The 144,179-nt window shown below is 42.3% G+C and overlaps 2 non-coding genes across 2 annotated transcripts; one reads left to right on the top strand and one right to left on the bottom strand.

The window, feature by feature from the left end:
- Positions 1 to 104,182: 104,182 nt before the first annotated feature.
- Positions 104,183 to 104,257, bottom strand: Trnas-cga (transfer RNA serine (anticodon CGA)). Its single transcript has one exon. It is a non-coding gene; the product is annotated as a tRNA-Ser (tRNA).
- Positions 104,258 to 104,414: 157 nt separating this feature from the next.
- On the top strand, positions 104,415 to 104,489 carry Trnas-cga (transfer RNA serine (anticodon CGA)). The gene has a single exon. It is a non-coding gene; the product is annotated as a tRNA-Ser (tRNA).
- Positions 104,490 to 144,179: the final 39,690 nt, after the last annotated feature.

Raw genomic sequence — 144,179 nt, 5'->3', positions numbered from 1 at the left:
AGAGCATCCTTTGCCAAGACGTTGGTAGACCCTTGCAACCCAGAATTTGTCTGCCTACTGAGCTTTTTCCATCCATTTTTCATTATTATCATGGTTCCCTGGCAGGAGGCCAATTAGGCTTCCACAAAACTATTGTGACGATTCGGCACCATGTCACCTGACCCAATCTTTCCAGAGACATTCACCATCTAGTGGCGGAGTGTGAACTTTGTACAGTTGCTAAACCCAACCCCAATTCATGCCAAGGCCTACTCTGTTCAGAACGAAAACCATACCACACGGATAAGCTGCTTATTGATTATGTTGATCCCCTACCCTATACAAAGGCCGGGAACTGTTACATTCTGATCATTGTGGACACCTTCTCTCATTTTCTTTGGCTTTTTCCTAGCTGGGAAATGACAGCATCTGTAACTGTCTACCATCTGACTAGGATATTTTCTCTATTTGGCCCTCCTAGGATGCTAGTGAGTGATAATGCACCCACCTTTGTTTCCAGGGGTTTTAAGCACCTTTGTTTTGGCAGTGGCATCAACCATATCATCACCACTCCCTGTTACTCACAGCCTTCCTTTGCATATAGGGTAAACAGAAACCAAAAGGCTGCCCTTAAAATTTATCACGCTAGGTCTCAGACCATGTGGCATAGTTCCATTCCCTGGATCAACCTTGCTTTTAATTCCACTCAGCACAAAGCCTCCAGGGTAGTCCCAGACACCTTCATGCTTGCCTACCCTGTTAATTCTTCTTTATCCAGCTTTTGCAACATCAATGATATTTGGCCCAAAAGTATCAATTTGGATGTCATTAAGCAGAATTGGGGGCAGGCTCAGAGGAATATTGAACTAGCCCATGACTGGTTGAAGAAGTGTTATAATCATGGGAGGAGACCATTTCAGATTAAGTCAGGGGACAGGATCTTTGGTCAAAATTTTAACCTTGTTGGGGGCTCACCAGGGGCTGACTCTAATGATTTCTAGACCTTTGTACTGGTTTGAGGGTTTTTAATCCAGTAAACCTTGTGGTGTGTCACCCCCTGACTGAGAAAACTTTGAGGGTCCATGTCAGCCAAATCAAGAGTGCTAATGACTCTAGATTTTGCATACTCACAGAGGGGACGGTGTTTTTGTCTTTAGTGGTGGAGGTTAAGCTACGTTGGCTTGTTCTATGTTTTTACATCTTTGTCTACTGGCATGATCCATCTATGTCTCATTGCCAGGTGGTGCTTTGGTCGCCAGTTAATTGTAGTTCCTTGGACAGCTTGTTGACCACATCAGTAGTCAGTCAGTCACAGTCAGGGCAAGAGAGAGAGATAAGAGGCACATGTAACGAATGGCCGATTGTGCTCGCAGCTTACGGGCGCATGATTGTCTAAGCAGCAGGTGTCACTAGAGTTGGGTTGGTCAGCAGTACTTGGGCCTAGTGTCAATGCCGCTGACTTATCCTGCATCAAGGAGGCATAGGTGCTGATGTGGGTGTTGGAGTGGTGCTCATTTTCTGGTGTCATCTGTTCTGCCCTTGGGGGTAAGGTACTCATTACTTGATTGATGCACGTGCTCCTGTGCTGAAGTTGCTCCCACTATGCCAGATTGCCTATGATTCTTCATCACTCCCTTTGAAGAACTGAATTTATTCTTTGGTGCCTCTGTTTAGAATTATTTCAGTGTCACATTTGTGTGTTTTAAAATTTCTTTTTATTACAACTTGATCAATGTCTGCTTATTTGTCAGCTGTGCCTGAAATTAATTGTCATGTTCCGGCCGCCATGTGTGTTAGTGAGCACTGATTTGTACTGGAAGTTGCTGCTTCCCTGACTGATGTAGCGACTATAAAATTGCTTATGGCTGTGGTAAGGAAATGCTAGCAGTCCAATGAATCTTGGCTCTTTTGGGTAGTAAGCCACTTAAGTTAATGTGGCTGAGAGATGCTTGATTATTACATTAACTTCTTATATTTTAGTGTAAGATTAACCGGTCAATCCTTTTAATAGTTCTTATTATAAAATTCTTGTTGTTACACGTAAGGTTTGGTTGGGACTTGGGGTTACACTCACACTGAGCTCCTTGTCTTGGTCTGAGCATTTTCATACATCCCATGATAATTATGCATTATTTATATGTGTGTTGTTTTCTCTTGGCCTTCTGCACTGTTCGGAGTGTTTGAAGGCGCTGGTCCACCAGACCTTACCTGTCTGCATCGGGTATGTACGTGCACACGGGTGGCATGCCGCTTCCCGTCTCACTGAGAAGTTACAGCCTCCTGGCTTGCTACAGCATCCCTCATAAGTTGAGGTTCTATCTTGTAGCAATCAGGCATAATTTACCCCACAGTCCGCAGTGAAACAGGACCCTGGGATTAGACAACATTCTGTTAGAACTACTGGTAGCCTTGGAAGAGCCAGCCACAATAAAACTCTTCTACCTGGTGAGCAAAATGTATGAAACAGGTGTGCTGATGACATTGTAATTCTGTCAGACGCAGCAAAGGACTTGGAAGAACAGTTGAATGGAATGGATAGTGTCTCGAAAGGAGGATATAAGATGAACATCAACAAAATCATAACAAGGATAATGGAATGTAGTCGATTAAATCAGGTGATGCTGAGGGAATTATGTTAAGAAATAATACACTTAAAGAACTAGATGAGTTTGCTATTTGGGCAGCAAAATAACTGATGTTGGTCAAGGCAGACAGCAAATAAAATGTAGACTGACAATGGCATAGAAAGCGTTTCTGAAAATGAGAAATTTGTTAACATTGACTATAGATTTAAGTGTAACGAAGTCTTTTCTGAAAGTATTTGTATGGAGTGTAGCCACATATGAAGTGAAACAGAGATGATAATCAGTTTAGACAAGAAGGGAACAGAAACTTTCGGAATGTGGTGCTACAGAAGAATGCTGGAGATTGAATAGGTAGGTCACCTAACTAATAAGGAGGTACTGAATAGAGTTGGGGAGAAGAGGATTTTGTGGCACAACTTGACAAGAAGAAGGGATTGCTTGGTAGGACACATTCTGAGGCATCACAGGATCACCAGTTTAGTATTGGAGGGAAGTGTGGAGGGTAAAAATCATACAGGGAGATCAGAAGATGAGTACACTAAGCAGACGCTGAAGGATATAGGTTTCAGTAGTTACTAGGAGATGAAGAGGCTTGCACAGTACAGAGCAGCATGGACAGCTGCATCAAACCAGTCTTTGGACTGAAAACCACAACAACAGTGCCGTTATTCTAAACCATTTATTTGGTCCTGGCATGCCGTTCCTGACCCTTCCGTGGTTTCCCTGCCTGAAGTTTGGTTTTTTTAATGTAATAGTTTTAATATTGATGTAATGCTGAATTGTTAAATCGTACTTTATTATTTTCCCATTCGGTGTCTTGAATATGCCCAAGAGCCTTCCCTGATCGAGCAGATTCGTTTCCAGAATTATGTGATTCACTTTGGGCAGCATTATAAGATTTTTTATTTATATTGAAACTACTTGGGTGCTGTTTACCTGTAAATCTGAACTGAAAAGTTCCCACTTTTAATGTGTGTTTGAAAAAATGCTCTATATTTCTGGTGGTAAGGTGGAGAAAAAGAATTCAGAAGAAATGTGTTTTTGGCACATGGCCTTCTCTGATTGATCAAATATTTTTCGGGATTATGTGATTTAACTTTGGCCAGTGTTGTAAAAATGTATTTTTCTATTTATTTATACTGAACCTATTTGTGTGTTGTTTACCTGTAAATCTGAATTGAATTTGATGTTGCAAAACTGCACCTATAGCTGTATCAGTCATATCGGCAGTGACAGAGATGTGGGCATCAGATACCAGGTGTGCCAGTGTGGTGGCATGTTTGAGGGCAGACCTGAGGGACTCCAGTGCTTGGACCATGTTATCAGTGGGCCTACATGGAACTTTACTCATGACCGAAGTGTTTTTACTGATCAGAGGACTGATGAGCAGTGCCTGGAAGGAGGCAGTGTAATGAGGGTGATGATGGCAGAAATATATAATGCCTAGGAATCTTCTCAATTCACAGTAGTCTGTTGTTAGAGGGAGGTTACAGATGAACTCAATGCAGTCAGATGCTATATGGATCCCCTCAGCCAATACTGCATAGCCAAGAAAAGTTACATTGTTGAGAGACAGTTTTTCTGGAGTGTGTCCTGAACTTGTGCCAAATGCTGTCCGCATTCCTCAGGAGAGAGGGGAAAAATCAAGATGTCATTCAAACAGACATATATGAATATGAGGTTGAAAACAAAGAATCAATAAACTCCTGCCAAGTGTGGGCCACATTTTTGAGATAATATGGCATGGAACAGTACTTAAATGGTCCAAAAGGGATAATTAGAGCAGTCTTGTGGATGTCATCCTCGAACATGGGAATTTGGTTTCTTCTGGATGAGGTACAGGGGAGCAGAGCAACTGCTATCTGATGCGCATATAATGCTCACTTCAAGTAGTCCGCCAACAGTTGATTTAGCATGGCACAGTACTTTTGGGATTGAGGCGGTGAGCCTTGTGTCATATTCCCACCTGCCCATTCTCCCAATTGACAGTTGGTCCTTGGGTGGAGAGCGCACTAGGAGGAATAAATGGGGAGCAAAGTGTCACTGACCTTGGATTCCTGTGCAGGAACTGGTGCCAAAGAAGGAGTAGGAATGGTTGCCAAAGTGTTATCTGAACATAATGAGTTTTCAGCGGAGAGCTGATGTAGTGTCTGATGAGGTCGCACTAGGTGTTGTACAGATGCTGTGCCATTCAGCTGGTGAAGCATGGTGTTGTGTGCTCATAGGGTGTTGCAAAAGCTCGACCAGTGATGCAGTAAATTGAGCCATTAGATTGTAGCACTCTGAGAGGGAGATAAGGAGATATGCTTAGAGAGGACAAGGGAGTAGAGCTGAACAAGCCCTGGACTAGGGAGCCAGAAGCATGGTGGAGCAATAGGGCAACTGGATATTAGGTGATAACCCAAACTGTTTAATGTGGTAAATATCTTCCTTTACCTGTTTGAAAAGGGAATAACAACTGGAACAAAAGGAACCACGCAAAGACAAACATATGAAATATTGTCAGTCAAAGAGTCTACAAGTCAAACCCAAAGATGATGTGTCTTATGGTCGATAGTCATCATATACATATTCCTATAGCACTTTGACTTTTGTGTTTCCCTAAAACAAACAGTGCAAAATTGAACAGAAACAAAGATAAGGCACAGAGGATTCCTGGGAAATCGTATTGCCACCAATATTGTAATATCAACCAGTCTGTCATTAAAACGGCAAAAAACATGTACTACTCTCAAAAAATAGCTGCTCCAAGAATTAGTTAAAAATTATTTGGAACATTATACAACAAGAACCAAATAAAGATAGTGAAACTGAGCACCCACGACATAACTCTGGAAGAAATGCTTCACCAAAAAATGTTTCAAAAATACAATCCCTATGCAGAATGCAAAATTTATCAAGTCACTAAAAAGTAGTAATTCTGTTGGCTATGACAGAGCTCCTAGTATAATATTAAAATCTTGTGCTGACATTATAGGATTACTGTTATAACCCTCACGTAGGGCTAACAATGTGTATCAAATTCTGTAACAACAAATTAAAATTGTCTATTAATCTACAGACCAAACAATAATAGTTCTTGGTAGTTTACCTGTCTGAGCCACAATAGAAAATAGTATTAAATTGTTCCTGATTAAGTGGAATGAAACTCAAGCATTACTTAACTAATAAGCATATGTTTAGTAATCAAAGTTCCAAGTGGAACTATAGTAAGTGAAGTTCATGCTCAGCAGCAGGAAACAGCTAGAAAATGGTGTATAGTAGATAACCATGCATCTTGCAGGAGCCTTTTTAAGGTGCTTGGAATTACTGCACTAACTTCCCAATATATTTACTCCTTAATGCTTTTTGTTGCTGCTAATAAAAATCAGTTACAGTTGAACTGTGATTCACACAGTAACAACACAAGATACAAAAATAATTTTTATATAGGCCTTACCTCCTTCTCTAATGTTTACAACAGAGTACACTACTCTGGTGGGAAGATATTCAACAAGATCACATATAGCAAAGCAAGGTATTGGAAGCTATTCTTCCTACAAATTATCCGAATATCTAAATTCATAGATTAAAAAGTTCTGTTGCTACAATTAAGTATCAGCACTCATTGTAAACCTGCATGACAAATAGTAACGAACCATAAACAGGCCTCAGTGTTTACAGGTGTAGGTAGGAGAAAGGAGGGAATAACAGCCATTGGAATCTATAGGCCCATACAGAGTTGCCATTGCACACTAACCGCATGAAAAAGTCACTCAAAATCCCTCAGTTATGTTTAGCTATTGAAAGAGCCAGGACACTGCATAGTCTTGCAGTCACATTTTGTATGGTTCAGAGACTATATGACTATATCTGTTATAATCCTCATTACATGTAATTATTACAAATTTATATAACTAGTTAGGTTTTTCTCAGACCACTGAGCTGAAGGGGTAGTTGCTTAACAACACATTCCCACATCTTTGAATGCTTAAACGAAGGCTGTCAACAACGACTTTGTGGAATGACGTCTAGGTGAGCACAGTGACCAGCTGGTGCCCAATATGCCTGCCACTATGGCCAGTATACCCCCCATGAAGTGATAATTTCTTTTCTTCCACTTTTCCCAGTTATTTATATGAACAAATATCGAACATAGAAATAATAAACAATGACTCATAATAAATACTAATAATAATATTTATGATTGATAACTACCTAAAGTAATACATTATTATTATTGTTAAACAAAAATAATGTATTTTGAGGGTTCCATACCTGAGTCAGTGAGAACAGAACCCTTATAGGATCACTTTGTTGTCCATATATCTATCTGTGTGTCTGTCCGACTATAAAAATCACTTCTTCTCAGGACTGGGTACACATCAAGTTGAAATTTGTGTCAAATACTGTCCCTTGTTGGTGGAAAAAATTGAAGCTTCGGAGTCAACACAATCAAAAGATATGGCCATTTATGTCACATTTCTTTATTCTCACAAACTCACTCATCAAAATTTGTAGGCTACTTCCTGTTGACCTAAAATCATGATATCTGGCAAGAAGCAAGGTTTCACAGTATAACTGAAGGAAAAAATCCAGAAATTGTTAATCTGTAATTTTATCACATGGAAAAAAAATTGTCATTTGTTATCTGACTGTCTGTCTCCCAGTCCGTCTTTTTCTCATGAACAGGTACACAATTGGGATGAAATTTATGTCACATCTTTGAGTCTGTGTGTCCTTGGTGCTGTAATAAATGTAAGCTTCTAAATCAGTGCATTCAAGAGATACATCTACTTGTCTCAATGTACAGTAAGATACAAAGGGTAACTAGCAAGCAGAAAGATTTCTAAGTTCAGCAAACTAAACATAGAAACAATAGTGCCATACCTCAGTGAGGAACTTGAAACTTTCAGCTCGGGACAGGAGCATGCAGAGGAAGTATGGCTTAAGTTTAAAATAATAGTTGACCAAGCACTGGATAGATGTACACCCAATAGGACAATTCACAATGGGAGAGACCCTCTAGGGTATACACTCACTGTAACAAAACTTCTAGAGAAAAACTGACTACTGCATAACAGATATAAAACCAAGTATAGGGCTATAGATAGAGCGATGCTGAATGAAATGTGTTTGGCAGTCAAGAGAGTAATGCATGAACCTTTCATTAACTACAATAGCAGAATATTGTCAAATGATCTTTCATGAAACCTAAAGAAATTCTTGTAATATTTAGAGACTGCTAGTGGCACCAAAGTTTGTGTCCAGTCACTACTGAATCAGATTGGAACTGAAGTTGTAAGTTGCAAAGTAAAATCAGAAATGCTTAACTCTGTTTTCAAATGTTCCCCAAGAACATTGCCCCAAATTAATTCCCATACCACTGAAAAGATGAGTGAAATAGATGTTTAGTGCCAGTGGCATTGAGAAACAGCTAAAATTATTGAAACTGACGAAAGCCCAAGGGTCTGATGGAATCCCTATCAGATTCTATATCCAATTTTCAACTGAGTTAGACCCTTTGTTGAAAATAACCTATCATAGATCCTCGGAACAAAAAGCTGTGTCCAGAAGATGGAAGAAAGCACAGGTCACAGCTCCCTACTAAAAGGGTAGCAGAACTGATCCACAAAACTACCATCCAATATCCTTGACATCCATTTGTTGTACAATCTTAGAACATCTTCTGAGCTCAAACATAATGATGTATCTTGAACAGAATGACCTTCTCCATGCCAACTAGGACGGATTTGAAAAGCATAGATCATGTGAAACCCAACAGCACTTTTCTTAGATGACATCCTGAAAGCTATTGATCAAAACAGTCACGTAGTTGCAGTTTTCCTCTATCTCCAAAAAGCTTATTATCAAAAGTATGATCCTGTGGTGTACCAGACAAAAGATGTAACTGGACTGATTTTTTGGTTAGGAGGACATAGCAAGTTTTCTTGGACAGAAAGCCACTGACAGATGGAGAAGTAACTTCGGCTGTACTTTACGGAAGCGTGTTGGGTCCCTTGCTATTCATGCTGTACATTAATGATCTTCTGGAGAAGTAACCTCAGACTTTTCACAGATAATGGAATTGTCTATAACAAAATACAGTCTGAATGAAGCTGTGCAAATATTCAGTCAGACCTTGATAAAATTTAAAAAGCAGTGCAATAATTGGCAGCTAGCTACATATTTTCAAAACAAAACAAAAACATAATATCCTATGAATATACACAGTTAGAATCTGTAAACTCATACAAATGCTTGATAGTAACACTTAATATGGATATGAAGTGGAACGATCACATAATCTCAGTCATGGGTAAAGCAGCTATCAGACTTTGGTTTATTGTTAGAATAATAGGGAAATGCAATCATTATTCAAAAGGGAGTGTTTACAAATTAGTCATGCAAACCAACCTAGAATACTGTTCAATGGTGTGGGACCTGTACCAAATATGACTCGCAGTAGATATTTAACAAACACAGAAAATGGCAGCACAAAGGTCACAGATTTGTTAGATCCATGGGAGAGTGTCACTGAGATATTGAAAGAAGTGAATTGGTACAGAAAGTCAGCTAACACTTTCAAGAACTTGCTATAAATGATAACTCTAGAAATATACTACAGCACCCTATATATTGCTCTCATAGGAATTGTGAGGATGAGAGTAGATTAATTACAGCACACACAGAGGCATTTAAACAATCATTTTTTCCACACTCCAGATGTGAATGGAACAGGAACAACTCTAGTAACTAGTACAGTATGGCGCACCCTCTGCCATGCACTTCACAGCGATTTGTAGACCATAGAAGTAAATGCAAATATTTTGATACTTGCAAACCCACTCATCAACCTATAGGGTACTTTCTGTTGACCCAGAATCATTAAATTTGGCAAGAAGCACCGTAGAAGGAAAGGTTAAAACCAGAAAATCATTAACTTGTAATTATAGCACACAAAAAACACCTTTCTTTTGTCATTTGTAACCTGACCTCAAACTTAAAATTAAAACATTCTTGGAATTCTCGGAACCAATATCTTGCCAGTATCACTGTCAAAACAGGCAAAAATTGTAGAGTTTCCAGATTCCCAGGAAGGATGAACTGTCTACATACACAATTAAGTTTGTACAAAACCCTCAGAGATCAAGCCCAAGTCACAGATGGCCAATTTTCCCATATAGAGATGGTGTACACAAATAAAGGAGACAGACAATCATGGGAGCCATGTGACATGGAGACAGTAGACTTCAAACCTGCTGCAACTACATACAGAGTTGCAAGGAATGCACTGAAGAAAAAAGTTTTATAGAAAAATATATATGCTATTACAACAAGAAAGTATCTGCAGGGCTTCAGTCTATTTTTACCAAAGAACAAAAAACAGGAAATTTACACCATTTTCTGTTGTTGGAGACAAGATTTTTTTGGCACAACAGTCAAAGATCAGCAATGTGGAGCAGTAAAATTGGCAGAGAGGAATAATCTTTCTCACAATTTTAGAAAGGAGACCAGAATGACTGGAAAGGGATGGATCAATAGTGTCCAGAAATTTTCCAACACTTGAACCCACTTCTTATGCAAAAGCTGGTGGATTTAATAAGGTGGTTGTCAAAAATTATTTTGTCATTGTGACTGAGAAGAGAGCTAAGCAAAATTACTCACCCTCACATTTTCAATGTAGATGAAACTGAAATCACCACAGTCCAGTCTAAGAACTCAAAAATTCTTTTTTTGAGAGGTTGTTGAAAGGTTGGGTCTCTTACAGCAACTGAGAGAGGGTTTTTATCATCTTTGGAGGAATTTATGTCAACTATGGGCACATTCATACCTCCTTTCACTATATTTTCACATGTTTGGATGATGTCTCAACTGAAGGATGCAGCTCCTGTTCGAAAAGAGCTTATCTGCCACCCTTCAGGATGGATGCAAACTGTACTGTTTGTTGAGTAGTTTAAGGATTTTCTCCCAAAGGGAAAACCTGTTGAAAGTGATCTGGTGTTCCTGATTTTGACAGGCATTCTGTCACCCCAAAAGCATTGAATTAATTTGAATGGTCAGGGCTAATGGTGTAGCTGTGATGTGCATTCCACTAACCTCATTGCAGTCATATGAAATCCAGCTCTTGGATATCTGATTCATGGGGCTCCTTGCACATTCTATGTCCAAATTATTCAATGATTCTTAGTGAACAACCTTGGACAATTGATGATGTGACTCCAGGTGAGTCATTTTTTCTGGGTCGGTTTTTTGAAAGCAGCTGGTCTGCACAATGTTTTGAATGGACTTAGAAAATGTGACATTGAATCACTAAGTGAACACACTTGCTCTGAAGAAGATTTTGCTGTAGGAGAAATAACTGAAATCCCTTTGTCCAGTACTATGCCTTCTACAATATCCAGCAATGAGGCTGTTATTATTTTAGTAGAAACTTATGATCTGTAACCCAGGCCACCAAGCATCAAGATGAACACTACACTGCAACAAGAGTCCCAATAAAAGAGATGAATCTGAAAATCCACAACCGAGGTCATCACTTAAAGTTACCCTGATGAATATTGTACCTTTGTTTCACGTATCTGTCTGCTACTCAATATCTGTTAGTTAATGTTGTTACCTACAAATACTGGAGAACTGGGTTTGATTCCCCACTGAGTTGAAGTTCCTCTCTACTGTGGGATTGGTTGTTTGTGTTGTCCTCGCCATTTTTTCTCATTGTCATCAATGCACATGTCATCAAAGTTGTGCCAAACAGAAATATTTGCACTAGGCGGGATCTCCCAACCAGTACTGCAATATGATCATTTCATTTCAGGTATCTGATGCCCAGTACAGTATTTAAGGACGGAAAAAAAGTTGTGCTGTGTTGTCGTTCAGAAGCCCTCACAAAAATAATTTTGTAGCCGAAAAAATTGTAAAGAAAACAAAAGGAAAAGAGAATGCTGGGAATGGAAGAGATACAAGGAGAAAAATAATACCAAAAAGGACTCATGTCAAACAGAAGAATAATCCAGACTCAGCAACATTCACCAAAAGCTGAGTGAAGACTCATATGTTAAAGATAATACAGAAGGCATATATTGTTTTGAAAATATTTCAGCATTAATTTCTAATGAATGTTGGATTAGGTGCACAGGATGTGCAATGTGGTCCCACGAGCAGTGCACAAGTGTTGGTGACAATTCAAATTTCTGTATACATGTAACTGTGCCCAAAATATTTTGAACCACTTTATCTCCTCTTGATAGTAATAATGAATGCTTTCATTGGAAAAAATAATCACACTACACAATAAACTTTTTACTCTCAATATGTAATTTGTGCCATAAATTAGTATTTTTCTCTAAACACACTTTTTTCAAATTTAAAACAGGTTTCATCATCTTCTTTAGGCATTTTTAGTTACATGATCAATTATGCATGGGAGCCCATACATCGTGGCGAGGGCGGCCCCTGGTCACCCCCTAGCTCTCAGTGAAAGGAAAAGTTTAGTGTGGTCATATGTCTTCTTTTCAGGAAAATAATTTAAAAGTCCATATTATGCAGGTCAGAATTGGACCTTTTTATGGCTACTTATAACTTGACATTCATTTTCCAAAATATTAAAAATACTCCATACCCCTGGTCTAAGCCGCTCCCATACAAACTATCGAGTGGGCACTCTTGCCATTATGCCATCCCTCAACAGGGACAATGGTCACTTGAGTGTTTTCCAGATTAATGATTACTGAAATACTTTCCTTTTGTCCACTGACAAGACTGGTAGGAGAGGCATGACTGTATACCTAACAGGTTTAGAGTTTATAGATCTATTGTAACTTAGCTAAAAACATCACCAAACCTCGGGGAGGCCATTATTGCTGGACTAATACTGAATCAATTTTATGTAAAGCTATAAATAACATTAATAACACATTAATATTAAGTCTGCGGTAAAAGTGGGAAATGTTATACATAAAAAATGTATGATTGGTTGCCGTGAAGGGATGTTGTACCTCTCCAACTGTTTAAGATACTATATGTATCAGTCACATTTAGTTATTGGACAAGAAAATGTCACAGAATGGAGCTACAGATTGGTGATGCACAAAACTAAACATTGCTGTTAACAGAGGACAGATGGTACTTAATATCCAATTGTTAAAACACTAAGTACATGACTTGGAAGCTTAATAACAAATATAAAGGGGTCAAAATAAATGTTGCAACCAAGCAAGGTGGCACAATGGTTAGCACACTGAACTCGCATTCAGGAGGACAATGGTTCAAGCCCACATCTGGCCATCCTGAACAGTCATAATAAAACAAAAATAGAGAAAAATAATACATTCCACTTGATAAACACAAACAAGAAAAACAAAAACAAAATCTTGCAAGAGATTCCACCACAAACACTACATTTTCTTCTCACTGTCATCTTGCATAACACACTGTTTATGAACCAACTGGTCCTCATAATGTGGAGAGACTTATCATTTAGCATTTAGGCACACTCCTTACCAAATTGTACAGATAAGCCTGTGAGATACAGTACCATTTCTCCACAGTGGCCTCTATGATGCCCTGTAAGGTCTTGTGTGGGACAGGACAATTGCAAACTCCTCCTCTTAGCATGGTACGTCCATTCGCACTGCAGCTGAGATCTAGCAAATAGAGGTCAATTCAGCCAACTGATTCTATGCTCCATCAGAAAGGTGTTCACAAGATTATGACAATGTGGGCGAGCATAGTCATCCATCAGTGTGAATCCTGCTCCAGTATGTTCACCAAATGGTGCCACAAAGCGTGCAAGGATGTCGTCCCAATACTTAAGACCAGGCATCTTCGCACATATTGTCGTCACATGGGGCATCGTGTGGCCATAAGATGATTCCACCCCAAAACATGACTGAACTGTCTTGATAACAGTGTCAATCTACAACACAGTTATTGTGTAAATGGTGCCCAAATTGCCTCCATACATGAACATCAGTTCTCTCAGGGTGGAGACTGATACGGATCTCACAAAGATAGGTTTCGTGCCCATGCAACACAATTTAGAAGAGGGGCCTTGAGAGATCTTCTGTCACGTAATCCCTGCCCATGAAGCCTATTTTGTATCATTTGTGTTGACACCTGCACTTCTGTAATCACTTGGAACTGCCACCACAGACATGTGTAGCACTGTCTTGAGGGTTTCTGCTTGCTGTTGTACGCAGATGTGGGTACTGCACACCTGTTGCTTTTTTATGTGGCCACTTCTGTGATGATCCTCAACTGATCCTGTTGGTAGAAACTAGATCCAGAGTCTAGAGAGACAGCACTTTGACTCACAGCAACATTAGCTGCGACATATATCTGTCTCAGTTCTTGCTCCATTAGAGTAACTATACAGACCTTTTGATCATTCGTTGTTCTTGTCTGAACTTTCCCAAATCAACACAGCTCTCATAATGACACACAGCACAAGTAGTGCAATGTTTACAGGTGACATGGCTGCCATGGAATGCACATACTGCTCCCTCAAGGTAGAAACATGCACTGTTTCCACTAGAATTACATTACAAACAAATGAATGTATTGATATCATTATGTATTTCTGGATTACAACATTCAATATTAAAGTTTCAGTGATATGTAACGTTTATTTTGCCCACTGTATAACAAATGAAGCATTGACATTCTGTAAAGACAAGAGTATTTGGTTGAAAGACTTGTGTCTGATAAGCATCCAGGTTATGGAAAAGATACAGAACAGTCAAATAAATAAGAGACACAAGGCCATGTAACAACTTAAAGGTATATTGTAGCACAAATCAACAAAAAAGATATAAACAGGTGAATATAATATAAAGTTACTGCGGGAATTATGCTGTTCAACTCAGAAGTATCAGGCATTAGCAGAAAGCAACAAAGTAAATTACAAAAGTGTGAAGAGGAATGTAATAAGAAGAAGCTGCTGAGTATTTCAGTTGAAGCATATGCCCAATACAACCATAAAACAATGAATGAAAATGTGAGAAAATATACAGACAGGTCAGAACAAAACAGGTTACTGTAGTTTGGAGTGCTTGTGTAAATATCTGATATACACTTGCATGAAAGAATTTGTGACAGACAGAAACTGTGCACTGAAGTGGAACCACAATCCAAATCCTCACCATTTGCTGAAAAAGATCTCGTTGGCTGCACTCATGACCTGCCTCAGAATTACTGTCTTCCAGTGGTCCTCTCTTACTTTACAAAACAGAAGTAACTAGCTTGTACCTTAACAGCAAACTCACAAACAAGGAAATAAGATATATTTTGAAGGGAAACAGCTGAGCCATAGCACCTAGTCCACATTATTGTGGGGCTCACTCTTGGTGGGATACTCCACTCTAATGAGCATTTGCTGAAACCTGGCACTAAGATGAAGTCAAGAAACAACATCCTGCAGAGATTTTGTGGCACGGCATGGGGATCATAAGCTCCACCACCAAGAACATCTACTCTTGTGGACTGTTGTATCCTGTGGCAGAATATTGCATAGCAGTCTGGATCAACAGTCCATACACCAGACTTGTCAATATGTAGCTTAAACAGACTATGCAAATCATCACAGGACAATCAGAAACACTGGCTGCCTATTCTCAGCTGTATAGCCCCCATGTTTGTGGCAAGAATCCGATTTACAAAAATAGCTGGTGATCCTTACCTCTCTGTACATAACGACATTCCTGCATTTACATCTACAACATGGAAAATTTTTGGTGGACAATGGAGCAGCAACAACAGATTGATGGATAGAAATTTGGCAGAAAAATGTTACCCCAGAATAGCTGAAGATGCCCTGCATCTCGACCAGGCCACCAGGTTCTGAAGAGCATTGCAAGATCTAGTCTGCCCTCAACAGATAAGAACAACTAGTGGAAGATGTGCTGATTCAATGTACAAATGGGGATTAACAACATCACCCAGCTGTGATTGAGGTGCAGAATGACAAACTGTTCAGCATATCATATATGTATGTGGCCAACAATCATTTCCTGTTGATGTGGAGGAGTTCCTGTTGGCAACCAAGACATCAGTTGTGTGTGTCTTCAGCAGTTGGATCACATCTGTGACCTTCTGTGCTTTGCAAATACTGTAAATTTAACTAACTTACAATTATTATTTTTTCTATGTGTTAAATATATGTACATGCACTGTTAATGAAAAAGTGTTTTCTTGTGCGATCTGCTGCTAGTCATACACTAAATAAATAAATAACTTTATAATCTGCTGAGTTGCTGGACTATCACTTTTGGAAGGAAGGATGTTATGGGTACTGGCTTGACTACAGCCGAGGGTGATTTTTATTTCAATAAGTAATGTTTTATTCTGTGAAATGGGGTTGCTACTGAGGAATTTAGCCTACTACTGAATTAAAACAACCCAGGCAGTGAGAACATAGACCATAAAATGGAAAGGAAGGTTTTGAATTCCAGACATAATTTTAATCTGTCAGTACTTTCCACAACAGCATATATTCTCCTGCAGAATGATACTTTCATTCTATATGTATTTTCCTTCCTGTAATCTCCAAGGATATATCAAATCCATGTGCCTGTAGGAAAGTGCAGGTGGAGAGAATGAGAAGTTCCTCTCCAGTGGATGAACATGATTAAGAAATCTATGAGACCAGCACAGGCCACCAACATATCATACTTGTGCTAGTGGCTTATACAAAGGGCATTCAAAAAGTTTTGCGCAGTTGTCTCCAATTTTTTATTTTTGACAGGCGGAGAATAAACTTTTTTGTGAACATACTTGGAACATTTAGCTATAAGTTGGTATATAAAAGTATTTTCCTTTATTTGTAGGTGAGCCATAATGTATTGTGAAGTAGATGTCAGGTTGCAACAATGGTCAGTAATGGAGTTCCTCTTCAAGACCAGCGATGACTCTGCCATATCGTTCACAGGAAGTTGCTCCCTGTTTATGGGGAGGACACAGTGGATCGCAGCAGCATCCAGTGGTGGTTGCAGAGGTTTAAAGAAGGTGATTTCTCTCTACTGGACAATCCATGACATGGTAGACCATCAACGAAGTGAGTGATGTAAATAAGGAGATCATTGATCAAATCATCCAAAATGACAAATGTGTGATGACATGACAGGTTGCTGAAATGACTCGTTTGTCATTAGGTAGTGTGGTATCACTGGTACAGTCTCTAGGGTATAAAAAAGTCTCACATTGAATGCCTAGATTCTTGACAAGAGAAATGAAAACTATGAGGAAGAATGTGTGTGACGACCTCACAAAGACCTTTACTGAAAAGTAGAAACAGTGTGTTGATGGCGTCTTCCATGGATTGGCGTCATCCGGGTTCCCCTCGGCAGAAGAAACCAAGACTTTCATGAACAGCAATCCAAAAGGTGATGGCCTCCTTCTTCTGGGGTCAGTATGGTGTCATTTTCATTGACTTTGCTGACCGGAGTGGCCGAGCAGTTGTAGGCGCTACAGTCTGGAAATGCGCGACCGCTACAGTATTAGGTTCGAATCCTGCCTCGGGCATGGATGTGTGTGACGTCCTTAGGTTAGCTAGGTTTAAGTAGTTCTAAGTTCTGGCCGACTGATGACCACAGCAGTTAAGTCCCACAGTGCTCAGGGCCATTTGAATCATTGACTTTTTGGAACCTGGCTCCACAATTAACCGGGACCGTTACTGTTTGTCACTGGACAAGCTGCGACGTGCCATCAAGACCCACAGACCACAGCTTCAGGGTCAGCTCACCAGACTACACCATGACAATGCCAAAACCCACACAACCCTTATGACGCAGGAGAAAATCAGAAAAATGGGTTGGAAAATTGCTTCCTTATCCTCCCTACCGTCGGGATTTGGCTCCATCTGATTTTTACCTCTTTCGTCGTCTGAAGGCCCAACTGCACGGTAAAATATTTGATAGTGAGAAAGACCTTATTTCCTGTGTCAAGCGATGGTGTAAAAGTCAATTCCCTGAATTTTAGCAAAATGCATTTACATCGTAGAAAGAACGTTGGGCCAGATGCCTCACAGCTGATGTAGGCAACATTGAGTACGCTGAATGTATAGCTAAATGTTCCAAGTATGTTCACAAAATATTTCATTCTCCTCCTGCAAAAAATTAAAAAAAATAGAGACGACTGTGCAAAACTTTTTGAACGCCCTTTGTAAGAGGGTTGTTTGATAAGCCTGCAAAGAGCAAGAAGAAATGTTTGTTTCGTAAATAACTCTCCTTGGTTCTCGACACAGTATCCTCTGAGGGATATACATTGAGTCCAACAATCCTCCAGATTTTTCATACCATCGAAAAAATAGCTTCTGTCACAATGTAAAATACCTGATCACTTCCTCATTTGATTAAAGTTTCTTCCCAGCAAGCCAAAGTTTCAAGTTAGGGAACAGGAAGAAGTCACCTTAGGTTAAGTCTGATGAATTGAGTGGATAAAGAACCTACTCAAAACTCAGTTCATTAACTTTCGCCATTGTTGTCGCTGATTTGTGTCACAGTGCATTGTCCCGGTGAAAGAGCACATTTTTGCGAGCCAACAATGATTTTTTTTCAGCCTACGTAAGTTTCAAACGATCCAACAATGAAGCCTAAAAGGATCCAGTTATAGTTCTGCGTTGTTTCAAGTAATGTATGAGGATTAATCCTTGTGAATCCAAAAAAACAGTGGTCATTTCCTGAGCAGCTTACAGAATGGTCTTTGCCTTCTTCAGTCCACTTCCACAAGCCTTTGTCCATTGTTTTGGCTACCGTTTTGAGTCTTGTATGTAATGATGGATCCAGATTTCATCAATAGTCACAAATCACCGCAAAAAATATTGCGGATTGCGATTAAACATCATCACAAATTGTGTTGAAACGTTGTGCCAAATGCGCTTTTGGTCGACTGAGTAACCGCGGCACCCACCTCGGACACGGCTTCTTTATAGCTAATCTCCATGCAGGATGTTATGAGCTCCCTCAGTTGAGATACCTACAGTCTCAGCAATCTCACGAATTTTTATTCATAGATGCGGTAATCCAAAAGTAAACTTTCTTGAATGTGGTGCATAGTTGGCGCGAACTTCGACCAAATCAGATGGCTGTCAACAATTAACTTACGTTTTACAATGCTGAAACTCTTTATAAGTTCCTTGGAGTAAACAAACTTACCAGCCACGAAGACGCAACAAAAATGTTTCATTCTTTCGTGGAAATTCACAAGACTTATCAAAACCGCCGTCGTAAATGAAACGAAAATGCAACAAAATGTAACTATGGATTTTTTCCAGCTCAAATACCCTTTCACAACGATAGCCACTGGTGCCAACAAAATGTTAGGCGACGGAAGATGTATCCGTCAGCTCAAAATCTCAGAAAAAAAACTCTACTGTGGATGAATGCGCGTCCAACGCGCAATGCTTCACTCGGGAACTGCCCGACTGATTCAACGTACCCCGCCACTTGCTGTGTTTCCGGCGCTAGTCGCATGTGCCATCTGCGCGGGAAAGTTGTGAACGTTCTGCTATTCTTCTCTGTACCATGGCGCCTCCACAACGAACGATGTCCGTATTAGGAAGCAGTATTTACTAGCGGGGCTTCAAATTCTCTGGCACAGAATTTCAGCAACAGAAGTGCTGTTGTAAAGAAAAGCTTCTTATACTACCGAAATGCGACTGATTGTGGTGCATTATTGTGTAGATGAAAAGAAGGCAAAATGCTCCATAATAATACCTTAAGTGTCCGAGAAAGGTTGCAGTTAAATTTTTGCCGAAGAGTAAGAAAATACTGTTCGTGACAATGACAATTTTGACGCCACTCACACGAAAGGAGCGCCATGGGCCAACATACGTGATTTGCTCCGACATCGGCTTTCGGTGACATTAAATGTACCGGTAGTACCTCAGACGCACAAGGAACACCTCTCTTGACTAAAGAGTTACTTCACTAGCGCATATTCACTAATAAAGAACAATCAAAATCACACAATTTTTGAAAATTATTGATCTTGTTAAAGATAATTCGGCTACAACTAATATCCGCCGAGCTATCGTAGTTCATTGTTTGAGTTACACGCGTTTATTCGCCAAACCGTTAAATCACAACCAGTCCTCTCGCCCGGACACGACGCCCATGTATGAATAGAAGTTGTTGATTTATTCCGTTCCGTTAACAGACTCGCTCCGAGGAACTGAGACGGTCTCCTTCTCTGATAAACATACGAAACTCGACGCTTATCTCCCGTCTTTATCACTCAGATCTATGTAATTTGCCTCCTCTAAGGTATATTTGGTCTTTTCGGGATCCTAAACGAATGTACTGATATTAAACTTTCAGCTAGACCTGCGCTTCAATGGAAACCTTGGAACTATTGTTATGGCGGGACTCATGATGCAGGACTCCGAAACACCAAGTGAATTACCAAACAGCGGTGTGCGTTTATTTCAAATATCTACCATTTAGTTTATTTCGCTATTTATTTATTTACAAATATTCCGTCGGGAGTAAATCATACAATAATAAATTCAATATTCAAAAGTAATAAAAAAAACTTGGGTATCAACAGTTAAAATAGGTAAATGTATGTCACCTGGATTTCAACGTACGCAGCAAAACGGTGCGAGGATCGTTGTATTTCACCCACACACTACAGAATAGACACAGAAAAAAGTTCTACACAATTGGAAGTATGAACGTAAAATACGCATATACATTCCAATATATGATAATAGTGTATCTGTGTAAGCCCACATACTCTAATACACAAATGACCACTTGCTTTGCCGACGGGTGGCCGACCGGTTCTAGGCGCTTCAGTCTGGAACAGCGCGACCGCTACGGTCGCAGGTTCGAATCCTCCTCGGGCATGGATGTGTGTGATGTCCTTAGGTTAATTAGATTTAAATAGTTCTAAGTTCTAGGGGCTTGATGACGTCAGCTGTTAAGTTCCATAGTGCTCAGAGCCATTTGAACCACCTGCTTTCAGTTATAAGGAAACTAGGATATATAAAATCGAAAAGGAATATAAAAATTAGGCTCTAAACATAAACGCGAGGAAAAGTAAAAATGTAGTAATTTGTGGAATAAACAGCTTTAGTACTGAAAAAAAAGGATGTGAACAACAGCAACTACCAAAATGGGAAAAAATCCTGGTGGTAAAGATTAAAATAATGGGAAAGAAGTGTTTAGAACAAAAATGATTCCGGAAATATGGCAATTTCTTTATTAAATTGGTTTTCTGCGATAAACGCATGGCAACCAACGCCAAAACAAAAATATTTAGAATAAAATACTTAGGAACTTTATGGTTCAGAAGTAAAGATTATGAAATGGCACGTAAAATCTAAATTACTAGCACCAGAGGCGTTCATCTAGGATTCACAAAAAAATAAAAATTTGGTAATATATGCCCTAATAGGAAACAGATTTTCAAAAGTGAATTATTACCCAGAAGTAATTAGAATTGTGCGAAAGAGATAAAAGAGATACGGGAAGAGAAATTTACAGGATGAATAGCCTATTAAACTAGGTGCAAAACTGAAGAAAGAGGAGAACAACCACCTAACAGGCCTAGTTGAAGCTTCAATGATGGAGAAGGAAATTTCTGAGAGTAATGGAGATGTCGGAAGAGAATAGAAAGAAACAGTCTGACACTGTAATCATAGGTGCTGGTTTCATATCTAAAAATTATATAACCAGTCAGTCTTTCGCCGTCTACTACAGAAGATAAAGATGGCAACAGAATAGAACACAACGTTTGTGGCATCGTATCAACGCACGTTGATGGCTGCGACTATCGCGTGCGTCTGCAGTTAAGGCAGTCCATGTGGAGTCTTTATCTTTATAATTAGGGTAAAGGGAGATATTTTCGTGATAAATTTGTTATTTTGCTAATTACTTCTGATGTTTATGAAATTAATCTTTTATGAATACTTTCCCGGTTGGAACCGGACGTAATACAACGGTTTTAGACTGTATTTCTTATTTAAATAGTGCTACTGAATAAATATAGCGGCATCTTCCAAACGATAAAAAGTATTTAATTTCGTGACATAAGTAGGTAATTTTGTGATAACAGTAATCTAATTTCGTGATTAATCGTAATTACGGTACTCTTACAACAAATTTATTGGATTACTTCTTTTCTTACAAACTAACAATACAAATGGTCATGCAGTCTTCATTATTGTTATAACATTCTGCTAGGCAATGTTGCTTACGATGTCTGAATCCTCAAACAGTTATCGCACGTATAAACTTCCTCCTCTGCGCCGGAATGCTGGCAGAGCCCAAGGTATGGAGATATGCAAAACGAGCATTGGGTCCATTTAGCTCCATTCTCTTTGCGAACATCACTTGAGTAAGATTTATGGCATGTACCACAAACCCAGTCATCTTCTGTCTTGTCATTTTTGCATGTGGTTTTTGTGATCTCTGACTTCGATGTAAGGCTTTTAGTTGCAGTTTTTCATTGAGATACTTCGCTCCTGAATCTTTTTTTATACTTTTCTGATTCACAATAGGCCTATTGGATTTTATCGTCGCTGTTGGCAGTGTCAACAGATCGTTTTCCTCGTCTTGTGCCGTAGGCCTATTGTGTGTGGGTTAAACAGGCTTATTTGTTAGCTGAGAAGGAGCCACAGCCTCTCCAGAAATAGCATTTCTGTTGGAGGGATAAATCCCAGTTTTTATGAAGGTGTTTTGGATATTGTTCACACAAAAACTGTGAATAAATGCTGGATTTAACATTGTATGAAAGTTGCATCTGTTCGGCTTATCAGCCAGATTCTCTTTTATGTACTGGTCCAGTCTTTTGGCCCAGTGAGCCTCCAGTGATTTACACACACACACATCGAGTGGCTGCAGCGGATGCGATGAGTGGGCAGGAAATGTCAACAAGAAAATTTGATTGCCATTAGCCACTGGTATGACAAGCAGGGTTAATATGTGAAGCGTGTGGAGGACGACATGACGATCAGGAGCGATGGCATCCACAAAAAATTTAACCATTCTAAAAACAAATCACTGTTAACCCAGCCTTTCGGATAGAGTTTTACTAATGAATTTGGAAGACTGTCATGCTTTAGCACATCGCTCCACTGAACTCCTTTGAATATAATCCTAGGTGGAATGCATGTTCTATTGGCACAGATACAACATAAAAGTGTGTGCAACTCTCCACGATCTGCGTAAGTCTCTTGCATTGCTTTTACGGCGTACGACAAACGAGTCTCGTAGTAATTCCATAATCGGTCATTTAAGTTCTGCATTTTTAAATCTTCCACAAATTTCCTGAATTTGGAAAAGAAATCACGACTCATCTCTTCGTTTGCCACAGAAGTCCTGTAAGCGGCAAGGTTCTCAGGAGTTCGCAAAGTAAGACTGTACCTCGTCTTGTAGCCCAACCACCACCATTTTCTGGCACTTACTTTTTCGGACATTAAGAAATTTCCACGACCAGCTCGTTTTGCTAATTCGTATGGCATTTTTCCCACCATCAGACTGCCAACCCTACACCCAGTTCTTGCATCTTTATCATGTAGTTGTATAGTCTCAAGTATGATATCAATATCTGGCGTTAGAGCAAATGGTCTTCCGAATTTATGAGGATCTCGGCTGTCTTTCACATTTCAGTTGAGGTAGTCTTTTAATGTGCTCCACGGAACATCCATTTACTTTGAAGCTTGGTATATAGACACAGTAACTATCAATAATTTTGAACGCTCCCTTGGCATCTTGTATGTGATCTGCAATAAATGTACGTAGGTAATTTGGTGATAATGTAAATGGAGGTAGGTAAAATGGAAATGATTGTATGGCATTGTTGGCCGGGAGGTCTCATTCGGGGGAGTTCGGCCGCCGTATTGCAAGTCCTCTGTAGTTGACGTCGCGAATCAATGATGATTAAGGACACATAACAGCGAGTCCCCTGCCAGGAATCGTACCCGGTCCCCTAGCTAGATAATTTCCTGATATGTCAAAAGATAAGCGCAAAATAAGAGACCATGCAAAAGACACCATTCTACTGAGTGGAGTTTGCTAAAAAATTCACTGTCCCGCTTAAACATTATCACGCGCAACTTAAGCCGCACGATCAATTGCAATACATTTTTACGTTCACTGCATCACTGACTACAACATACCGTAAAATAGATCGCGTACCTTCAATAGTTTCCATGTAGCATCAAAAATACACAAACAACAAAGTAACCACCACAGTATTTCACGAAACGGCAGGAAGAATGAGAAAAAGTTTTGTATTGTTGACTTCAAGCATGGTTGAATAGAAGCAGGCATGTGGTGCCATCTGGTGGGAAGCACAGAACTACCACAACACGGGCCAACATTCTCCTTGCATAGGAATGTCGTCTGCGCACAAGCAAAAAATTATCACGAAATTACTTATACCACGAAAATATCTCCCTTTACCCTACCCAGACGTACAGACGGTGGACAAAATTGTGGAAACACCAAAAACGTAATAATTAGCATATCTACGGTGGTGTAGGAAGTCCGCTGGCACCAAAAACAGCTTCCAGCCGTTTCGGAATGGATAAATACAGGTCTTGTATGGTTTTTTCAAGGGTATCTCACACAAGTCTTCCTGCGAAACAGTGGCAATGTCAAGTAACGATACTGGAGATGAATAGCAATGACGCATCCTTCTCTCCAAAGCAGACCACAGAGTCTCAACAGTAGTGAGATCTGGTTACCGTGGCGGTGAGGGAGATGCGACAACTCATCCTGATACTCACAAAACCAGTCCTGGACGATGCGAGCTGTGCGAGCAAGTGCCCTGCAGCATCGTCACTGGGGAACAAATACTGTACAGCGGGATGGATCCGGTGAAAATGGTCATCTAGTCCTTGCCAGCAATGCGACCTCGCAGAGTAACCACGGGGCCCGTGGAATGCCACCATGTGGCTGCCGAACCCCACCACATTTCCCTCTCAAGACGTAAAATGGCAAAAAATTAGAAGCAGCGTGCAACGAGATTCATCCTACCAACTGACTTTCTTCCACTGCTCCATAGTCCACGGCTTATGGCTTCGACACCACGTTTTCCTGTTACAGGCGTCTGCATCACTGCTGAGTGGTTTGGGAATTCCAGATCGCCCTGCTTATGGAGCTCCCTTCGTGTTGCTTTGGTGCTGACAGGGTTCGCGAGTGCGGCCTTCAGTTCAGTGGCTTTTGCAGTCGTTCTTCTCTTATTTTTCTTCAAAATCATTTTCAATGACTGGTTGTCAGGATGTCACAACACGTATGTTCGCTCACGTTGGATAGTGTTTCTCCGGTTTTCCTGCGTGCGGTGTAAATATTCGATACGGCGCCTCTTGTAACATCAAACACTCCGGCTACCTTAGTTACGGAAGCGGTCACCACACAACCACCAACAATTTGCCCACATCCGAATTCCCGAGCTCCGACTAACGCACTAACAACTACACAGAGAGCAGTGTTCAGACCACGGCTGACACTTGCAGTGTACTGAGGACTGTTCACAGGTGCCGTTCGTGTCAAACATAACGGCGCCACTTGCATACTTGACTAGCATCTACATTTATGTTCGAACACGCATTTCTCGAAGACGTTTCCATATTTTTCCCCAGCCTCTATAACCAGGTTAAAAAGGAAACTTCTGTCTTTCTGTCAGGGCAAATTTTTGGCCCGCCGCTAGTTAAATCGGCTCCATGGAGGCCTACGAAAAGATCAGGTGCCAGGGTGTATTATAATTAACGTATTTGCCGGCCTATAATATGCACCAGCTTAAGAGACGCACCCCATTTCTTAAGACCTTTTTTCGAGAAAAAAAAGCTTATGTAATACATTTATACATCTACTGCAAAACAACTATAACACATATGTGCACGCACATCAAGTATCTAGGCAAAGTTAGTAGTTAATTTTCGCCCTCAAATTCGCAAAATTCATCTTCAGAGCTGAAGACAGAACTACTTGAAGCAACCGTACCAGAATCTGAATCCTCATATAGTAAATTATCCTCTGTACCATCCAGGTTATTACTGATTCCACATTGCTTAAACGATTTAATCACTGTTTCAAAGACTTGGGAAATGCTAAGTCTCTTCTTCTTGATGGTGTAATTTCAAAATCTGCAGATTGCGTCCATCTGTTCCACTTCTCGTTCAAAAGTCCCTTACATTGTCTATTGATATGGTTGAAGTAAACTAGTTAGCCCTCCTGGAATTAAGCTAACCGAGTCGTCAGTTCTCTCAGCCTATTCTAAACGTCTTCTATGAGAACAAAACTGATCCCATACTAATGGGGCAGGCTTCTTCAGTAGGCCTCTGGGTCATGTAGACAATATTTTATCTATCCACAACCTCATTCCTACTCCAGCCATCCAGTCCTTATTGTCTACATCGACAAATACTCCTTCTTTGCACTTGTTCCTTGTCAAGCTTCTTTCCTTTAAAAATCAATGTTGTTGTTGTTGTGGTCTTCAATCCAGAGACTGGTTTGATGCAGCTCTCCATTCTACTCTAGCCTGTGCAAGCTTCTTCATCTCTGAGTAACTACTGCAACCTACATCCTTCTGAATCTGCTTAGTGTATTCATCTCTTGGTCTCCCTCTACGACTTTTACCCTCCACGCTGCCCTCCAATACTAAATTGGCGATCCATTGATGCCACAGAACTTGTCCTACCAACCGATCCCTTCTTCTAATCAAGTTGTGCCACAAACTCCTCTTCTCCCCAAATCTATTCAATACCTCCTCATTAGTTATGTGATCTACCCATATAATCTTTAGCATTCTTTTGTAGGACCACGTTTCGAAAGCTTCTATTCTCTTCTTGCCTAAATTTCTTATCGTCCATGTTTCACTTCCATACATGGCTACACTCCACACAAATACTTTCAGAAATGACTTCCTGACACTTAAATGTATACTCGATGTTAACAAATAAATCAATAGTGGCGGTAATTTTGCCCCATCAGTGCCGGGTTAAAACGACTCTGTAACGAGTCTTTTCGTTGCCTGAAGTTTTAACAATAACACTTTCTGTTATGTTAGAAAGCACATCAAAGGTCGGTGGAGTACGGTCCATGCTAACAAACTGCGAAAGTTCAAACTTTTCTCTTTTCCTTGTATTTATGACAAATCGACGATATTCAACAATATCAAACAATGGAAAATTCAGAATGAAGTGACGACTATGAGAGGAAGTGTTGAGTCAAAAACAGGTACAACTAAAAGACTGCTATACATGTGAGATATCGGCCAAATGGCCTTCTTCTAAACTAAAACACACACACGTTCTCGCAAGTACAACTCACACACACGACCACTGCCTCTAGCCACCGAGGCCTCGGTAGTCAGATAGTAAGTCATGTCTGTGTGTGTGTGTTTCCTACGTTGCCTCGGTGGCCAGAGGCAGCGATCAAGTGTGTGGGGGTTGTGCTCGGTTAGGAGAAGGCCATTTGGCCAAAAGCTCATATGCATAAGAGTCGTATTAATGTGCCTGTCTGCGACTCAACATCTCTTCTATATAGTGAGTAGTAATCTGCCCTTGTCATAAATTCAACAATTTGATCTTCTTACTCCGATGGCATCTTCTATGAATTTTTTTTTTTTGGGTCTCATACAAAACCGACACCTCTTCATAAATATTGAACAGTATGATGATCCAGTAAAGTCGGCGATCGCTCTGTTTGTGGATATTACTTTCAAACAATGGGAAATCCAGGATGGAATGTAACAATATTATGAGAAGGGAAGTTGCTACTCGCCATATAGCGGAGATGCTGAATCGCACATATGCACAACAAAAAGACTCTCACAATTAAAGTTTTCGGCCATTAAGGCCTTCGTCAACAGTAGACTCACACACACACACACACACACACGCGAGCGCGCGCGCGCGCGCGCGCGCACGAAAATGCAACTCACACAAGCGATTGCAGTCTCAGGCAACTGAAACCAGGCAGTGTGGTTTCAGTTGTTTGAGACTGCAGTCGTGTATGTGTGAGGTGTGTGTGTGTGTGTGTGTGTGTGTGTGTGTGTGTGTGTGTGTGTAAGTCTACTGTTGAGGAAGGCCCTAATGGCCGAAAGCTTTAATTGTGAGTCTTTTTGTTGTGACTCTCTGCGACTAAGCATCTCCGCTATAAGGCAAGTAGCAACTTCCCTTCTCATAATACTGTTGGATATTACTTTCGCTTGATAAATGATCATTTTCGTAAACACTGAAATTCCCGCTTGCCTATTCTCTACCATCCAAGTACTGGGTTCTGTCTCAAATTATGGCCATTTAACAGTTCCATATGACAGAGTGTTTAATGCGAGGTGCTTTCTTTAAAACATCTTACTGATTCCGCAAAGATCTTATCATTTTCTCATTTGCAGATGGTCTGAAATGCCTTTCTGCAGCCCTATTTACATGCTCTTTATCATATCTACATCTACATCCATACTCCGCAAGCCACCCGACGGTGTATGGCGTAGGGTACCCCGAGTACCTCTATCGGTTCTCCCGTCTATTCCAGTCTCGTATTGTTCGAGGAAAGAAAGACTGTCAGTATGCTTCCGTGTGGGCTCTAATCTCTCTTATTTTATCCTCATGGTCTCTTCGTGAGATATACATAGGAGGGAGCAACATACTGCTTGACTCTTCGGTGAAGGTATGTTCTAGAAACTTCAACAAAAGCCCGCACCGAGCTACTGAGCGTCTCTCCTGCAGAGTCTTCCAGTGGAGTTTATCTATCATCTCCGTAACGCTTTCGCGATTACTAAATGATCCTGTAACGAAGCGCGCTGCTCTCCGTTAAATCTTCTCTCTCTCTTCTACTGTATTAACCCTATCTGGTACGGATCCCACACTGTTGAGCAATATTCAAGCAGTGGGCGAACAAGCGTACTGTAACCTACTTTCTTTGTTTTCGGATTGCATTTCCTTAGGATTCTTCCAATGAATTTCAGTCTGGCATATGCTTTACCAACGATCAACTTTATATGATCACTCCATTTTAAATCACTCCTAATGCGTACTCCCAGATAATTTATGGAATTAACTGCTTCCAGTTGCTGACCTGCTATTTTGCAGCTAAATTGTAAGGGGTCTATCTTTCTATTTATTCGCAGCACATTACACTTGTCTACATTGAGATTCAATTGCCATTCCCTGCACCATGCGTCAATTCGCTGCAGATCCTCCTGCATTTCAGTACAATTTTCCATTGTTGGAACCTCTCGATACACCACAGCATCATCTACAAAAAGCCTCAGTGAACTTCCGATGTCATCCACCAGGTCATTTATGTATATTGTGAATAGCAACGGTCCTATGACCCTCCCCTGCGGCACACCTGAAATCACTCTTACTTCGGAAGACTTCTCTCCATTGAGAACGACATGCTGCGTTCTGTTATCTAGGAACTCCTCAATCCAATCACACAATTGATCTGATAGTCCGTATGCTCTTACTTCGTTCATTAAAGGACTGTGAGGAACTGTATCGAACGCCTTGCGGAAGTCAAGAAACACGGCATCTACCTGTGAACCCGTGTCTAATGCTCTCTGAGTCTCGTGGACGAATAGCGCGAGCTGGGTTTCACACGACCGTCTTTTTCGAAACCCATGCTGATTCCTACAGAGTAGATTTCTAGTCTCCAGAAAAGTCATTATACTCTAACATAATACGTGTTCCAAAATTCTACAACTGATCGACGTTAGAGATATAGGTCTATAGTCCTGCACATCTGTTCGACGTCCCTTCTTGAAAACAGGGATGACCTGTGCCCTTTTCCAATCCTTTGGAACTCAACGATCTTCTAGAGCCTACGGTACACCGCTGCAAGAAGGGGGGCAAGTTCCTTCGCGTACTCTGTGTAAAATCGGACTGGTATCCCATCAGGTCCAGCGGCCTTTCCTCTTTTGAGCGATTTTAATTGTTTCTCTATCGCTCTTTCGTCTATTTCGATATCTACCATTGTGTCATCTGTGCGACAATCTAGAGAAGGAACTACAGTGCAGTCTTCCTCTGTGAAACAGCTTTGGAAAAAGACATTTAGTATTGCGGCCTTTAGTCTGTCATCCTCTGTTTCATTACCATTTTGGTCACAAGAGTGTCTGGACATTTTGTTCTGATCCACCTACCGCTTTGACATAAGACCAAAATTTCTTAGGATTTTCTGCCAAGTCAGTGCATATAACTTTACTTTCGAATTCATTTAACGCCTCTCGCATAGCCCTCCTCACACTACATATCACTTAGCGTAATTTTTGTTTGTCTGCAAGGCTTTGGCTATGTTTATGATAGCTGTGAAGTTCCCTTTGCTTCCGTAGCAGTTATCTAACTCGGTTGTTGTACCATGGTGGCTCTTTTCCATCTCTTACGATCTTGCTTGGCACATACTCATCTAACGCATATTGTACGATGGTTTTGAACTTTGTCCACTGATCCTCAACACTATCTGTGTTGAGCCATCAAGTACTCTGAAATCTGCTTTTTGTCACTTTTGCTAAACAGAAAAATCCTCCTACCTTTTTTTTAATATTTATATTTACGGCTGAAATCATCGATGCAGTAACCGCTTTATGATCGCTGATTCCCTGTTCTGCGTTAACTGATTCAAATACACTCCTGGAAATGGAAAAAAGAACACATTGACACCGGTGTGTCAGACCCACCATACTTGCTCCGGACACTGCGAGAGGGCTGTACAAGCAATGATCACACGCACGGCACAGCGGACACAACAGGAACCGCGATGTTGGCCGTCGAATGGCGCTAGCTGCGCAGCATTTGTGCACCGCCGCCGTCAGTGTCAGCCAGTTTGCCGTGGCATACGGAGCTCCATCACAGTCTTTAACACTGGTAGCATGCCGCGACAGCGTGGACGTGAACCGTATGTGCAGTTGACGGACTTTGAGCGAGGGCGTATAGTGGGCATGCGGGAGGCCGGGTGGACGTACCGCCGAATTGCTCAACACGTGCGGCGTGAGGTCTCCACAGTACATAGATGTTGTCGCCAGTGGTCGGCAGAAGGTGCACGTGCCCGTCGACCTGGGATCGGACCGCAGCGACGCACGGATGCACGCCAAGACCGTAGGATCCTACGCAGTGCCGTAGGGGACCGCACCGCCACTTCCCAGCAAATTAGGGACACTGTTGCTCCTGGGATATCGGCGAGGACAATTCGCAACCGTCTCCATGAAGCTGGGCTACGATCCCGCACACCGTTAGGCCGTCTTCCTTCCGCTCACGCCCCAACATCGTGCAGCCCGCCTCCAGTGGTGTCGCGACAGGCGTGAATGGAGGGACGAATGGAGACGTGTCGTCTTCAGCGATGAGAGTCGCTTCTGCCTTGGTGCCAATGATGGTCGTATGCGTGTTTGGCGCCGTGCAGGTGAGCGCCACAATCAGGACTGCATACGACCGAGGCACACAGGGCCAACACCCGGCATCATGGTGTGGGGAGCGATCTCCTACACTGGCCGTACACCTCTGGTGATCGTCGAGGGGACACTGAATAGTGCACGGTACATCCAAACCGTCATCGAAGCCATCGTTCTACCATTCCCAGACCGGCAAAGGAACTTGCTGTTTCAACAGGACAATGCACATCCACATGTATACCGTGCCACCCAACGTGCTCTAGAAGGTGTAAGTCAACTACCCTGGCCAGCAAGATCTCCGGATCTGTCCCCCATTGAGCATGTTTGGGACTGAATGAAGCGTCGTCTCACGCGGTCTGCACGTCCAGCACGAACGCTGGTCCAACTGAGGCGCCAGGTGGAAATGGCACGGCAAGCCGTTCCACAGGACTACACCCAGCATCTCTACGATCGTCTCCATAGGAGAATAGCAGCCTGCATTGCTGCGAAAGGTGGATATACACTGTACTAGTGCCGACATTGTGCATGCTCTGTTGCCTGTGTCTAAGTGCCTGTGGTTCTGTCAGTGTGATCATGTGATGTATCTGATCCCAGGAATGTGTCAATAAAGTTTCCCCTTCCTGGGACAATGAATTCACGGTGTTCTTATTTCAATTTCCAGGAGTGTAGTTCGGGTCTGTTTGTCACCAGAAGGTCTAATATGCTACCGCCACGAGTCGGTTCTCTGTTTAACTGCTCAATGTAGTATTCAGATAAAGCACTTAAAAAAATTGCACTGGATTCTTTGTCCCTGCCACCCGTTATGAACGTTTAAGTCTCTCAGTCTATATCCGGCAAATTAAAATCTCCACCCAGAACTATAACATGGTGGGGAAATCTACTTGAAATATTTTCCAAATTATTCTTCAGGTGCTCAGCCACAACAGCTGCTGAGCCAGGGGGCCTATAGAGACATCCAATTACCATATCTGAGCCTGCTTTAACCGTGACCTTCACCCAAATTATTTCACATTTAGGAACTCCGTCAGTTTCCTTCGATACTACTGCACTTCTTATCGCTATAAACACGCCTCCCCCTTCACTGTCCAGCCTGTCTCTGCGGTATACATTCCAATCTGAGTTCAGAATTTCATTACTGTTTACGTCTGGTTTCAGCCAACTTTCTGTCCCTAGTACTACACTCCTGGAAATTGAAATAAGAACACCGTGAATTCATTGTCCCAGGAAGGGGAAACTTTATTGACACATTCCTGGGGTCAGATACATCACATGAACACACTGACAGAACCACAGGCACATAGACACAGGCAACAGAACATGCACAATGTCGGCACTAGTACAGTGTATATCCACCTTTCGCAACAATGCAGGCTGCTATTCTCCCATTGAGACGATCGTAGAGATGCTGGATGTAGTCCTGTGGAACGGCTTGCCGTGCCATTTCCACCTGGCGCCTCAGTTGGACCAGCGGTCGTGGTGGACGTGCAGACCGCGTGAGACGACGCTTCATCCAGTCCCAAACATGCTCAATGGGGGACAGATCCGGACATCTTGCTGGCCAGGGTAGTTGACTTACACCTTCTAGAGCACGTTGGGTGGCACGGGATACATGCGGACGTGCATTGTCCTGTTGGAACAGCAAGTTCCCTTGCCGGTCTAGGAATGGTAGAACGATGGCTTCGATGACGGTTTGGATGTACCGTGCACTATTCAGTGTCCCCTCGACGATCACCAGAGGTGTACGGCCAGTGTAGGAGATCGCTCCCCACACCATGATGCCGGGTGTTGGCCCTGTGTGCCTCGGTCGTATGCAGTCCTGATTGTGGAGCTCACCTGCACGGCGCCAAACACGCATACGACCATCATTGGCACCAAGGCAGAAGCGACTCTCATCGCTGAAGACGACACGTCTCCATTCGTCCCTCCATTCACGCCTGTCGCGACACCACTGGAGGCGGGCTGCACGATGTTGGGGCGTGAGCGGAAGGAAGACGGCCTAACGGTGTGCGGGACCGTAGCCCAGCTTCATGGAGACGGTTGCGAATTGTCCTCGCCGATATCCCAGGAGAAACAGTGTCCCTAATTTGCTGGGAAGTGGCGGTGCGGTCCCCTACGGCACTGCGTAGGATCCTACGGTCTTGGCGTGCATCCGTGCGTCGCTGCGGTCCGGTCCCAGGTCGACGGGCACGTGCACCTTCCGCCGACCACTGGCGACAACATCGATGTACTGTGGAGACCTCACGCCGCACGTGTTGAGCAATTCGGCGGTACGTCCACCCGGCTTCCCGCATTCCCACTATACGCCCTCGCTCAAAGTCCGTCAACTGCACATACGGTTCACGTCCACGCTGTCGCGGCATATAACCAGTGTTAAAGACTGCGATGGAGCTCCGTATGCCACGGCAAACTGGCTGACACTGACGGCGGCGGTGCACAAATGCTGCGCAGCTAGCGCCATTCGACGGCCAACACCGCGGTTCCTGGTGTGTCCGCTGTGCCGTGCGTGTGATCATTGCTTGTACAGCCCTCTCGCAGTGTCCGGAGCAAGTATGGTGGGTCTGACACACAGGTGTCAATGTGTTCTTTTTTCCATTTCCAGGAGTGTATATGGGTATTGTGACCGTTTATTAATGAGAGCAATCACTTGCACCATAAATGCAGTAGTATAGCAATGACGTTCTTCAGCCACAGTTTGCATATAAAATCACAATATAGTAACGACACAAGTGGATCTCCAGTACGCACATCGATAATTGAAGCTTGAAAGTACCATATAACAATAGTTAACGATGGCGCATTTGCGCGCATTGAACTCTTTGCAACGGGAATGCTCAAAATTCGCAATGGAGCTAACAATGAATTGCTTCAAGCGGAAACATAGAAATTTAAAATAAACGGAGCTTAAAAGGTGAAGTGTCTAGGAAGCCCGCATACTCGGTTCGCTAGACAAACATTCAAGCAAGTCGTATTAAGGAGTTTTATTATAAAAAGAAGAGATAAAATACCTAACTTGGCAATTACACAGATGTGTCGCAAGCAAAGGGCGACATACAAAATAATCAAGATTCTTCAGTATACATAATCGCAAGTCTGGAGTACATAGAGAGTGCAAGTGAAGTGACTAGCGTTGACAATCCTATCCTAGTCCCTAATCTTGAAGCTGCTCTTGAACTGTGCCGTCACCTGTCGGCCGCGGCGCTTATGTGGTCCTCTCCACATAGGGGCCGCTGCTGTCGCGTTGTCGTCCTGGAGGGGGGTCCGGTCAGCCTGAGATTGGCTGACTTTTTCTCACAGACTTTTCTTCCCTGTCGTTCCCGACTGGCAAGCCGGCGCTTCACTTTACGCCGTAACAGTAACTACCTACTTTAACTTGCTACTGGCATACAAGACGCATCTGCCGTCTGGGCCTATTCTCGAAGAATAAAAAGTGTGACTTATAAGCTAGCAAATTCGGTAATAGCCAAAATTGACAACGGAGAATGTGTACAACTATGGCAAGGAAAAAAAAGTTCCAGAAACATGGGTTTACAAACGAACCATTTGTGAAAGGCCTGCTGACTTGTGTTTACGAGCCGCCAAAGACTTCAGTACAAAATATTGTCCAAGTTGAAGGAAATGTATACTTTTACGACACAGTGCCCATGTAATCGGGTTCAACGTCACCCAAGGCCTGCAAGGGCCTGTACGTTGGTCTGTGAGGTCTCCCGCCATCAATCCTATGGATTTCTTTGACTTGAATCATCTTCAAAAGTGAAGAGCACATCCGTTGATACGGATGAAAGTCTGGAGCGGCGAATTGTATGGTCTTGTCAAGCTTTACGAATAATAATAATAATAATAATAATAACAAGCATACACGAACAGATCACAGATACTTCAATAATTACACTCAAAATTTGGCAACAACATTCCGTCTTTGACAATAACATCTGACAGTCGGCAACACAAACCAAAACACTGCATCAAAACAAGTGTTCAGTTCCTAGTGCTGTGAAACGTGGAAAAAAACCCGAAATTGGCATTTATAAGAAGAAGAACAACACCAAAATGCAAGAGGAGAGTAATATGTAGAAAATCGTCCACCCAGCCTGTAAGAACAGTTCAAAATGTTACTACATAAAAGCAAAAACCAACCACCAGAAAGTAGTTACATTGACCAAAGTGTGAACTAAATAGCAAAAATATGTACATATTCCAGGCCCTGCGTATGGCACGAAAATTGTGTTTCATTCAGTTGGAGTCAGACGTCCATATGGTAAAAATGATCAGTATACCGATCCGAGGGTGTCTGAAAGAATTCGTGAGTGACCGCAGAGATGAGTGCAGTATTGCATCCAAATGTGAGGACGACATGCGGAACTCCTCCTCAAACAGGTAAATGCTGAAATGCAATTGTGTGCAAAACTTGACGAAAGTAAGTGTCGCATGATGTGTCACTGCCAAGTAACATAGCTTGATGAAATTTGGGTCACATACGGAAAGAACTGCTATAGTATAGTTCAGTACAGTATAAAACAGACCACAACAGTGTGATTTCTGTCCGTCTCATTGCGTATTTATTTCAGTCACCCTCTTTACTATATTGCAGTAGTTCTTTCTATGCATGACCCATGTATCATCGAGCTATGTTAGTTGACAGTAACGCATGTTGCGAAACTTACGTTCGTCTTCAAGTTTTGGCAACCAGTGCGGTACTGAATTCCTTGGTAGTATAAGTCACGAGTGAACTCTGAGCCCGAATGCAAGGGGTGTACGTCGGCAAGTTTACATGTCAGATACATCTGTTTCAGATAGGGCAATACTTCATATTGCAGTCAGTGGCGACTCCTTTGCGTACCTTTATTCACTGTAATGCTTTGCTTCGGTGTAGTCATACGAGAGTAATCCCAAAAGTAAGTCTCCTATTTTTTTATAAGTACAGAACTCTGTTTGTGTGGCAGTTGGTCACACTGTTATGAAGAGTGCTTCACGCGCTTTGAGTAAACATGCGCACGCCGCGCTTGAGGCTCTCAGTCTTGGCTTGGCAGCTGTTGAGAATGGAGCTCCCGTTGGATGTTACCGCCAAGTGCGAATTGCGCGCAGCTATTCGGTGTTTGAACGCAAAGGGCACTGCGCCAATTGAAATCCATCGCTAGTTGACGGGAGTGTATGGTGAGTCATGCATGGATGTCAAAAAAGTGCGTAAGTGGTGTAGAGAGTTTGCAGTCTACCAATAAAGTCTTGACAGCCGTTTTTTGGTATCGGAAAGGGGTATTGTTGATCGATTTTATGCCCACTGGGACCACAATTAACGCTGACAGGTACTGTGAGACTCTGAAAAAACTCAAACGGTCAATTCAGAACTGGAGAAGAGGAATGTTGATCAAGGGTGTACACATTCTCCATGACAACGCTCGCCCACACATCACTCGGCAAACCGTTGCTCTCTTGCAACAGTTTCATTGGAACATAATCACCCACCCACCCTATAGTCCTGACTTGGCGCCCAGTGACTATCAAAATGGTTCTGAGTACTATGGGACTTAACTACTGTGGTCATCAGTCCCCTAGAACTTAGAACTACTTAAACCTAACCAACCTAAGGACATCACACACATCCATGCCCGAGGCAGGATTCGAACCTGCGACCGTAGCAGTCGCGCGGTTCCGGACTGCGCGCCTAGAACCGCTACACGACTATCACTTGTTCCCTAGGTTAAAAGGACATTTGACCGGAAAGCGATTCAGCTCTGACGATGAGGTGAAAGAAGAGGTTCGTAACTTTCTGAACAGCACAGCGGTGAGCTGGTATGACATGGGCATACAAAAACTGCCACAGCGTCTACAAAAATGCATCGACAGAAATGGTGATTATGTCGAAAAATAGCTAAATGTTCAAGCTGTAAACCGATGTAAATCACTGTAGAAATAAACAGGTTTATGTACTTCTAAAAAAAAAAAACAGGAGACCTTACTTTAGGGATTACCCTCGTATTAATGTGGCCATCGCCTAAGATCGATTTCATTGTGCAGTACGCACTCACAGACGGCAGGTGGCATCTAGTAGTAAAAGGTAGATTAAGCGTGTCCGAGGGGGGAGGGGGGGGGGGGGGACGCGAGAAACAGTGCAGTCGTTGTCGTAATGAGGAACCGGAGCTGTTTACCTGACGTCCAAAAGGGGACGACCATTGGCTTTCAAGCCAAGTGTGAAAGCATTTTCGAAACGGAAAGTTCGCATGCCGCCTTAGTTACAGTATACCGTCCGCTCCGTAGCGCAGCGGTAGCCTTACCGCCTACCAATCAGGGGGCCCGGGTTCGATTCTCGGCAGGGGACTGGGTGTTGTGTGTCCTTCATGATCATTGAGTCGCAAGTCACAGAAGTGCGTCAACTAAAAAGGTCCCAATGCCCTACGATCATTTCATTTTTTTATAGTACACCGTGGATTGTAAACTGGCACTATAGCGCTACCCAAACCCGGCGTCGAGCCAACTGTGGTGCCCCACGGCGACGGGGGTGAACGGCGGCCTGCCGAGCAACTGCCCGCCCAGATGAACCGAGTGGCTACCAAAGCTGTGTCCCCCACGCTTCTTGGCAGCAAGCGCCCCGCCTGGTTCACGCATTCGTGCTATGCTGACTGCTGTTCATCGGCGACGACGGCTCGAATTCAGACGTGAATACCGCAACTGGGCGTCCACTGAGTGCTGACAGCTGGTCTTTTGAGATGAACCACGTTTTACGCTCCATCAGACAGACGGCAAATACCCTCCAACAGTCATCGGAACGGTCCAAGACCGGAGTACGGAGTGGCATCCCCTGGGTGGTCTCTTTACTCTCGAAGGCACAATGTATGCATTATCCTTGGGGACCGTGTCCACCCTCACAAGCAGTCTGCTTCGCCTCGGCACGATGGCACCCACCAGGAGGACAACGCACCGCGTCACACAGCTCGCACTGTACAAGGGCACCAGGGTGAGTTTACCGTACTCCCCTGGCCAACCGACATCCTGGATTTAACCCAGTCGAGAATCTATGTAACCCCCTCGACCGGGTTGTTTGTGCCTCGGATCTTCAGCCGAGAAAATCTAGCGCAACTGGCCGCGGTACTGGAGTCTGCATCCCTGTCTCTACCTTCCAGGACCTCACTGACACTCTTCCTGGGCGCCTCGCAGCGGTCCGTGCTGCAAAAGGTGGTTGTTCAGGCTTTCGGCAGACGGTCTCTTTACTGTCACTGAACTGTGTATTACCGTAGGCTTTCGCCCATGCAATTTAAAGTATTATTTATGAAACACTCTGCATAGACAACAATAATAACAAGGTGATACAAAACAAACGGCCCGTGGAGCATAATGAGCATAGCCGTAGGCATCACGGGAAGGAATTGGGAAGGGGGTGGGCGGGAAGGGAAGAGAGGGCACTTGCCCCCTATTGGCTCTGGGCACAGACTTCTTATTCATTACACAACTCTCTCCAATCTCTAGCAGTCAGTGCCTGCGACACCATTAAAGTGAAGATTTAATCTTGGCGACCGCATCGAGAAAGTCTGTAGTTTCAGTAGTCACTGTATACCTCGAGTTTTCTTAGTTGTCACTCTGTTCACAGGAAATTATACCTATTCCTGTGTGCTGTTTCCGCGTTTATTTACAGTCCATACGGATACGAAACTTTACAGAAGCGTGCCGAGCTCAGGCTTTCCCTACCGCCTCCTCGTTCAGCCCTCACCGAGCTGCACAAGGAGAGAGTACGAGGCTGCGGTCACAGTGGCCCCCATATCGGCGGATTCCGCCAACTGCCGACGTCGCCCCAAGATGGCTCATCTCTTCAGATCAGTACGCCACTATGTGCGCGGTCACACTGTGGCCGATCTCATCATCCCAACGTAGAGACCTCGGATGAGGACGGGTGAAATTCAAATCAGTTTTTCTTCTGTCAAATCAACCGACGTTCTCGCACACGGAATATGGGAGAGAGAAGCTGATAAGTTTAGTACAAAAGAGGCGTGAGTTTGTGGTATCCGAAGGTTGAAAAATAACATAATCTGGATATACTTCGGAATCTATCGACTGAAATCGCAGGTTTATGGGAAACCACGAATAGACAAAGTCTTTATCGAAAATTTTGGGCGTAAATTATAACCTCAAAAAATCTTTTGCTCAAGTGCGAAGGGTGGCGTAAGGTTCGTGCAGAGTAAGTTGACACTCAGCACGATGTCTTATGGGGCCAATATAAAGGCACGTCTCACTTAAGGTCGCTCCCATCAGCCACCGTGCCGAATGTGAACTTAGTTTGTGCAGTCAAGTTGGTTCAAATGGTTCAAATGGCTCTGAGCACTATGGGACTTAACATCTATGGTCATCAGTCCCCTAGAACTTAGAAGTACTTAAACCTAACTAACCTAAGGACATCGCACAACACCCAGTCATCACGAGACAAGGAAAATCCCTGACCCCACCGGGAATCGAACCCGGGAACCCGGGCGCGGGAAGCGAGAACGCTACCGCACGACCACAAGCTTCGGACAGTGTGCAGTCAGTACTTATGGTTCTAGTTACTGTAGTGTATCCTTTTTGGTGTTGTTGTAGGTGGGTATTAGCTGTCTACAAGTTATTATTACTGCTTACTGCCGTTTTTATGCCAACAGGAGTGTGATTCTGTTATGAAGAGGTTTGCAAATGTGTTTTCACTTTGCAGTGCTTTCGGTGTTCCGAATACCTTATTCTTTACTTCATGCTTGTCTTTCAAACGTAAGCTGAATCACAGTCGTTGCCGATTAATTAACGCATTTCCGTACAACTTAACAAAAATGCAGCAAAACAATGTATTTGTAATCTCGGTTTTCAACGTCAACACGAATTATCTCGAGTATGTAACAGAACGTTTCTCCCTGCATCTCACATATCCGTAAAACTTATCATTGTTATTCCGATAACGAAGGATAGTGTACACTACTCGCCAGGTTCTTTCCGAGACACATATAGCTCATCCTCATGGATTCGGCGTCTTTTAATAGCAAAATCCGCAGTGCAGCATTCGTCTCCAAGCACAGAAGCGTGGCGCTGTTCATCCCATCCGAGGTTAAAATCTAACCTAACTCCTCGAGCCCGCCAAAAACTGACGGATGTACTGTTGCCAAGCTGTCGGCCGATGACGTCGGGCGACCTCTGGCGACGGCGTCTGGCGACCGTTGGTCGGTGCCGCTGTGAAAGCAGTCCACACAAACGTAGGCACACGGACTCCGTCACCGACTCCCAAGTGCGCCACGGCGCCACACGCGGTACAGGGCTACGAATCTTCCGTCCCTGTTGGCACGGTTGCACAACAAAGTGACAAAATGGAGAGACGACCATCACCTTCGTGCAATCTTAGGCTGCTGGAAGCTGATTCTACCGGCCAATCTGAGGGTGGTTTTGGGAGTTTTCCTCCATTCTTCCAGTGAAATGCTTAACAACATTTCTGAGACTGTCACCTCTGAGGGCAATCAGATGTTAGCTAGTACCCCCCCCCCCTCCCCCTCCACCGTCATCAACACTAGCGCCTTACTAAACTTCAGAATAAAAAAGAGCTTTACTAGAACACAATTTTTGGTTACATATTTGGAAAACATAGCGATCTAAATCTAATTTATACAAAACAATCATCCTTGATCGCGAAAAAGATGTTTTAATTATGGTGACCGGTTTCAATTTTTGAAGACCTTAGGCAATCACGAGAGGCGACCCTTGTCGACGCTGAACGGACGAGCAGCGTATACCGGAAGACACAGTCGTCAGCTGCAGCTTCCAGCGTATACTGCACATCAGTTCAGCGTCCACAGGGGTCGCCTCTCGTGATTCCCTATCGTCCTTAGAAAATGAAACCGGTCACCATAAATAAACATATTTTTCGCGATCGTGGCTGATTGTTTCATTAAAATTTAATTCGACACATTTTTAAAATGACGAAAGATAAATGACATTTAGTATTCGTAGGGTTTCTATTAAAGCATCAACCAATCAGTGAATGAGACAACTGTCGCCGCTTATTTCTAACAACCTCTTTTTTTATAGAATGATGAAGCAATTCCCTCCGCATCGCAAGGGGTATCCACAACTCCATCTCAGATAAGAAAGCTAAGCTATCCGTATCGAGTGGAGACACTTGCTGCAAAACACGCTTTCTCTACATCACTCACCTCTCTAGCGACATGTGCCGTCTTCCATGACCCCCTCCTCCCCCCCCCCCCCCCGATTTAAAATCAAGTAAATTAAAATGTGTACTTAATGCTTATTATTTGTAAATCACTTGATTGCTGGACTTCTTACTTCTGAGCTGGCAGAAATTGGAAGTCTTCAGGTTGCCAGTGCTTTGTGTTTGACCACTGTCACTAATAATAATAATTACAATAACTTTTGAAGTGGAATAACACTGTCATATCACACGATATTTATTGAGAGAAAAACTGCATAGACCACCAAATCAGTAGCAGAGCAATACTATAACAACACTTTGTTTGTCTTTTTAAACGTCAATGACAATCACGTCATAGAAAATGGCATTAATGGAATAAATAAAGGATCTCTTCTCCATCTGTTTATCTCTTAACACTTCCCCCTCGAAATTATATCTAAAAGTATCTACGTATATCATTTCGAATGTAGCATTTTCTTATAATGACGTCCATAAATATTCTGATTTGATGGCTTGGTTAGCAAATGCGCAGGCTGCTTCCATTGTGCAACTGCAGTTTGTTTCATACTGCTAGTAATATTACATACCCCGTACTATTTTTGCGATCATCTATACAAGTAGCCCAATTTTCATCAGCGAATGGTGCAAATGGATCTGAGCACTATGGGACTTAACATCTGAGGCCATCAGTCCTCTAAGAGCTTCGAACTACTTAAACCTAAGTAACACACATCCATGCCCGAGGCAGGATTCGAACCTGCGTCCGTAGCGGTAGCGCGGTTCCAGACTGAAGCGCCTACAACCGGTCAGCCAGACCGGCCGGCCATCAGCGAATGCTTCAAGTATTTGACCAATGGGATAATATGTGATTTTGCAATGCGTTGTGTACATCATGCGTCTTAGGATCCTTTTTACTGCATTCCGGTGGTCCGTATTGAATTTTGAACAGTATTGTGACAACTTTGCCACTGAGACAGCTATGTCTGGTCGAGTCCTCTGTGAAAAGTAGAGGAGTCTACCAACAAGCTCATAATATGGAATATTTTTAACTTCTTCATCACGTTTCTCCTCAAGGAAATTCGGTTTCGTTTCCATTGGGGTAGTCGCACCCTTAGCATTTGAAGTCCAAATCTATCAAGTAGTTTCTCGAAAGACTAATTTGTCCATCTTTACTGTTCTCAAATTTGACACCATGTCCATGTGCTTCATTTGAAATCAACTTTCTAAAAGAGTTTTTACATGTTGCCTCATCTCTTCATTTTGTGCAAATATAAGCATATCATCCACAAATACACACAGAACAGCTTTCCCTTACTTTGCACTTAGCTGGTTCACACATGGATCTATATCATTTCGAATAACTAACAGGTTTTTTTTACTCAGTTATTTAAATGGCCTTCCAGCTTTGTTTCAGTCCATATATTGACTTGTTTACTTTGCACTCCAAACTTCCTTGACCCTTCTTGATGAATTCTTCTGGCTGGAGGATATATCTATTTTCCTCTAATTTGTTATGCAGAAATGCATTCTTCACATCATACTGATGTTATACCAATTTTTCTCACCAGTGGCTGCTATCAATAGACGGTTCGTTTCGAAATTTGAAACAGGAGCATAAATCTTGTTATAGTCTACACCTTCTATCCGACTAAATGTCTTTGCGACTAAACGAGCTTTAAAAATCTGCTTCTCACCAACTGTCCTCTTTCTAAACACCCATCTGTTCTTTACAGGAATTATGCCAGATAATAGCTGATTCAGTTTCCAAGCATCATGATTCTTCAAGGAGTCAATTCCTTCATTCATTGCTACGATGCCTCAACAGAATTAACTGCTTCGTTATACAATAATGGTTCATCGCTGTTCCTTCCTCGCACGACGTTTATTTGTGTTGTTTCAGCATACGCCTTCTCTCTGGGATGAAGTGTCATCGCATGATACTTGTTTAAACCTGTTGTTTCTTTTGTTACATCCTTTCTTGGTCTGCTTCTACTTCGTGACGTTTCAGCTGGTTCCACAAGTTCCTGATTACCTCCAGTTTCTTCCAAATTTTCCTCCTGATCTGAGAAACCATAAAATTCCACTTCGCTGTTAGAATCTTCTCTTTCACTTTGTATTTCATCCTGAATACTCGGAAATGCTAATTCTCCGTCATTGTACAATTCAATAGATTCTTTCTGTTTCTTATTTTCAACTGAGCATTAACTATTCTAAAGAATACTTGAATATACAGTCCCTGGATTCCACAAACTGTTTCGCTTTTGGCGTACAGATCCTGTATCCACGGCTGTATAGAGAATATCCTGCAAGAACACCTTTCGCTGTCCTTGTGGATGATTTAGAACGGCGTTTTTGTTTGGGTACCTGAACGAACACTTCGCCTGCTATCACACGTATATGTTTCACACAATGTTTTCTATCTGTCCACAATTCATAAGGCGTTTTTTCGCTATTGTGGATATTTGTTACACGATTTACTACGTATAACGCAGTGTACATCAGCACACCCCAAGAACCCTTCCGTAAATTACTTCCTAGCCACTGTGGCCCTACCATATTCATTAACGTTCTGCTGAGGCGTTCTGCTACACCCTTTTGTTGTGGCGTGTGTGTCATCGTAATTTCATGCCAAATTCCTTCAGTTTCACAAAACTACGAGCATCTGTGAAAAGAGAATTCTCTTCAAGTGTTTTTCGGTTTGTTTTTCCGACTGAATCCTCCATTTCTTCAATTCTCCAAATATTCATCCATATTTTTTAAGAAACACACAAATGTGTATCTGCTTGCATCATCCACAGTACTCATTAAATATCTATTGTCTCCAAAACTTCGAACATCAATAGGTCTCATGAGATCCCTACGAACAAGTTCTAAAGTAGCTGTTCGTTCCTTCGAATGTCGCGATGCATCTTCCAGAAACGGTTTTAGTGTCGATTTACCCGGCAAACAGCCACCACACGGGTTTATTTCCCTTTTTTTCGCAGTCTGATCCCTGCACCGCTTTCTTTTTTATTGTACGCTTACTGACGTGCATCATTCAACGCTGCCACATGTCTTGTGATTTTGTGTTAATTAATAATTCTCAATATTCTTATTGATCTGTCAACTGCACAGGGTTTCGTATTTATGTAATATAAACGACCTTTCGGCTGAGTTTTAATGAGCAGTCGTCCAGATTCATCGTAGATATGTAACTGTACCACCGGCAGCACTCATGCTAATAGGATTAGCTTCTTTTGTTCCTTTTTAAATTTATCCTTTTCAGCGCAATTTCTGGATCCGTGACCCGACGTTGTGACAGTTGTAACAAACAAAACTACCTTTCCGAGTTGCTTCTTTCTTCGTTTGTTCCTTTCCTTTGTCACTTTCCCTACCTGGCGTTTTTAGACACGTCTGATTACCAGATTACCTTTCGAGGACTTTGCAGAATGTTTATCTTCATTATATTAATGACGTCTAGTAGCTTCTGTAGGTAGACTCCTTTTCATTCAGCACACTTAAAACCATTATCTGGCAAACTGTACAAAACTGTACACACTGCATCCCATGCGTCTGGAAGTCCACACAGAATAGTCATTGCTAAACCTCACTCTTCAATTTTGTCACCAATGTTCGCTAGATTGCTACAGTTTTGTTCATCAGACCTAGATAATTTTCCATAGAGTCACAGTTCTTCATTTTTAGCGAACGTAACTTCCGTCTCAGTTACACAGTACGAAATTTGCTATTTCTTGGGGCGCATAATTTTTGAAGTTCTTCCCATACTGTTTTTGGATCTGACAAATTTCGTTTATTCATTTGCTGGTCATCGCAAATAGAAAGTACAACTTTTGCTAGCGCCTTACCTTGACATGCCTTTTTATCGGCAGCTGATGCACGTTCCCCAGGTTCTGTCTCACCAGGCTCAATTATAGTCCAAAAATCAGAATTAGTAGAATCATGTTCATCTGTTACAACCGGGAAGAGTAATTCACTGCTCTTACCTCTTCAATAGTGAGTCTGTTCTCCGTCATCTCTGTTCATTTCAGCACTCGCTTTACTGCTGCTTTTTTCCGTGAGATCACAAATACGTTATCACAAATCAGTTAACGTTTTCCAAATGCGTCGCACGAAAATAATCAGCCAATATCGGCTAATGCTTCATCTTCGCCACGTGGATGAGTTACAGGTCGGCTGACTGACACTAGCAGAGTTTTCTATTTTCTTCGTTGGCACGGCTGGGCCTATAACCACTGCTGTAGTGGAATAAAACTGTCGTATCACACACATATTTATGAAGAGAAAAACTGCGTACATCATCATAGCAGTAGCAGAGCAACATTGTAACAACACTTAGGCTGTTCTTTTTAAATAACGTCAAAGATAATCCAATCACGTCATAAAAACAGAATGTATGGAATAAATAAAGGATCTCTTTTCCACCTTTTTATCTCTCAAAAATAACAATACCTTGTAGGTCCTACAGTACTGTAGTAGCTATTACAAAATTTTTATTGTGTTGTGCTATCAATCAGTTCGTTTATTCGTTACAAGCACTTTCTGGTTGATTATGGGAAGTACCTACAACTCGGGAATGGCATATGTGACGTATTTCACTCAATTTTACTGTCACAGAAGCATGATACAAAGTACAAAATATGTGTGCAGTGGGTGGGCTGTGAGAGGAAGATGTTCAAACATTCGTTTCACAAGCTGTAACCTCCACCATGTTGTGTCACGCTTTAATGCTATTTATTTGAAAAAAGAATGTAATTATTCATAAAATAATTTAGTTTCGTGATAGAAACACAATAGAACCCACTTGTTTTTACCCATCGAATATTTTTATTTTATCTTTTTGTGGGCAAGTAGCCGCAGAGGTTGAGAATCACTTATTCACTGGTATATTGGTCCTAGTCTGCAGTTTATCTAACTAACTCAAAAAAATCCGTGGCTTTCTAAATACTTTTTTTCGGCTTTAGCTATGACGGTCGACACTAAAAAAAGAAACCATGAAAGTAATGTTCTTAATTCATTAACGTGAACGATACGAAGTTTTACCACGAAACAAAGTTACGAACGGCATAAAAGTTGAATAACACAAGCAGGAGTAGGTTTAATAATGAATAAAAAAAATAGGAGCGCGGATAAGCTGGGAACAGCACAGTGAACGCACTATTGTAGCCAAGATAGACACGAAGCCCACGTCTACCACAGTAGTACAAGTTTATATGCCAGCTAATTCCGCAGATGATGAAGAGATTGAAGAAATGTATGACGCGATAAAAGTAATTATTCAGATAGTTACGGGAGACGAAAATTTAATAGTCATGGGGGACTGGAATTCGATAGTAGGAAAAGGAGGAGAAGGAAAAGTAGCAGGTGAACATGGAATGGGGGTAAGGAATGAAAAAGGAAGCCACCTGGTAGGATTTTGCGCAGAGCATAACTTAATCATTGCTAACACTTGATTAGGAATCATGTTTTAAATTGTAAGACATTTCCAGGGGCAATGTGGACTCAGGCCACAATTTATTGGATATGAACTGTAGTCTAAAACTGAAGAAACTACAAAAAGGTAGGAATTTACGGAGATGGGACATAGATAAACTGAAAGAATCGGAGGCCATAGAGTCTTTCAGAGAGAGCATTAGGCACCTATTGACAAATAAAGGGGAAAAAAATAAAGTAGAAGAAGAATGGGTAGCTTTGAGGGATGAAATACTGAAAGCAGCAGAGGATCAGGTAGGTAAAAAGAGGAGGGCTAGTAGAAATCCATGGGTAATAGAATAGATATTGTATTTAATTTTAAAAGGAGAAAATATAAAAATGCAGTAAATGAAGCAGGCAAAAAGGTATACAAACGTCTCAAAAATAAGGTCGACAGGAAGTGCAAAACGGCTACGCAAGGATAGCTAGAGGACAAATGTAACGATGTAGAGGCATATATCACTACGGGTAAGACAGATACTGCCTACAGGAAAATTAAAAAGTCCTTTGGAGAAAAGAAAACGCCTGTATGAATATCAAGAGCGCAGATGGAAAACCGGTCTTAACCAAAGAAGGGAAAGCAGAAAGGTGGAAGCAGTAAATGCAGGGTCTATACAAGGGCGATGTACTTGAAAACAATATTATTGAAATGGAAGACGACGTAGATGAAGATGAAATGGGAGAAAAGACACTGGGCGAAGAATTTTACAGAGCGCTGAAAGACCTAAGTCTAAACAAGGCCCCGGGAGTAGACAACATTCCAAAATAACTACTGATAGCTTTGGGAGAGCCAGCCCTGACAAAACTCAAACATCTGGCGAGCTAGATGTATGAGAGAGGTGAAACACCCTCATACTTCAAGAAGAATGTAATAATTCCAATCCCAAAGGAAGCAGATGTCGACAGGTGTGAAAGTTACCGAACTATCAGTTTAATAAATCATGGGTGCAATATACTAACACGAATTTTTCGCAGAATGGAAAACCGGTTAGAAGCCGATCTCGGGGAAGATCAGTTTAGATTCCGTTGAAATGTTGGAACACGTGGGGCAATACTGACCGTACAACTTATCTTAGAAAATAGATTAAGGAAAGGGAAACATACGTTTCTAGCATTTGTAGACTTAGAGAAAGCTTTTGACAATGTTGACTGGAATACTCTCTTTCAAATACTAAAGGTGGCAGGGGTAAAATACAGGGAGCGAAATGCCACTTACAATTTGTACAGAAACAAGATGGCAGTTATACGAGGTGAGGGGCACGAAAGAGAAGCAGTGATTGAAAAGGGAGGGAGACAGGATTGTAACCCATCCCCGACGCTATTCAGTCTTTATATGGAGCAAGCAGTAAAGGAAACAAAAGAAAAATTTGGATTAGGAATTAAAATCCATGGAGAAGAAATAAAAAGTTTGAGGTTTGCCGATGACACTAATTCTGTCAAAGACAGCAGAGGACCTGGAAGAGCAGCTGAAAGGAATGGGCAGTGTCGTGAAAGGAGGATATACGATGAATATCAACAAAAGCAAAACGAGGATAATGGAATGTAGTCGAATTAAGTCGGGTGATTCCGAGGGTATTAGATTAAGAAATGAGACGCTTAAAGTAGTAAATGAGTTTTGCTATCTGGGAAGCAAGATAACTGATGATGGTCGAAGTAGAGAGGGTATAAAATGTAGACTGGCAATGGCGAGGAAAGCGTTTCTGAAGAAGAGAAATTTGTTAACACCAAGTACAGATTTAAGTGTCAGGAAGTCCTTTTCGAAAGTATTTGTATGGAGTGTAACCATGTATGGAAGCGAAACATGGACGATAAATAATTTAGACACGAAGAGAATATGAGCTTTCGAAACGTGGTGCTATAGAAGAATGCTGAAGGTAAGATGGGTAGATCATGTAACTAATGAGGAGGTATTGAATGGAATTGGGGAGAAGAGGAAATTGTGACACAACCTGACTAAAAGAAGGGATCGGTTGGTAGAACACATTCTGAGGCATCAAGTAATTACCAATTTAGTATTGGAATAAAGCTTGGAGGATAGAAATCGTAGAGGGAGACCAAGAGATGAGTACACTAAGCTGATTCAGATGTGGGTTGCAGTAGTTACTCAGAGATGAAGAAGCTTGCACAGGATAAAGCAGCATGGAGAGCTGCATCAAACCGGTCTCTGGACTGAAGATCACAACAACAACAACAACTCATTCTTAAAGTTTATTGCGTGTTTTCGTCTTAGAGGGGTATTAATGTTGCATTTTTGTTCATATCCAACAGGATATTTCTTTCCTAATTATAATTTCCCTGTTTCAGCCAACATTGTAAGAACATGAATAAATCATTTTTGTGAATATTTTCTAGTTTTATTTCATAGCTCAATGGCTATTAGGCATTTAATCATAGGTGGACGTAACTTCAGAGAGTTGAATCAAGAAGGTGGCACCCATATTTATGTTAATACCATAAAAAGATGTACGTTGCATATACCACTAAAATGCACTCGACTGCAAATTGTTGCTCATGTCGGCACCAATGACTCCTGCCGTCTGGGTTCAGAGGTCATCCTCAGTTCGTACAGGCGGTTGGCGGACTTGGTGAAGGCGGAAAGCCTCGCTCGCGGGGTGGAATCAGAGCTAACTATTTGTAGTATCGTTCCCAGAACCGATCGCGGTCCTCTGGTTTGGAGCCGAGTGGAAGGCTTAAACCAGAGGCTCAGACGATTCTGCGGAGAGCTGGGGTGCAAAGTTCTCGACCTCCGCTATCGGGTGGAGAAATGTAGGGTCCCCTGAATAGGTCAGGCGTGCACTACACGCCGGAAGCGGCTACGAGGGTAGCGGAGTACGTGTGGAGTGCACATGGGTTTTTTTAGGTTAGAGAATTCCCTCCCTAGGCCCGACAAGACGCCTCCTGAGACGCGGCAAGGCAGGAGTAGGCAAAATGCAACAAGGAATAACAATATTAATGTGCTAATAGTAAACTGCAGGAGCGTCTATAGAAAGGTCCCAGAACTGCTCTCATTAATAAACGGTCACAACGCCCGTATAGTACTAGGAACAGAAAGTTGGCTGAAACCAGACGTAAACAGTAATGAAATCCTAAACTCTGATTGGAATGTATACCGCAGAGATAGGCTGGACAGTGAAGGGGGAGGCGTGTTTATAGCGATAAGAAGTGCAATAGTATCGAAGGAAATTGACGGTGATTCGAATTGTGAAATGATTTGGGTGAAGGTCACGGTTAAAGCAGGCTCAGACATGGTAATTGGATGTCTCTATAGGCCCCCGGGCTCAGCAGCTGTTGTGGCTCAGCACCTGAAGAGTAATTTGGAAAATATTTCGAGTAGATTTCCCCACCATGTTATAGTTCTGTGTGGAGATTTTAATTTGCCGGATATAGACTGGGAGACTCAAACGTTCATAACGGGTGGCAGGGACAAAGAATCCAGTGAAATATTTTTAAGTGCTTTATCTGAAAACTACCTTGAGCAGTTAAACAGAAAACCGACTCGTGGCGATAACATATTAGACTTCTGGTGACAAATAGACCCGAACTATTTGAATCAGTTAATGCAGAACAGGGAATCAGCGATCATAAAACGGTTACTGCATCGATGATTTCAGCCGTAAATAGAAATATTAAAAAAGGTAGGAAGATTTTTCTGTTTAGCAAAAGTGACAAAAAGCAGATTACAGAGTACCTGACGGCTCAACACAAAAGTGTATCAAGTGCAGATAGTGTTGAGGATCAGTGGACAAAGTTCAAAACCACGGTACATTACGCGTTAGATGAGTATGTGCCAAGAAAGATCGTAAGAGATGGGAAAGAGTCACCGTGGTACAACAACCGAGTTAGAAAACTGCTGCGGAAGCAAAGGGAACTTCACAGCAAACATAAACATAGCCAAAGCCTTGCAGACAAACAAAAATTACGCGAAGCGAAATGTAGTGTGAGGAGGGTTATGCGAGAGGCTTTCAATGAATTCGAAAGTAAACTTTTATGTACTGACTTGGCAGAAAATCCTAAGAAATTTTGGTCCTATGTCAAAGCGGTAGGTGGATCAAAACAAAATGTCCAGACACTCTGTGACCAAAATGGTACTGAAACAGAGGATGACAGACTAAAGGCCGAAATACTAAATGTCTTCTTCCAAAGCTGTTTCACAGGGGAAGACTGCACTGTGCTTCCTTCTCTAGATTGTCGCACAGATGACAAAATGGTAGATATCGAAGTAGACGACAGAGGGATAGAGAAACAATTAAAATCGCTCAAAAGAGGAAAGGCCGCTGGTGCTGATGGGATACCAGTTCGATTTTACACAGAGTACGCGAAGGGAACTTGCCCCCCTTCTTGCAGCGGTGTAACGTAGGTCTCTAGAAGAGCGAAGCGTTCCAAAGGATTGGAAAAGGGCACAGGTCATTCCCGTTTTCAAGAAGGGACGTCGAACAGATGTGCAGAACTATAGACTTATATCTCTAACATCGATCAGTTGTAGAATTTTGGAACACGTATTATGTTAGAGTATAATGTCTTTTCTGGAGACTAGAAATCTACTCTGTAGGAATCAGCATGGGTTTCGAAAAAGACGGTCGTGTGAAACCCAGCTCGCGCTATTCGTCCACGAGACTCAGAGGGCCTTAGACACGGGTTCACAGATAGATGCCGTGTTTCTTGACTTCCGCAAGGCGTTTGATACAGTTCCCCACAGTCGTTTAATGAACAAAGTAAGAGCATACGGACTATCAGATCAATTGTGTGATTGGATTGAGGAGTTCCTAGATAACAGAACGCAGCATGTCATTCTCAATGGAGAGAAGTCTTCCGAAGTAAGAGTGATTTCAGGTGTGCCGCAGGCGAGTGTCATAGGACCGTTGCTATTCACAATATACATAAATGACCTGGTGGATGACATCGGAAGTTCACTGAGGCTTTTTGCAGATGATGCTGTGGTGTATCGAGAGGTTCCAACAATGGAAAATTGTACTGAAATGCAGGAGGATCTGCAGCGAATTGACGCATGGTGCACGGAATGGCAATTGAATCTCAATGTAGACAAGTGTAATGTGATGCGAATACATAGAAAGATAGGTCCCTTATCATTTAGCTACAAAATAGCAGGCCAGCTACTGGAAGCAGTTAATTCCATAAATTATCTGGGAGTACGCATTAGGAGTGATTTAAAATGGAATGATCATATAAAGTTGATCGTCGGTAAAGCAGATGCCAGACAGATTCATTGGAAGAATCCTAAGGAAATGCAATCCGACAACAAAGGAAGTAGGTTACAGTACGCTTGTTCGCCCAATGCTTGAATACTGCTCAGCAGTGTGGGATCCGCACCAGGTAGGGTTGATAGAAGAGATAGAGAAGATCCAACGGAGAGCAGCGCGCTTCGTTACAGGTTCATTTAGTAATTGCGAAAGCGTTACGGAGATGATAGATAAACTCCAGTGGAAGGAGAGACGCTCAGCAGCTCGGTACGGGCTTTTGTTAAAGCTCCAAGAACATACCCTCACCGACGAGTCAAGCAGTATATTGCTCCCTCCTACGTATATCTCGCGAAGAGACCATGAGGATAAAATCAGAGAGATTAGAGCCCACACAGAAGCATACCGACAATCCTTCTTTCCACGTACAATACGAGACTGGAATAGAAAGGAGAACCGATAGAGGTACTCAGGGTACCATCCGCCACACACCGTCAAGTGTCTTGCGGAGTATGGATGTAGATGTAGATGTAGATGTAGAATGTACTTACCAGTTAGGTACCAAAGTAATCTACCTCAAAAACACTAAGTAGATAATTATCAACCTTTTGAGAAATTATAATTTTCATGTACGTCTCGTCAGATTTGGTTACTGTGACGCGGTACGTTTCCAAACTTATCAAATCATTTACACAAAAATTGGTAAGTTTTGAATCTCGCTTACTTTTGGAAAAAAATTCCGCGTTCGCCCATGAAAGCAGCGTAAAGCAGTAGTCAGTAAACGGGATCGGCTAAGAATGAAAACGATTGTAGCAAATATTAATGAGTCTGCATCGCAAAATCATGCTTCTGTTATCACAGTTAGTTCCGAAGAATATTCACACTTCTTTCCGTCATGTAGAAAGGGTTACTGCGACAGAGACAGTTCTGAGATAATGCAAATGAACTAATGTAGAGAGACTGAACGTCCCGGTCTGCACGGGGCAGTACCGTTTTACAGACTGGGGTCCCTGTAGCTCGATAGATTTTGTCGCAACGTCACTTCGTCCCGTTTTGTTAGAAAGTAGCATTTATTTTTTATTCTCTATGTTATTGTATGCCTACGTAATACTTAAATCCTTATGTCCATAATTCCTAAGAAAGAAAGAAAATTCGTTACGAAAAACATATCATCTAAATGGTCATACTGCCGTCATTTTTTGGTTCCCACGATAATTTGATTTCACTCTCTCAATGTTTCAGTGACAGTCGGAGTGTGATGTGCATTGTTTCGGCAGTTCCGTGAGAGAATCAAGATGTCAAAACGAAAGTGTGTGTTGACTGCTGCGATGAAAGAAAAGTATCTTAGCCTCTGGCATAGGACATGCAGCTTATAGAGAATTTTAAATTAATTCGCGATAATTATGGATAAATCAACAACTACTAAGTCTTTTTTACTTATACTTTTATCTTCTATGGGAGGTGCACATTCATAATGAAAACGTCATCCGATTCTGATGTTCAATGCACCATTTGTAACAAATAGGTTCGCGTGTGTCATAGAGAGAAGAACGACATTGAGGAACATCTAAATTAAAGCAAACATAAAAAAGTAGAAAATGCGGCTACGTCAAACAGAACTGTAACCTCATTTTTCCAGTCGAATTCAGCAACAGGCGGTGAGTTGGTCTTGGCTGGAATTGAAGGAGCTTGGGGTTATCATATGGTTGAAGAAAATCATAGTTTTCGCTCAGACGACTGTGCTTCGAAACTAGTAAGAAATTGGTTTGAGGAGAAATTCTCTTGCCACGAAGACTGAAACCATTGTTGTGAACGGATTTGCCCCTCATTCTTGTGAAATGTTACAAAAGGAGTTTCAGGAAGTCAGTTATGCTACAATGCTCACAGATACCTCCAGTCACGGAGAAAAAAGGATTTTTCGGTACTACACCGCTACAAGGTGCCCATGTCCGAATTTTGGATCAGAATGAACTTCCCGGCGAAAAAGCAGAAACTGTTACCAATTATCTGACATGTGTTTGCAAAATACCAATAGTAACTTTGGAGGGGCAGAACGTAAACGAAGAAGAAATATTTTTGAAAAAAGTAAAAATAGTATTGAATCGTGAAATCCTTGGAGTAGGGTGTACAGAACATATAGTACATAACACAGTTAAGACAGCTGCAGATTGTTTACCTAGTAATGTAGAAATGCTTGTTCACAAAATTTACTAAAATTTTCACACATACACCGTGCGAAAAGAATCACTGAAGGATTTCTGCAGCTCTGCTGAAACTGAGTACAGGAAATTACTAGGTTACAGTAACAGTAGAGTGTTAGCGTTAATGCCAGCACTTGGAGGAGATCTTGCACTTAATGGTTCAAATGGCTCTGAGCACTATGAGACCTTACAACTGAGGTCATTAGTCCCCTATACTTAGAACTACTTAAACCTAACTAACCTAAGGACACCACACACATCCATGCGCGAGGCAGGATTCGAACCTGCGACTGCAGCAGCAGCGCGGTTCGGGACTGAAACGCCTAGAACCGCTCGGCCACAGGGTCTGGCAGATCTTGCACTCTTCGAAGGACTGAGGTCATATTTCCTTAGTCAGGAAAAACTCCGGTGATGATAAAACCCTTTTTGGAAACATGTTGGCAAAAGTTGTGGTTCTTTTTCTCCACAACCAAGCCACAACTTCCCACCAGGCAGTTCTCCAGGTAGAAGGTGAGCTTAGAACTATTTCCAAGCTGAAAAAATGTGAGTGTGAGAAAGGAGAACAATTTTGTTCCACATGTTGTAAAAAGTGCTTTGCATGAAAATGAAACTGAGGTGAAGAGGATTTCCAAACAGTTAGCATCTACTTTCAATGGTTCATGTATTGAATATCGAACAATCTGGACTGACAGATTTGAAGTGTATCAGAAATTTGTATGGATCTTGGTTAATAATGTCCTAAAACGGAATGATGTTGAAGTGCGTAAGCCAATGATTAGAAATGAATCTTGTGAATCAATAAATATCAATGGTAAAACCATTTTAAGCGAATCTATTTATGTTAAGCAAAATTGTTCTGTCGCATAACGTTGGAAGAGAAGTTCATTTTAGATGGGTAGAAATGTTTCAGTATTTCTCCTCTTGAAAGTTATCATTCAAGAATTTTTCTAAGGTAGTGGAATTTGGATTGTCACAGCCAGGTACTAATGCATCTGCAGGGAGAGTTTTGCAAGCAAGAAGAAAATCTGGGCATAAGAAAAAACGCAATTGAAAGATGAAATTCTGAAAACATTGTTGATTATTAAAATAAATTTCAAATATAGTGCCCTCAGTTTTTCAGTTACTTGAAGAACAATGAGAAACTTCTGAAGAAAATTCGTTCTTGAGAAAAATATGTCCAATAACTAACAGTTTTATGAGTTTTATGACACGATAATTGTTTTGGCAGTTATATTTGAAGTAACAGTAATGTTAACCATAATATTATTTTGTGTGCTGTAATAACATTGACTTTATCATAATGAATGCATTGAGCATTGTGATAATTATGTTTTGTATATTAATAGTAAATATATGAATGATGTTTTAGATTTAGCAATCAGATTAACTTCAAGGCCTAAGGTAAACGGTAATTTAAAAAAAAAAATCAGTTGAGATGTGTCCCATTTTATGCTTCAGAAAATACGGTCACATTAACCAATGACAAAACGTTGGCAGAGACTTTACGTGGAGTGACAAGTCAACCTGCAACTTGTATACAACAGTGGCGGGATGCCTATTTCCGATCGTTCGGTGGATCTGTTCACGAGACGGGTAGCCCTTCACGTTGTTCCTTTGCTCTGACATTATCCTCAATTCTTTTTTAGCCACGATTGAAAAGGACGTATCAAGTAAACTGCCGTGACCTACGGTAATGCTGTTATTACATAACAAGGAACGCCTTCTTCCGTGGTGACGCTGTCCTAGCCATCAGCGGTTGCTCACTTCAGCCGTGATTTGAACTGCGTTAAGGCGCTCAGTCCGGAACCGCGTGACTGCTACGGTCGCAGGTTCGAATCCTGCCTCGGGCATGGATGTGTGTGATGTCCTTAGGTTAGTTAGGTTTAAGTAGTTCTAAGGTCTAGGGGACTGATGACCACAGATGTTAAGTCCCATAGTGCTCAGAGCCTTTTGTTTTTTTTTTTTTTTTTTTTTTTTTTTTTTTTTTTTTTTTTTTTTTGAACTGCGTTCAACTGCAGTAAATCACTCTAACTGCCCAAACACTCGTCCTGAATACGGTAGTGAAGCTGACTGTCTGTAGAGTGTACATAAGCATTTTTTTAGATTAGGTAACTCTTCATCCAGTCCAAATAACGACAGCTGTAGTACCGGAAGTATTAGTAGTGTAAGATCCAAAAGAATGCCCCCCGCTCCACGGGAGGAAGAATTAAAATCCTAGCAGTTAACTGCCGAAACATTCCTAACAAAGTGCCAGACTTAAAAGCGCTCCTAAAAAGTACAGGACCTCACATAATAGTACGTAGGTACAGAAAGCTGGTTACAACCTATGTCGGCAGCAGTGACATTTTTGGGGAAAATTTAAGGATGTAGTGAAAGGAAAGGCTAATGGGAAATGGAGATGGTGTATTTGAAGCAATAGTCAAGAAATTTAAATCGACCGAGATAGGAACTGAAGCTGCATGTGAGATTGTTTGGGCAAGTCTCAGTATCAGGTGGTGATAAAATTGTAACTGGGTCCTTCGGTCGACCATCAGATTCAATTATTGCTGTAACTAGAAATATTTAGAGAAAACCTCAGTCCACCCGTACATAAGTTCCCCAATCACAAAGTAATCATCGATGGAGACTTTAATCATCCAACAATCAACTAGGAAAAGTACAGTTGTTTCACTGGAGGGCGTGATAAGACATCCTGCGAAACATTGCTAAATGCCACCTCTGCCAATGCCCTTAATCGGGCAGGTAGGTTAGAAAATTTAAAAAGGGAAATGGATAGGTTAAAGTTAGATATAGTGGGAATTAGTGAAGTTCGGTGGCAGGAGGAACAAGACTTCTGGTCAGGTGACTACAGGGTTATAAATACAAAATCAAATAGGGGTAATGCAGGAGTAGGTTTAATAATGAATAAAAAAATAGGAGTGCTGGTAAGCTACTACAAACACCATATATTATAGTGGCAAGATAGACACGAAGCCCATGCATACTACAGTAGTACAAGTTTATATGCCAACTAGCTCTGCAGATGACGAAGAAATTGAAAAAATGTATGCTGAGATAAAAGAAATTATTCAGGTAGTGAAGGGAGACGAAAATTTGATAGTTATGGGTGACTGGAATTCGACAGTAGGAAAAGGGAGAGAAGGAAACAAAGTAGGTGAATATGGATTGGGGCTAAGAAATGTAAGAGGAAGCCGTCTGGTAGAATTTTGCACAGAGCATAACTTAATCATAGCTAACACTTGGTTCAAGAATCATAAAAGAAGGCTGTGTACATGGAAGAATCCTGGAGATACTAAAAGGTATCAGATAGATTATATAATGGTAAGACAGAGATTTAGGAACCAGGTTTTAAATTGTAGGACATTTCCAGGGGCAGATGTGGACTCTGACCAGAATCTATTGGTTATGAACTGTAGATTAAAACTAAAGAAACTGCAAAAAGGTGGGAATTTAAGGAGATGGGACCTGGATAAACTGACTAAACCAAAGGTTGTACAGAGTTTCAAGGTGAGTATAAGGGAACAATTGACAGGAATGGGGGAAAGAAATACAGTAGAAGACGAGTTGGTAGCTTTGAGGGATGAAATACTGAAAGCAGCAGAGGATCAGGTAGGTAAAAAGAGGAGGGCTAGTAGAAATCCATGGGTAATAGAATAGATATTGTATTTAATTTTAAAAGGAGAAAATATAAAAATGCAGTAAATGAAGCAGGCAAAAAGGTATACAAACGCCCAAAAATAAGGTCGACAGGAAGTGCAAAACGGCTACGCAAGGATAGCTAGAGGACAAATGTAACGATGTAGAGGCATATATCACTAAGGGTAAGAAAGATACTGCCTATAGGAAAATTAAAAAGACCTTTGGAGAAAAGAAAACGCCTGTATGAATATCAAGAGCGCAGATGGAAAACCGGTCTTAACCAAAGAAGGGAAAGCAGAAAGGTGGAAGGAGTAAATGCAGGGTCTCTACAAGGGCGATGTACTTGAAAACAATATTATTGAAATGGAAGAGGACTTAGATGAAGATGAAATGGGAGAAAAGATACTGCGCGAAGAATTTGACAGAGCGCTGAAGGACCTAAGTCTAAACAAGGCCCCGGGAGTAGACAACATTCCAAAATAACTACTGATAGCCTTGGGAGAGCCAGCCCTGACAAAACTCAAATCTCGGGGAAGATCAGTTTCGACTTATCTTAGAAAATAGATTAAGGAACGGCAAACCTACGTTTCTAGCATTTGTAGCCTTAGAGAAAGCTTTTGACAATGTTGACTGGAATACTATCTTTCAAATTCTAAAGGTGACAGGAGTAAAATACAGGGAGCGAAATGCTACTTACAATTTGTACAGAAACAAGATGGCAGTTATACGAGGTGAGGGGCACGAAAGGGAAGCAGTGATTGAAAAGGGAAGGAGACAGGGTTGTAGCCTCTCCCCGATGCTATTCAATCTGTATATTGAGCAAGCAGTAAAGGAAACAAAAGAAAAATTTGGAGTAGGTATTAAAATCCAGGGAAAAGAAATAAAAACTTTGAGGTTCGCCGATGACATTGTAATTCTGTCAGAGACAGCAAAGGACTTCAAAAGGCAGTTGAACGGAATGGACAGTGTCTTGAAAGGAGGTAATAAGATGAACATCAACAAATGCAAAACGAGGATAATGGAATGTAGTCGAATTAAGTCGGGTGATGCTGAGGGAATTAGATTAGGAAATGAGACACTTAAAGTAGTAAAGGAGTTTTGCTATTTGGGGAGCAAAATAACTGATGATGGTGGAAGTAGTGAGGATATAAAATGTAGACTGGCAATGGCGAGGAAAGCGTTTCTGAAGAAGAGGACTTTGTTAATATCGAGTATAGATTTAAGTGTGAGGAAGTCTTTTCTGAAAGTTTTTGTATGGAGTGTAGACATGTATGGAAGTGAAACATGGATGTAGGTTGCAGTAAGTACTGGGAGATGAAGGAGCTTGCACAGGATAGATTAGCATGGAGAGCTGCATCAAACCAGTCTCAGGACTGAAGACCACAACAACAACGACAATTACTTACAACAGATAGTTCGGATCCCCACTCATAGCGAAGGTACGCTGTGCAACAAAATTAAAGTATCTCTTTTTCGAAACCCCACAACTGTTTCCCATTCCGATGCATAAATTTGCAATTTCGTTCACAGATACAAACAACATTGTTCTGAACGTGGCGCCGTCAGAGGTCGCCCTCGGGCTCGGTGACGCTTAAAATAGCAACTCGTCGACCCAGGAAAAAAAAAAAGACCACACCGTGGAAGTTCATGTGAGCTGTCAGGCGGGTTCATGGTGTCATACTGGCACCACAACTCTGTCCAACGCCACCGTGGACGTGTCACACGATGTGGAGGTCACCGCACCCCCATCTTCTGAACATTTCACCCCTTCTTTTGTGGCCTCGGTGATGGAGTTTAGAAACGTGATGCCCAGGGTTTAAAACACATGGTTCTAGTGTGTGTGGCCAGCGAAAATACTGCAGACACACCGCCGCTCAGGGAGTGGCACAAAGATCGTCAATCAAACCACCCCTTCCCATGGTGCATTGGTTCTCACACATTTCGCAGTGCTATGTGCAACAGGATGAGATTCCTGACCAGATTCGGCACTGCTGGCACTCCCTGGGCGTTTCAACACTACTTGAAGCACATCGTGTGGCTGCCACGCCGTTGATGGTGGTCTGACCCCTTTGGAGCGTAGAGTGACCTCAATGTTTGTTCTGCTGTACAGCTTGAACTCACTGGAGACGGTCAAACACCATTCTGCTATAACTGAACGTGATCCGAAACACCGAAGGGTTAATATGCTTTTCCGTCCTCCTTTTTCGCGTATTTCTATGGCGTGTTAGCTGGGTAGGGGGAGGGGGGAGGGGGCCAAGGGGGTGCATCATTAAGATGTGCATGAATAAAACAGCAAAGACCCACAAATTCAGCCTTGCGACTTCTCTAGCGCCTGAATGCAGGCAGTCATCATCAGAGAGGAACAGAAGGGGTTTTCTACCCCTCAGGCATACGAACAGTCACGAGGCCTAATGAGTGTCACAGTTCCTGACAGGTACATACGTAACGTTCTCAGCTAAGGTGCGTGGATGGCACCCGTGGGTGTTCTTAGAGGGACCCTTTTCTGTTTTAATGACACACATCTTAATGTTGAACTCCCTCCCCACACCCCCGTGATCGCGCCATGGGAGAGCGCAAAAGAGGAGGGACGAAAAAGCATATGAACCCATTGCTGCTTCGGATCACGCTCAGATTTCGTACAATGGTGTTTAACAGTCACCTGTGATTCCCAGCTGGACAGCCGAGCAAAAATTGAGGTTCCGTTACACTCAAAAGGGGTCGGATCAGCCCATTGGGGTTGCAGGCCCACTGTGTCCTTGGAGTAGGGTGAAACGCCCAGCGCGTGGCAGTAGCGTAGAATGTTGTCAAGAACGCCGTTCTGTTGCTTGTTGCACTGTAAACTGTCGTTCTCGACCGCGGAATGTGTGGGAATTAGCGCCCCAAGGGAAGTGGTGGTATCATTGACGCCCTTTATGCTACCCCCTGGGGCGGTGTGTCTGAAATGTTTTCCTCGACCACACATAAGAATGTCGCGTGATTTCAATGCTGGGTGTTGCGTCTCTAACCTCCATCGCAGAGGCGTCATAAAAAAAGAAGGGGTGAAATGTGGGCAAGAGGGCGGTATGACGACCTTGTAAGATGGTCATGTCATTTTGATTTTTGTATGTCATCGACGTGCACATCAGAGAGAGAGCAAGTTACGTTACTGTGAAACAATCTTTGCTCTTGTCCTGGTACAGTCTTGCCTCTACGCAGTCTGATATATTCTTAGTTGAAGTGTGGTGGCTGATGGGCGTATTCAGCAATGCTGTGTTGACTTGTGATGGCATCTGTTAGATGAAGAAAGACTGACTGTAAAGGACAGCAAGGATGAGTAAGATGAATGCAATAGGAAGCGAGGAGAGTATAAATTTTGAATAATGTCATTATTTTTGAAGAGAAGAAGTTTGAGGTAAGACTGTAGCACTGCGCAACTAGGAATGATTATTGTCAGCTAGTTAACTTGCCAAGAGTTGAGAGGAAGACCACCCTACTTCCGTGAGTCATGCATTAAGATATCAACTCATTAAGCTGCTTGGTATTCATAGATTTTCTCAGTTAACATTGTACCCTTTTCAAATCATTGCTCACTTTGTTAAGCATAGTATTGTTCAGATCAATGTTAAGTGTGAAGATCACGCGAAGTTTTACTCTCTCTTTTTTGAATATGTACTTTATTCTAAAATCGTTGTCTTGGATTATCACTTCATAGGAATAGTTGCTCTCCCAACCCCACTGTGTATCATTACACATTAGCACCTGCAACAGTTTGAATGTGTACTTAGAAATATAAATCTAGCTTCGGCGCCGTCTGCTTGCTGTTTGCTGTTATGCTTTCGAGAAACCTGCAGCAATGTTGTCAAGACGCGAGGTAAGAGGAAATTTTGATTAGGGCCAGATAACTGTTCTACTTCAGTTACGCATTTAATATAAAGACAAGTTGCATTCACTTCAGTTACAGTTCAGTTCAAATTAGGTTCTGTTTAGTCAAAGCTTAGCATACGAGTTTAAGCTGGATAACAGTTTTTGGGGACATTGTTTTGGTAATACGTAGACTTTTACAGAGTGAGAGGTAAAAAGTTAGGTTAAATTTCAGACAGGTACAAATACAAGCCGGCCGGCGTAGCCGAGCAGTTCTAGGCGATACAGTCTGGAACCCCTACGTCGCAGGTTCGAATCCTGCCTCGGGCATGGATGTGTCTGATGTCCTTAGGTTAGTTAGGTTTAAGTAGTTCTAAGTTCTAGGGTGATGACCTCAGCAGTTAAGACCCATAGTGCTCAGAGCCATTTGAATTTGGTGCAAATACAGCGCGGAGGTTACACCTTCATTTCGTGTGACACGTGCACACCATTAACCCACCTTATAGCTCACTTTCGAGCTGTGCTCTTTCTTGCCGACACTTTGCTATCTGAAGCGACGCCGAGCCCGAGGGTGATGTACGGGCACTCCTCATTACAGAGAAAGGTTGTAGGCATCTCTGAACCAAATCTCAAACTTATGCATCGGAATGGATGACAATTACAGCCTTTTGAAAAAGTGATTATTTAATTTCGCTTCGCACTGTATATGGGTTCTGATTGCAACAAACAGACCTGACCTCTTTGACGATGCTCACAATGAAATAGGTACCAGTGGCCATGAGGCAGTTGTAGCATCATCGATTACCCAAGTGCTAAGTGCAACTAAAAGAAATAAAAAGATTTATATGTTCAGTAAATTAGAGACAACGCGACAGTGTCATATAGCTCACGTTTAAAAGAATAGTTGACTATGCACTGGACAGATATGTGACCTGAAGAACAGTTCATTATTGGGTATATTATTTACTATAAGTAATTGTTATAATTATTGTAAATATTTAATTATAATATACTGGTTATTGTAAATAATTATTGTAAAGAAACTTCTGAAGAAACAGAGACTACTGCATAAATGGCGTAAAACAAAGCATAGAAAAATGTTGAATAAACGCGTTTGGCTATCAAGAGAGCAAATAGGAACTGAAATTGAGAGTAGCAAAGCAAAAGCAGAAATGCTTAGCCTTTATTTGAAAAACTATAATTGTGAGTGGAAATGAGAAACGGCTGAAGTCGTTAAAACTGAACAAAGCTCCTGGATCCGATGGAATCCCTATCAGATTCTATAACGAATTTGCTGTAGAGCAAGACGCTCTTTCAACTATAGCCTATCGTAGATTCCCCGAACAAAAAACCGTGCCCAGTATTTGGAAGAACGCACAGGTCTCACCCGTCCACAAGAAGATTAGAAGAAATGATCCCCAAAACTGTCGTCCAATAGCATGACAATTGATCTATCTGAACTGAAACACAATGAGGTATCTCAAACAGAATGACCTCCTCCATGCCAACTAGCATGGATTCCGAAAGCATCGATCATGCGGAACGCGATTCACATTTTTCTCACATGATATATTGAACGTTTTGGATCAAGGCAGTTGGTAGATGCAAATTTTTTTTGGTTTCCGAAGAGCATTTTACTCTTGACTCAGTACCACATCTAAACTTATTGTCAAAACTATGATCATATGGGGTATCAAGCGACATTTGTGAGGATTTTTTGGCAGGAAGGACGCAACATGTTATTTTGGATGGGGAGTCATCGTTATATGTAGAAGTAACTTCGGGAACACCCCAGGGAAGTGTGTTGGAATATTGCTCATGTTTCATACTAATGAGCTTATGGACAATATTAACATGAACTTCAGACATTTTGCAGATGATGCACTTATCTAGTCTATAATGAAGTACTACCTGAAAGAAGCTTCATAATTTCTCAGTCAGATCTTAATAAGATTTCAAAGTGGTGCAAAGATTGGCAACTTGCTTTAAATGTTGAGAAATGTAAAACTGTGATCTTCATAAAATTAAAATAAATTAGTATCCTATAATATCACTGAGTCACCGATGGAATCAGCCAACTCATAGAGATACCTGGGTGTAACACTCTGTAGGGATATGGAATGGAATTATCACATTGGCTTATTCATGGGAGAAGCAGATGACAGACTTCAGTTTATTGGAAGAAAACGGGGGAAGTGCAATCAGTCTACAAAGGAGACTGCTTACAAATCACTTGTACAACTGGTTCTAGAATGTTGCTCAGGTGTGTCGGACCCGTATAAAATAGGACTAAGAGGGGATACTGAACGTATACAGAGAAGGGCAGCACAAATGGTCACAGGCTTGTTCGAGCTGTGGCAGTCACAGAGATGCTGGCAAAACTGAACTGACAGACTCTTGAAGTCAGACGGAACCTATCCTGAGAAAGCCGGCCGATGTGGCCGAGCGGTTCTAGGCACTTCAGTCTGGAACCGCACGACCTTTAGGGTCACAGGTTCGAATCCTGTGTGTGATGTCCTTAGGTTAGTTAGGTTTAAGTAGTTCTAAGTTCTAGGGGACTGGTGACCTCAGATGTTAAGTCCCATAGTGCTCAGAGTCATTTGAACGATTTCTCTATCCTGAGAAAGTCTTCTTACAAAGTTTTAAGAACACGCTTTAAGTGGTGGCTCTAGGAATAGGATCACGAGGACAAGATTAAAGTCATTCTGCCCGCGCTGCACACATGAATGGAAAGGGAAAAAACCGTAATGACTTGTACAATGGAACGTACCCTCTGCCATGCATTTCACGTTGGTTTGTAAAGACGTAGAGATACAGATTTACATGTAGGTATGATTAAGTTTAAATTAGGTGACCAGCTGCACGTTACCTCCGGCATCATGCATCTACGGATTTAGTGCTGTACTGCATGAACAATGTTACACGATTCCACTGGGAACAGTTGACGAGGCGTACAAGTGACGAACTACAGCTATACAATAGTCGTAAGGATGCGTGTAGCCCGCATCTCGTGGTCGTGCGGTAGCGTTCTCGCTTCCCACGCCCGGGTTCCCGGGTTCGATTCCCGGCGGGGTCAGCCTCGTGATGGCTGGGTGTTGTGTGATGTCCTTAGGTTAGTTAGGTTTAAGTAGTTCTAAGTTCTAGGGGACTGATGACCATAGATGTTAAGTCCCATAGTGCTCAGAGCCATTTGAACCATTTTTAGATGCGTGAAATCCAAGTGGCTTCAGATGTTTCCATTGTTATTACACTGAAAAATTGGAGATTTGTGGTAAGGTCTATGGGACCAAACTACTGAGGTCATCGGTCCCTAAGATTACACACTACTTAATCTAACTTACGCTAAGGATACACCCATGCCCGAGGGAGGACTCGAACCTCCGACGGGGAAGCCGCGCGAACAGTGACAAGGCGCCTTCCACCGCACGGCTAGCCTGCGCACGGCTATTACACAGAAGCGCCAAAGAACCGGTATAGGCACGCGTACTCAAATACAGAGATATGTAAACAGGTTGAATTCGATGCTGCGGTCGACAAACAAAGCGCAGATGCTAGATCAGTTACTGCTGTTACAATGGCAGGTTATCAACATTTAAGTCAGTTTGAATGTGACGTTATTGTCGGCGCATGAGCGATGGGACACAGCGCCTCGTAGCGATGAAGTAGGGATTTTCCCGTACGACCATTTCACTAGTGTATAGTGAATATTAGGAATTCGGTAAAACATCAAATCTCCGACGTCTCTGCGTCCGAAAAGAGATCGTGTAAGAACGGGACCTACGACGATTCAAGAGAATCGTTCAACGTGACAAAAGTGCAACCATTCCGCAGATTGCTGTAGATTTCAATTCTAGGCCATCACCAAGTGTCAGTGTGCGAACCATTCAACAAAACACCATCGATATGGGCTTTCGGAATCGAAGGCCCACTCTGTACCGTTGATGACTGAACGACACAATGCTTTACGCCTCCCCTGGGCACATTAGTACCGGCATTGGACTGTTGATGGCTGGAGACATGTTGCCTCGTCGGACGAGTCTCGTTGCAAATTGTATCGAGCGGAGCGGATGGACGTCTGCGGGTATGGAGACAACCTCAAGAGTCCATGGGCCTTGCATGTCAGCAGAGGACTGTTCAAGCTGGTGGAGGCTCTGTAACGGTGTGGGGCGTGTGCAGTTGGAGTGATATGGGACCCCTCATACATCTAGATATGACTCTGACAGGTGACACGTACGTAAGCATCCTGTCTGATCACCTTCGTTCATTCATGCTCACTGTGCATTCCGACGGGCTTGGGCAATTCCAGCAGGACAATACAACACCCCACACGTCCAGAATTGCTACAGACTGGCTCCAAAAACATTATTATGAGTTTAAACACCTCCGCTGGTCACCAGACTCCCCAGACATGAACAGTATTGAGCGTATCCGGGATACCTTGCAACGTGCTGTTCAGAAAGATTTGCACCCTCTCATACTCTTACAGATTTATGGACAGCCCTGAAGGATTCATGGCGTCAATTTCTCCAGCACTACTTCAGACAATAGTCGAGTGCATGCCACGTCGTGCTGCGGCACTTCTGTGTACTCGTGGGGGCCCTACTCGATACTAGAGTGGTGTATAAGTTTCTTTGGCTCTTCAGTGAATAAAAACTAAGCGCAATTTTAGTAGAAGCATATGGGACGTAAAATCAGCTAGAAATAAAGAAATCTGTGGAAAGCCGGACGTTGAACTGAAATCCGGCCACTTCGAAAATAAGTCGAGGTGTTCGGTCACGAACAGTCACGAGAACATCGTAAAGTCCAGCTACGGGCAAAGCAAAGAGCAGAGCTCGGTTTGTTAGCACCATGTACAAAGGATGCATCGAATCTGGGAAAAAAGACGACGCTTGCAAGACGCTTTTTCGTAATTTGGAATTATTTACTTTATTGGTATTTAGTATACGCAGAACGGGGCCAACAATAATTACTTTAGTGTCTGTTAGTTGTCAGAGTATAAAGCAGAATTCCAGAATGAATTGTCAGTCTGCAGCGGAGTATGCGTTGATTTGAAACTTTCTGGCAGATTAAAACCGTGCTGGATCGTAACTCGAACCTGGGATCTCTGCCTCAAAATGTGTGCCCGACCGGGGCTGGAAGCTGGAGCCTCTGCCTCGGCATAGGCCCCTTGTTCCAATCCTGGTCGGGCAGGCAGTTTTAATCTGCGATGGAGATACATAATAGCTGACAACTGTATGTGTAAGTTAGAGTCTTATAAAAAGTTTTTGATCTGTTTGTAAATCTTTGCATTTTCTGGCGCGAAGATAGTGATGGTATTAAAGGGAAATGGTTGTTTCAGTTTGCTTAATCTCTTGCACAAAGTTAGTTCAAAAATGTTCAAATGTGTGTGAAATCTTATGAGACTTAACTGGTAAGGTCATCAGTACCTAAGCTTACACCCTACTTAACCTAAATTATCCTAAGGACAAACATACACACCCATGCCCGAGGGAGGATTCGAACCTCCGCCGGGATCAGCCGCACAGTCAGCGACTAGACCGCTCGGCTAATCCCGCGCGGCACACACAAAGTTAGTTGCTGATCGCAATAATCATATGAAAAGAATGTGCGGTTGAAATCTTCTTCTGATGTCGTGTGGAATTTGTAGTAGATGTCAAACTCGAGCCTGAGGTTTACCGCGGTTTCTTTAGTCCATAGCGTGGGAGTCTGGTTCAAATGGCTCTGAGCACTATGGGACTTAACATCTGAAGTCATCAGTCCCCTAGAACTCAGAACTACTTAAACCTAACTAACCTAAGGACATCACACACATTCATGACCGAGGCAGGATTCGAACCAGCGATCGCAGCGGTCGCACGGGTGGGAATATGGGAACAGATACAAACTATTTGCTGTCCTATCCTTATCTAAATACAGCTATTGTTTCGTTACTGTCCATGGGTGTGTTCAACTCATTAAGAGTATTCTAGATAATTATAAACGCTGGAGACAAGTCGCTGATAATTTCGCGAAAACTTACTATAAAATGTTGAAGAAATAATTGCCCGTGTGGAGTATAGGAACGTAGTCTGGCTTCTTACTCGAAGTTTTAAGAAGATAGGAAGGCATGGCTAGCCACAGCATGTACAGAGGCAAATGAGCAGCCATTCGGAACAGACGAACCGCGTGTCAGGCAGCAGTGTGCAGCGGTCAGCTGTTAGAAGTGCGCAGCGCGCAGAGCCAGGATTGAAAGACACCGCCGGCCGGGCAGCAGACAGGACAGACCGACAGGGCAAACAGCTGGCAGGCGGGCTCGGCCGCGCAGTCAGTGGGTCAGCGCGGGCCGCCTGTCCAGTTCTATTATACCGCGGCGGGCGGCAGGCTTGGCCGCCCTCTTTGTGGGGGCCTGGCCGCCCAGGGGCGCAGCGCCGCGCCACTCGGGCAACGATAAAACAGCTGGGGCGGCCCCCGACCGCGTACAAAGCGGATGCACTCAAAATCGACGGCACCTGACCCCTAGGTTCTCACACTGTCATTGGGAGCCGCTCTCAGGGCTATACACACAGAAACAACCCGCCTGGTAAAAGACTGAAATCTGCTTTCGAGAATCGTATGCGACACGGTTGACATTGAAACCACGGACGAGTTCGATCATTTATCCATAATGACTTAACGTGCTGATCCCGGCGGAGGTTCGAGTCCTCCCTCGGGTATGGGTGTGTCTGTTTGTCCTTAGGATAATTTAGGTTATGTAGTGAGTAAACTTAGGGACTGATGACCTTAGCAGTTAAGTCCCATAAGATTTCACACACATTTGAACTTTTTTTTTTTTTAACTTAACGTGCGCAACGACTAACTGCAATACACACTTCAGGCTTTAACTGTCCATATCATATAAACAGATAAACTACTGCAGTAATAACCGTAACAACCACGACGCTCCTGCAAAGACAAAATGTCCGTTAATAACTTAATCTTTAAGGTATATTTTGAAACACTGGATGTGATGTGAGACAAAACAGGGTATTTATCGATCAACGTTAAAACCTTTTCACAACAGTCTGCAAAAAAGGAAAGGTACGTTGGAAAGGAAATTTAAGTCTTGGGTATTTCAAATGAACCACACTGACACTTTCCTTAACCGATTTACGGAAAACATGGATGTGGATGGAGAGCAGAGGATTGAATCCCAGTCCTCCCGGATGAGAGACCGATGCAGCACCTCGCTCCGATTAGGACTGCGCACAATTGTCCCTTCTCGTCTCTGACTGGTAACAGTTACGTCTCATTGTTATGTCTTGTGAAGGCTCCTGCGACTATCGCAGCTCCTCGCTTCCCGTTTCCACCACCTGTTTCTGTTCGCTGAGTCTCCTCCCTAGCTCAGAGGTCTGTTCGACATGATCGCGTCACACGCACACCTTCACTCCGTGTTCCACTCTTCCTTCTCCCTTGCCGCCACTCGCAGACATACACCCTTTCTCTAGGCCCCAGCCACGATCGATGATTCGTTTCTGTTACATCAACGATCATCTTGCTCTCTCCTGTGGCTTACACTAAGTCAGTTAAATACAGAGGGATCCAACAAAATGTAGACACTCTTTGACACTTAATATCTTTGGAACAAAATGACATATCGCTGCAATTTTGCGCGATAGCGTAGTCCATTGTTTTCTCCACATATCTCGGAACATGTTTTCCAGTTAGACATACAGTGCAGTAATGAATGAAGCAAGATTGTCTTTTGAGCAATGCTAACATGACGGATGTACAACAACAATGGCGTAATGTGTACGGAACTCAGCCACCAACACGTACAACAATTTATCGAATTAGGGATGCATTTGAAGCCGACCGTACTGTTCAGGATGTGGATATGGAAAAATCTGGCCGACCGAAAACATCAGGTCCAACTTCCAGCGCTGATGTGTAACAACATTTTAGTAGGTCACCTTAAAAATCTGTGACGCAGGGTGCACGTAAAAGAGGGGTAAGCCGACCAAGCGTACGACGAATTCTGAAGGCTGCAAAGTGGGAAGTGTGCATTCCAAGCTCGATGTCCGCTATGATCGAGGACGATCCGGATCGAAGGATGGAGTACTGCGAGTGGTTTGAAGGCATGCTTCGCAAAGGATGAACGATTTGCAGGGACGATTATCTGGTCTGAGGAGGCGTAATGCACACTGAACGGTGCAGGTCGTAGGTTCGAATCCTGCCTCGGGCATGGATGTGTGTGATGACCTTAAGTTAGTTAGGTTTAAGTAGTTCAAAGATCTAGGGGACTGATGACCACAGATATTAAGTCCCATAGTGCTCAGAGCCATTTGAACAATTTTTTGGTGTTGTAAAAGCGTCGCAGCTACGTGTACAGCGCTCCTGAAAATCCTCACGTTCACGTGGACGAACAAGTTAGTCTACCGGCTGTTAATGCGTGGTCTGGTCGGTCATCGCGCTGTTTAATTGGCCCATTCTACTTTCAAAGTGAGGTGTAGCTTCATAAGGTGCAAACATCGATTTTACCTACCATCCGAGAGGTGTTTGGAAATGAAGGATTTTACTCACAACAATATGGCGCTCTGCCTCACTACGACAGAGATGTCAAAGCCTACTTCGGCGAAATTTACGCGAATGATGGACAGGTCCAAGAGGAACTCTTGACTACCCACCACATTCTCCAGACCTTACACCTCTTGCCTCTTACCTAAGGAGGACCTTGAAAAATGAAGTTTATCGACAGAAGCCAGCTACACTGAATGAGCTACGAGAGCCATCGAGGCGTCTTGCGCGCCCATCTCACCAGCAACACTGACAGCCGTAGTATGATTAACAGTTGAGCAACATCGACGTTGTTTGGCTGCTAATGGGGGACACTTCGAACACAGAAAATAACCTTCCCCCCGTGCAAGAATTCTAACGGTATGTCATTTTGTTCCATTAATATCGACTATCAAAGTGCCTACATTTTTCTGGGCCTCTATGTACATAGTGGACCCAGTCTGCTACTTCTCAACGAAGAAGTAGTAATACGTGTTCAAAAAAATACGAGCTTCCAGTGCTTTCAAAAGTCAACAAATTACACAAAGTTGACTGACACAGATTAGCGGTGAGTGCCAGGCACTTTGAGAACAAGCTCAGTGGGCAATCAAACGAAATCAACACATTTACTGTGAACGTATCCCTGTCCGCCGAATCAAAGTACGCATACCACCTGTTGAAGTACAGACATCAGTTACTCTGCGTCGATGATCTGCTCGCTGGGGCGTTGGCAGCTGTGAGGATAAAGTACATGGCGTACCTGCAATCTCTGCCTGCACAGTGGGCGTAATATGCCATCCACAAACTCCTAGGGATGAAATTACCTTAGTACAAGACAGAACACGAGTCCAGATTTCTGTTTGCTCAGTAGTCAGAAATAGGATTCCACTCAAGTGTTCTTCCGTGAAGAAGCTCTTCAATGTGCTTAGCTAAAGAATCGTAACTCGAGTAAACAGAATAATGACTCTATTCACGGAGAAACTACGTGTGCTCCTTGTAGCAAAATCACACTTTTCAGAACCACACAGCCAGATTCTCTACTGTGGATCTCACCAGCGTAGTCCCTAGCTCGGTCTCCGGAAGTAAGTGTCTTCGGTCAACCCCGCACGGAAGTGTGCCTCTACGTGACGCCTACGTTTAGTTCACGCGACGAAGCACAGCAGCTGCTACATTACCTCCCACTAAATGGGTCACGAATCTGGGTACAAATTGCCTGAAGCTCAAACTCTTTTCGGAATATTTTATGGAATCTTCCATCCCCCCTCCTACATCCTTAGCACTCTGCCAATCAAATCCTCGTCAGTGCTAGTCGGTGGGAAGCATGCCCCAGTGCTTCCCATGAGAACATGCCTCGGAGGTTAGCTCGCGACCGTCGTTTGTGACCTCACGCAGTCCTTCGCACTAAAATGGATATCTTTTCACCTTGTTCCGCAGCCGATGCTCTTCCGACAAGTACGGTATTCCGAAACCTTTTTTTCCGACCTACCAGAGTGCAACCTCCGCCCGCGCTGCCCCTGCTACGAGGGTTAATGCAGCCTCCGGTGTTGTAAACCGCTGCCCCGTCGCTCTGTTCTCTCTCAGGGCAGTACAAATCAGCCCCTTGCCGACAGTGGAGTCTGAGGAACGCATTGTCCACGTCAAACTTTCTGTCAGCGCTCAGATCCAACTCCGAGATATGCAGTATCACTAAAATGGTTGGTACGTGGTGTGCTCGCCAGCATCAGCCAATGAAATAATTAATAGTCCTATTGTGCATCGTAGACACTGATTTAATATAAATATCGAAAAGAATTTATAGAGTATTAAATGTATGCTGGTAAAATCTTGCCGCCTTACAACTCCATCACATCACGCAGCTGTTAACAGGTATTGTGGAGCGCCTACATCGTTACTTGAAGGCAGCTATAATGTGACGCACGACGGACTCGTGGATTGACGCCCTTCCGGTAGTGCTGTTGGGATTGCGCAGCGCATTAATAGAAGACCAGCAGGCTTCTGCATGAAAGCTGGTGCATGGCGAACATCTGCATCTACCAGGAGAGCTTTTCAATCAACAACCTGGCTCCTCACACTGTACTCATGGTTTCCTCATGGAATTCCAGAAGGAAATGGAGGCCATAGGACCGAGTGGAACAAAGGACACGGAAAGAAAGCTACCTTCATTTTCAAAGACCTGGCAATAACGGAGAACGTTTTCCTCCAACGTGACTTACTCCACAGAACACTGGAACCACCCCACCAAGGCCCCCATGCAGTTACGGGACGAAATGGTAGCACATTCGCGCTCCGCATTAAAGGGGTAGACACGACAAAGTGCATCGAGCAGTGCAAGCCAGCCTGTCTAAGAGCAGAGGGTGCCGCCGAAATGCAGGCCACCACTGGACACAGAGCGTGCGCCCCAGTGCAGCCACTGGCACTGCAACATCACCCAGGGCAGTGTCACCCGCCTGGAAAGAGACCAGCCACAGCCCACACAGATGCAGCAGTCACCTTGACACCAGCGAAGCCACCATCATCCAGCCACAACAGAAACGCGTTGCGGAAGGGAAGTGCGGTTCCGTGTCGACCCAACAGACATTTATAGTCGAAACGTTTTTTTTTTTTTTTCTTTTCCATGTGGGGGTGTGGTGTAGCCACACTTCCTGCTTCCCGTTTCACTCCGCACCAATCCATTAGCACCATCGTGAACAACCAATAGTGGGAAATCGCGCTCTCCATCAGTCAGTACGTCTCTAACCGCTGTGGTGCGAGCATGGGTGCCTGTGCAGTTAAGGGACACCCGTTGTGTAGCAATAAGCGGGGCTGTAGTAGTATATGTGATATCAACTGCGTCTCTTGCTGCTGTGCTGACTTATAAAAACGTCGTCATCTTAAAGTGAAGTGTACCCTTCATTAAGTATCTACAAATGCCGTCAGCTTCTTTGGGTGCTCAAAAGTATAGGGCCCAGCTGGAGATACCATCTTTGGAAAAGCGTACCGAAAACACCACCGACTGTGCCTTTACTTCCTACCTGGTAGCCTCCCAAGTCGACGCCGAGAAAGTAGGACGTTATTTTCCTATTTGTTTTCCCAAGACGGCGACAATGCACCAGCGGCAAAAGCATGGCCCGACATTGCTAGATGGCCTGCGACGTAAGTCTTCATTTTCACTTTTGAGACTTTGAGGACTGGAAAAGAATTTGACTGGGAGAAGAGCATGGACCTACTGGAGGGTGGATGGAAAATATTAGCAAAATATAGCACTGGTCAGAGTTGGTGCAAGATCTGGCGAGTGGTTGGAAGGTTGAGACACGCTGAAAACTATCAGCACGCCTGGAGGAATGCGTTATTGGACATTTGGCGTCATACATTCGGTACATACATTCGGGCTTGCAGACTGGAGAACGGAGATTCGGATACGGATATTTGGAATGGAGATTCACGAGCTATATTCGGGGGCAGACAGACTCAGAAGAGCGCACACCCAACGGGCAAAGACGGAGCGCCCTCTATACTTACACCACTGTTGTTCGACACCGACCATTGCATGATAAGGGTGATCAGGCGTGATAACTGATAAATGTTTATGGAAATGGCGAACCCTCTATCGGTCACTCTGCCCCAGCAATATGCTTGTCTTCACTTGCTGTCACCCTAACGCCTTCCAGTCGCTGCATACTTGTCATTTAACTTTGCGATTTAATAACAATGATAGTGAACCGTCGTAACCAAATTGCTACGATTACTTACTGTCATTAACGTAATCATGTATGTACTACTTGAGTCGAAATTGTTGCTAATGAATGTTTAATCCCTTCAAGATTTAATATGTGAATTGTGGGATAAATTATAAATGTATTTTATCTAGTGATTTTTGTGGTTAATGAATCCCATGTTCATTGGTACGAGTAACACAAGGTCGTTCAATAACTAATGAGACAAGTTTTTTTCTGCAAAGAGGTTGGTTTTAGGCAGAATTCCTTTGCGCCAGAGTATTCGCCACTCTTTTGACTACAAAACTCTATTTTTCGACATTATCTGTGTTCAGTGTGACTGCCTTACACCACGTGTATGCCCAGGTGGTACCAGACGTCAGAGCCAACGTCTTGCTGCATCAGTACATCTACATCTACATCCATACTCCGCAAGCCACCTGACGGTGTGTGGCGGAGGGTACCCTGAGTACCTCTCTATCGGTTCTCCCTTCTATTCCAGTCTCGTATTGTACGTGAAAAGAAGGATTGTCGGTATGCTTCTGTGTGGGCTCTAATCTCTCTGATTTTATCCTCATGGTCTCTTCGCGAGATATACGTAGGAGGGAGCAATATACTGCTTGACTCTTCGGTGAGGGTATGTTCTTGGAGCTTTAACAAAAGCCCGTACCGAGCTACTGAGCGTCTCTCCTGCAGAGTCTTCCACTGGAGTTTATCTATCATCTCCGTAACGCTTTCGCGACTACTAAACGATCCTGTAACGAAGCGCGCTGCTCTCCGTTAAATCTTCTCTCTCTCTTCTACTGTATTAACCCTATCTGGTACGGATCGCACACTGTTGAGCAATATTCAAGCAGTGGGCGAACAAGCGTACTGTAACCTACTTCCTTTGTTGTCGGATTGCATTTCCTCCCCATCATCCACGTACTGCATGGGGTGTATCGTCCATTGGGGCAGGGAGCTGGAAGTCGAACGGTGCGAGATTCAGACTGTAGGGAGGACGGAGAGGAACAGCCTGATAAAGATTTGTGAACTCCACGTGGATGCGCAGACTTGTGTTAGGTCTTGCTTTGTCATGGAGAAGGAGACGTGCATTTGCATTTTTGTGGGGACAAAACGCTGATGTCGTTTCTTCACTTTAATGAGGGTAGCACAGTGAACTTTAGAGTTGGCCGCTACTTCACGAGGGAAGGAATCGGACAGAATAACCGCTTCAGAGTCACAGAAGACCGTCGCCGTGACTTCACTGGCAGAGGGTGCGGCTTTGAAAGTTTTCCCCATAGGAGAGGTGGTGTGGCGTCACTCCATGGATTGCGGTTTTGTTTCCGGTTCGAAGTGATGAACTTGTGTTTCGTCGTCTGTGACGATGTCCGACAAAAAATTTTGACGATCAGCCTCGTAACGCGGTGGTCCTTATTGCTCTTAAACCTTTGAGTACCTCAACTGGTGGTCGAGTGTGTCAGCACTACCAACAGAAGTTCAGTTTCGTAACGAGGTTTTCGGTTGTGATCCGGCCGTCATCTCGAACGAGAGTGTCCACACGTCCCAATACTGCAAGCCTCATAGTTGTGTGCGGTCGGCGGACACGCGAGAGATCGGACAGGTCTGCTCGACTTCGTCGCGATGATGATAGACGCCTCGTCCAATGACTCAACGTGTTTTGTTCACTGCCAGATCTCCGTAGACATTCTGTTAGCGCCGACGAATATTTGCGGTGCTCTGGTTTTCCGCCAAAAGAAAGTCAATGAGCTCTCTGCTTGGAACGCACCTCCTTTGGAGACGCCATTTGGAAGGCTACATATAGCGCCACCACCATTCGGAATTACATGAAACCGTAAGTGCTGCAGCGGGAATATTCCACGATATCTCACAACAAATTCCGCATTTTTTCCACGGGAAAAAAATATGTCCCATTACTTACTGAACGCCCCTAGTAAAAAGTTGAATGACAGCCATACAAGACACAGCACTAAGGGCCCCATAAACGATCGCATTTTATTAAATTCCGTTGCTTAACTTAATTAACTAATCTATTGGTTATGAACTGTGGATTAAAACTGAAGAGACTGCAAAACGCAGCAAATGAAGCAGGCAAAAAGGAATACAAACATCTCAAAAACGAGATCGACAGGAAGTGCAAAACTGCTAAGCAGGGATGGCTAGAGGACAAATGTAAGGATGTAGAGGCTTATCTCACAAGGGGTAAGATAGATACGGCCTACAGGAAAATTAAAGATATCTTTCGAGAAAAGAGAACCAACTGTGTGAATATCAAGAGCTCAGATGGAAACCCAGTTCTAAGCAAAGAAGGGAAAACAGAAAGGTGGAAGGAGTATATAGAGGGTCTATACAAGGGCGATGTACTTGAGGACAATATTATGGAAATGGAAGAGGATGTAGAGGAAGATGAAATGGGATATACGACACTGCGTGAAGAGTTTGACAGAGCACTGAAAGACCTGATTCGAAAAAGGCCCCGGGAGTAGACAACATTCCATTAGAACTACTGACGGCCTTGGGAGAGCCAGTCATCACAAAACTCTACCATCTGGTGAGCAAGATTTATGAGACAGGCGAAATACCCTCGGACTTCAAGAAGAATATAATAATTCCAATCCCGAAGAAAGCAAGAGTTGACAGATGTGAAAATTACCGGACTATCAGTTTAATAAGTCACAGCTGCAAAATACTAACGCGAATTCTTTACAGACGAATGGAAAAACTAGTATAAGTCAACCTTGGGGAAGATCAGTTTGGATTCCGTAGAAAAGTTGTAACACGTGAGGCAATACAACACCTTACGCCTTATCTTAGAAGCTAGATTAAGGAAAGGCAAACCTACGTTTCTAGCATTTGTAGACTTAGAGAAAGCTTTTAACAATGTTGACTGGAATACTCTCTTTCAAATTCTGACGGTGGCAGGAGTAAAATACAGGGAGGGAAAGGCTGTTTACAATTTGTACAGAAACCAGATGGTAGTTATAAGAGTCGAGGAGCATGAAAGGGAAGCAGTTGTTGGGAAGGGAGTGAGACAGGGCTGTACCCTCTCCCCGATGTTATTCAATCTGTATATTGAGCAACCAATAAAGGAAACAAAAGAAAAGTTCGGAGTAGGTATTAAAATCCATGGAGAAGAAATAAAAACTTTGAGGTTCGCCGATGACATTGTAATTCTGTCAGAGACAGGGACTTGGAAGAGCAGTTGCACGGAATGGACAGTGTCTTGAAAGGAGAATACAAGATGAACATCGACAAAAGCAAAACGAGGATCATGGAATGTAGTCGAATTAAGTCGGATGATGCTGAGGGAATTAGATTAGGAAATGACACGCTTAAAGAAGTAAAGGAGTTTTGTAATTGGGGAGCAAAATAACTGATGATGGTCAAAGTAGAGAGGATATAAAATGTAGACTGGCAATGGCAAAAAAATGGTTCAAATGGCTCTGAGCACTATGGGACTCAACTGCTGTGGTCATTAGTCCCCTAGAACTTAGAACTACTTAAACCTAACTAACCTAAGGACATCACACACATCCATGCCCGAGGCAGGATTCGAACCTGCGACCGTAGCAGTCGCACGGTTCCGGACTGCGCGCCTAGAACCGCGAGACCACCGCTGCCGGCAGCAATGGCAAGGAAAGCGTTTCTGAAGAAGAGAAATTTGTTAACATCGAGTATAGATTTAAGTGTCAGGAAGTCATTTCTAAAAGTATTTGTATCGAGTGTAGCCATGTATGGAAGTGAAACATGGACGATAACTAGCTTGGACAAGAAGAGAATAGAAGCTTTCGAAATGTGGTGCTACAGAAGAGTGCTGAAGATTAGATGGGTAGATCACGTAACTAATGAGGAGGTATTGAATAGAACTGGAGAGGAGTTTGTGGCACAACTGGACAAGAAGATGGGACCGGTTGGTAGGTCATTTTCTGAGACATCAAGGGATCACCAATGTAGTACTGGAGGGCAGCGTGGAGGGTAAAAACCGTAGAGGGAGACCAAGAGATGAATACACTAAGCAGATGCAGAAGGATGTAGGCTGCAGTAAGTATTGGGAGATGAAGAAGCTTGCACAGGATAGAGTAGCATGGAGAGCTGCATCAAACCAGTCTCAGGACCGAAGACCACAACAATAACAAACAACAACTTAATTACTCAGGACTGCCTCCTGAGGAGTGATCTGTTTCCGTGGTTGTGTAAAGTCAGTCAGACGAAGACCCAGATGACTCGTGGGTCCTCGTCGTTTGTAACACTAATGTTTTCTTTTTCGTTCTATTGTAGATTAGAAAGATGACTGTTGTTTGGCAGAACCAGTAAGTCTTTAAAAAAACTTCGCGATGTATGCATTGTGTGTGTGTGTGTGTGTGTAGTGCAGCGTAATTTTTGTGTTATTTATGATGACGATGATGACGAGTGGAAGGAGAAGGTGAAACCAGGTGCCGGCACACAGACTACTATTCGTCAATTTCACCCACGGGAAGCCAAGCTTAACGTCCCCATCGGGCGTTGGATCGCCATCAACAGCCTGACACGCCCACTTTTCGTGAGGCACCGCGGAAAGTTTCGGCCTAATACTGGCTGTGAAAGTTTCTTTCGCCACCAGGATTCGAACCGGGTCGAGTGCCACCACAAAAGCGTGTGTTAGCGACCTCGGCCACGGAGGCGGGTTTTACCATGTTACGTTCAGTGACTTTGTAAAAGCATTGTTCATATACAAGCAACGTAAATATGTAAGAGGCACAGATAGCGCATGGTACGTACTTGCTTCTGAGCGTGAATAATAATATTTTGTCACTGCGGAACAAAAGAAGGGCAAATGTAAAAGAAGATGGGCTATAAAACATAAGACATTTCGTAATCGGTAAATAAGGGGAAGTTATCAATTACGTTACAATTAAAATTTCAAGAACTTTTATTTTATTTTTAATTATTGTTGCACGTATGATGGTGTCAGTTATTAGGCCGTTTGATGTATGAATCTTCAAAACAGTTTCATAACTTCTGTTGTAGCAACAACAAACTCTGAGCTGCTTCTTCGAACGATTGAACGCAAAATAAAAAAGAAAGATACTTTTTGAGGGAAGTTATGCATGTAAAAGTTCGTATTGGCAGCTTTCGATTTCTTGCCGGAGGAGACAGTTTAAAGAGCCAAAATTTCGTTTTTAAAATATCGACTCAAGTGATATTATGTATTTACTTAGTCTAAAATTTTCAAAGCAGTATTTAATGTCTTGAAAGACTGAACTAATGAATCTTTTGTTATCCTCTGGTAAAGGTAAGAAGTTGATATTAAATACTCCTTTTTTTGCAATGTTGCAAAAAAAGGTTCAAATGGCTCTGAGCACTATGGGACTTAACATCTTAGGTAATCAGTCCCTTAGATTTAGAACTACTTAAACCTAACTAACCTAAGGACATCACACACATCGATTCCCGATGCAGGATTCGAAACTGTGACCGTAGCAGTCACGCGGTTCTGGACTGAAGCGCCTAGAACCGCACGGCCATCGCGGCCGGCTGCAATGCTGCTATAGTTCTATCCACACTGCATTTTTGTGGATGTTCTCCCATGCATCGGCATGAGCACAGAGATTTTCGTGTTTCGTTGTAGCACGGCTCCACAAAAAAAGGTCATTCCACCCCATTCTCAAACTGTGGTACAGCCAATAATAATAATAATAACATTATACTAATATTATTCTTAGCATTATTCGCTAGTGGTGTGTCACCACACTACTGTAAACCTTCACAAGGTACAAATTGCGGCTATCGGCATTGTTCCGTATTTTAGCGTTATACATGCAGTGCGCCCATTATTGCCTAAATGTAATTTTATACGTTTGACTCCTCATTTCATGAGATGATTATTTACCCATAGTTCCATTGTATGAAGTTGCCTTCAAATATAGGCAAATAGCGTCGCAAATGAAGAACTATAAAATCATCTTTATTGCAACCACGACTAAATTCTCTCTGGAGCGATTCCACAAACATATAGCTTACAGGTGTAGTTCAAACGAACGCCCGAAGTTTCATGTTTGTGCACTGTTTCTGAGACACCGCGATTGCAAAAGTCCAACCTGGGAGTACAGGCGACGAACAAACTCGTGTTTCGAGACGACAGTCAAAACAAAGAACGTCGCGCCAATGTGTGGTCGACGTATCGGCACTGGCCGCAACACCCTCTGATGTTTGGCCGAAATGACGACAGGCTACGAAGTGGCAGCGACACTGCGACCGGCGAACAGCAGTGCCGGCCACGTGCGCCGCCGGCCTTGGACGTGGCAGGTGTCGCGGCGGCGCTGCGTCTCGCAGGAAGTGCGTGCAGCGCCTTCCGGCCGGCGGGCCTGCCCCGCTGCTCCCACGTGGCCCGCTCTCGCGCGCTTTGTGTGACTGCGGCGCGGAAATGGCGTGCGCCAAACGACCGAGGCGGCGACAATCTGACGACCGTAATAAGGTGGCTGCGGGCTGCCGTGAGGCAAAAGTACAGTTTCAACGAGTGTTCTACTCTATTGGTTTCCGAGACGAAGCTATTTGGAACTGTCAGTATAGGTGACTAAACTAAAATATGGCTACGTATTACGTTCAACTGCCAGCTTCGTCCTACAGCTCGTGTTCAAAGCTGCCAGTGCAAACTTGGGCGCATTCTGCAGATCTGTAGGCACCTGACGTGTCGTTAATTGCGCCTCAGAATAATTTTTCTTTAACGCGCACAATCATTTAACGGGCGCTGCGAACAACTTCTCCCTTTTCCGTATTTATGTCTGTTGACTTCAGTCTTTAATAATCCTCACAAACAACGATCAACAGTAGAAAAGGTCGAGTGGTCTTCAGTGAAATTGCGGTCGACACAGACACGAACTACGTACATAGTACTAGCCATAAGTATAGTGCAGGAACTCTATATCACATTGAAAGTACGTTCTAGCCCTTGTTGCCAAAAAAAATCATACACTTATTTTGGTTGCAGGTTGCCTAAAAAATCGTAAGTAATGTTCCCCATTAAGACGGTTATCCGCAATAACTGGACCAATAAGCAGCTTATCGATTACGTCGTCAAATATGTTAATTGAAAAAGGGCGCTGAAATTAGCTGTCAGTACTAGTGTTGCGATTTTTAGTAGCCGATGTCTGACGTTTACTGTCGATTGATCACTCTTAAACACTCAGAAAATTTATGGAATAAATTCACCGTTAGCCGATACCCACCCATGAAGTTCCGGTCCTCTAACACTGTCTCCTTTCCCAAGACGGAGTACACGGTGGCAAGCCTGCTCCTGCATTGTGTGCTGCACTCGTGTAAGCGGAATGTTCAGTTTTCGAGAACTCCTACAGATAGTCTTTGGGCAGCGTATGGGAGCTTAGACAGCATTCTCACCTTTTTTTACATCTTGTTGGCGCTGTTACTTTTATATTAGCGCCGGTGCGTAATTTTGTAGCTGAAACAGCTAAACTCAAATTTCTTAACAAGTAGGAATAAACTGTTTTTTAACACTTTAAACTAATTTATTACGTTAATTATAGTGCTCTACAAGCGTACCATTAAAGGTTTTTGTCTTACTCGCGTATTTTCACAGTAATCACGTAAAGTTCGTTTTGTTTACATATCTCGGCCAGGCCGAACTTTTGAGTTTTCAGATTAAACTTCATACCGCAATCTTAAGTGCATTTACTGATAGTTTAGTGTGCTAAATACGTTTGCTGCCCCTTTATATCTGTAGAGTATCGTCATCTCTTAAGTAATTTCCAGTAAAAAAACTTCTGAACCACTGTTTACATAGTCGCGAGTAGGCCTAATTTTTCGTACACGTATTTTCATTGTTTTCCGGTAACTTAATTGTCTTTCTGTCACTAAAATCGATTTGTACCATGAGTGTAAAGTGCCTGACGTGCCGTAGGATCGTTAGCTCCGGGGTCTGGTGTGATGGATGTAGTAACTTTTTTCATTGGGGCGACTGTAGTGGCGTGGGAATTGGGAAAATGAGCGAGACTCATCAGTGGTTCTGTAGGCTATGCAGTAGAGATAGGAAGATTGTGGAACAGGAGGGGAAAATTGCTGCCCTTCAGGCTGAGTTAGATGAGGCTAGGCGAGAACTGGGCAGGTTAAGGGGGGAGAAGGGTAAACAGGGGTGGGAAGTGGCAACAGGCATGAGGAACAGGCCAAGAAATTCTTCTGACAGCTTTGTTATTAATGTACAAAATAGGTTTGACCTGTTGCCTCAGTCAGAAACTGATGAGCCTCTCACAGAAGTAGATGTAGACAGGGCTCAACAAGCTTTCAGCAGCAAATTGATTAAGAATGTAGGGAAGTCTGCAAAGAGAAAGAAAGTCTTGTTGCTAGGTAGTTCGCATGCTAGGGGTGTGGGCCAACTTCTGCAGGATGAATTAGGGTTGGATTACCAGGTCACAAGTTTTTTCAAACCTAGTGCTGAACTTTGGCAGGTTACAGAGGATTTAGGTTCACTATGTAAAGGTTTTACTAAGGAAGACACTGTGGTTATTGTGGATGGGCTGGGCAACAGTATTGACAGAGATCCGGGGTACAGCATAAAGTGTGACCTGGCAAAGATTGCATCGGCATCGAATCATACCAGTGTTGGGTTTGTGTCGGTTCTGGAGCGCCACGACCGACCTCATTTGACCTCTTCTGTCAGGAGAGTTAATTTGGAGTTAGAACGGCTACTTGGATCTGGTGCAGGGTCACACATTGGTGTGGTTCCTGTTGATTCACTCTGTAGGTGGGACTATACTAGACATGGCCTACACCTCAACAGGAAAGGGAAGGGTAAACTGGCTGGGCTGATAGCAGGAAATTTAAAGGGGGGAGGAACTACATCTCATGGTGGAAACCCTTTTTTAGTGTAAGATCAGTGTCCAGTGGGAAACTCAGCCAGGCAAGTACTAAAGATGTTAAAAAAGTTCAAGATACTCACAAAAGTAAAGTGAAAAATAATGTTAGTATATTTCATCAAAATATTGGGGGATTGAAGAATAAAAGTACTAAAGATGTTAAAAAAGTTCAAGATACTCACAAAAGTAAAGTGAAAAATACTGTTAGTATATTTCATCAAAATATTGGGGGATTGAAGAATAAAACTGATGAGCTTCTGCTTTGTTTAGAAGATATAGAAACCAAGAATGTAATAGATATACTATGCCTGTCTGAGCATCACATTGTCACTGATATACAAAAGGTTAGCATCAATGGGTACAAATTAGCTGCACATGTAAGTAGAGATAATATGATGAGAAGAGGAGTTGCCATATATGTCAAAAGCTTCCACAGTGCAAAAAATTTAGAAACTAAAAAGTTTTGTGTAGAGCAACATATGGAAGCATGTGCCAATGAACTTAAACTAAATGATGGCACTTTCGTAATTGTAACAGTGTATAGGTCCCCTTCAGGGAATTTCCAGCTATTTCTAGAAAACTTGGATGCTTTGTTGTGCTATCTGTCAGACAGGGGGAAGCAAATTATCATTTGTGGGGATTTCAATGTTGATTCCCTGAAAGAGTGTAATAGGAAGAATGACCTTTTAGTATTACTCAGTTCTTTCAATTTGAGCTCCGTCATTGATTTTCCTACTCGGATAACAAAGAACAGCAGTACATTGATAGATAACTTTTTTATAGACCAAGATAAGTTTAAGGACATAAATGCTTATCCTGTTGAGAATGGTCTTTCAGATCATAGTGCACAGCTTGTTACAGTACATGACATAGCTCCATGCAGTATAATAAATCAGACTTTCAAAGCAGTGCGTTCAATTAACAATATAAATATTGCAAACTTTAGGGAAAGCCTACAGCAGCTAGACTGGGATGAAGTGTATAAGGAACCCGATGCAAACTTGAAATATAACTTATTTCACAATACATTTTTAAGGGTATTTGAAAATTGTTTTCCCAAGAAAATAGTTAAACATAATTCCAAGAAAACATATAAAAACCTTGGCTAACTAAAGGAATAAGAATATCTTGCAACCGTAAAAGAGAACTGTATCTAACAGCAAGAGGGAGTACTGACCCCGAAATTGTTCAATATTATAAAAACTATTGTGCGGTACTAAGAAAAGTTATTAAAAAGTCCAGAAGCATGTGTATCATGTCTGAGATCAGTAACTCTGATAATAAAATTAAAGCAATTTGGAATATTATTGAAAGGGAAACAGGGAAACCAAGAGCACAGGAAGACTTTAGTGCAATAAAACTGAATGACAAGTGCACTAACAAACAATCAGAAATTGAAAATATTTTGAATAATCATTTTTTAAATGTTGTGGAGAAAATAGGATCTAGATCTTCACTAGAAGAGGCAAGGCTATTAATAGAAGAGGCCATACCTGCGCAGTTTGAAACAACTGTAATTCCACCAACCTCTCCCTCTGAAATCAGTAAAATAATAAACTCACTGAAAAGTAAAAGCTCTTACGGAATTGATGGCATTTCCAGCAAAGTACTTAAAGCTTGTTCCCCACAGATAAGTAGGATTCTCAGCCACGTATGTAATACCTCTTTGGAGCAGGGTGTTTTCCCTGATAGACTGAAATATGCCATTGTAAAACCATTGCATAAAAAGGGGGATACGTCGGATGTCAACAACTACCGCCCAATCTCTCTTCTGACAGCTCTATCAAAAATTTTTGAGAAAGTAATGTATTCAAGAGTAGCCTCCCATATTTGTAAAAATAAAGTACTAACAAAATGTCAGTTTGGTTTTCAGAAAGGCTTTTCAACAGAAAATGCTATATATGCTTTCACTGATCAAATATTAAATGCTCTGAATAACCGTCCATCACCCATTGGTATTTTTTGCGATCTCTCAAAGGCCTTTGATTGTGTAAATCATGGAATTCTTTTAGATAAGCTAAATCATTATGGTTTGAGTGGGGCAGTGCACAAATGGTTTAATTCATACTTAACTGGAAGAATGCAGAAAGTTGAAATAAGTGGTTCGTGTAATGTTAAAACAACAGCTGATTCCTCAAACTGGGGTGCTATCAAGCACGGGGTCCCACAGGGTTCGGTCTTAGGTCCTTTACTGTTCTTGATATACATTAATGACTTACCATTCCACATTGATGAAGATGCAAAGTTAGTTCTTTTTGCTGATGATACAAGTATAGTAATAACATCCAAAAACCAAGAACTAAGTGATGTAATTGTAAATGATGTTTTTCACAAAATTATTAAGTGGTTCTCAGCAAACGGACTCTCTTTAAATTTTGATAAAACACAGTATATACAGTTCCGTACAGTAAATGGCACAACTCCAGTAATAAATATATAATTTGAACAGAAGTCTGTAGCTAAGGTAGAATTTTCAAAATTTTTAGGCGTGTCCATTGATGAGAGGTTAAACTGGAAGCAACACATTGATGGTCTGCTGAAACGTCTGAGTTCAGCTACGTATGCTATTAAGGTTATTGCAAATTTTGGTGATAAGAATCTCAGTAAATTAGCTTACTATGCCTACTTTCATTCACTGCTTTCGTATGGCATCATATTCTGGGGTAATTCATCGTTGAGTAGAAAAGTATTCATTGCACAAAAACGTGTAATCAGAATAATTGTTGGAGCCCACCCACGGTACTCCTGCAGACATCTATTTAAGGATCTAGGGATCCTCACAGTAACCTCACAGTATATATATTCCCTTATGAAATTTGTTGATAATAATCCAACCCAATTCAAAAGTAATAGCAGTGTGCATACCTATAACACCAGGAGAAAGGATGATCTTCACTATGCAGGGTTAAATCTGACTTTGGCACAGAAAGGGGTAAATTATGCTGCCACAAAAGTCTTTGGGCACCTACCAAACAGCATCAAAAGCCTGACAGATAGCCATCTAACATTTAAAAATAAATTAAAAGAATTTCTAGATGACAACTCCTTCTACTCATTGGCTGAATTTTTAGATATAAACTAAGTAAAAAAAAAAAAACTTAATCATTAGTGTCATGCAATATTTTGTGTAATGTAATTTCTTGTACAGACATCTTTTGTTAACCTGACACGTTCCACATCATTACGAAGTGTCGTATTCATGATCTATGGAACAAGTATTAATCTAATCTAATCTAATCTACTAGTGATATTCAGTCCTCTCTCTCTGTCTCTCTCTCTCTCTCTCTCTCTCTCTCTCTCTCTCTCTCTCACTGAAGGGCTTAGACATGATTTAGTCAAATGGGGGACGGGGTCCATTTCTTAAAGAGGATCTTACGAAGACTCATGCTTTTCATTTATTTCCATAATTTCCATAAAAAAACGACAAACCATTTTATTCGACAATGATCTCGGGGTTATCATCAAGCTGATATATGATCTCGTTACTTAGAAGTGTTGTAGTTTGGCAAACTACGAAGAAGCAGTCATGCACCAATCTCCCTTCAACAACCACCGTTATTTTACAATATTCTTCTTTCAATCTGGGTTTGAGCTGACGAAGTCATCAGCAACGGACGAGCGCGAATTTTTTGAGACACCGTGATAATCACCGACAGGGCTGTTGGAATAAGGATAGATCTGTTCGACTGAGCAGCTGGGGCAAATTTTGCTTGCGAAAATGCAAAGGATCTGAAATCATTCAGTCATAGACTTCCCAAATTTCCTCATTAACGTGTGCCTCTGTTAGATCTTGCAATGTAGAAAGGTAATTTTCCGCATTAACGAATATCGCAGCAGACAAAGGCATGGGCCTAAGTGAGGAGAAAATTTGGATTATTATTTATTTTGTGGCTTTTAGTGCCGGGAGTCACTGAAAAGAATTTTGGCTCCCCTTCGATGCAGCGCTTTTTATTTAAGCAGAGAGACTGGATCTTTAAGGGAATTGCAGTCTGTCACGGAGGAAAGGAACTAGCTGTGGCCAATAAGAAAGGGACCATACTCGGCTTTTGCATGAACTGAAAATGAGAAACCACAAAATGTGGTGTACCGGGATTCCACACAAGAAGAGTTCGCGACAGCTGGTACCAGAGGTAACGTGGACGCCCGCCCGATGCCTGAACGTCGCTGCGTGCAAACCATCCACGCTGCCCTGCAGTGGCAGCGCCCCCAGGAAAAAGAGACGTGCGCGTAAGGAAACGCGCACGAGCAGGGCATCTTTTGTCAGTTGCAAGTTGTAAGTCAGTTTGAGTCTTGCTGGAGAGTTCCTGCAGAACGTTTGCCTTCGAGTGAGCAGAAACACTGACCGATAGGCAGACAGTGTTTGTTAGCCTTCAGTAGTCATGCAGGGTGTAGTCGGCTCGGACGAATTCAAGCAGACCGACGAAAAAATGTTTTAGAAACGAACGAACTATCACCATAACCCTTTGGATCTCCACAAAAACTGACCCATCGTTCCATATCAAATCTGGTTTTCGTAACTGAGTACCAACCCGTGTGATAAGATTGAACGAGATTTTGACACATGACCTACTGATGACAGAATTTTTAAGGAAATGCAACCATCGCCGTTTGGGCGAAATTTTTGTTGATCAATGTGATTTTTGGGCGACACAGACCATTCCAAGTGTAAAAAAAGTAGCCACAGTCATACACTACTTTTTGAAATAATGCACCTCCATTTAACTGTATATTACTGTACTGTACAATCTAGATTTCGACTTTTACTCTATAATGACGTAAAAGCCGAAATCTGGATTGTACAGGAAAGAAATACAATAATATACAGTCAAATGGTACTGTCTTCTTTCAAGTAAAAAATCAAAGTATATTTCTAGGCACTAATTTTAATTTAAAGTATTTGTAATGATTGGTAAAATACTGCAACCCCAAAGTTCTACCAGTCTCTAAACGTCTCCAGTGATAACATCACACGGAAGTGGCAAAAGTCACTGGATAACGATGTGCACGTACACAGACGGCGGTAGAATCGCGTACACGAGGTATAAAAAGGTCTATTGCCGGAGCTGTCATTTGAACTCGGGCGATTCTTGTGAAAAGCATCTTAACGTGATTATGGCCGGAACAGGAATTAACAGACGCTGAACGCGGAATGATAGTTGGAGCCAGACGGATGCGACAGTCTGTTTAGAAAAACGTTAGGGAATTCAATACTCCGAAATCAACAGTGTCAAGAATATGCCAAGAATACCGAATTTCAGGCATTAATTCTCACTGCGGACAACTCAGTGGGTGACCAGCGTTTGCGTGGAATTGTCAGACAAGCAACACAGCGTGAAATAACCGCAGAGATCAATGTCGGACGTATCCGTTAGGACAGTGCGGCGACAGCGGGCGTTAGTGAGCTATGACCATCGCAATACCTTTGCTAACAGCGGGACATTGCTTGCAGTGCCACTCCTGAGCTCGTGACCATATCGGCTGGACAATAACCGTGGCCTGGTCAGATGAGTGCAGATTTCTGTTGGTAAGAGTAAGAGCTGATGGTAGGATTCGAGTGTGGCGCAGACCCCACGAAGCTGTGAACCCACGCTGCCACAAAAGCACTGTGCAAGGTGGTGTGGGCTGTGAGTCCCCGGAATCGAGTGGGTCCTCTGGACCAACTGAACCTATCCTTGACCGGAAATGCTAATGTTCGGCCACTTGAAGCCCATTCATGGAGTTCATGTCCCCAAACAACGACATTATGTCACTGGGCGACAGTTGTCCCCAACTGGTTAGAAGGACATTCTGGACAATTCACGCGAACGATTTGTCCACCCAGATCGCCCGAAAATTTGTCGGACATAATGGAGAGGTGAGTCCTTGCACAAAATCCTGCACCGGCAACATTTCCGCAGCTACTACCGGCTACAGAGGCAGCACGGCTCAGTATTCGTGTAGGAGACTTCTAAAGACTTGTTCAGTTCATGCCAAGTCTGGCTGCTGCGCTACGCCGGGCAAAAGGAGGCGCGACACGACACTGAGAGGTATTCCACGACTTTTGTCTCCTTACTGTAAATTGCTATGGATAGGTAATAAGGGTATTATAGCAGTGTCCACATATTTTTAGGTTGTCATAATGCAAGTGGACGAATCAGTTTCGGTTTTTCTCTTCTTTCTTGTTACAAACTTATCCCTAATTAGAAACTATCGCAACAATACATAGCACAAAAACAATCAACATCAGCCCTACAATAAATTCAGTTGCAAGTAAGAACTGAACTGATAATAAAATAATACGAGGGTTGAAACTTTAATAGTGGCAACTATTTATTTACAGCAAATAGATGCGTGTTTCGATGTGGAAGTCGTAGGATACTCTTAGCAGTGCCAGTTATGTTGACAGTTCGAGCAGCGCGTTCTATTGCCCGACGAATTTGTAGCAGTTCTGAAGCGAATTCCGTGAAGTGTTTCCTCAAAATGGTTCAAATGGCTCTGAGCACTATGGGACTTAACTTCTGAGGACATCAGTCCCCTAGAACTTAGAACTACTTAAACCTAACTAACCTAAGGACGTCACACACATTCACGCCCGAGGCAGGATTCGAACTTGCGTCCGTAGCGGTCTCGCGGTTTCTAGGCGCGCAGTCCGGAATCGTGTGACTGCTACGGTCGCAGGTTCGAATCCTGCCTCGGGCATGGATGTGTGTTATGTCCTTAGGTTAGTTAGGTTTAAGTAGTTCTAAGTTCTAGGGGACTAATGACCACAGCAGTTGAGTCCCATAGTGCTCAGAGCCATTTGAACCATTTGGTCGCGCGGTTCCGGACTGTAGCGCCTAGAACCGCTCGGCCATACCGGCCGGCGGAGTGTTTCCTTCAGTTTAGAAATTGAGTTGAACTTACGAGGGCTTAAGTCAGGGGAGTGCAGTAGGTGGTATAGCACTTAGCAGACCCATCAGTCAAACAAATCAGTAACAGCTTGCACTGTACGTGCTTGAGCATTGTCGTGCAAAATTATGGTCAGATCCTGCAGAATGTGTTCACTTCTGTCTCTTAGCTGGTCGTAGGTTGTGTTCCATAAATGAACAGCATATGATCTCTAAATAAGTAGTCGCCACCATTAAAGTTCCAACCATCATAAATGAGTCTGAATAAGGCCAACAACGTGCTGTATGTGCAGTACTTGGTTAAGGTAGGGATACTGATAGCCGATAGTGCTATCGATATATAGAGAGATGAAATTTATCGTCGGTCTTGTTAACTATCGTTAGCGCTTATCCCTTTTTCGTAGTACGATGAAAAACCAAAATATCTTTAAATTTCACTACACGTGTGTAATTTCATTTAGGTAATGTGGAGGGTTGGGGGTGTCCAGACCCTCTGACCCCCTCTCTTCCGCCACGTCCTTGTCTCTCTCATAATTGTGAGATCGTATCAGAATCACCAGAAGTGAACGAAATTTATTCTACGTATCACCTACGGCAATATGAAGAAACTCTTTTACTACAATTTAGTAATGTGTATGAGTCACGAGAACTGAATTAAATTTAGTCTGCATATGACCTACATCGATGTGAAAAAAGCTGTAAATGAACAGAGGAATAAAACAATACTGCACGTCCAAAATAAACATTTTGAGAAGGCGAGTCGCACTGCAAATGAGCCCCGCGAGGCACAGTTCTGAAAGATTCCCTCATTTACGGCACTCCACACAGCTCCTACACGGTTCTAACATTCAAGTGAACTAGCTACTGCACCACTTTAAATTTTTTAAAATAAAGTCGCGGGAATTTCATGTCATCTAAAAGTGCTATCTGTGATGCACAGAAAAGGGCTCGAAAACACCGAAAACACCTGGCAGATTGTGGATGAGCATAATCAATTTCCAGGAACTGGATTAAGGAAAGGCACCACATCTGTCTCTAAAGCTACGGTGCTGTTGACAGCTTATACATTGCGAGGTACTCGATCACAAGTTGATCATGAGTGTCAAAGGTTCTTGAAGCCTGCATGAAATAATAACAGTCTCGGCAGATGACGTTCGAAAAAATAACAAACTCGGCAGATGGCGTTCACTCCGACGGAATCACAAACTAATCTGCCGTTACTATCGGTTAAGCTCAAGTGATGCTCACTGGTAATGACTGTTTGTCGACAACCAACAAACCGATGTCTGCACCGAGTAGCACACTGTAACCGAAAACATCCTTTTACGTGACGTCCACGAGATCTTGCATACGCGACTGCCGCGTGCACCTGCTCTTCGGCACACGTCTTCCCTGCACACTAGCGCTGCGCCCAGTGTGACAGCAAATCTGCGCTGCGACGGACAACACTCATAAAGACTGATCTTTCGACCTCGGCCAAATTCTGTACACGATTGTATTGCAGACTTTGGTGTCAAAGAAGTGGGCGTGCAACGTTTTCTGCAGGCAGACGAAACAATAAGTTCAGTTCCCATCCTAAATACACACGCCAAACGCAGTCGTTCATAGATTGGTGATCGCTTCTGAGAGAATTATTTTCCTGCGTTACTTCTAAATAACCACTTTATTTCATAATTTAACGATTAGCTAATTTCGTCCCCTTCAGCGTCATCAAGCTACTATCTCATACGCGGAAACCATATGTAAAAAGGAATGTCAACGAACTTCCATCCACTACATTTGATTTTAAGACGCTGACCATGCCATGTGTATTTTCATTTTAAATCGTTACAATAACATATTTTAAAGTGTTGTATGATGGCACAGTGACAAACCTCCTTTAACGGTTGCATTTATTGCTGATTGCACATGAATTCCACGTCTGAGATATTAGCTCGATAATGCCGAAGGAGACGAAATTATCCAGCCGCTAAATTACAAAATGACGTGGTTATTTCAAAATAAAACAGCCAACGGAGAAAAATGACCTCTCACAAGAAATTTAAAGCGGTTTTCCACTGTTATATACAAGAGAAGATCGACGATCAACCTAAGGACGCGTTAGCAATGGATCGTATCAGACACAGCTTCAATGTTTTGCAACTCTCTCCTGTACTATAATCAAGGCTTTTACCCTTCTCCGCTCATACATTCGCAAATTTTGTGCTACAGCTTTCAACTTGAACGGCCCAGGCACACTGACAAGTAAACTGCAGGTGGCAGTAATGATATTCTGTTGGAACGTGAAGGTTGCTGTCCATTTGAGCCTAAATAGCAGTGTCTCAGTCTCGCAGACTGTTTCGCAGAAGTCCCAAGAGTGCACAGCCCGGAGACACTTGTGGAATCCCACCTCTTGCTACCTGAGACACCACTATAAATAACCACAAACTTTCTCGGAAGTGAATGCCTCAGCATCTGTAGTTTCGGAGGGGGCGCAGAATTCGGTCAGTCTTCGTGTTGTAAGAGTAGGTCGCGTGACTCGCTTCGTTCACATTACAAATTTATTTATTTTTGCATTACGTTACTCGTAATTCATGGATCCCGTGGAGAGGAGTCTTCGGGATACGGAAGTAAGTCAGAATTGTACATTTTATATAAATGCAAACAGAAATTTTGTTTCATATCTAGCTAACATTGAACCCCTGGTTTGGCTAGATTTCTAAGTGCCCAATTTGCCCCATACCATTGCTCAACTTACCTCACCTATTGGGTACGTTCCGCGTGCTTGACTGTTTGCGTTTAAACAGCTCTAGCTCTTAAATGCGACTTGTTAGAAATAAATTACTATGGACACTTTTGCAAAGGAATAAATTACTTACCCATCAGTATGCATAACACGATTGCAGCGGCCTTCTTCAGGGTCTACTGAGTAGACACGGTACCATACCCAGAAAACTTTTCTGTTGACTGACTGGCTGGGAGCCTTCGCAATTATATAAGCCACTAAGACTTATCGCTGAGGAGCTATAACCAATCAAGTGAAAAACTGTTCAACTAGCCCCGCCCTACCCTACAGAGAAATAACATGACGACTGAGTGTTGTTTTACAACGTTAATTATAAAATAAACTACAACATTAATCCTAAAAGTTTCTGTCAATGTACTGTTCAACAGAAGACACGGAGTGCGTCACAGAGTTTTCTTCATGTCAGTAATAGACTCTACCACATTTATATCTTCGAGATATGTAATATGTTCGGACAGGTAGCTTACTACTTGTCTGCAATCACGTGACTGACTGTTCTGTGGTAATGCTACAAATAAAATAACACATAAAGCAGTTCCTGCGTCAGTCACTTATTTTTTTGCCACTACACGTTTCGATGGTTCACACCACTATTTTCAGGTATAAAATTGTTTATTTACAATTGCTGGTAGTGGTGAACAGTACAGACGTCATTTCACAGTAGCAGATCGAGTGCAGTGTAGGTTATTTTGCGTCTTTTGCGAATGATAAAAATTGTTTATTTAGAAAAGGCACTTTTACAGATTCGTAGGGTTTTTTTGGTCAAAGTGTTATATTCACGCTTTTCTCTAAATTTGAGAAACGACAAATGAATAAATATACTGTGAATCAATTGTCAAAATACAATTTTTTAAGAAGTCTCATAAACAATGACTTCAGAAATTCAGTTCCCGGGCGCAACAAAACATTTAAGCGAATTACTTACACAAAGCGAAAAACATCTTATGGTAAACGAAATGTCCCGTCTACCAGGCTAGAACGTAGGAAGTCAATTTTCTAAGGCAATAGCAAAAAAGTTTCGTGTTCTCATTAGGAAATTTAAAAAAATGGAAAATGTAAGGAATCACGTAATAAAGTTTCAATTATAGTTTGACGACCGCTTATACGATGATAAACATACGTTACTGCAGTATTTCATTTAGTGGTTAAACAAATAGTGGTTTTTAAAGTGTTTCTTGAATAGAAATAAGGTCTAAAAATGAGAAAACAGGTCAGGCGAAATTTAAACAGTTGAATTGCCTTATTTCAGCGTGTTGAAGTTCATTGTTTTTGTTGCCTGCGCTCATTAAACACAAGGTCGTTAGGTACTATAATTATATGTAGTTCCGCTTTTCATTCACTTTACTACCCGTGGTTACTGTCAAATTACTTCGCCTTCAAATATAACAAAGTATTCTTTAATTATGACTAATGAAAATTAAATGGAGATGGGCAGGATATATAGCCAGTTGAATGCGCCAACGAAGTTCCTTGCTGGATTCCAGGATTAACACTAGGCCTGCGTGGCTTGATGGGACGTGGATGCGGCATTAGAAAACGGGCAGGAAAAAGTGTGCCTAAAATGACAGTCAATAGGTCCTATTCCTTAACCAGAAATGACACAGACCATTGTACAATTATCTGATGCAAAAAAATTTAACCCTAGATTACTAAATCCTCGTGAAATTTACGACTGCAGTTAGTACCAATTCGCAATTCTCGACAATCTGGTGTTGTCAGTAAAACAGCACATTTTGTCTTTGTTTTATAAGTGACATGCAATCCGAGACCTTTTAATTGTAATTAGCTAATGCATAAACAATAAATTATGATTTCCTTTGAATAAAAGATGGTGTGGTGAAATTAGCGATGGTTTAGTAACAATGTAACATTTTCCCGCCTTCAGTGTTCAAAGGTTAATGTGGTCCTCATTCTAAAACGCAATTCTATAAATGTTCTCATTTTGTAGGTCTGTTTAAAGATTACTGGACTAGCAGACTGTACAAAAAGTTGCTCTACGTTGCTCATCAGTCAGAATAATTCTCGAACCTGCTGTGCATATTCGGTCTGCAGCTCCTCTATTAGCGCACGCAAAACACTGCTAATTGGCTCCCCCGTGCTATCTCGTCTCAAGACGTCTGCGTCAGCGGGTTACAGGTTAGGCCGACACGGCCTGCAGACCGCTCGCCCGGGCTCCTCTCTCTGGAGAACTCAACGAGGCGATGTCCGGACTGAATTCACCTTTCTTCATTATTAGGGGGACTAGATTTTGAGACAAGGTTTTGAAACTAAAACTAGGGAATTCTGTGTAATGGAAGACCGAGAAGGATTAATATGACGAGGAATACCGCATTTAGAATAACTATCAAATCATTACGCGACAGAACTGCAGCAACAGAGGAAACACTAGCATACTACTCATTATAAGTAATGAAAAAGCTGAAATCGCTTTTTTCTCAACTTCGTGTTCTTACATTTCTCCATATACAACATTCGCAGTGTCTTTTCAAGATACAGTACCAATAGAAACGACGTTTCGAGATCCTCTAATACTGTCTGCAGTAAACAGACTTGCCACTGCTACTGTGGACTGTTCTAGACCCGACCATCGGCTTGTATTCGGCCTACATAAGTCAAAACGATATAACGAAATCGACTGGGAATTACTTCCCTACTATGAAACACTTCTCTTCTACTGAACAAGTGCTCATAGCTCTTAAGGTATGCACTTTAGAGGCCATATTTACTGGACATATTTTTCTTGTTTTGGTCCGTAATACCTGCTTAAAAAATATGGTAACCAAAGAGCTTGTAATAGAAAAGATATGCTTAACAGCATCGAAGCTAAAGCGCTCGTAGGCCTTCAGATATTCGTTTTAGAGCCCTTACTTACAGGACATTTTTCCTTGTTTTGGTCCATACCTCTGAAAGCTGCCTACCCTATAGTTTTAGCAACAACAGTATATGTACATGTATTCCATTGTCAGAGATATCAGAATGATTTTCGCATATAACTTTCGACTCAGTTGTGGCGGGATCACGGTCCTTTACCACAAATTGATACTTTTACCCTTCTGCATCATCCTTGAAAGTTTGTAACTTCACCACGAAATAGCCCTGTATATGAAACGACTTGACAGTACGCTAGTACTTTTGCAAGTGTCCGAAAAACACCGAATTTGCCTCACATTAGTGATTATATCCCTGCTAATTCGTCCTTTTTTCTGCTATTTCTGCGTATTTACTTTCTTCTTTTGCGACCTAAAGCACAATTTTTCTTACTGGTGACACTTTGAAATGTTTATTTAACGCATTTTACGTACTTGCTCCCAGTTTATTAAATAAATGGTAGACTGAGTAAGAAGGGGGAAAAAGGAGATCAGAGAATAAATGTACTGTAAAGCAAATACAGTTGGTCATGTAACAGTCAACACATATAACACCATTAAGAAAAGTGGAAAGTGACACAAATGAAAGAGTTTGGGGACATGTTTACTAATGTTTTACGCTTCTTAATCAAATGGTGAAGAAACTAAATTGAAGGGAAAACACACCAAAGAAGATGAATGTGTACTTTTTTAGTTACGCCATTGTGTTTATTTGATTTGTGCAGAAAATATATTTAAGCTGAATGCAGAAATTGGTAGTAGGTGCTGTGGAAAATTAAAAATAGTTGGTATAGCCACACACGTCCAAATTTTTCTCTTTCTAAACATTCCTCTTCAAAGTATTTTAAACATACATTGGAATATTTTGTGGGGACAAAATTACTCCTCCTTATTTTCTGGAACCACGTCTTTACTCATTGCCGCGCGGGATTAGCCGAGCGATCTCAGGCGCTGCAGTCACGGACTGCGCGGCTGGTCCCGGCAGAGGTTCGAATCCTCCCTCGAGCATGGGTGTGTGTGTTTGTCCTTAGGATAATTTAGGTTAAGTAGTGTGTAAGCTTAGGGACTGATGGCCTTAGCAGTTAAGTCCCGTAAGATTTCACACACATTTACACATTTTTTTTTTTTGTCTTTACTCATTGTTCATCCTTCGGGAAGCTACAACATAAATCACACATAATCATTCTCTATGTCCTAGACACACTTAACATGGTCTCCTACTGTAACTTTATAGTAAACAAAAGGTTTGGACACACATATTATACGAAGACAATTACAGACTCCCACTCTGTTGAATTTATCTGTCTCCCGTCTTTCAAATCTATATACATAATCGACAAGTCACTGATAAATGCATGGAGGATAGTATTTGCTGAAAAAACTAACCATTCCCCTTCCTGTTCCCCTAGCAAATTTACGAGAGGAAGCGATTGTTTGTAAGCTTTTGTACGAGCCGTAATATCTATTATATAGTCATAAAATCGTAGAAAAATAGGTCTTCAGAATCAAGCCTTAATTATAATGCGTCTCGAAATTTTTAAACATAGTACCCAAGAAAGGTTACTATCCCTCCTTTCGCACATTTTTCTTTGCATCCGTAGCAACAACTGTAATTCACCATCGCTATTACACTATCAACAAACGGTGAAAACATAACAAAAACTCTTGATAATATAAACTTCAAACGCTGAGGAAAGCACACACGCTCAGCGAAGTCCCGAAAGCACTTGACAGAACGCAATGCTCGCTCCAGAGATATTTATTCTATGATAGCCGCCGTTTCCACGTTAAAGCTGTTGTAACATTCTGAGTGCAGCTGCAGCGTCGCGTATATTCGACGCAGTATCTACGCGCAGTGTCGGAGCACTGTGCAGAACACCAGGGACACATTAAATAAACAAATTTGGGCATATCAACGGTGGTTGGCCCAATTCTAAAAAGAAGCATTATAAAAGTCACAACGAGTCATAATCCGAGACGGAAAGATCGAGTGAGTTCAAACGGACCGTGTGCGTAGGGTCCCAAAAGTTTGGGCACTTCATTACGTATGCGGTGAACCACTGGAAAGAGGCCCCAGAAACATATGTAGTAATTCCGCTGAAATTGCGCCGTGTTAATTTGCGATGTTTGACGTGGCAACACTGCGCTCTGCAACTTCGTTTGAGGCAACAGTGTGCTTTGTGGCTGGAGCTCAGTGTTCAAAAATGTTTAATGAAAGACAATGTATCGCTATTGTATGGAAGAGCGCGTGTTTCTTGTGAAACAATATTGGATTACTGCTTCCATTACGACAGGTCAACGAATGTTTGTTGAACGGTTTGGTGACCCGCATATACCGTCGAAATGCTGCATATAAACGTTAGTGAACAAGATGAAGAGCTGTGGAACGTTATTGCATCTGCACGGCAGGGGAGAGGGGAGGAGGGACGACCGCCATTACGGCATTATCGGAAGAAAAAAGAGGCTGACGTCAAACAACGATTGTTGGCAAAGTCTGTGTTTCTCAGGAATGTGGAACGTCACGGAGCTGTGAAGAAAGCCGACGAGTATCCATACAGGAACTGAATGTCAGTGACTAAGACAAACGCATTACGTTTTTTCGTTGGTTTCTGCAATTTATTGCTCAGAGGCCTGGATTACAGCAGCACACACGGTTCAGTGATGTATCGTGATTCCACCTCTCTGGCTATGTAAACTCTCAGAATGCACGTTTGTCGTGTAACGAAAATCCACATACACTGTTGAGCAACCCCTGCATTCACAAAACATTGATGTGTTATGTTGAATATCACAGCGTCGCGTCATCGGACCAGTTTCTTTCTAATCTGCTGTGACAAGTGAAGTTTACATCTCAATGTTTCGGGAATTTGTAAACCAGCTGGACGATGAAGAACTTACCTTCGGCTCGTACCAGGAGGACAGCGCTACATGTCACACGCCTCGGGTGGCCCTGGCTCAGGTCGAATCATTTTTCGCCGGCAGAGTGATTCCGAAAGAACTGTGGGTCACCTGATTTAACGCCGCCTGACTTTTTCCCCTGGTGTGGCTTAAACGCAAGGTCTACAGGAACAAACCACACAACTTGAAAGATTTACGACAGAACATCATTCGTGAAGTCCAGGCAGTGACGCCAGAGGTTCTGGTAGCAACATTCGAGAATCTGCAGCGTCGTATTCAATAGATGTTCATTTCATTTCCTAACTTTTTATCCAAATCCTTTCCAAGAGTAATTTTAGCAAATATTTGTTTGTGGGGCCTCTTTCGAATGGGCCCTCCCGTACTTCTAGTATCTTACTGGTATGTGTTAACGCAAGAACATCGTTCTGGTAGCCCTAATAAATTAAATAAAAAGAAACAGTCAAACTCTAAAAGGAACTGGACTAACCAGTCATCTGTATGCAGTCAAAATGTTCACAAGATATTCGTTGATCAAATTTTACTCGTCAAAATACTGTACAATTCTTTACTTGTCAGCGAGCTAGTATCTCTCACAAATGAAAGGCTGCATAGTACGTCACACAGTGGTACGATGATTGCAGTAAGAAAGGCAAGTTGCAAGATACTTAAAACTCACAGAAACGTAATGCAAATTCGATATGAATCATTATGATTGCTTCACACTTTCCTCTAAGACATTGTTCCTCTTCTAAATATATAACTGACCACTACATCAACGCTTCAGAGCAGCAGGAGACACGTACTTTTTCTATGGAAACTAGATCCCGACTCCGCAACAATTACGCCACGGAGTTACTCTGTCGGTTCCAGAACGCAGTGCCATGTTCTTTTCAGATTGGCTGAGGCAGGTTAAAACCAACGAGATTGTTGCTGCCATCGCATAATTAACCATGTCCCCTATTCGGTCGATTTGAGCCTTTAATAAATTTTGGTACTGTGCCAAATTATGTGCCCAAAGAGGCCAGATAAACTTTAAACAGCGGTAACTTCAGTATCTTTACACACGAAAAACAAAAGTGGAAACATTAGTCAATCGATATAAATACAGGCTGTTTTCCAAAATTCCTTTTATGTAGAGTATTTATTCCACTGCTTAAACAATATGTACACACTCATAGAATCTTAACCGCAATTATTCGCGGACACTCTTATTTCACTATACCAAACATTCTGCTTAACAAAAACAGATCATTGACTAAAAACAACTTGAAACGAAACTGAAAGTTCCAAAATATTTACGACAGTACGATGAGTTGAGAGCAGTTCTGTGATTAGGTGTTCAGCTAATTACCTCTATGACAGGAATACAATCATATCAGTGTTAATAAAACTTTTCGTAGGTGCCTGTATACAGCTGTGAAATATTTTGAAAAAGGCATATTTGTGCCATCAGCTGATCAACTGTACAACTGTGTGTTTTTTATGTGCCGGTTTCGGTTCTTACAACCACCTTCACAGGAGATGGTTGGATCCCTTGTGAAGATGGTTATAAGAACCGAAATAGGTAGAGAACTAACGTACAACTGTATAGTTGACGGCACAAATAAGCTTTTTTCATCAAGTTAGTGTATCATGAAGCTATACTTCATTCTGCATTGAAAATTTCGAGTTTTAAGAATCTCAGCAACCACTAAAATTATCAGCTTAATCACATGTTAAATGGAGACGTACCATTAATAACTGATAGTACTGGGGAAAGTTTTATTACAGTCGGTCCACTGAAACATACAAAAATTAATCAACAGGTCGGTTTACAATTTGGCGACCCCAAAATTTATGCGCTCGCACGGTGGAAGGTCGCAAGCCTCACGGTGTAGGCGTGGCGTGGGAACAGTCCTCTGGGGCAACAGCTGTGGCAAGCGAAGGGAAGCAAGCTGTGGACCTGCGCTTGTGCAGCCACTATGTTCGCCCTCGAATGCATCTTCAAGTTTGTTGGTTGCTACCGGCGCTCCCTGGGCGAGTATCTGGACACATCCAATTGGGTTAACTCTCGCAGAAAGCGCCCCAATCGTAATTTCAGCATAGAACGCACAATATTCACCAATATTACTTCCTATGCAAACAGCACTTTTGAGATCCAGCCTCTACTGCCAGCTGAACGTTGACAGACTCTCCAGACATAAGAGCGCATTAGAGTCAAACAATCTCACGTCAGTATAAGGTGGACGTCACAGCTCTGTGGAAGCGAGGTCGTCTCCTGTATTAGCCACGCTCAATATGGGATTGCCACATTTCGTCGCTAGGCAATGGAAACCTCGTAACTCCATCTGACAATGAAATCCACGTAACTCCATTACCAAATGTAGACAATTATGCCACATGACCTGTTGAAACCTTCCTTCGTCGAGCTGTACGGTGTCGCCATCTAGGGGCAATGTTGAAAAACTCACATCTCCAGCGATATGTAGTTTGTGCGGTAAACCTCGCATTTCCGGAATCGCCATTGTTAGTGTCCAGGGCGAACACATGCTCCGAGATTAAACCCGTTTTTGATAGTAACCTTTTTGACTGACAGACCCAACACTGCTTTATTGCTACAGATACGTGTTAGTATTTCTAGGTATTTATGTATTGTATTTTAATATACAGAATTAATAATCACCTCGTTAAATACAGTGTTGATTTACGAGTTTTCCATCGTGCGTAATGCAGACTGCACTCGGTACATACGAGGTTTTTATTTTAGAACTTAACAGAATCCTATACATTCTACAGTAACTATTTTGTTTTCAGCTATGGGTAAAAAGAGTAAATTCACTCTTCACCTTGTGAAACAAGCTGACAACGGGTCATATCGTATAAAATCACCGGAAGAAGATTCTAGTCAGAAAGAGTAGTAGACCTACAAAATGAAGGTAACTCGTAGTTTATATTGTTGCAATTCAAGTAAGATCCTTGTCTGACAGTTGAGGTGATTAAATTATTTAAATATTATTGATGACACTATTGTTTATGCTACAGATAAAGCGGAAAAAGAAGCCAATAGAGAGGCGAATTCCACTTCTGAGTTTTAAAGTCTTTTTGAACACAGCAGCGAGGATGATATCTCCAGTGGCAGTAGTGATGTATATGATCCAGATAAAAACAAAAATGACCATAGCAGTAACAACAGCATGGAAAATGACGATGACGAAGTTGATGTGGGAGTAAAAAGTACTAAGCAGCGCCGTAAAAGGAAAAGCAATCAATCACTTCAAAATTTGCACAAAGAAAAACGTACAGGATTATTTAGGAATGCAAAAAGATGAGTTTGGCAAAAAGAGACTAACAATGAGCAGGTTCGAATCCTGCCTCGGGCATGGATGTGTGTGATGTCCTTAGGTTAGTTAGGTTTAAGTAGTTCTAAGTTCTAGGGGACTAATGACCACAGCAGTTGAGTCCCATAGTGCTCAGAGCCATTTGAACCATTTTGAACAATGAGCAGAAGTAGGAGGGAAATGAAACCACGATGTACTTGTAAACATTCTTCCTTAAATCGGAATTGCAAGGATATTTCAGAAGAGCAGAGACAGCTAATATTTAATCATTTCTGGCATGATATGACTTGGGGTGAAAGAATTTTTTTTTATTAAAAGCCATGTCTACTACGTTCCAGTTAAAAGACGCATAAATAATTCAGAAGCTAATAAATCTCATCCTTCTAACACACTATATTACAATTTTGTAATAGAAAGACAGAGAAAAACTGTTTGCAAGACTGTGTTTCTGAATACTTTGTGCTTAGGCGAATGGAGAGTCAGAACGTGGGCATCAGGAAGAACGCTTGCAGAAGGGCCTCAAATGCAGGGGAGACCAACGAAAGTTTCAGGTGGACGACAATCAGCATTAGATTTTTTTGCAGAGTTGCCGAAACTGGAATCGCTTTACTGCCGTCGTCCTTCCACAAAACTCTACTTGGAACCTAACTGGCAGAGTAAATCAGAACTACATAGCGAATATATACAATTTTGCAAGAAAAGAGGACAAATCCCAGCTGCTTACAAACAGTTCTGCGAGATATTCGATGAAAATAATAACTTACGTTCGCTCAAAAAATACCAGTGCGATCTTTGTTGTTCTCACTAGACAGGCAATCTCTCAGACAATGAATACTCTTTGCATATGGCCCGAAAAACTGAGGCAAGGAAAGCGAAAAATAGTGATAAATTAGGACCAGTTAGAGTGTTTACTATGGACCTTCAAGCACTTCTGCTTTCTCCCAGACTAAAAGCATCGGCACTGTACTATAAAAGCAAACTAAAGGTCCACAACTTTACCATCTATGATTTAAAAAGTAACAATGGTTATTGTTACCTTTGGCACGAGAGTGAAGGTGGACTAACAGCTTCGGAATTAGCCAGTTTTCTCGTGCATTTTATAGAAACGTACGTCCAAAATGATTCAGAAGCTATTTTCTATAGCGACGGATGCACGTACCAGAATCGAAACTCAGTCATGAGCAATGCACTGGTTCATCTCGCCAATCATAAAGACAATACAACAGTGCAAAAATTTCTCCACCATAGAAAGGTTGTTAAAAAACAGACACATTTATACTCCTGCTGGCTATGTAGAAGTTTGTTCTCCCGCAAGACAAAGTCCTATACCTTATGTTGTCAATTATTTGGACCACGCGTTTTTCAAGTCCTATGATAAACTCTCGTTGTACTCCTCTATTCGGCCAGGATCCAAAATTGGGGATCCAACAGTGACTAATATCTGCTGTCTCAAGTATGATCCCTCCGGAAAAATTGAATATAAATTGAAATTCAGCGATACATGGAAACCACTTCCAAGAAGGATGTCAAACATACCCAGCTCATTTACAGTGCCCCCACTCTATAGTTCACCACTAAAGATCAGTGCAGAAAATTTACGCATTTGCAACAACTAAAGCTGGTCCTTCCTAAGAATGTGCATTCATTTTGTGACACACTGCCTCACCTTTGTAATGAGAGAACATTTCCGTGCCCAAAAAAGTGCAGCCGAAAATAAACTTGTTTACAGCCACCTATGACTGTGATAGTAGCAGTAATAGTAACAATAATAAAAGTTAATAAACTTCACAAATGTTTACAGTAATAAAAGTTTAATTAAAGCTAACAACATTCTTTCTATGTTTTTTAAACACTGCAATTTATTAACATCCAGATTCCAATATTTTGATAAATGTGAAATTATGCATTTCACTTTATATCTCTAACAATGTATCCTTACAGATGTTTCACAATACACAAATAATGCAAAGTTTAAGTAAGTTTTTTTTTAAACAAATTAAACATTTATTCATTTCAATTATTAACCGTGCACTCGTTACATGCCTTTTATCTCCATCACTACAAAAAAAAACAAAAAAAAAAACCCTGTGAAAAACCTCGTAACTCCAAAAACCGGCAGACAATTTGAAATGCATAATAAAGTCTTATGTACCAATGACCGGATTCATATTGTGTAGCAGAAACCACTACATTTGACTAATCAGGTCCCCATGTAATTTCTATAATTAGTTTTTTGTTTCTTCTGTAAAATTTGGCCAGTTTGAGTTACGAGGTTATCATTGCCTAGCGACGATTTGTTTTTAAATGACTTAAATGACATCTCAGTTATTCTCGAAGAGAAAACGGATGAAGCAAAAGAGAAAACGGATGAAGGAAACGGGACGGGACGGTGCAGGTGATTCAGATTGGAAACATAAAGGTAGCAAAAATCTGTAAACCACCAAACATGACTAGGGTCAAATAACTTCCAGTACCAGATCATCCCTTATCACAGTACGAAAATGATGACAATCTCATGCGAGACAATCGCTAGCCACTTAGTGAGTGTTTCCAAGGATCCAGCAAATAAAACAAATGTTCCGCGAAGTAAAGAAAGAACTTACCTAATTCAAGAAATCTCTACAGTTTAACCCAGAGTTCTCTTCTCCATTTACGACCACTGAACTGGAGTCAGCCCTTAGTCAGACGAAATGTGAAAAAGTTGCACGTGCACATGGGCTGTACCCGGACTTTTTAGTGCACAGTGGATCTACAACGTGGAGATGGTTAGTTCGCCTTTTAAATAAATGATCGCACAGGAACATTGCCAGCAGAATTTCAGAGATCTACAGTTATAGCTACAGAAATCCTTAGAAAGAAGGAATAACACTAGAACAGTTTCACGCAGTATCTCTGCTTGCTTGCGCATACAAACTGTTTGAAAGATCGGATACAGGACCAAATTAATTCTGTAACACCATCTGAACAAGAATGAGATTTTCACTCTGCAGCGGAGTGTGCGCTGATATGAAACTTCCTGGCAGATTAAAACTGTGTGCCCGACCGAGACTCGAACTCGGGACCTTTGCCTTTCGCGGGCAAGTGCTCTACCAACTGAGCTACCGAAGCACGACTCACGTCCGGTACTCACAGCTTTACTTCTGCCAGTATCCGTCTCCTACCTTCCAAACTTTACAGAAGCTCTGCGCAGAAGAGCTTCTGTAAAGTTTGGAAGGTAGGAGACGGATACTGGCAGAAGTAAAGCTGCGAGTACCGGACGTGAGTCGTGCTTCGGTAGCTCAGTTGGTAGAGCACTTGCCCGCGAAAGGCAAAGGTCCCGAGTTCGAGTCTCGGTCGGGCACACAGTTTTAATCTGCCAGGAAGTTTCACCATCTGAACAAGTTGGATTTTCGACCAAGCACAAAATACCGTGACCAATTGCTCTCCTCGACTGCTCACATAGCCGGCCGCGGTGGTCGAGCGGTTCTAGGTGCTTCAGCCCGGAACCGTGCTGCTGCTGCGATCGCAGGTTCGAATCCTGCCTCGGGTGTGGATGTGTGTGATATCCTTAGGTTAATTAGGTTTAAGTAGTTCTAAGTCCAGGGGACTGATGACCTCAGAAGTTACGTCCCGTAGTGCTTAGACCTATTTGAACCATTTTTGAACTACTCACATAAAAACTGGCTGCCAGAAGAAACTCGAGACAGGGATGGTTTTCGTTGTGCAGTCAGCAGTTTGTCACATGCTGTGATGCGATTGTCTAATATTGAAATTTCTGAAAACAGTAACTTGTAAGCCTCTACGTTAGCCTTGTGAGGTAACGGGCGAATTGCGGCGCCCTGAAAATGTTCGGAATTGGGGGGGCGACCGCACACGACGCTCGTCAAAGCCGCGGCCCGGCAGCAAACACGTGGTGTCAAACGTTAGCCGGACGAGAGGGGCTGCCCCAGCGCGTGGTCCAGCCGCGTGGCTGGGAATTCCGCTGTGACGAGGACGGTGCTTTGTGTCGATGAAAGAGAGTGCCAAAGATGGCGCACTTTGTGAAACCTTAATGGCAGACACTTCACAGTTCGTATAGAAATTAATAGTAGCCAGATGAATCATGGTGCCTCAAAAGGAAACATGTACATTACTATTATTTGCACGACCATTCTGATGGTGTAATCAGATCTTCAATATCTTCATTAGTTTAAAGTTTAATATCTGACGGTAAATTATACAAGTAACACCCAGCAACGAATTTCCAAAATTTAAACGCTTCATCCGATTTCGTCGATCGACGTGTCTTTAGAAACCTATTACTGTAAACCTAAATTGATGTAAGTTACAGGCGTGTAACTTGAGTAGTACAAGAGTTATTGGAGGTCAAAGTGGTCGATTACTATCGATGGCGTCAGGCCGTAAGTACTCCACAGTTACACGAAAGAACGGTAGCAGCTTGCTTATAAATATATTTATTCATCTATGTCTCTGTTTATATCCGATATATACTGTTCATAAAGAAATTCGTTAAATATTTACTGCGTTATAAAAAGCACAGAGACATTACGCTACTGGCCTACCTTTTGTTCTATTCCTTTGATATATATTTATTTAATTCGTTTATGTATCTAATAATGTGTGTTAGAGCGTGTTTATGGTCCAGCCGTAAGAACATTTATATAATTTCAAGTTATTTAAATGTAATTCCAGTACTTCGAATGTGTTTCAACACGTTTGTGAGTGTACATTTGCTTGGAGACATGGAGGGAGCGCTCTAGCCAGTCACAGCGCTCGTTACGAAGGGAGGCGACTACCGAAGTGAATGGCGGTAGTTCTGGCAGGGCGGCAGTTCTGGACGGTACGGCACAGGACATGGGAAGGGCTGGACGTGACGGACGCATGGAAAGACTTGGAGAGTGGAGCGGTTTGCGTGTGATCGCTGGTGATTTGCCGATTTGTGTACTTGTGAGATTTCCGTGGCTTCTACAGTGAAGAAGTAGTGTGCGTTTAGAAGTGAATATCTCGAGCGCTGTGTTGTTGTTCATAACTATTTACGTGCTGAAGGAATATATTGTTTCCCTGTTATTCAACTTATATTTTATTTAATTGCTGGACCATCGACACCAATAAGTGTTGTGCAGAAATATACCGTATTCTCAAAAGTACTTCTACTGTCGTACTCATCATTTACAGTCGTTAAGATAGTACCTGCAGATTTTATTTAATTGCACTCTTTCATTTATGAATTTATATGTTACATTCATAATTCGCTATTGCCGAGTGATAGAAACCTTCGACCATTCGATTAATGTGTGTATTCTTATCGTATACTGTAGACTCAGCAGTATTTGGCCTGTAATGCGGCAACTACGTATGCCAGCCCCTAGACAACGAGACCAGCCAAAACTTTTAATATTGCAACACTGAGTCGGAGGATGTGTAGTTATTTGAAGGCCCGCATCCTGTTAAACAACATGTTGAGCAATCGGCCGTTAAAAGTACACCAAGGTAAGAAGAAGAGCAGATAGCATGTAGACAACAATGGCTTGCCTCAAGGCTGTTCGTACGCCGGTGTTCGATCTCTACATAACAGACCTGCTAAACTTGACCTGCCGGAAATTCCAATATACAGATGACCTTGCAGTTTCAAATCAGAGTCAAGATCCTTTTGAATTTGAAGAAGAGCTAACACAAAGCCTCACTAAACTTTATGAATATTTTAAGCCGTGACGACTTACCAGTAACATCATAGTTCTGTCCAGCTCACCTTCGTCAAAAGGTGTCTGTCTACAACTTTTTCCAGCAAGTTTATAAAATTGAATCAGTCCTGCTACACGAAGGTTTACTCTCTCTGTCTAGGAAACAAATGAAATCCAGAAAACTAGCATATGGAGGAGTCCAGATGTTGTCCATTGGGTTCAATCGTACAGCTGTGTGGAAATGTGAGTGCTAGGCCACGAAAACTCTGAACCACGAACTTATTCACAACCCAATTCAAGTTTCTGGCATTTATCACCCAAGAGGGCCAAGTGGGTCTTTAGCATTTTCAGTGCACGTGAGTATGGCAATATTCAGACAATGAGCCACATTGTAAACCAGTGTCCCAACAAGCTTCTCACCGGCAGTGTGGTATCACGAGTCTACACGAAGCATCCAACAAGGTGTTCCACTGGATTGGGTCTTTCGACATTTGTCTGTAGTCTGGGACATTAAATGATTATATAGTGTAAATAGTTGCACTTGAGTATTTGTGGTTAAATATGTATAACAACTTTGTTGTTATAATTGATGCATACCACGATAATAGTAATAATAATGTAAGTAGGCTGTAGGTTTTCTTATTGGTAACGCCACGTAGCGCTCTGTAAGAAAATCACTGGTTGTGCTGTGTGCAGGCTGTGGCTAGTTTGCATTGTTGTCTGCCATTGTAGTGTTGGGCTGTTGGCTGTTAGCGGCGCGTAGAGTTGCGCAGTTGGAGGTGAGCCGCCAGCAGTGGTGGATGTGGGGAGAGAGATGGCGGAGTTTTGAAATTTGTAAGACTGGATGTCATGAACTGCTATATACATTATGACTTTTGAACACTATTAAGGTAAATACATTGTTTGTTCTCTATTAATATCTTTCATTTGCTAACTATGCCTATCAGTAGTTAGTGCCTTCCGTAGTTTGAATCTTTTATTTAGCTGGCAGTAGTGGCGCTCGCTGTATTGCAGTAGTTCGAGCAACCAAGATTTTTGTGAGGTAAGTGATTTGTGAAACGTATAGGTTAATGTTAGTCAGGGCTATTCTTTGTAGCGATTACTGAAAGTCAGATTGCGTTGCGCTAAAAATATTATGTGTCAGTTTAAGCACAGTCATATATAATTGTTCAAAGGGGACGTTTGAATAATAATAAACAGGCAATCAAAAGTGCAATTTAATAACCGATTAAATACGGTATGCCAAAATATTTAACATCCAAACTTTTCCTTTTTTTTAGATCACTGTCATAATATAGAACAATATCTGTTATATAATATGGAAGCAGATGAAGATCTATGTCACCCCTAAGTATCTTGTACAGTTACATACAGTAGTTCACCTGTAAACAAAGCTGAAAATGTCGAGAATGGTCACATATATGATGATAAAACATTTAAAAGTATTTCTTTTGTATTAACATATGAGTCATACAAGACACAAAGGGAGTTGATAGTTTGACGAAACTTCATCTTTGAGAGCTTGCTGCATGTGACCTCAAATCGTAAACTGTCAGTTTGTTTAGGGAGATGAATATACAAATCAATATACCCCCTCAAGAGACACCGCCTTAATGAAACAGTGTCCATGTGGGCGAGGGGGTTTGTATGATCCAATGAAGTGGAGGGCTATACCAGTGGTAGTGTAACTACCAGCAGGGCCTCCCAAGTCGGACAGGTCTCCATAGAGAATCCAGACGAAGTGTGTCTCACAACGTCCCGTCTACCGTCCTGTCCTGTCCTATCATATCCTACCCCATTCCATCGTATACTCTCCCTTGCTTTCCTTTTCCTCTCTGCGATTGTGTGGCAGCAGGCACAGTTCCCTAATGTGGACAGCGGAAGATTCTTGGCAACCAGGACAACGGTGATGCACATAGGCCTTACTGCGAAGGATGGATAGCACTCTGTAGTCACGGTGAGGACAAGCTATCTGAGGGGTAAGGTGTCCAGGCCAAGAGGTTCCAGCCCCATTGGACACCCAGGGGCTATGGGCTGATAACCTGCACCACCAAAAAACACATATCACAGAAACTAAAAGGAGAAACAGCTGGATGGATCTTAAGGAAAACCCATATTGGTTTTTGGAATGTAAGGACGTCGAAGGAAGCAGGAAGACTAAGAGAGGTTGAGAAAGAGATGGAGAACTACCGACTAGATATATTGGGACTAAGCGAAATATGGAGGCGAGAATCAGGGGAATTACAAACAAAAAATGGTGGAGTGCTGCTGTATGTGAGTCAGACAGGTGAGGACGCGATGCATAGGAATGGCGTAGGACTCTTATTATCTAAAAGCAGCAAGAAGAGCTTACTGGAGTGGAAACCAGTCTCAGAACGGATAACAACCACACACTTTAAAACAAATGTGCAATATGTCACTGTAATTCAATGCTATGCACCTACTGAAATAGCTAAAGGAGAATTAAAAGATGTATTTTCTACAGAGCTTAACGAAGTCTTTAGACAAACAAATTCTAGGGACATAAAAATTTTAATAGGTGACTTGAATGCAAAGGTTGGTTCAGAAAATGAAGGACTTGGACATATCATGGGTGCGCATGGCATGAGAATCAGATCTGTAAAGGTGAACTGTTGATAGATACGTGCACTGAACATGACCTAATATTGTTTCCACATCGTAGCTGCCATAAGAAAATGTGGGTTTCTCCAAACCACGTTACTGGAAATCAAACAGACCACGTAACCTTAAGTCCAAGTTTCGACATTCTCTGTTAGATGTCAGAAACAGAAGAGGAGCAGACGCTGGAATCACGACCACTGCATAGTTTTGGCGGAATTCAGACTGAAGATAGTGACAAATAGAACCAAGCCCAATCATAGGAGCAAGAAAATAGATGTGGCAAGATTAAAGGACCATCAGATCAAAGAAACATTTGCCCTTGAATTACAAAACAGATTCCAGGTCCTCTCTGAAGAAAACTTTACGGATGAGTGAACTGAAATAGGTTGACAAAAAATCAAAGATAGTTATTTAGATGTGGGAGAAAAAATCCTAGGATTTAAGGCACATCAAAGGAAGGAATGGATCTCTGATGATATATGGAATGAAATCAGCCACAGGAAAGAATTAAAACTTAAGAGCGAAGCGCATAAGGAATACATGGAGGCGAACAAAAAAGTGAAAATATGGCTACGTCGAGATAAAAGGAAATGGGTAGATGAGCAAGCAAAGTTAGCAGAAGAGGCAGCAAAACAAGGAAGTATGAAAGAGCTCTCCAATATAACGAAACGGTTGTCAATGAAGATCTTCAGACGTCAATGACCAGCTAAGAAGGAGGATGAGGTGATGCTTACAACTCAACCGGCACAGCTAAAGAGATGGCAGGAGCACTTCAAGGAGCTGTTAAGATGTGAAGACAACCAAGAGGAATAGGTAAGAGATGTTCCAGATATAAATCTGCAGTGCCTCTCAATGGACGAAATTAGGATTGCTTTGGAAACCCTAAGGAATGCAAAGGCTCTACGGTTAGGCAACATAGCACCAGAGCTCTTAAAAGCCGATATTGAAAGAACTTTTAAAATGCTCCATCCTTTGCTGAAGCATATTTGGCTTGAAGAGAAATCTCCAAAGGAGTGAAAAAATGGTTTGGTGGTAAAGCTCCCAAAAAAAGGAAAATTTGTCAGACTGTAACCGCTGGCGTGGTATTACATTGTTGTCAGTACTCAGTTAGGTCCTCACCAGAATTATTTCAAACAGAATTAAAGAGTATCTTGAAAATCGACTGCTTAAAGAACAGGCCGGTTTTAGGGCACAACACAGTTGTGTTGATCTTATTAACACTCTTATGATCATTTTAAAGCAAAGCAAAGAATTCCAAGCAACCATGTACCTGGCATTCATTGATTTTCAAAAGGCCTTCGATTCCGTGAAACATAAAGTGCTCTGGCAGATGTTGCGGAAGTGTATACATAGAACATCTTAAACAACATAAAAGATGTATATGATGGCTACACCATAAGGAAATATGGCAGAGCCCATAAAAGTAACAACTGGAATCCGGCAGGGTTGCATTTTATCACCAACACTTTTTATACTTGTTTCTAGACTCAGGTATGAGAAGAATCACAGCAGGCAGGTGTTTAGGAATCCAATGGGGGATCCATGAACGTCTGGAGGATCTGGAGTTTGCAGAACTGAGGTAAATGACCAGAGACAGATGACGAGTTCTCCTGGACGCCCTGTGCTCCCATATATATATGTTGCAGTACGCACCTTTGACGCAAAAAATCAGAATTACAGATTTTGCTGATCACTTGACACTTTCTCCCAGCTCCCATTGATTCTTTCCAGCTTCAACCTATCTAATTCAAAGTAACAATTTGTCTCAACTGCATAATCTACTACTCCATGGAAGAGCCTCCCCTGACATTTTATCGACTTCGCTACTGCATTCACCCAACTCACAGTTGATCCATAGTGGACCTATTGGTACTGCTGGCATACATGAGTGAAATTCTGCTGATATCCACACGGGACGCTGATAACAGACAAACACTTCTTAAATCCCTAGTACACAAAAAGGAAAGTTTTATGACCAAACTGGCTGCTATAATGATGACTCTGAGTTGCTACACAAACAATCAGCCTGAGAAAACTGGTCCAGGAGATTTCACAGGGCCCGATGACTACGAGAATTCACCGACAAAGCAACTACAAATATATTCTACACCAAGCATGAACTGTCACGAACATCATATAATTTTTATTCCACCATTCATCCTACTAACCTAACATAATTTCCCAGAGATTTTTGTTTTTTCTGTAGCAAACACTGTGGCACTTTTCTTCTGTCTGTCCTTATGTGTTCCTAATTGCATAGTTGACTATTTCCTAGACAGGACTATGTTAATGCATGAATGACCCCAAATCCAAGGATAACACGCATAGTGGTATCCATATCCTGTGATCCGATGAGCTGCTACAGTGCAGTCAGCTCACCATCTTGTGCACATGATAGTAACGTACTTACTAGATCGTTTGCTGATATTCTTTTTCTCAACTCTTTAGCACTACAAAGGACATGCATCTCCCTGTGGCGACAGTTCCATGCCCACTGTAGCCCAGGCTGCTTGTGCGCTTGTCACTGCATCGGCAACCATTCTTCCCGAAGTGCAGACACACAAAACTACACTGGCTCTTGAATGTAGTCGTCACGACCCTCAGTAGCCAAATTTAGCGCTTTATGACGAGTACCGCATCTGCCTGTTAGTGTCCTTATGGAGCGGGTTCTGTGTCAGATAATAATCTTACCTCCAGGTCATTTCTAGTGTCAGTTTACACTTGAGGCAATTGGTTTTGTTATCTTAAAGGACATCTAGGAAAGCCTCGTTGTGCCCATGCATCTCCAGCAATTTTATGTGGTACTTCCTAGGTTAGACTGTAACCTGATGACTCGCCCAAGCATTTTAGGCAATTGTGTGACATAAAATTGGAGCGGAAATAAAGGTCACTCTAGCCCTCGCTCTTTCTCTCTAGGCCACATAAAATGTCAGCAAACTCCTCCCCCTCTCCTTTTATTACTAGAGCCATTGCATGAGCTACATCACTTGAGGTCTGATCACCATAGTGAGAGCATCAATTTTGTTTGAATATTTGTATTAAATAATAATAATAAATTAATCCTGCATTTTTACAAATAATTTTCATCCTTTTCTCTCTAAAGCAATTGCATGAACCTATTCACTTGTACTCTGCAGTGAAAGGATAAGACTTTTTGTAAATATTAACACTGAGATAACATATGAACTTACAGTTTATTCCCAATCATTTTCTTTTTACAATATGTTTTATTAAGATTTTGTATTTATTTATTAACAATACTTCTTCAAAGTTCTTTACCACCATTTTTTAAATTTATTTTTTACTAGCAATAACTTTTGAAGTTAATCAACGATGAATTATTTTTTTGTACTTTAAAGATGACCTAAATACGTTTGTACGTTATTTTAATACATGCAGGTACAGAGATACTTATATACACAGGGATACTATTTACACTAATATTAGTATAGAAGAAGAATTCATATCTTGCATTTCCCATTAAATTACTACTTTTTGATTGGTTTTCATCCATTTCAGTTTTCTCTTTTACAATAATCATTTTTTCTACATGTAGTTGTCATTATGTTACACAGTACATACAGTGAATGAGAAATGGGGCTAACTGATACACAAGCAGTAGATGGAAAAGAAAAAGACACACACACACACACAGAGTTATATATATAGTGATGTGTGTATAGTAAAACTTATATAATTTACATACACTCATAGTGTGCAATCAATAAACTTAGGCATGCATACACATACGCACACTGATGACAAACAGTTCAAACTAATATTCCACAGACACTCATGTGCACATACACTACTTACAAAGAAATGATACCATCCACTTTCAGTCACCCAAGTGAATAGTGTAAGAACAGGAGGATTCCAATTACGTCCTCACAGATGAACCATTTGTCATCACTGCATAACAGACTGACTTTCAGGTGTAATGTATTATGTACCAGATGGCAATAGAAAGAGCACTTCATGCAGCATATGTGATGGTCGAGACAGAGAACCACTAACACTACTGAGCAGACACTCCTTCTAAGCTTCAATTATGAGAGTGATGGAGGGTGTATGATAGCACCTGTATCTGTATGGTATGCATTCATTTTCGATATGAGCCCAACAAACTCCATAATCTGTGCCTTGTATTTCATCAGGCTGATGACCTTGATGTTTTGAGGTGTTATGCCATAAAGGTTATCTGTCACATATCCAGACATGCCAAACGCTTCAGGATGGTACCTAATTACTTCAGATGGATTGCAGCCTTTCACCTAGTAGATGAAACTCCTTTTAAAATCACACATTCTTAGAGCTATCTTTTCGGTATTGACATCCATTTACTCTTTCAATCAGTGGTGTTCTTTTTAAGAAAATGACATGGGTGGCTCCAATAAATGTCATGCTCAAGTTGCTACTTGTTTTCAACAGAATATCTAGTTGCATCTTGGAGCTTATCCAGTCTGGCTATTTCCTCGTCGGACAGCCATCAGAACCTTACAATTGGCACAGATTATTGCATGGTATCATATAAGTTTTTTACGTCCAAGCATAGGATGTAACTCAAATCGTCAGATGCCTTATCTCTTCCTTAATAATTCATGAGTTATTTGCATTCGTGTACCTCTGCACACACTGGCGAAGTCCACTGCAAATCCTATGTTGAAAGAAGTGCAGCATGTCAACATTGGTCAATAGCTTGAAACTGACATGTTTCGCTTTTTAACGATGTGTCCCACAAAAGTCCTGGCTCAGTGTAATAGAAAGCTAGAACCAGAGTGTACATGTCCATGGATAAAATTTTTCACAAAATGTCCATGAGCTGGTGCACATTAACATTCATGTATTATCTAGCAAAGTCCGCTAAATTCCTGCCAAATATTCATTGCGTTCCTATATTCTGAATCTGTTATGGCAATTCCTGTAATTTGGCTGGTGGAAGTGGCTATACCGGACAATGCTGTTTCGTTGAGTCTCCTTTGACCCCATGTATTCGTTAGGAAAGACACTTCTACTGTATGTCAGAAGCTTAAACTTTACATCACCAAGATATGGATCTCTAGTGATATGCTATAACCCTCCTACCTCTCTGGCTAATTAGGCTTTTCTATACGACCGCTCAGTCCGGAACCGCGCGACTGCTACGGTCGCAGGTTCGAATCCTGCCTCGGGCATGGATGTGTGTGATGTCCTTAGGTTAGTTAGGTTTAAGTAGTTCTAAGTTCTAGGGGACTGATGACCACAGATGTTAAGTCCCATAGTGCTCAGAGCCATTTGAACCATCTATACGACCGTGTACCTAAACTTCCTAGTCTGTGGGGAAATGGCATCTACACCGAAGAATAATCGAAAACTGAGAGAAGTAGATGAAGTTGTAACCGAATCACCACTGCTCAGTATTTTAGCAATGACGATTAGAAACAAAGTTCGGTTAACTTTATAAATCTTTAATTACATAAACTAGTTTTTTAATTAACAGTAGTTAGTGGAAAATTTGGAAGAAAGGTTTTCAAAGTACGCTTTTAATGAAATAACTAACGGTCGCCAGTTCCTCACCGGAACAAGAATAATTAAATTGAAACTGAACTTTATGCTCGTAAGCAATCTTACGTAAGACTAGTTATAGGAACAGTAAGCAATCTTATGTAAGTTATTGGCGTCATGAGGTTGGAACAGTACCTGACGCACACTTTCAATTACTTCACACCACACATGTCACAGTATTCAGATAATAATAAAATAGCAAACACATACAACATATTATATTAATTTTCTAAGATCAATAGAAGTAAGATTGTTCACCGATTGTGGACAGAAACGTTTTGTTACGTTACTCATCGCAATACTGACTATTGTAATTGTGGCAAGCAGAAAGATTACTTTAGTTTACTCACTGGTAAGGACTGCCATTTCTCTAGTAGTTACTTTGATATTTCTTTGTAATAAAAGTTGCAAATTATGCCACAAGCTATAAATTAGAAATGTGCTTTGACAATGAAATTCAGTGTCCAAGTTACGTAAAGTTTTACTACCTATTTTTTATTATGAAAGTTACTCTGTTTTTAGCAAATGAATTAATACTGGCTTTTCCATCATTCTACTTCTGATATTATTCATACAACAACCAAAGACTTCATTATTACGTAATTCTCCAAAAGTTGTAAAAACTATGTTTTGATAATCTAATAAATTACTATTCACTTCATTTTCAGTTCATTTTCTGATTACGTCGGTTCATACAAAGCGATAAGATGGATACTACTTGGATGATGAGTTAGAAAAATAATTTACGTGACAGCATGCACGAAAACAAAGTTATTTAAGCAATAAAATTCCAACTACGCTGGTCAGCCTATTACACTCCTATTTATAAAAGTCTAGATCTTACTTCACTTCATGATGCCGTTGGTTTGTCGAGTGGCTTCACTTAGCGGTAAATAGGGCACAGGTTGATCTTCTGGCCATACAATACCCAATAACAAGGGCCCACAGTACTCTTGATGTTATGTGAATTACTCTTGCTGCATTTGTACTGAGCCCAATAAATGCCTTACACATAGCTTGCCCATATTAAACATCCGTCGAAACAACCATTTCAGTTTTCACTTCTCCGCACTTCGGGAACAGACTTTTTGTCTCCGCACTTTTGCGTAGCCACACCAGCGAATACACACAACCAACGATACCAACCGTATCCTCGCGACTACCAACTGCTACTTTTTTGGCGCGCTCGCACGCCCAGCGATAATGAGTTTTCAATTTATTACACTCTTTGACAATAGCTTTTCCCTGACTACGCCAGCACGTCTACTTACAAAATGTTAACATCCCATGCGTATTCTCTTTCTTAAATAACAAATAGCATTTGTAACTTGACAACATTTTTACAAGAACAATATTCAGCAATTAATAAAGCAAACTTTGCAAAACACGTAGAAAATGCATGATCATCCACAGAGTTGTGGTGTTACAATGCCTCCTAGCTCCTGTGGTACGTTGTGAAGGTGAGCCCACCGCCTCTCATACAAAACTGAAAGAACGACATGTAGCAAATATGGCAGCATATTAAGTTGTATGCTTATGCAACTCTAACTTTCAATTCATATGTCGGGGATAATCCTGCGAGATGACTGCTCAATCAGCTTGGAAAACTTGCACACCGTATTGATCACATTTGTAGCAACAACATTCCCTTGACCAGTTTGCACGAGAGTGATGCGTTATATGAACAGGCAGTTAACTGTCAAATTTATGGGCTACTGTTGGACAGAAAAGCGGGGACAGAAACCACTGTCACCTAAAAGCAAGTTTCCATTGCATACCACACAATGCACTCAACTTGAAATACTAATTTCTCCTTTTCTTGGTCAGTGACATACCTGACATTGTTGAAAACTGCATTTCGTTTTCCATGAAAGTCATTTCCTGGATTCGCTGCATTTTGTGCATGTGTCTCTTCAGAAACTTACTGAGACATTGCATCGAGAGTTGCGTCGCCTGATGATGCAAAGTTTCAGCCTGTGACAAAGAACGGAGTCTCTCTTTACGAATACCTGGATTTGATGGCGGGACTCAATGAAACAACATTGCTTGGCGTAATTACATTCACAAGTAAAATTACAGGCACCTCCATAATCGGTGCAGGGTATGGGAATGCGGTGAATGTGACTTCGAAAACCCTAATTAAGAGGAACGTGCTAGGTTATGTACGAACATCGACACACGCGTGCTCGTGGACATTTTTCAGAATTTGTGGAGTGTATGCATGGAAAATACGCTCTGGATACTGTCTGCTATTACACCGAGTCAGGTTTCGTGGGAAACAAAGTTAAAAAGGATACGTTTCAGCACTGAACTTTTGACTGATGTTGACATGCTGCACTGGTATGAAGCAAGATTCGCAGAAGACTTTGGCTGTGTGTGTATGGATATGCTAAAGCAAATGACCTGGGATGAGTTAAGACGTGTACAAGACACCTGAAAATTTGAATTACATCATCTACATGGATGTTAACAACTTACACAGGCATGCCACGCAACAATCTCTGTTAACTGGAGGGGTCTGATGACTGTCCAATGAGAAAATCGCCACACTGGATAAGATCCAAGATGCGGATTATCGTGAAAGATGTGTCATCGAGGCAGCACTGGAATATCCTACTGCTTTGCATGACATGCACAGCGACTTGGTAGTTGGGGAGCGTCCAGCAGTGTCTCAGTTTGGGGATGAAACTTGATGTATCATCTGTCATATTCCTCAAACCGTCTCACTAGCAGAAAGAGTATATACGTGTCAATACTGAAAAGAGAGCTCTCGCGACATGTGCTTTCCGGAAGGATATTTTTAAATTAGAGGCTAATTCAGTTTTCGGGAAAACATCGGAACATGTTATGGCACAAGAGATTATATTGCCAGGCCACATTTTAAGTGGTGCACTATTTTTAGTAAATACCTAGTCGCTCTGGAGATGGCTAAGGTTTCAGTACAGTTCACAAAGCCTTTCTCTGTCACTATGTGTATACTTGACCTTTCCAAACATCAGACGTACTGTTTTCACAATGAGTTTACGAACCAAACTTCGTTGATCCAAAGTTACTTTGTATAGTTACAGACAGTTCATCTATTGGGTGAAAAGCTGTGATCAATTTGAAGTAACTACAATACGTGATCAAAAGGATCCGGACACCTGGCTGAAAATGACTTACAAGTTCGTGGCGCCCTCCATCGGTAATGCTGGAATTCAATATGGTGTTGGTCCACCCTTAGCCTGATGACAGCTTTCACTCTCGCAGGTATACGTTCAATCAGGTGCTTAAAGGTTTCTTGGGGAATGGCAGTCTATTCTTCTCGGAGTGCTGCACTGAGGAGAGGTATCGATGTCGGTCGGTCAGGCCTAGCACGAAATCGGCGTTCCAAAACATCCCAAAGGTGTTCTATAGGATTCAGGTCAGGACTCTGTGCAGGCCAGTCCATTACAGGGATGTTACTGTCGTGTAACCACTCCGCCACAAGCCTTGCATCATGAACAGGTGCTCGATCGTACGGAAAGATGCAATCGGCATCCCCGAAATGCTCTTCAACAGTGGGAAGCAAGAAGGTGCTTAAAACATCAATGTAGACCTGTGTTGTGATGGTGCCATGCAAAACAACAAGGTGTGCAAGGCCCCTCCATGAAAAACACGACCACACCATAACACCACCACCTCCGAATTTTACTGTTGGCACTACACACGCTGACAGATGACGTTCACCGGGCATTCGCCATACCCACACCCTGCCATTGGATCGCCACATTGTGTACCGTGATTCGTCACTCCACACAACGTTTTTCCACTGTTCAATAGTCCGATGTTTACGCTCCTTACGCCAAGCGAGGCGTCGTTTGGCACTTATGGGTGTGATGTGTGGCTAATGAAAAGCCGCTCGACCATGAAAGCCAAGTTTTCTCGTCTCCCACCTAACTATCATAGTACTTGCAGTGAATCCTGATGCAGTTTGGAATTACTGTGTGATGGTCTGGATAGGTGTCTGATTATCACACATTACGACCCTCTTCAACTGTTGGCGGTCCCTGTCAGTCAATAGTCGATGTCGGCCTGTACGCTTTTGTGCTGTACGTTTCCCTTATCCTTTTTACTTCACTATCACATCGGAAACAGTGGACCTAGGGATGTTTGGGAGTATGGAAATCTCGCGTACAGACATGACACAAATGACACCCAAACACATGACCACGTTCGAAGTCCGTGCGTTCTGCAGAGAGCCCCATTCTGCTCTCTCACGATGTCTAATGACTACTGAGGTCGCTGATATGGAGTACCTGTCATCAGGTGGCAACACAATGCACCTAATATGAAAAACGTATGTTTTGGGGGTGTCCAGATACTTTTGATCACACAGTGTATGTACCACCTCCAAGGTATTCCGCACTTCTGGATATGCAGCGGATAATCCTTATGCTACAGCACTTCGATACAAGAAGGTTATCGGCCTTATAAAAGGCGAGGCAAATGGCCACAAAGTGTGAAATTTGTGGGTCTCATGGCGAAAGCGAATGCATATTGTACAGTCATAGGTACCACTTAAAGGTGGGCTCAGTGTGTGCCTACTGTAGCCTCAATGACTCTCACTACCGGTGGTTGGTGGTGTTGGCAGTCCTCCATCTTCACCTCTGCAGATGGTGCGACAAGCAGTCTTTCAATTGCACGGCCATGTGGTGCGTACTGTATTACTGTATTCTGTGTGTGTGTGTGTGTGTGTGTGTGTGTGTGTGTGTGTGTGTGTGTGTGTGTGTGTGTGTGTGTGTGCGTGGTTTTTTCTTCACTTGCTGCTAATTGTACCAGTTTGCCCCACTACCCGTGCATTGCATAAATTGTATAACAGAATGAAAGTTGTAAAAAGAAAAAAAAAGTGCTGGTATTGTGGTCCGACAAGCTTGAAAGTCCATCAGAACGCACGGACCTAGCTGACTGGTGCTAGGTGGCGCTCCTACTATTTTCGAGCGCTGCGGCCACCACCTCACTACTATTCTTGGGCCATGCCCCACATGACAGCCTGTCGGCGCCAGCAGCCGCACTATGGAGCTAGAAATGCAGGGCACCCGACTTCATTGTGTTTCAATTGTACTCTTGTACCATCCTTGTACCCAGCATTGCTTGGTTCCAGATATTGCTACGTCTAGGATCTCAATTTGGTTTGCATTCCGGACTTGTCATTCCGCCATGTTGTCTTGTTGTCCATCCATAGCTGTTGCTCTCTCTTCTGGTTTTCGGCGACTCATCGTCGACGCCCTCGGCTGGTCGACCAGCATTCCCTGGTCGTGTCCAATTCTGGTTACAATAATTGGCGACGAGGAAAAAGGTTTAACAGTGTCTTACGGATACGAAACTTGTAGAACAGTGACAGCGACAGCTGCTCATTCAGTTGCAATTGCAACAGCAGTTCCAACAGCAGTAGCAGCAGGAAACCGACTTGCTAGGTCAGGAATTCATCTTTTGTCAGAAAGCTTGCAGGTGCATGGTTTACAACGCGTTCAGGCTGTGGCCTCTTTCCAGGCTGAGACTCGCCCACGTGTGTTTCCGTCGTTTAACGAGACTATAGCAGCGCTTCGACGCTTTTCGGGTTTGTGAGGATGCTCTCCAACGGTCGCTCTTCCTTTCTTGGACTTCCCTGGAGACGTTTTTCTTAGTAAAGGAGTTGGCTCCCCACCCAAATTCGGTTGCACTCACACCCAAGGGGATGTGTTCATTGCTGTTGAACTATTATTTGTAACAATTCCATGTGGTCACATCGCTCCTGGAGTTCCATCAATGCCACAAGCAACCAGGTCAATCATATCGCATTTGGTGGACGCATTTGCAAGGATAGATTCGATGTTGCGATTTAACTTGTGCAACACCTCTTATGCGGATTCCTTGATTCGAGATGTGGTGATACAATGGGCCCCTCGATTTGGAAGCACACACGGCAGCCCTCGGATTGCACAATCCTTTCTTGGACAATATTCTGAAAATAGCAGCAAATGAATGCCTTATAGTTCTTCCCCGGGTGGAAGCAGTTAAACTGTTATCAAGGGCTCGAAATTCTCCTAAGTCCTCCTCCTCACGGCACTGTTGTGATTTGTCTCTTTCGGACATTTCAGTGGCCACCGAGCAGCCAATCACACCACTTCGGTGTAAGCATCGTAGTCTCCCATCTTGTCGTGACAATTTTGCAGTGCACCAACATGCAGACTGTCTTGATCGCTGGGCTCACTGCATCCATTGTGGAAAACATGGGCATCTCTGAACTGTCTGTCAGAAAACACCATGATAATCGAACTTCTCTCCAGACGTGTTTCAAATGGTGGTGCATAAACTCCAGGCCATTACTCGCCGGGGCAATCCTCCTGCTACCAAGTTGTTTACTGATCATTCAACTGCACATCAGGATGTTAGTTTCCAAGTTTCCCCTGGTGCAAGTTTTGCCTGGTGTACCTCACAACACATCTGGGTTACTCAGCATTGGCCCAATCCTCCCGTAAGCTGACTGTATACGGTGACAGCGCAATTGCTCTCACAGGTCAATTCACAGCTACGGCAGCATACAAAAAGGTTACACAACTAATAACACAGCTTGTTGTCAATAGTCACTCTGGTAACAACATTTTCAGCCTGGATGCCTGCTCACTGTTTGGGTTTTCCACCATAGACAGGTCGTATCTGAAGCAGTTTCCTTCCAGGAAGTTGACGACCTTTGTGTTTCTTTCGAGTCTCTGTTAGAACCTGGCCTAGGGTGTGCCACTAATTTGAGAGGTGCGTATTTCTCCACATCCAGATGCAGCGCGCTATTTCTGTCAGGCACGTCTGCTGAGGCAACATAACCTGTCAAAACAGGTGCTTGCGGACACATCCCTGGTAGCAGTTAAGAAACCAATTGGCTCCCTCTGGCTCTGCGGAGATCCTGGGTCGACAATCCCCCCCCAGGCACATGCGGAAACCTACCCCATACCATGGATGGAGGGCCTCCTCGCAAAGCTTGACAGCGGTGAATATTTTTCTAAGACCTTGCTTAAAGATAACACTAGATGAGAAATTGCAGTGTGTTATGGTTATTGGTGTACCCTTTCGCATGTACAAAAACAAATATTTGTCTGTTGGGATCTCTTACTCTCCAGCAAAATTCCAGAGATACCTGGAATAATTAACCATGTCCATTCCCACTTGTATCTCGGTGACTTAACAGTTACGAGTGCTACACACCAAGACCATCTGTGTAACTTCTGCAACATCTTTCCTACGTTTGATAATGCAGGGCTCAAGTGCCACCTACACATATGCCAGTTTTTTGAGAGCTTATGGAATACCTTGGGCACTTTCTCAACGAAGATGGGATTCAGCCCACTGGCAGGAATGTTACAGTCTTTCCCAAGTCCTCAACAACTATCGGAGCTGCAGGCCTTTTTGGGTAAAATGAATTATTATTCTAAGTTCCTCCCGCAAGCAGTACACATTATGCACCAACTCAACTACACTCTTGGAAATTGAAATAAGAACACCGTGAATTCATTGTTCCAGGAAGGGGAAACTTTATTGACACATTCCTGGGGTCAGATACATCACATGATCACACTGACAGAACCACAGGCACATAGACACAGGCAACAGAGCATGCACAATGTCGGCACTAGTACAGTGTATATCCACCTTTCGCAGCAATGCAGGCTGCTTTTCTCCCATGGAGACGATCGTAGAGATGCTGGATGTAGTCCTGTGGAACGGCTTGCCATGCCATTTCCACCTGGCGCCTCAGTTGGACCAGCGTTCGTGCTGGACGTGCAGACCGCGTGAGACGACGCTTCATCCAGTCCCAAACATGCTCAATGCGGGACAGATCCGGAGATCTTGCTGGCCCGGGTAGTTGACTTACACCTTCTAGAGCACGTTGGGTGGCACGGGATGCATGCGGACGTGCATTGTCCTGTTGGAACACCAAGTTCCCTTGCCGATCTAGGAATGGTAGAACGATGGGTTCGATGACGGTTTGGATGTACCGTGCACTATTCAGTGTCCCCTCGACGATCACCAGAGGTGTACGGCCAGTGTAGGAGATCGCTCCCCACACCATGATGCCGGGTGTTGGCCCTGTGTGCCTCGGTCGTATGCAGTCCTGATTGTGGCGCTCACCTGCACGGCGCCAAACACGCATACGACCATCATTGGCACCAAGGCAGAAGCGACTCTCATCGCTGAAGACGACACGTCACCATTCGTCCCTCCATCCACGCCTGTCGCAACACCACTGGAGGCGAGCTGCACGATGTTGGGGCGTGAGAGGAAGACGGCCTAACGGTGTGCGGGACCGTAGCCCAGCTTCATGGAGACGGTTGCGAATGGTCCTCGCCGATACCCCAGGAACAACAGTGTCCCTAATTTGCTGGGAAGTGGCGGTGCGGTCCCCTACGGCACTGCATAGGATCCTACGGTCTTGGCGTGCATCCGTGCGTCGCTGCGGTCCGGTCCCAGGTCGACGGGCACGTGCACCTTCCGCCGACCACTGGCGACAACATCGATGTACTGTGGAGACCTCACGCCCCACGTGTTGAGCAATTCGGCGGTACGTCCACCCGGCCTCCCGCATGCCCACTATACGCCCTCGCTCAAAGTCCGTCAACTGCACATACGGTTCACGTCCACGCTGTCGCGGCATGCTACCAGTGTTAAAGACTGCGATGGAGCTCCGTATGCCACGGCAAACTGGCTGACACTGACGGCGGCGGTGCACAAATGCTGCGCAGCTAGCGCCATTCGACGGCCAACACCGCGGTTCCTGGTGTGTCCGCTGTGCCGTGCGTGTGATCATTGCTTGTACAGCCCTCTCGCAGTGTCCGGAGCAAGTATGGTGGGTCTGACACACCGGTGTCAATGTGTTCTTTTTTCCATTTCCAGGAGTGTATTTGTAGAAGAAGGGTGTTCATTTCCGATGGTTGGCTGCCTGTGAGTGTACTTTCACCCAGCTTAAGCACTTGGTACACTCGGCGCCATGACTTCCGCTGTTTTCTCCATCACGTCCCCATGTCCCTTGTTTTGGCTGCTGGCTAGTCCCTTGTTTTGGCTGCTGGCGCTTTCCCTTTGGCATTGGTGCAGTGCTGGTGTACTACAGCAATAATGGAACAGAATAGCCCATCATCTATGCAATGAAGACACTGATGCCCACTCAAAGAAACTATACGTCTTTGAGACCAAGTTTACCCTCAGTCTTGACCACAAACTGTTGGTAGCATTCTTTGGGCCAGACTCTCGGCTTCCAGAATGGTTCCACTGTTGATGTGTTTTCCTTAGTTTTTACTCTTACACCATTAAGTGCATGCATACAGCACAACAAGTAAATGCAGATGCACTCTCTCGTCTACCATCAGGACCAGACTCGCCATTTGACCAACATGAAATCTCCCATTTCTATATTGACATTGTAAGTAGGCTGTTTAGGTTTTTATGTTGGTGACGCCATGTAGCGTTCTGAGTTGAAATCGCTGACTGTGCTGTGTGCAGTCTGTGGCTGGTTGGATTCATTGTTGGATTATTCGCTAGTGTAGTGTGGGGCAGTTAGATGTGAACTGCGCGTAGCTTTGGGCAGTTGGAGGTGAGCCGCCAGCAGTGGTGGATGTGGGGAGAGAGATGCCAGAGTTTTGAGATGTTAATATGAGCGGACGATCTGGACTTGTGTCCGTCAGAAAAAGGAAATTTGTCAAAATATATGTCAAGAATAAAAAAATGATGTGATTTACCAAACAAAAGCGCTGGCACGTCGATAGACACACACATATCCATCCGCACATACACAGACACAAGCAGATGGATATGTGTGTGTGTGCGAGTGTATACCTATCCTTTTTTCCCCCTAAGGTAAGTCTTTCCGCTCCCGGGATTGGAATGACTCCTTACCCTCTCCCTTAAAACCCACACCCTTTCATCTTTCCCTCTCCTTCCCTCTTTCCTGACGAAGCAACCGCCGGTAGCGAAAGCTCGAATTTTGTGTGTTTGTTTGTGGTTTGTGTGTCTATCGACCTGCCAGCGCTTTTGTTTGGTAAGTCACATCATCTTTGTTTTTAGATATATTTTTCCCACGTGGAATGTTTCCCTCGCATTTGAACATTATTAAGGTAAATACATTGTTTGTTCTCTATCAAAATCTTTCATTTGCTAACTATATGCCTATTAGTAGTTAGTGCCTACAGTAGTTACAATCTTTTATTTCGCTGGCAGTATTGGCGCTCGCTGTATTGCAGTAGTTCGAGTAACGATGAGTTTTGTGAGGTAAGTGAGGGCATAGGTTATTGTTAGTCAGGGCTATTCTTTTGTAGAGATTATTAAAAGTCAGATTGCGTTGCGCTAAAATATTGTGTATCAGTTTAGAAATGATCAGAATAAGTAAAGAGATAACTGTCTGAGTGCGTTCAGTTTTACTCAGCTGTTTCTGTATCAAATGAAGTAAAAGTTACCAGCACAGTCTTTCTTTACATTCAAAGTGGAAGTTTCAACACAGAAAAACAATGCACCTTGGATGGGTTTCCCATTAATGCTATTCACATCACTGCAGACATGTACAATGGTCCTATCTTATGGTGTGTCATGCACTTTGTGCTACTTGTGTGGCCCACTTATCTTTCAAAATCTGGTGATCCAGAACTCCTGGCCTAGGCTCATCTTTCTCATAGGTTTTTCTAGTCCCCGATGTTCACCTGCCGGATGTAGAGGCAGATACCCACCGTTTGGATATTCCACTACGTTACACCCTCATGTCTTGGATATGTTGGGGATATGTTGTAGGTGAAAGCCCTTGCCAGGTGATGTGCCTACTGTCCAGGATAGAACAAAGATGTGGAGGTCATGCATGCAGCTGTTCTGCATGTGCCCAGCATCAGGCTGCTCCGTTACAGTGCTTCGAACTCTGGCCCACTCGACATCATTCCTGGGACTGCATTCACATGGACTTCACTTGTTCCTTTCCAGGCTCTAAGTGGTTCATTGTTGTGGATGCTTCCTTATTCCAACTACCGATACATAGTTAGCATGGCGTCCACTACTACAGCTGCCACATTCAATGCACTTATACAGGTTTTTGGCATCGAAGAGCTTTCTTACACTCTTGTGTCTGACAAGGGGCCCCAATTCAGGGTAGTGGGCTTTGAACAGTTGTGGAACGCCAGTGGCATTAAACACCTGTTCATCCCACCTGTTCACCCATCCTCCTAGTCGAAACAGAGCAGATGGTGTGAATGTTTAAACAACAAATGTTGAAAACAGTGGGCACATCCTCCACTGCAGCAATACTAACAATGTTCCTGAGTTGTTACAGGACCATCCCTGCCCATGATCACAGCGTTATGGAACTCCTCCATGGGCAACAGCCCAATACTGTCCTTCACTTCCTGGCATCACAGCCCTTGGAACCGCAGATCTGACATGCTGGACAATACCCCCAGAGGTCTGAGCATAGTCATATAGAGCAGTGATTTCCAACTTTTCTCAGACTATTAACTGAGTGCAATTAGACATCAGCTAATACCCCACCTTCCCCCCTACCATCTGCTGCCCCCCCCCACATTATTACCAACTTAATCTCCTAACTAAATTGCAGAACGAAATACTTTTCTTGGAACACTTTTCTTTTAACCTAATAAAAGTGAATTATATTTACCAGAATGAGATTTTCACTCTGCAGCGGAGTGTGCGCTGATATGAAACTTCCTGGCAGATTAAAATTGTGTGCCCGACCGAGTCTCGAACTCGGGACCTTTGGCTTTCGCGGGCAATTGCTCTACCATCTGAGCTACCGAAGCACGACTCGCGGCCGGTACTCAGAGCTTTACTTCTGCCAGTATCTTGTCTCCTACCTTCCAAACTTTATTTTGTTTGTGTCTGTGTGTGTGTTAGAATGAATGACCAGGGAATTCGTGGTATATTGCAATTGCTACCACCCAGAACACCTTCTCAGATAAGAAAGCTAAATATCCACAGATGACAATACACTCTTGTTACAAAACGTACTTCCCCTGCATTACTCCTTCCATTGTGGCACTTATTGACCTGCGCACTGCAACCCCATTTAAAAATCGACCAAGTTAAAATATGTGCACTATATTTACTGTTTGTAAATCACTTGATTGCTGGTCTCCTTGCTTCTGAACTGGCAGGAATAGGAAGCCTTCAGGCTGTTAATGCTGGAATTGGAAGACTTCAGGCTGTGCCTGACTATAGCTACTAATGGTAATAGCAGCAATAATAATAAAAAAATTATGCTGTACTGTAGTAGCCCTCATGTAGTTACTGTTGTGTCATGTTGTCAATTAATTCATTTATCTGTTTCTAAGCGAGTAATGAAGCAATTTCTGGACTACTGCAGGTACTATCTACAACTTGGAGAAGACATTTTCTTGAGATATTTAGCATTTGTTTACTATAGCCCCACTTTTATCATCAGCAATGTACAGGACAAAGCACAACATTTGTGTATAGGGAGTGGACTACCAGAGGAACCCGTAACTTCCAGCGCATTAATGCTACCAATTAAGAAAATGTTATTACTGATAAAATACAATCACCGTTAGAGTCTTACAAATTTGTGATAATAGTAATGATCTTTTGAAAATAATTTAGTTTCGTGACTGAAACAGAATCGAATCGTTTAGGCTTTAGCCCTCAGGGTGCAGCTACCCACAGGTGGGGAACCACTGATCTAGAGCGAAACCTTCACAGATGGTGGATGCCGGCTCCTGTGGTGGCCACCCACGGACAGTTGATACTCAGAGGGGCTTGGAGCATCACTACACCACCAACTCCATTTTCGTCTACTGACTGTGTCACCACTCGTGGGTCAGTTGGAGTTGTAACACCCACGCTTGCAAATCCCTCAACCACACGCGTACAATTTGCACTACAGGGCTCCGTTGCTAGTTCCTGTGGATGCAGGTATGCAGACTGAGACCTCAATGCAGCTTCCATACACCCAACAGTCGTCCCCCCCCCCACACCACACCACCATTCCGCAGCGCATTGCTCGACGTCCCATGTTCCTTCTCCCAGCTGGCAGGCTTCTCTGTCTGCACAGCAACAGTGTCACCTGTTCACCTTCCGGTACATCGTCCAGAGTGCTTCAGACCCTACGGACCCATTTTGTGGGGCAGAGATTTGGTATCCCAAACTGACACATTCGAAAGCCTAACGTAACGCCTCAGTGCCAGGTGGGGGTCATGCCCCAGACGCTAGCCTAAGCCTATTGGCGCCCGTGGCTCCTCTATAAAGCTAGCAGCGCATTCCTTGTATGTTGCGTTTCTCGGTTCCAGATTTTGCTACGTCTAGGCTCTCCATTTGGTTTACACTCCGGACTTGTCATTCTGTCGTGTTGTGCCATTATCCGTCCATTGCTGTTGTTTTCTTTCGTGGGTTTCGGTAGCTCACTGTCGACACCCTTGGCTGGTCCAACAGCAGCCCCTGGTCGAGTTCCAGTTCTGCTGCAACAGGGTTTTTGTAGAAAAAAAATAATTATGTAGAAACCAATTAGAAAGTAATTATTAAACGGGAAAACAGGCCCTTTTATTTCCTAGTGTTAGTGCAAAGGTGACTAAGTGGCTCAGAGACAGCCAGACTACAGCTCCAAAGGTCTCCGATTCGATTGCTGGTCAATTCTAGGATTTTTATCTGTCACTTATCACTTCTTTTATTTCTGGCAATATAAATCTCTGGGTATGTCAGTTGAAAGGTCAGAGGAAGCCTACAGAATAACTTCCCCAGCAGGACCAAGACACTATGGTATTCAGACCAATCTTTGGACAGATGACTGCTTTACTTATTATTTTCTCCATATATAACACGTATCTCTACACCTGAAAGTATTAGTTTAAAATAATCTGTAGATGTAGATGATATTTTAAATACAAAAAATAATTCATTGTTAATTAACTTTAAAAATTATTGTTAGTAACTCATAAATTCAAGAAAATAGTGGTAAAGAAGTCTGAAAAATTATTGCTGACAAATAAAATACAAAATTAGAATAAAAACATATTGCAAAAAGAAAATAATAGGGGATAATCGTAAGTTCGTATGTTACATCAGTTTCAATATTTACAGAAAAGCCTGATCCTTTGGCTGCAGAATAGAAATGACTAGGCTCATGCAATTGCTCCACAGAAAAAGAGGATGAACTTATTGATGATAAACCAGGAATTAATTTGTTACTATTATTACTGCAAATACTCAAACAAAACTAATCCTCTCACTACGGTGAACAGACCTCGAATGACGAGGCTCATGCAATTGCTCTAGTAATAAAAGGAGGAGGGAAAGTGTTTTTTGACTTCCTATTGGTCTGGAGAGAATGGTCGAGTGTGAGGATGGCCTTCATTTCCCCGCCAGTTTTATTTCATGCTACTACCTAAAATGTTTGGGCGGGATATCAGGTTACATTCTAATCTTGAAGGCACGACATACAATTGCCCGAGATGTGTGAGCAGGTAACACTGAATATAAGAACACTAACTGCCTCAGCTGTAACCTGACGCCGCAAATGACCTTACATAAGATCGTCCTCTGACCCAGAAACGTCCTGCAACGCTACTTCTTTGGTGATTGCATTGTTGTGTGCCTAGTGGACTGACGTTTACATAATATTTTACGGAACAATTAGCACCGTGGATGTGCAAAGGTTCTTCGAAAAGCAGTAGTACAACCAGATACGAGGGTGCACGTTGGCCAGACAAATCACCCATTGAAAAAGTGCAGGATATAATTGGTCGTCAAAGTGTTAGTCTCGGCCCTCCAGCAATCACTGGAAAAGCTCTAATGAGCCGCACACGTGAACTGCTAGGAGGGAGACTCTCCAGGATCACATGCAGCACGTGGGGGTTTCGCACCGTACTGGATTCACGAAGTCAGATATCATGTACAGTTAAGAAGTCCTAATAATTTGTTCAAATGTGTGTGAAATCTTATGGGACTTAAGTGCTAAGGCCATCAGTCCCTAAGCTTACACACTACTTAACCTAAATTATCCTAAGGACAAACAGACACATCCATGTCCGAGGGAAGACTCGAATCTCCGCCAGGACCAGCCGCACACTTCATGACTGCAGTGTCTCAGACCGCTCGGGTAATCCCGCGCGGCCTAATCATTTGTTTATCGTTCACGCTCTTGATCTGTAGTACAAAGAACCCACTTTGATAGTCGCGGTCACTAACTCACGCTTTTCCGGTGTCGCTCAACTGACATCCTGGTAGTGGCAACGAAAAATTTGTGTACGAATTGCCAGACGGGGATCTGAACGTACTTCACCCGAAGGCACGTCCAGTGCTCTATATTGTAATAGCCTGCCTGGTAATTTGTCAATCAGAGTCAGTTTCAAAAATTACTGCCTGAATCAAAATGGCTCTGAGCACTATGGGACTTAACATCTGTGGTCATCAGTCCCCTAGAACTTAGAACTACTTAAACCTAACTAACCTAAGGACATCACATCCATGCCCGAGGCAGGATTCAAATCTGCGACCGTAGCAGTCGCGCGGTTCCGGACTGAGCGCCTAGAACCGCTAAACCACCGCGGCCGGCTACTGTCTGAATCAATAAATGATTCAGCTTCATTCATTTCGAGTAAACAGAACTGTTGCGTTGCGTCCAGAACTTCGTCAGACATGTCCGAAGCGCTGCTACGTTACACGATGAAATCGTTCTACAAATCTTCCACTGCCATTTGCGGTAACGCGTTTACTTTCTGCCGTTCGGGATGATCTGTAGCAAGCACTGTATGGAAAACAGCCGTTTATTTATGGAATCTCTTACGGAGGGGAGATGTGTACAGGGAAGTCTATTTGTAATTGTAAATCTGTGTAGCGAGAACAGAACAGGGGATACACGAGGATAAAACGCTGCATTAAAATGATGGAGAGCTCGAGAGAAGCTCTCAGTCGTATTATAGCTGCCGTGTGCCGGCGTGGGGCACGTTAAGTGTCCCTGGGGAGAGGTACGGGAGGGGCTTCCCTCTCCCTCCCACCACCTCCCCCTCCCGCCTCCACCCGTGTTCCACACGCTCTCCCTCTCGCACACTCTCGCTGTCCCTCCCTACCACTCTCGCTCACACACACACACACACACACAGATACACACGAACGGTTTTATGGCTGCTACTACGGAATTCCGTGACGTCATAACGACGTAGTAATATCAGAGGAGGACGGAGATAGTCCCATTCATGAAAAACCAGTACGTGGCGTGGCGCGCAGCCGCCGGCTCGGCGCGTCGAGTGGCGGCGCAGAGGGGCTCTCGTCAACAAGTGAAGCGCTGTTTGCCGTCCGCGTAAATGACAAATTAGCGCGCTGTCTGCCAGGGGGACGGGGGTGGGGGAGGAAAGCGCACTCTTGGGGGCGCGCCACTAAGCAACAGTGTGGCGCACTGAGGTCAAAGGCCACATTCAAATTTCCCTATGTTACAAGGGAATGTTGCCAAGGAAGGAACAAGTGAGTTTACTAACAAAGCACTGCAACTGAAAAACAGTTGTTAGTTAGTTACATGTTCCATTGATTATTTGAACGATTCTTTTATCGAAGTGATGTGGAACGAATAAGTGTAGAGCAAAGCGGACAAATGATCAAAGTTTTTACTTGCTGCATTCTGAGCTCCTTTATGAGCCACTGACAGCTTTAAGAACGGGTAATAAAGGTCATTTTCCCCTCTAATGTTATAGCTGTGGACCTCACCGTTCTTCTCAAATTGTTACGTATAGTTTCTGAGAATTTCCTTAGCGAATATACGTATTTTGACGGTGCAGTTAAAATGGCTAGCTCCTTGAAGAGGTACCTACACGATGTCCGTGGATGAACACCACGTATTATTCTTACTGCTCGTTTTTGTACAATCAATACTTTCTTTCTAGGTGATGAGTTGCCTCAAAAAATTATACGACATTATTTAGTGAAAATATGCAAAATACATCGGTAGCTTAATTCGTTTGTTTTCAACGCTAGTAACTGTACGAAGAACAACAGTTGCTGAACTTAATTGTTTGACAACGTCAGAAGCATGCTTCTTCCAGTTCAAGTTTTTATTAACAGGTACCGCCAAGAATGTGGCGCATTCTACCCTATTTATTGATTCCTGCTGATGCTGTGTTTGTTATTAGACTAAGTTCCCAAAACAACAGCCGGTGGCTGCCAGTTATTATGCGCTGATGTAGTACCGCACACTGTAAATACCACACTAAAATTATGCCATTTCTCTTTAAACGCAATCCGGAAATCGCACTAAGATTACGCCGTTTCACCTCGATTGCGTGCTGGCATGCAGATAAAACAGATGAAAGAAAATACGTTCTGTAGCGTTCCCGCCGCAGTGACCAGAAACCAGTGTCGGGTGCTGAATGATGGTCAGCTGTGCTGCTATCAAGTATCAACTCACAGTCAGAAAGGCGATGGCAGCTGTCTGTTTGCGACTGCGCGTGTTCTGACGTGATTTCATCCCTTCTGACACAACGAGTGCCACACTGCTCACAACTCCAGGTCGGTATTTTTCTTTGAAACAGTGTGCAACATATTGTACAAACATAGAGCATGAGGAGCCATGTAACCGCACCGTGGCTGACATGAGTGATTTAACATACAAGCTGGCTGTTTCTGGACCCGGTTTTGATTCCCGCTGTTACCAACACCCTTTTCTCATTATTCCTCACAATGTTAAACTACTAACTATAAAATTTAAATATATTTAAACGGTTTAATTTATATATGTAAAATTAATATGTTCAACATAATTACGACTACTACACTTGTAAGTGAAAAGGCTGTAGGCCACCGCACTGTAGCATTTTGCATGAGCCTTGCGCTACTGAATAGACATGCATTATAAAGTGTTAGCTTCGTGTCCTAAGGGTGATGTAGAATTAATATTTGTGTCCACTTTAGGACCGACATTCTACCTTTTGCGAGTTTCACAGCCTTCTGGAGAATTTCATGTTTTCCTTAAGTCACTTGCTACGTTCTACTGTTACGCCTCTAATAATCTCACTGTCGCCAGAACTTTAAGACCTAACCTCTTTGATCTTCCTTCTAATTATCTCACTGTCACTGGGACTATAGTCACTTTCGCCCAAAATAATTGTTGCCTTTGATAGAAAATGCTATTTTCCAACGCTGTAAGGTTTAAAATTAGGATGCTTTATTCAGACAACCGAATGATAAGCCACAACTTAAACTGGTTTTTCGGTTTTACTTCGCTCTGATTATTGAAAATCTCTACTTTCTGGATGCATAATGTAAATAGCCCCTATTAAAAATTTATTGAGTTTCTATATACAACATTCATAATGTCACACCTCTCATCGCAAAGATTATTTCATGCAGTAAAACGTTCTGAAACATTATGAACGATTGTTGATTTTTTAAATTATAGTCGCCTGTGAGCTTTAGTCGCGCCTCTTCTAGATTTCAAGGCTGTAAGAATCTGGAAGGCTACATAGTACAAGGAGAAGCGCAACTTAGCACAAATGTATTAAAATGAAGTTCAACATTAGGTTAGGAAGAGGTAGGCTCATTAAGAAGAAACCGGTATAACTCAGGAAAGTATGAACGAGGTAAGTCATCAAACATGATGGTTCAAATGGCTCTGAGCACTATGGGACTTAACTTCTAAGGTCATCAGTCCCCTAGAACTTTGAACTACTTAAACCTAACTAACCTAAAGACATCACAAACATTCATGACCGAGGCAGGATTCGAACCTGCGACCTAGCGGTCGCGCGGTTCCAGACTGTTGCGCCTAGAAATGCTCGGCCACTTCGGCCGGCCAAACAAGATGAACAAACTAATTAAACATTCTTGAAATTTGGGGCACCACAGTCTTAAGAAGGACGAATCAGAGAATATTGAGCATTCTGTTATCGTTAACACTTATCGGCCAGCATAATGGGGTTCTGGGGCTTCTCGAGGAATTTATACTACTTTATGCGGTTACTAATAAAACAGAACGGTCGGCAATACTTTGGAAGAAAGAATGCAATCCTGAAATGTTTCTAGGAGATGTAATTATAGCCATTGTGCGCTTGTAAAATGGGGAATGACGGTACAAAAGCAGCGGGTGTATGATGGAAGTATAACTTATAGAATGTGGCGTACAAAGGTCACACCGAATACTTGGTGTTCATACAACGCTGTAATATTTATAATCTGCAATAGGTGGAACAACTAACGGTAACTGAAACTGCCAGAAGCATTATAGGTATAAAGACAATCAAACCAACGGTCAAAGTAAAAACATAAACTGGTCAAATAAAGTACAAACTTCATTAACATAAATACGACTTACTATGTGTCATGTAAGGGTTTTAACAAAACTCTCATTAACAATCTCAGGTCGAAAAGCAAAGTTTTACAAATAGGTACAGAATGAAAGCATTGCAAGCTGTAAGGTTACAGGCAAAAGCAATAAACACGATTTACCACTACTCCTAGAATATATTGATTTCAACACGAATTTCTGGATCTATTTCTATTAAATCTGTACTGAAAGTACTCGAATAAATGTAATCGAATCTACATATATTAATTTATCAAACAGAGTCTGCAGAAGATGAAAGCACAATCAGACAAAATTATGTTATAGCTGCATGTCGGAAGAGTAGGAATTGAAATCAGTTGGACTGGATGATTCTGTTCCACGAAAGCTTATTTCTATTTTCTTCGAAAGTTCTAAGTCATTGGACTGTGATGAGAGACGCGTCTTACCTCAACCATCTGTAATCTGCAAAGAACATTATTTAGTTTACCTTCACGCACAATAAATGAAGAACAGATCCATTCAACAGAGTAAGTAGTGGAATAGGACAGGCATGACGTGTACTCAGTATACTGAAAGAAAAATGAGAATAATAACAATATGTTTTTGGAATCTGTCGATAAATTCATGTACTTTAGAAAAGAGTGATTGGAGTCTTTTCGGTAATTGTGTCCCACATTCAAAATAAATTCCCAATATCTCTGCAGTGAAAATTCAACAATCAGTGTGTACAGACAGTTGTTGCGTACAACAGTAAATACTGATCTTCCCGACTGGCATAAAAGAAACACCCTGGGACTAACGACAACGGTAAGAATGATGCGAGGTGTGTGAGAAAAGTAATGAAATTGATTTTTTATCTAGCAAAGTATTAATTTTTTGAATCAACACTATTGTCCTCTTCAAAGTAGTTCCCTTCGCCAACTGTTCACTTGTGCAGTCTTGGTAGCACCGCTGAAAGACTTCAACTAGTAAGGTCTTTAATATGTCAGTCACATTCTTTTGAATGTTGTCAAAGCCCTAAAAAAGACAGAGATCGGTGTATAGGTGCGCTGTGAAACAACAGGAACGCCTTTTGCGGTCAAAAATTCCGTGATGGAAGTGGCCGTGTGACATGGAGCGTTGTCATCGCGCAGCATCTACTTGTCTACAATGTCGAGTCTCACTCGATTCACTCTTTTACCGAGCCTTTCGAGGACAACTTTTGTTGAAAGATTGTCCTAGAGGAACTAATTCTTTATACACGTCAAAACGCAAGTCACCATTGTTTTGACCTTTTATTTGCTCATTCGATCTATTTTTGGTCGAGGAGATGTCTCAATGTGACACTCCTGGATTTATCACCTGTGATCACACGACTGAACCACTCGTTGCCACTGGCAATCCTCTTAAGAAGAACAACGCATACGGTCCTTCGATTATCCTTCTGCTCAATTGTGAGGGTCAGACTGGCAACCCATCATCCTTATTGTTAACCGTCGGTCTGATCTCACAAGAGCACAAAGTTCGACGTTTTCGTCGGTTTTTGACGTTGAAGGTCACCCTGACCGAGGTTCATCTTGAACGTGTTCAAGGCCTTCCAAAAATGATTTGTGCCAGCGAAACCTGGTGCTCTTGATAAGGAATTTTCCCCAAATTTAACACAAAACTTGGTGGTATAACGTTGCTCTAAATGCCTTTGCTCCACTGTCCTAGCACAAAACAGAACACAACTTCACTGATGGCGCTCTCAAAACCACTTGATGGCTATACGGAGCGGAAACTCGGACTGAGCAACTGGAAAGGATGACCACAGCGGTCTACGCAAGCAGAACAACATAGCATTGCCAGATCGCTCGCAGTGTTGTCAGCCTCATTACTTTTCTCACACACCTCGTATGTGAATGGATAAGAGAAAGTTTAAAATTGAGGATGTCGAGATATCTGTTATGAAATTGGCATATAGTTAAGTGAACTAACGAAAGATAATTTAAGAGAATTGTTTACTGAATTCATCACATTGAGAAGCAACATAGAAAACTATCTTATGGAAGAGACTTTTATCTACATATGGACGAAAATGACGAAGTTTATTCAGCAACTTGTTTTGTTCAAATTTGACTATTGAATCACACAAGAGATGGAGACAGAATATGACGCAACTCTTCAAGAGTATTCATGTTGACAAGTCCTTTACATGAACATTCATTAGCCAATATTTTAATGAGTGTAGCAAATATCGATCAACTATTAAAGTAAATAGAGATATAGACGAAATATGCACTGCTCATAACCTAGAAGCACCTTTGGAACGCTAGAACTTGGCACAGAATTATGCAACTTCAGCAGAAAGAAAAAGTCGATATGCCACTGTCGCTCGGAAGACCACCTAATTAGGAAGGTTTTCTTGCTTTGTGCCCAACGGCACCTTCTCATTGCGAGGTATTTTGAGCATGTACGTTTAATGAAGTTGACTGCGATGAGTGCGTGTCGATTTTGGTGTGATGTTTGTGTTCTTGATGGCGACTAAAGAAAGATCGAGCGCCACAGACCACGGTTACGAAGGCGGATGCATTGTAATGATCCCTTACAGAGAGGGTCTGATTACATCAGTTTAACATTCGTAATTTATCGCAGGTTTAAACTCCTGTTTGTGTCTACTGTATCTCTGTCAATTTCTAGAATGTTTCTTCCAATTCCGCAAGAGTAAAATACAGAAATATTTGAGCCTGCTGAGATTTTCCTGAACTGTAAAAATGGGTAACCGGCGCTTGGCTCTGACTTTGTTGGAACTTAGCACATAGCAGCTTTCAGTCAGATATTTCTACCCAGACCGCAGTAAAACATTCTGTTACCAAGTTTTCGCTGTAATTTGGGCGTCTGATTCACTGTTGCCAATCACCAATCACGAAAGCCCAAGAAAACTGATTAATTACGAGGTTTATTCAAAGCCAGATCAGTATTAAGCTGAATACCTATAAACACAAACTTTCGGTCGGTATAGTGAATAGCCTGCTAACCACGCACACGTTTCTTTCCTTACACAATAATAAGAATAAGCAGTTTGTATACTTAGAAATAAATTTGTTCTTTGATTATATTTTCTGTTTCATTCTGCGGAAAGGAACGGTTGCGACGGGTCAGGCTCTTATCGCGCAGTTTCCTTTCCCTGAAAGAAAATCCACCTACCTCGTTTCTTAGGTAGTTGCTGCACTCGCCTCTCCTGATAGCAGCTACTGGAAAAATTGCAGAAAAGCAGTGTTGAAGAAACTGCAATTTAATAGCCGCTCACCGGAGGCCGCGATACATGTTTGCTGAAATACAATCTATGAGCAATCTTCCTAAATAAATTGAGTTATTGGAATGGTAGTAATTGTTTACTCAAACGAGAACGCGAAGTTGGTAATTCTATTTAAGCTCTTTATTGTCTTTAAGCCTGATCATCAGCCCGCTAATCTACGTTTGAAGAAAGTTCAGTTCACAATTCTATCCACACTCAAACCCCGCCAGAATTAGCTTTCAAAGTTACGGAATTTACTTAACTGCAACACAGACGATTTTCTAACATACACGTTTGCAGTCGATGTTCAATAATAGTTCGTTTTTTAACGTTAATGCTCGCCATAAGCACTTAGTAAAAGTTTACGAAGTACCGCCACGCTTTTAATTATTAAAGTTACTCGCGTCTTTCGCGGAACGAAAAGTCACAACTCGCTCAAACTCACACTACGCGTTACTGGACTCTTCCAGTCTCAAATCGCACAGTACCGAACCGATGAAGCCGTTTTATGACTTCATTTTACACATTATTCGCGAGGACACATCAAGCATGTCTCTTCTCGATCACAGTTCCTTCGCGACCTCTCCTCCACTCGCGACTCACTCTCCTAGTCTGCTAACCGTCCTCGCATCTCATTGGCTCACACATCACACAGCCAATCAGAATTAACTCTTTGGGTGCGCCTCGCGCCAAAATCTAGCACGCACCAGTCATGACTTCTGAATCATTTACGTCATGATTTCTTGTTACACAAAATTTACTGTATAATTTAACAAACCGAAAGGAAAACTAGACTTTACTTTATTTCCAGAAATTATTTAAATACTCGCGAACGTTCTGGCTGCTTGTACAATACCATACACTCTTGGACATCCGACATTCACTAAGATGGGGAACCACTGGCGACTCTGTTCCCACGGTTACATCGTCTGAACACTTGCGAGTTCCAACCTAGATTTTATACACTTGCAAAGAATGGCGAATGTCCCTCTTTCATTCACTCAGGCACACTCATTCACTCTCACCTACTCATATAAAATAACTGTTCACAAAAATTCAAAACATTTATGGTTTTAACAAAGTTATAGGTGAATTTCTAAAAGTAAAATTCTCAAAATAAATACAAAAGCACGGAAGGTGATTTTGTTTCATAGTTGGATGGTCACTGAAGGTGATCTATACATAATGGTATTTATTTAGACTCGAAAATTGTAGAAATTTGCGTTTTCTGTAAGATTTTTCTAATTTCCAAAATATGCAGGTTTCAAAGCTCAAATTTGGATGACTTATTTTTATTCATAACAGAAACTAGTATTTTAACTTTTAATTTCCTCAGGTTCCTCAGTTAGAAGTTATTAAAGATGAAAGTTCCACGTTATACACGCGGCTAGTTAGCGCACAGGTCTTACATTCTCACGGTACAGACATGCCATATGGTCGTGACGTCAGACGAACGGACACCGGTAATCTGCCCGCTACAGCACATATGCTAATCTGATGGCTACTTTACAGTCTGTCTACATTTCACAGTAAATATTTGATAGAAAACTGTGCGCTCGCACTAGTTGCGACGCCACACACCTCCTGAGGAAACTAAATTTTTTCATTCATGACAAACTTTTAGTTTTCTAAAAAAAATTTCTATTAAAGATTTACTCAAACAGCTATTTAACATTTATAGTTCCTGTACATCAATCATCCACTTATACCTAGGGCTGACGACCTACAAAACATCTTATATCTAAACATGCACTTTTATCATCATTCAAAAAAAAATTTTTCAGATTACAAAATTCTATTTACAAATTCCTGAAAGAGAAAACAAACCTAAATACTATCTTGATGTACGTCACACGCACACTAACACTACTATCGCTATGGTGAGCGTCACTTTTTTACCACTTACACTTAAGATTTTGATAGCACTCGTAGTTCGACCGAGTCCTGCTTGGGAGGTCCATTTCAAGTCTCGTGCTACCACCTCTGTTTACTTCGGCGCACCTGAAACATCAGCTGGCCTCAGTTCCCTTTCTAACTGCTACGTCTTAACCTACAGCAGCGATAAATGGCGCTATCTGCTTGACTCTAAAGTCTCATATTTTTGATAAAATTTACTTTACAGTATGTACAATTTTCAAAATTTTTTTTTTTTTTTTTTTTTAATGAAAAGTGAATTGACTTTCCTAATGCAGTACCGAAGTGGCACATTTACTCTTTAATTACTTCTTCATCTCATAATCAAACAAGTTATGGTTACATAAGAAATACTAAGAAAAACAATTCCTACAAATAGTTCACAAATACATAATAAATCTCCGCCAGCACTGGTGACTCTCCAGTTCCTGCACAATACACAACAATATAAAATATACACAAAATTATCAATATTACAATTATGTCTCCAGGCAATCTCCTGTAGTCCTGTATCATAAATTAAACACTGAAAAATACATATTTACTTATTCATTTATCAACACTACAATCCTTATACTAATCTCTACGACAAACTTGGGGAGCTTTGTGTGTCTCTGGTCAAAAATGGAATCGATGTCATGGGTACTTTCCTCATCTCACATATCTGGAGTTACTTCAATTTCTTGTCAACATCAGGTTTTCTCTAGTCACATTCGGGTTTAATTTACAACTCTCATACTCATACTTCACACACTCAGGTTAGTATTTGTTAAAGCGTTTCCTACTAATCTGCGAAACCTCGTTACCCATACTTTCTAACATACATCCACCTCCTGAGTTACCAACGTCGCCTCAGCTCTGTTTACATTCGTAGCCTCACTTCCTTTTGTTTACAAACATCTCCTCTGTTTACCAACAAACGCCACCTCTGGTTACCAACATTAAGCTTTTTATTTACTCACCTTCGTAGCCTCACTTTTTCCTAATATCGAGCTAGCCAAACACTATGCTCATTCTTTCTCCTTTTCTCACATATTTCTCTTCATTTGACAGTCAGTCCTGCTGCACTGTCCCTTTAACTTAACTTCCTTTACCCCTTTGACAGTCAACCTTGTTGCACTGTACCTTTACTCATTTTACCACTAAATCACCTCCTGAGGCTCTGACTTCATTGAACAGACAGTTTTGCTGTACTGCTCCATTTCCTTTCCTAAACATTAGCTTAATGCTACGTCTTAACATATCGTTCTGTTACTTAACAAACAGCTTCAATGTTCGTCACCATATTTTCTGAGGCTCTTACATTTCTTAGTTATTTTACCTTTCTAAGGGCATTACTCACACCTTAGGCCAAACATTTACTTTACTGAGACTTATTACTTATCTGAGGTATCTTAATCCTTTTTGATTTTCTCTTACACTCATTCCTTACGCTTAACCTATACTGCACTGAGGTTCTTTCCTACTCATTACTTAAACACTTTATCACTTAAAAACTACGATAGAGAAGAAGGAAAGACGATAGAATTTTAGTTCTGAATGAAAGAAGAGGTAGGTTGACAATACGGAAAAGAAAGTGGAAGAAATATTGTCAAACGACTCGAGACCTAGTGCTCGTCACGCACTTAGCTCTGCAAAGAGTGCAAAGCTCTCTGAGGTATCTACTCACTCCTGGCCACGTCTCTCTTTTGAACATATCTTTTCAAATCCACAATGTTCCTAAGCCCTAACACCTTATGTGATTTCACAAACTCCAGTCTATAAGCATTTGGGTGAGGCTTCTCTACGATTCTAAATGGGCCCACGTACTCATCGGTAAACTTCTTTGTTTCTGACGTAAGTTTCTTAGATCTTTCCCTAGTTTTCACTAGCACTAGATCCCCTAATACCTGCGACATAGCTCTTACAAAGGCACATACACTTATATTTAAACCAAACGGCACCACCTTATACTGATAACATCTACCTTCGAATAAGAATGCCGTGTACTTTCTTGATTCCTTTGCTAACGGTAGGTTCCAATATCCACAGGTCACATCCATGGATGTAAAGAACTTAGCACCTTTAAACTTTTGTAGCAGTTCTTCAATATTCTCCGGACGGTCACTCTCAGGTAGTACTATTTTGTTTAATGCTCGAGCATCCAACACTAGTCTAATTGAGCCATCCTTCTTAGGAACTATGACTAGCGGGTTATTGTACACACTAACAGCCCTTTCAATAATTCCCCACTCTAACATATTTTGAATTAAGTCACGTACTGCCTCCTTATGTACTTCTGGGATTGCAAATGGTTTTTTGAAGAAATGAGCGTCTTTCTGCACTGTCAAAAAACACTCATAATCCTTTACTAGCCCTGGTTGATCTGAGAAAACCTCGGCATGTTTGACTAGTATTTGTCTTAAATCGTTTTTCCTTGCTTCATCAATATCAATTAATTCTAGTAATTTCTCCTCGATCCTATTTCTGACACTCACAAGCTCAGACGGATCCTCTACTTTTTTGCCACCGTACTCATTATAGCCCTCCAAGAATTTCTCTGTTTTACAAATACATATAGGAAAATCATTCTGCTCAGGATCCTCACATAGCTGCTTACCGATGAAAGGTATAGTAATTAGTTTACCCTTAATTTTTACCATAACATCATTGGTAGAAAAATTCACCCATCCTTCATATTTATTCAAAAAGTCAGCCCCCACCAATATGTCTACACTCAGTCCATTTATAACTAAGAAGTTCTGTCTTATTTCTACTTCCTTAAATGCTATGGGTAGAAACACTTCCTGTTTTACTGTCTTCTTAGTCTTACCGGTTGCTACTACAATGTTCAAGCCACTTACTGGCATCTTAACAATCTGTTTACTGTTAGGGAGTTCATTTACCAAGTTCTGGGATACTGCACAGACTTCCGATCCAGTATCTATCAAACATTTAACTGGTTCATTTAATACTCTTAGCTCTACTATCGGTTGCCCTAAGTACTCTTTATTTATTTTGGGTTCTGCTTCCTCCAATAAATCTTGCACAATTTCTCTCCTTTCGAAGCCTGTCTTTTGGGTGGCAATCACATTCACACTTACAGGGTTTATTTCATGCTTATTATCACCCTCAATTCTAGTGGCAGCTCCTATTAGCCTATCCACTATTGCTAAGTCAAAACATTTTTCCAATGTTTCCCCCTCTTTCTCATTAACCTCCTTTTCTACGACCCTATCCAAGGCGTCGTCATTAACCTCTACCTCCTCCTCTAATCTATCCTCTTCTTCGTAACTATCTACAACATCAATTATCTTATCAAGCACAGTCACAACCCTGCCATTATTACTGTTCTCACCCCTATCCGACAGCTCTTCATTAGTTTTACTGTGCATAATGTCTTTCTGATTATTACCCTTATAACTAGTACTTAGTTCTTCAATAAGTGGCTTCTTATGATTATTCTTACAGTTAATTGGTTCATTAACCTCCACTTGACTTAAAGCTACTATCTCTGTCTGTTTTACGTTATCCTCCCTAAATTTTGTAACAACAACATTTATGTTAGGTGGTCGTTCAGGCTGCTTTCTTATGAATGGTTTTGCCAGCGGATTTAACTTTAAACGCTGTTGCCTACGATCGCCAGCACACTCGTAGACAATTAATGGTTTTCCGAGCGCGGTGCGTCATCACTATGCCTCCAGCTGACCGCCTCACCTCCTGACATCTGTCGGCCGCTGTCATACTGCTCGCGTTCATTGAACCTGTTAACATATGTTCTTCCTCTACCACGTGAACTGCCACGGTATCCGCCGCCTCTCTGAACACCCATCCTATTAATGTTTACATCCGCGCGATTGTCATTCTGCCTAGCAGGCGGGCGATGCTCCCTCCTCATGTTTTCTTCTTCTTTTTGGACGGATTCAACCCTTTCTAAATACTGTACGAACTTGTCAATGTTATCTCGGGGCGCAGATATGATCTTAGTTTTCCAGTTCCACGGTAGCTTATTTTCTACCCCTAATATGATCTGTTCTGTTTCTAACTTATTACTAAGGTAGGACAGAGTTGCTACCCACCTTTGAACAAATCGTTTGATGCCCTCTCTCTTGGGGTCATACTTCTCTCCCGACCAGAACCGATTAAGAACATCCATCTGCTTTCTCTTTCCCCAGTATTCCTCAAAGAACGCTAATTTAAATTCTGACAATTTCGCGTATTTTTCAGAGGCTAAATTCCCCCATACTCTGGCCTCTCCCATCAAATTTGAAGTGATAAAGCCTATCTTTTGTTTATCGCTCCATACTTTCGGCAAAACGTCTTCAAAATCGTTCCAAAATTCTCTGGGGTGCATGTTCTTACTTGGGTCAAATTTTAAAAACTGTCTGTGGGTAACATACGCAACCTCGGTAGATTCAATTATTCCACTGGAAATTATACTACCACTATGGTTAGAAACACACTGTTCTACTTTGGTTAGTCTGCATTCATGCCCACAAAGTTGCTCATTCACACTTTCACTGAAATGGCTTATGTGAGTCTCTAAATTATTGACCTTATTTACAACTTGCTCTCCAAGTTTCTCACACCGAATTTTGGTATCATTTACTTTACATTCTAAGGCGGCATGATTAATTTCATTGGAATTCTCTACCACTTTTATGTGCTCACATACTTTATCTAATTCTGCCTCAACATGGGATTTAAATTGCTGTTGATCCTCAGTAACCTGTTCGATTCGTGTCGTCAATTCACTTTGCACTTGAACAATATTTTCTGTACATTCTAGTTTAACCTG

The sequence above is a fragment of the Schistocerca gregaria genome, chromosome 4, assembly GCF_023897955.1.
Source record: "Schistocerca gregaria isolate iqSchGreg1 chromosome 4, iqSchGreg1.2, whole genome shotgun sequence".
Lineage (NCBI taxonomy): Eukaryota > Metazoa > Arthropoda > Insecta > Orthoptera > Acrididae > Schistocerca > Schistocerca gregaria.
The sequence above is the reverse complement of the archived record's forward strand: the minus strand, read 5'-3'. Positions and strand labels throughout refer to the sequence as shown.